Below are 144,179 nucleotides of genomic sequence, written 5' to 3' on the forward strand. Positions count from 1 at the left end.
AGACATTCAAAAAGGTAGTTTTGCTGAATTCATAAGATTCAGTCTAAAAAAATAATTTTTTGCAGCTGAAAATAACAAATAAAATGTAATGAATTCCATGGAAGATTAAAATTATTACTTATTCATTTTGCATTTTATTATGTATAGTGTGTAAGTTTGTCTTGCATTGTTCTACAGGTTTTCTAACTGGCACATGTTTCCTTATGAATGCGCTGTCCTTACCTAAATACTCTCATATAGAGGAACATGCTTCTGATAAGAAGAGCACTAGGATGTCTTTACTTAACCTTTTATTTTTGCTGATGCTTGGTCCTCTGAAATGAATGGATTTTTTAAAATTGAAATGTGTTACTATTATTTCCATGGGCTAATCCTCAGACTCTTCCTGAGTCAGAGCTTTCACTAGTCAGCTATTTTCCTATCTGTCTTTAAGTAGTTGAATGTTCTGGTCTAAAAGCAGCACCTTCTATGTAGCCATGCTCTTAGTTTCCAGTGTCATCTTGAATCCAAACACCCTCCTGCAAAGTTCCATTGGTTCTGTAGTCAACTAAGGAAAAAAAAGCAGTCCATCCAGGCTTACTAATTTAAAAGATTAGGGTATGGTGTCCCTAAACAATTCTCTGCAGTGTAACACTACTTATATTTGCTCTGTTTCTTCAACTCACTTGCAAGGCATTCATGAGTTAGGTTCTTGGGAGAACTGCTTAGTTTGAAGATGATTATAAAGGGTGTGGGAATGTTCTTGTGGCTTTGGTATGAGGATACTTTTCAAATCCATACAAATTTCCTGCAAATGCAAAAACTTGCATCCTGTATACATAGTGAACTACGTAAGAAAAAATGGAACAAATAATTATTTAAATTTTTTAAAGGCTAGAAGACATTAGAAAAGTCCATAGTGAGTCTTCAGAGCCTCTAACTTTGGAGAACTTGCAGAACAGGTATGCCACTGTGCTTCTGCTGGAGTAGACAAATTGACATGTAAAGGAAGAATGAAATTAAATGTATTTCAGAAGGGAATCAGTGAAGGTAGAATATAAATTCTTTTCATCAAAAAATGTTTCCAGAACCTGTTCTTCTTTTCTACCTGACTAATGTAATTGTTTGAATATATTTTACACTTTGATAGTATATTTTTCCCAGGTAGAAGGCTTTGTTGCCATGCAAAATTTGTATGTATGTATGTATTTATTTATTTCCTACTGTAACATAAATATTTTCTGTTATATATATCTCCTGTCCAGAGAAAAGCTCTTTTAAATTTTTTTTGAGTTCTTAATTGGAGGAAATTTATGGATTGAAAGCAGCAGGTAGAGGTGAAATTAAGGAGATGTCCAGTGTCGTGATGGAGGGCATGTTTGGAAACTGGGATTTAGACAGCAATAATAAGAAGGGAAATTTAAGTTTTTCAGCAGCTAATTTGTATAGAAGAATGGTTCTGCACTTTTATTACTTAAGTAGTTTTTGTATTCTTCTTTATCAACTTCTAAGAAATCAGGAAGAAAATTATATGAATTATGAAGTGAGTTAAACATGATAAAAACTAGCAGAAGTCCTAAAGATTGAAGGCTTGTCTCCCCCCTCACAGATTTTTGATGCACTGAACTAATGCTGCAATGCAGCACAACTGACTATCATTTGTGCAATAGATGATTAGAAAAGAATAACCTTGCAGATACCAAGTAAATGACATGTGTCTTCAAGAACCATAATTTGAACAATGAAAATAATAACTTAATGTAGCCTGTTGAACTGGGGAAGAGAATATAATTGCTGGTTACAGGATATTTTTTAAAAAGTCTGAAAATATACCATATTACATCAATCATAAAAAAACTTTCTGGTCTCCTTTGTACAATCACATTAATTTCATCTGTTTCAACTTCCTGATAATTTTCAGATTCCCCTGCTAAATTTAAAGCAGTATGAGGACACATATATGTAAGGCAGATGAAGTGTCAAGGTGAACAGTACTCTATTCTGTCAAAGTCAGATATCACCCTGTAAGAGACTGTCTGAAGGCCCCTCACTCTCCATTTGTCTTCTGATTGCCACAAGGAGGAACCCATTCCCCCACTGCAGGTCCAGCTTGGAGAAGGCAACAGTGCAGGTGTAGCCACTGTACCGTCACACTAGCCGTTCTGAATGAGGCCTGGCAAGAACTTGGCAAGGAGTTTGCAAGGACTTGGCAAAGACATGGCATGGACCCAGCACAGGGTGTCCTACTATGATTCCTGCTTCACTCTCCACCCTTAAGACGAATGAACTGTTGGGATGACCTTGGTGGTCTCTCACTGAAGACCCCTCATCTGCCTTGTTACCACCGTGACAGATGGAGATCGAGAACCCTCTCCCCAATGACTGAGACCCCTACCACAGAGAGTGGGGGAAATGGTGGTGTGACCACTAATGACATGACCTGTTCTCCTCCAGTAACTCCAATGGACTTATTCTTCATTGTATTTGTCCTGCCTTGGTGGTTTCAGTGGACTCACCTGTTCCCCTGCAGCAATTTCAATAGACTCTCATTGTCCTGTATGTTCCCCCCTTTTTCCTTGGTGGACTATACTGGACCCCTGGGCTGAGCAGGATTTTGGAGACTCTCCCAAACACAACAAGATGGATCCCCATCGTCCAGACCAGTGAAGATCTCGCCTGTGTTGGTAGCTATTCCCATCCCCCTCTTTCTCTCTCTCTCTATCCTTTTAACTCCTTTCTGACCCCACTATCACATTTATTGTTTTGGCCCCTAATAAAGGTGCATTTGTTTGATTAACTGATAGTCCCCTTCTGTTTACCTTTTTGCACTTTCGGGATCTGTTAACAAACTATCACAACACCCCACAACAAGTGGATCATGACACACACTCTGCAAAATATTTATGACACCAAGATCTGATTAGCACAGTACTTAAACCTAAGTTACTAGTGGTAAAAAGTGTAAATTGACACTTAAAAATGCTCTCTGCTGAACAAATTGAGCCATAGCGAACAGACCTGTGCACTATATACATACATACATATGGACCCCAGTTCATTTTCTTAATTTATGGGACCCAATTATACTTTGGGATCTGCTTATACTTTGACAGAATTCCATATGCTTCTTTATCCTTGCCTCTACTGTACCTTTTCTTCCCTCCAACCTTGCCATTCTTTCCATCCCAGACTTAACCCATGACTTCTCAGTCAGATGTAAGTTACTTGAATTTTGCTATGCCACATGTCTCCCTCTTTGGGATGAATAGTGGTGCTTTTGCTGGGAAATGACACTGTACTATAGCTGTAAAAGTGTAGTGATTCTTCCCCTTTCCAATATAACAGGTTGTGCCTGGAGGTAAAGGCATTTTGGAACATGCTGTGGTACAACAGTTGGTCTTTGCCTTTTTTTTGGTACACACAAAATAGCCCTTATTTCAGAATAATTAGATGCCTTATTAAGACTACTCTCTATGTAGCTCTCATTCTGGTTTCTTCTTGCCATGGTTCACTCCTTTATTTCCTCCTTTTTCTGAACTCCAAAATCTCCTGCCTTTCTTCTGTTCTCAGTCTCATGTCTATATGCTGGCTCCTGGGCCAGCAGAAATATATAGCTTTTGTTTTGGTGCAAAGTGAGGATTTTAGAGTTTTAGCACTCAGATATCCCACCTTCTCTTTAGTTTATTTCTTAATTATGGTTGTTGTCATTGGTTTTACTTTTTACCTACAGGTCAAGCTTTAGCATTTTGGTGTTTGACTTACTGCAAAAAGGAATTCTGTCTTTTCTCAGAAGGGTTCTTGCATGTCTTCTGCCCCAGCAGTGTGATTATGGTTTGGACCTTCTCTTTCTTCCTTTTTCCATGTGTTTGGGACTTGGAATGCACCTATTAGAGAATAAGGATTAGTGCTACAATGACTTAGCCATATAAAGTTACCTTATACTTTGCAAGTACAGGCAGATACTGAGTCCAGCATGACCTTCTCTATCAATCTTCCAGGTACTAAGGTTAAAGATAGTTTGCTGTCTAAGGTACAGCTGCATTGATATTGCTTAAAAGAAATTTTTACAAAATAATCCTAAAGATAGTTTTAATCTCAAGTAGAAAGTGCAGACTTTATGCAACATAGGATCACAGGATTTTAAGGGGAACACCACTTTTCTATCCAGAAAAAATACAAATTATTTCTTTCTGTGAGAGATAATCAAATCTCCACCTTGTTCACAACTTTAAAGTATTTTAAATTCCAAAACTGAGAATATTCAAACATCTCAAGACACATATCTGTTCTGGGAATTCATAATGAAGATGGTGGTAAATTTTTTCCTTCCTTCTCAATCTTTCGGTCAGAAGTGCTTTTTTGTTCCTATTGCCTCTGCTGTGAACTCTGGGAAATCATGCACTGAGCTGCTGCTTTTTGCTTTTCCATGCTCTTCTTCACTGGGCTGAAGGTTTCTCTTAGCCTGAAATCCACCATACAACATTGGTTTTACTTGTTTTATTTACTTTATTTATTTGTTTTATTTACTTCTTTTATTTGTTTGCTGTAGAAGTTTTTATAACTGAAAGACAACTTTGGCTATGCTTCTCATTATTTTACTTTTTATTTTGAGCATCAGCAAACATGCTCCTAATGAAGCAGGATTACAAGCTTCATTAACGCTTAATAAAAGTTGTATTTCTGTTTGTTTGTTTCGTTTTGTTTTCTGCAGTGGTTTGATATTTTGGCTCTCTTGTCCATTGCAAGCTTGGAATGGAAGCAAGTTCTGCTATTCCCTTGGCTCCAGTTCCCCAGAAGCTCTTGCTTGTGCCCTAGTAAGGGCTCCCAACCTGCTGCACAGTTTACTGCTACTGCTTCCCAGCTCTCCCTGTGTCCAATACAAGTACAAGGCAAGCACTAGAGTGCTTTTCATGCATCGCTGGCCAAGATACACAGTGGCAGAGCACATCTTGGAAGGCAAAAAATGTGCTTGTCATTGATACATGACCTACTTTGAAAAATGCCCCATGGCACCACACACTTCTTTTGTGTGTGACTGGTATCAATCCTCATTCTTTTAAATTCTTATTCTCTTTCATAAACCAACATAAAGTCCTGTTTCCACTTGGAATACTTCATGTCTTTCAAAGTGCTTTTGGAACTGTTTTCTGCAGAAGTTTGATATTTCGGTATGGTGTATATAGGGACAGCCATTCACCAGTGCAACATATACATTGAAGCACATTGATGTGGCCTCATCATGGCATGACTGCTGCATGAAGTTCTATAATATTTAAGTCCAGTGCATTCTACTGAATTTTTAAAGGAATATGCAGTGAGTCTTGGCCACTTTTTCTATTGTGATGTCCTGCTCTAGGGTAATTCAAAATTAAGTTGATAATGCCTGATTCCTGGATATCAGAAGAGAACAAGCTCAAAACCTAGCTCCTTAACAAGTGGGAAACAAAAATTAACTTACAAGTATTTCCTTACATTATTTCTGGGCTAAATATATTTACTCCTTTTTGTTTGTTTGTTTGTTTTGGGTTTTTTTGTTTGTTTGTACAGTAGAGGGAAAGCTGAAAGTTTATATATTCAGTGTGTAACTGTTGCCTGTAAAGATAAAAAATGTGGGTGGAAAAATGGATGAAGTTTTAGCATTGTAGTTCAGGAAGATGATGGACATTTATTCCAAGTCACTAAGCTAAATAAGTCAGATGATTTTAAGTCAGTGGTGTTAATGGTCTTACCTGGAAGCATTACCATGTAGAACTTAATACAGCAGAGGCTGCTCAACCATATGCTTTGATCTGATTTTATTACACTACAACTTACCTTGATGCTATTTATGTTCAGAAAAACTAATTTAATGGAAAAATTTAAATATAGATATTTCAGTTACCTTTCAGTTACCTTTTTAACACTTTGAGAATTACATATTCTTTCCAGATTATTTAAGTGTTAAGGTTTTTTTCTCTATCTTTGTATTTCAGTTGCCATCAAATTTGTGTCAGTTGAGCCTGAGATTCATTCCAGTGGAGCTCCCAATATAAAGGCACATGTACTTGTCCTTCAGCCTGTTTCTGTGACCACAATCCAGGTTAACCTCTCCTTCTTCTACCTCCATTAAATGAAACAATTTATGCTAAGCCCATTTTGATAAAACCAGGCAAGAGAGTGGCTGCATATTTAGCTGGCCTGGTAGATTTGGAAGAAAATATAAAACAGCATTTTCTTTTGCCTTCCCAGAGCCACAGTCACCCTGCACATCCAATGAAAAGTTTCTCAATCAGTGTTTATTTCCAATACATATGGGAATCATCAGGAAACCCTCTGAAGAATAAAATGCCCCATTTTTCTCACTGTCCTTTGACTGTATGAGAAGAGTCACCTACCTTGAAGCAGTCCTACTTGATCCTCCTGTTTCTGGTGCATCTCTGACCACCTGCAGAGAAGCATGGAGCAACACCTCTGCTCAGCTGAGGGCAGAACTTCTTTTGAGCAATTTGGCTGGGGCCCAGCTGCTTTCTTAATTGCAGAGAGGGGGCCAGTTAAGATGTTGCCTCTTGGGACACATCTGCTGCATGGCCTCTGGGTGGGAGCAGCAGAGTAGAGCAGAGGAGCTGAGGAGACCTCAACAGGCAGCTTGGGTACATCATAATACCACACCTGACCAAAGCTGCAGTGACCTCTGAGGCTGTGGGTTCTTTTGGTTCTTACAGTCAGGAAAGCCTTGATTTCCCTCCATATCCTTTTGTCTGGGAATTAGTAGTTCTAGTGTACAAATGTAAGTGTACAAAGGTGTCAGCAAAAGGCAGAGCTGGGTAGGGCTTTGAAGGATCTTTTTAATTTAAGACAAGAAATTTGAAAAAAAAACCCCAACTGTAGGATTTTCATAATGTAATGAGATGGTGGGGGTGCCTAGCACTGATGGCAAAAATGTTTATTGTGAATTGAGTTAATAGAGGATGTGACAGAATGAGAGCTGTAGCTGCATGGACAGTCACACCTCAGGCAAGGGGAGAGGAAGGCACAAAAAACATCAACCCTGATTTGTGAGCTTAAAGATGAGTTTAAATTTGTGATTGGCACTTTGGAAACCGAAATTGCCACTTTTACATCATATCTTTCCTGTTGTTACCCGTATTATTAAAGTAGATGGTTTTATAAGTAATTGTTTAATCACTGTACATGATTAATTCTGCTGTTTCTTTGCAGGCGACTGCTGGAATGGCAGCTCAGGCTGCTACCACAGGGTGTCACTCCTCGGTACAGAATGGCATCATTTCTGCTGTGACCCACATCCTCTCCCCGCCAATAATTACTTTCTCTTATCTGGTGGAGAAAACTATCTTCAAAGGATTTCTTTGATTAGGAAAATTCATTAATATGATGTCTAGATAATATTAATGCTTTCCTGCTTAAGTCTCCTCACTTAGTGTTTGAACAGCATATTATTCCATACTTTCTTAAGATTAGCATATTTGGATTTTAATAGAAGCTCTACAATCAATTAATTAACATTTTAACATTTTTGAGGTTCCAGAAAAAAATATTTGACAAAAGTAAATCTATGTGTTATTATTTCAGAAAACATCCCTGCCCATCTCTTACACATACGGATTTAATGTAAATCCTTGGGAATGTTTACCTGAAGAAAAGTCTCCCACTTGGGCTTTTTGTGCTCATCTCGCAAACTGTCATATTCATACTTAGCAAAACGGACAAATTAAATAAATGCTCAGGAAATTAAGGTCCTTTTGACACTACGAGCAACAGCTAAAAGATGTGATTGTTAATAGTTCCCACCAGATGTCTCTCGAGGTTCAGAGGTAATGCAGTGCCAAGCACACAAACAGGATTTGGTTAATGACCAGCGATCCTATCATGTCATAAACCACTCCTGCAAAGAGCAACAGAGTTATAACTTTAGCCCAGACCCCATCGACAATCAGCATCACCACAGGGAACATGTGCATCAAGAACAGCGTTCTATAATGCGCCTGTGAGCACACATGCAGGGAACAAATTAAACATCATGGTGATCAGCAATGATTAAACCAATTCAATGGTTCCTTAAAGTAATTTGTTTTGACAAGCTCTGATCAGATCTGTTGTTATCTCAATCCTCCGGGTACTACATCGGGCACCAAAAATGTCTGCTGTGATTTAACTCCAGCCAGCAAATAAGAGCCACATAGCTGCTACCTCACTACCCTCACCCCAGTGGAAAGAGAATTGGAAAGAAGAGGCAAAGCTCCTGGGTTGAGATGAGAACAGTTTAATAGCTCAAACAAAATAAAATATACTACTACTACTTCTAAAATTGTAATTTAAAAGAGAGACAAGGTGCAATAAAACTCAATAGAAACAAGTGATGCACAACACTGTATCTTACCATCCACTGACTGACTCCCTGTCCATTTCCCAGCAGCAACTGGCCCCTCCCAGCCAGCTCTCCCAGGTTTATATACTGGAAAAGGTGCCCTATGATCTGGAATACCCCTTTGGCCAGTTTAGGTCAGCTGTCCTGGCCATGCTCCCTCCCAGGTCCTTGTGCAGCTTCACACTGGCAACACATGGGAGCCTGAAAAGCTCCTGGCTCAGGGTAAGCACTGCTGAGCAACAGCTGAGCCATTGGTGTGTCATCAATATCAGTCTAACAGTGAATTCAAAACATCACGCTGTACCAGCTAAGAAAAAACTAACTCTACCCCAGCTGAAACCAGGACAGATCCTTTTATTTATTTCTTCCAGAAGGGAAGAAAGACAACAAGGAATCTGTTAAAGGAAATTTATTAATTTAATAAATGAACTTTCTGACTGAAATTATGAATCCAGCTTTCATCATAAACTCAGGCCTTTACTTTATTCAAAATTAGAATAGCAGTATCATGAAGAGTAGACAAAAAGTTAACAGTGATGGTTCTGATAGACAAAGAGTTGGGACATGGGTATTGTCTTTTAAAAGTAGTTGCCTAATTTACAGTGTGAACAGGTTTTGGTTTTTTGGTTAAATATTTAGGATTCTTTTTTTCCCCCAACATGCACTTTAGGCACTTTTGGGGAATCATAATTATGTACTATTATCATTATTTTTTTTGTTCTGGGTTATTCTGTTTGGAGTTGGTTTTAAAACACACATTTATTTGAAGCTCTAGTGTATGATTAAGACAAATTACACTCTTATGATAGCAGTGCAAAAAACCCTGTACCTTCAACATGTTCAATACTGACTTTACTGTAAACTTGAAATCTTGGTCTGATTTTTGGGCTGAGGGAGATTTCATATTTTCTGATAGGTGTCACTTCCTCTTGTGCAGCCTTGTACTATGTCTGCTAAGATCAAGCAGTAAATTCTACCTGAAATCACTGAGTTGCAACTCAGTAGCTGATATAGTAGTTGGAAATGGCAAGTTTGCATGTGGGCCAGTGGTACACTATGTAGTGTGCCTGTCATCCTCTTACTCACATCCTCTGATTTAGAAATCTCTGGAGGCAATGACAAAGACAGCTCATCTTTGGAATATTTTGTATCTGTGTCTACCAACAAAATAGCTGCCTATGTCAGTTAATCTGAATTATTTAAAACACTTTTGCTCATCTATATTATTTGTTCACTTCCCTTACATGGAAAAATTTAGTATCTAGCAAATTTGTTATGGGAACTATTGTTATCTCACTTTTTTTTTTTTTAATCTTTTCTAAATTTAAAGCAAAAAGAAGTGATGGTAAGAAGAGATCCTGAGTAAGATTTAACTTGATACTTCCATCAGATGCAGATCATTCTACTATTAGAGTCAAAAATAGTGTGAGATGCTCACAGCAATTCAATTAAATATTCTGTAAAGTGAAATTTTTATTGAAAAAAGTCTTTTATAAAAAGTAAATATTTGAAAAGATAATATTTCCTTTCTTGTATCATTTATACTTTCATTTGAGGATTGATATTATTTCATGTTAACTAATGCATAAATATGCACTTTTCTTAATAATAGGAATTTCCTTAAAGTATATATTGGTTCTCTATGAATCCAAGATTGAGCACACCTGTCTCAGCACCCTACACTGCTGTTTTATATAGGGCAAATACAATGAGTGCTACCAGGATAAATCTGTAACCCATTGGTTCCCATCCATGTCCTGTTCTTATTTTTGTGCTGCCCCAGATGTTTGAGAAACATCATTTTTTCAAATGAGATCTATGGTCACTTGTCACACACTGAGATACTCTCTGTCATTTGAGGTCAGCAGAACCTAAGAAGATGCTCTCCTTTCTGCAAGGGCAATAAACTCACTTATTTATTGATGCACTTGTAGATGTAAACATTAGTTTCATTTCTGTGTGGGGAAATAATTGGTCTCCTTTACTGAGGTCATTTGAAGGGAATCCCAAGACATGAAAGTATGTAGTCAAATTGTGAAAGAACCCTTGTGAATGGATACATTTGCAATCCCTGGACAAATTACAAAAGAGATGGAAAGCATAAGCAATGGTGTCTCCAAAACACCACCTTTTTTTCCTCCCTTCTCCTTTTTAAATGGCAGTGACAATCAGTGATGTTCTTCAGGCACACTGCCAACAAACTGTCTCCATATTTCTCACTAAAAAGTGAAAGTATTTATTGTGCATTTCTTCCCAGTCAGGAGTAAGGGAGGTAGTACTAATAAAATAAATGCATGATGAAAGGGAAGTTCTCTGAGTCTTCTCCTCAAGTAATGGAAGATGAGGCTCTGCACTATGGCACTCCTAGGGAAATTGGTCAAGTAGAACAGCATGAGGCAATATTTGCGCCTGCTTTCTCATTTTATGCAATTTGTAGCAAATGCTATGAGATGTGTCAGTGAAAGAGGTGTGAGTGCTCTGTGCATGACTGGGGTTGCCTTGGGGCAGTAAAGATGACAAGATTAAAATAGAATGATTTATCATGATAGAAATATGTGTTAATTCAATAGCAGGTTGAACTCAGCCTTAATGAAAACACGTTATGATTTATTATTTTATTTTACTTTAGAAGGACAATTATACTAAGAATTAGGAGTGGATAATTAGAAATGTTATGTATTGCACTCATTTTGTGCCACCAAATAACATTCTATTTACTATAGTAATATTTCCCATTTTATATAGTGCTGCATTTTTCAATGGAATGGTGATTTATGGAATTTCTCATTTAAGAAGTGTTCTAGGATCTGTCCTGCTCAGCCCTAAAACCAGTCATTCATGCACCTAAGAAGTACAATTAGTCTTTTTTCATGTAAGAGGATGCTGGTTCAGAACTGCACTGATCAGAGCCTACATGTGGAATCAGAAATCCTTTGCTCAGACTGAACTTGAACAGGCTTTGTTGCTTTCTCTTGCCATAGATTTATGTTGCTGTCTCACCAATCTCTGTGGAGTTTGCTGAGTTCTGATGGTTATAAAATGATCCTTGAATGTTCCTTTAGATATAGCTCAGCCTTAATCTCTGTAAGATTTTGTATGAAAATAAATTCTAACAGTGTTATTATTTCTAATAGAAAAAACAAAACAAAACAAAAACAACTCAATGGTGTGTGATTCCACATTGCTTCTTGTATCTTTCTCCCTGATTTTCCAAGCTGAGTTATTTCTCAGACACAATCATGTATGGGAGATAGTCTATATATTTTTTCATGGCATTTTCCAAACTAGTCAGCCAGCCTGTCATGAAAAACAAAATGAATTTCTGAGTAGAAAGTCAGGGCCTCTAGAATATAACTGACAGTTTAAAAGGTTTAAAACATTTAAATTTAGTTTTGGCTTTATTTCATCTAGAAGAATTAAATAAATGTGCCTTTTGCTTATGTTTACATTTGCAATAAAATGAAGGCATGATCTGTTTCCCATCCCTGAACCAAATTACAAAGATTTTCTGTTATAACATATCTTCTGGCTGGTGTTGAAAAAGAATAGTTGTGTACAACAGGAAGAGATGATTACGATGTGCATGACATACAGTCACCACTGGTCTTGGGATACTCTTTCTAGTAAAAGAAGATCAGATAGGAATGAGCAAGACATCCCAGTTCCTACATATTTGCACTTGGGTCCTTTGATGGAAGCATTTTGCACTGCTGGCTGTGGAGTGGGTGCCTTGGTGGAGGACCTTTAATTGGGGAGCTTCCCTCCAGACAGAGGGAAGAGGCGTAGAGGCATTTGTCATCATTCCATAAAACCTGTCTGCTTTTCCTTGACCTGCATTATGACACTTGTGGAACTTTTAATTTTTATTTGGTAGGTGTTGGTGTTGATGGCATAGGCTACAGAAGTACCTTTTTTTTTTTTTTTTTTTTTAAATCAAGACAATTTACTGTACTAGAAACTAGTACGGAAACAAAGTAATTGCATATTCTTCTTCTTTCAAACAAAACCCACATGCTGTGCCTTGGGAAGGCTGTCATGTCAGAGCTAGGTATATAAAATAAGAGGTGCTTAGAGGTCTTAAAGGTGCTAAATACTCGCAGCTCAGCACTTTTGGAATAGAGTGCAATTTGGAACATGTAAATACTCTCTAGATGCTTTGCTCTGAACATAGAAAACTTGCTGAAATCACAGAGCACCTCCATACATGGCTTAAAATTTAAGCTTTAGAAGGCTGGCAAAATATTTGTGCGCTTCTGTATTCCATAACTGCTCTTATGTAAAAAAGTCTCATCTTTACATAAAACAATTGTTCTTTTTTCTCCTCCTTTGCTTCAGGTAATATAGGCATAAAGAGTTTCAGCTGATCAGATCTGACCGATGTAAACTAAATTTCGGTATGACGTACAGTAAATATACCACAGTGGGGCCTTTGAGTCACAGGAAGAAGTTGTTTTTTAACTGGACAGTGTGGTTTATCACGTTTTTACATTTCCTATCTTGATGGTAAAAAGAGAGGAATTATCTTAATAACCTGCAGATACTTTTTTTTTTTTTTTTTTTTAATTCTGGAGCAGGAACAGCATGTTTCTAGGAGCACTAAATAGGAAGGATGACCTACTTTAGTTTCAAACCACAGGCAAACTGAACCTATTTTTTCAAACCTCGGTCCAGCAAGCAATCCCATTAAAACGTGGTCTTGAAATCTTAATGCGTCTTTTATACAAAATTGCTGTGCTAGGAAAAGGTGAAGAAAGCTTTCATCAGACACTGGGTAAAGTCCCTCCATATGGGCAAGCAGTCTCTCTCTCTGGGCAAATTCATGAAGTGACAAGGAAAGGCAATGTTGTTTTCCATAGTGTAATGTCTTCAGCTTTTTCTCAATTTATTTTATTATTTTTTCAGTTTCTGTTGAATCAGTTAAACTCTGGAGCAAGAAAGTTTATTACCTTATTCTTCACCATTCTGAGACCTGTAGTGCTGACAATAATACTTGTCCTGGGCAGCTTGAATTCTTCTATCTCTTCTCACCATGAACTCCTCAGGAACTTGCTATACTGAAACAACTATCTACATGTCTGTTGCTGTATTTTCTTTTACCCAATGTCTTGTTAGCAGATGTAAGCATTTTAGAAAAATTCTGAAGTAATGTGATTGCAGCACTGTCTTCAGGGTACCTAAGAAGGTGTCAGTGTGATCTCTGGAAGTTATATGTCTGGAAATTAAAAAAGACTGGTTCTGAGGTCACTGTTAGTGTCTGTGTTGAGGACGGGATTCAGAGCTCTGTATAGCAAAGGGCATTTATAGCCGGATTTCCATTTATAGTTGGATTTCTGCTGCTAGTGTAGGTACATGATGCTACCAAAGCAGATCTGCAGAACAAAAAAGGTTGTTTGCAGTCATTTTGGAGTGAATCTCTTCGCATTACTGCAATACAATGGGAGTTGGGGGAAGTGGTCAGTCTTACTGAAAAACTGCAAACTGCTTAAGTTTTTTGAACCATCTTGAGGACTGTTCTACTGCTGTCACAGTTTTGTTCAAATGTGAATCAGACTTACTCATTTTAGAACACGTTGCTGAAGATATCACCTACCATAGCTGGCTTGTGATCCAATTGTTATAGGTAAAAATTATCAAGCCTAATTAATAATTAATAATTAATAAATCAGATTTTTATTCAGCGATCAAGATTTGGTCTAAGACAGCCACAATCGAAAGAACAGAGCCGAGCCCGGGATCGGCACTGGGTGAGACATAGGTCCAACCGCTACAGCATAGGGTCTCCTATGTTCACACTGATTGTCCTGTCCCAGCGGTTCTTATACAGTTTATTCTGCCCGAGGCAGAGTTTTCTGCGATCAAGATTTTCTTCCTTTCAGAGTAGTATATTCACATAGTTTCTTTTCTCCAGGTCAAGCTGAACAAAACTGTATCCAAAGCGTGATGTAAGTCCATCGTCGAGTTACTGGAACGTGGCATTGAGATGTATCTTTCCGATGTATTTATGAAGTATTCATCGCTTCGGAGTTCCTCGGATCACCTTGCTACGTTCATTAATTTGCAAATGAGGTCCTCCTCTCTCTTGTCAGCGGTTTTGACATATCTTGAAGCAATCTCCCAACTCTGGCTTGCATGCTTAAAACCTTTTAAGAATATTTCTGACCAACATAACATATTCTATATATATTTCTTTTTATAAGCATGAATTATCCAAAATACACATAACACAATGCAACATGCTGCATTAGTGCATTTACCTATAAATTCTATCAATTTTTTCTACCTCAGAGATACTGTTTGCACCTTCAAACTATGTGCTGCAAGCACAAAATGGTAAGTGCTTCCTGAATCTTGAGAGTTGGAAGAAGTAACACTCACTTTGCCAGTTTTTAATCTGAAACAGGAGAAGAAAACAAATGCAATTGATGCAAAAAGACCCGACACCATTATCTCCAGGTGTGTTACAAAAAGCATTGCCTTTATACTGTATAATATACTATACTTTTAAAACATTTTAAACATATAATATTGCAATAAACCATGATGCTTAGCCTCCTGGAAATCAATCTAAATTATTGAAAATACTAACTGTATTTTCAGATTTGCGAGAAATGGAATTTGTGATGGAAATCAAGATCTTACTGTTAGAAAGAATGCTATATGTTATAGGTAAAAATTAATCTAGCCAAATTAAAAAAAAAAAAATTATTTAGCGATCAAATTCTATCTGAGCCAGCTACAAAGAAAAGGACAGTGCTGAGACTGGGATCGGTGCTGGGTGAGACACAGGTTTGACCAACACAGCATACCCCTATGTTTCACACTGACCGTCATGTGCAAGCAGATTTTATATGGTTTATTTTGCTCGAGGCCAGGATTTTGGCAATCAGCCTTTTCTTTCCATTCAAAGTCCCACAATTTTATAAAGTCTCTTTCCTCCGTGCTGAGTTGAACAAACAGGAGTCCAGGAAGCAATCCTTGTCCAGGAAGTACATCCTTGATGGAGTTAAAGGGAACTCAGTATTGAGATGTATCTTTTGGTGGTTCCAGAGATCTCAATCTTGGGTAGTAGCCAGGACAATCATTGCCTGGGAGTTCCTAGATCACCTTGAGAAATGACCCATCTCGAACCTAAGGACCTATGTGTATTAACTTGTAAATGAAGTCTTATCAGCTATAGTTTCAACATATGTGAAGCAACCCCCTAGCTCTGGCTCGTATGTTTTATGCCAATAATTTCAGTAGTATGAAACATTACATACCTATTGTTATGAACAAAACAGCCTGGCTGGGACACTTTGGCTTAAGCTAAGTATGGACATTGAAATGTTAATTAGCTAATCGCTCCTGGGAATCACCTACACCCCCACCCAAACTAGGACTAGGATGCAAAATAAGCCAGTGGAATCATGGGAGGGGGTTTTGGGGATGAAAAGTACCCCAAAATGAAAAAGAGGGGCACAGTGGAGGGGGCTGGATGGGTGTGCTGGTTGGGGAAAAGGGAACCCCATCCCTAGTCTGTGTTTGACCTGTCACCATAACCTGCAGAGGACCAGATTGGATTGGACTGTGGGAAGCAGGCACAAGGAGAACAGACACTTTACCTGGTGTTACCAGGAGGGCAGGAGAGGGATAGCTGCTGCCGGATTTCAGGATTTCGGCAGCAGGCTCTGCACATCCTCCCCCTACCCTGTGACTACCAGTGTACCAGGAGGAAAGGAAAGAGGACAGTCTCCTGGGACTTCAGATACAGACTGGACACCTCTTCACTTCTGGCTACCAGTGTGCCACGGAGACTCCAGGGACAGACTCTGCACGCCTTCTCACCCTACAGCTACCAGAAGAAGCTACAACACCCCCCCCTGCCGAGCTGACTTTTTAATAAAGAGCTGAACACTAATAAAGGCAAAGACCTTCTTCATTTCACCTATCACCCTGCAGGCACGAATTATCCATATTACACATAATGTATAGATGGTATAACTAGTCTGTGGTGTATGTGCCTTTATGCTTGTCACTTTGCTGCAGCTTCTTCTGGCAGGGGCAGATTGCAAACACTCTTTACAAAGCAGAAATGGTAGCCCCTGTGCTGAAGGATGATCTCCCTGAGCTACGGATTATTTATGGTTTATGGTGTTTTACAAGCTTTGCTTCCAGCTAAGTGGAAGAAGTGGCACACAAGGGATAGGAGGTTAACTCTCAGTGACACACTTAAATGTCTACAGAGCTGTTTCAACATTGTATTCCCAACCTTCTCTGTGGTTTCTGAAGTTCTCCATTTCCTTCAGCCTAGACAACAGAATAAATCAGACAAAGGTTGTGTACTGAAAACAGTGGTTACAAAGGCACATTTTGGGGTCCCAGTCTCCAAAAGTGTTTGGAGCACTGTGCAAGGCAAGTGTACAAAGTCAATGTTAACAACCTGACTGATACCTAAAAGTACTCTTTGTTCCTGTGTGTGGCTTGAAAATCTCTTTTGAAATTTGATGGTACATTTGACCTTTAATAATGACAGTGATTTAATGTTCTACTAGAAGGCCATTATTGAGGTGGAGTGTCCATGTACCCAGAAGAACAGTCTGAGTCCTCGTTACTGAGCAATACTACTATTTTTAGGTAAGAAAAGTCGCCTTTAGCAGCTTCCCAGTCTGGTGTTTCTCGATGGATATGCTAATTTCCTAGAGAGCTCTAGGAACACAGCTTTTAAATATTGATGAAAATCAGGAGCTGTACCATCTCTGAAAAGAGACAGGCAAAGATGAAATTGCAACATAAAAATACACATACACGTAGCATCTTAGAACTCCAGGCTGCTCTGGGTCTGTGTGGGGTCAGACAAGCTCACTCCCCATATTCAGCTGTAAATACTGAGCATGCCAACACATGCCGTGCAATGGCTGCAAGTGAGCTAACACAGGTGGCCTTCCAGCATCTCATGCCTTCACCCCCACCGCCAGGATGTTGTGATAGGATGAAAGCAACTGATCTGGCTCCCAGGGCAAGGGGTGAAGAATCCCTGAATCCCTCAGACAGTTACAACCAGAACTGTCACCCTGGGGGTAGGTGCCTTTCCTCTAGGCAGCCACACAGACCGATGGCTGGGAGCGGCATCGCTCCTGCCGTGGTTGTTGGAGGAGCAGGAGGCACAGCCGCGCTTCTGTGGCCGCACACACAGCACACTCGCACGTGCTTGCCCCTGCTCCTGTCCCTGTCCTGTCCCGTTCCGCCCGGCCCGGCCCGGCCCGGCCGCCGTTTCCGCCCTGCTGGAAGCACCCGGGGCGGAGGAGCTGCTCCCCTGCGCCCCCGCCCACGCTGCCGCCGCCGCCCGGGGCTGGACGCCGAGGCATGAAGAGCCTCCCCTGCGGGCGGCCTGAAGCCAGTTCGGGCCTTCTGCGGCTGCGAGCTGGCCGCCCCATGTGGGCTCCGTCCTCCGCGGCCGCTGCCGCCCGCGCCGGGATGGAGGCGCAGGGCAGCCGCCGGCAGCAGCTCCCCGTCCTGCTGCTCTGGGGTAAGTGGCTGGCGGAGCTGGCCGGGGGCGTCCCGGCAGTGTGCGGTGGGGCTCGCCGCTACCGCTCCGGGGCTGCTGCACCGGGACGGGCTGAGCATCCTCGCGGGTGCGCAGTCTCCGAGGGCAATGCTTCAAGCCGGGACGTGGGGCTGAAGTTCGGGGAAGGTGGGAGCGCCCCTTCTTTGGCTAGAGAATCCCTTTGGGAGGGGGTCTCCGGGCCTCCCTTGCCGGCGGGTCGGGACGCAGCGGGGATCACTTTCCCTCCGGGGCTCTCCATCCCGAGCATAGCGGCGGCTTCGCAGCGAGAGCGTTCCAGCCGCGCCTGGCGGGCAGCGGGGCCGGTGGTCCCCTTCAGCATCGCGCCGACATCTCTGAGAGGAGTCCAGGCCCCGGGGTAAACAATCTCTAACTTCTTGCCTTAGTCAGGATTTCCATCTTGGATCCCACACGGATTCTGGGGAGGTGTGTTTGGCTATTGGGAAAGGTTTTTTCCTGAAGAATGAAGGGCTGATTCCTGTTAGAGTAGTTGAGTTTCAAGCACGTAGCTATCAAGCACAGATATCCTTCAGATCTTTCACTTAGTCTGCCTTGGCTGCTGGAAAAACTATTGTTCCTTGTCAGGTAGATTGCTTAGGGCTCTCATATTTAATGTGTTGCAGTCATCTGAAGTTGCCAGAAATCAGCTCTGATCATCTTCACTCAACAGTAAGCTAAGAGATGTAGTTGATTTCCTGTGAGTCACACTTAAGTAACAAAAATTCAAGCCTGGTACCTTTAGAAGATATATCTGAGGACTTCAGAACTTTGTTATTTTTGACCCCTTCCAAAACTGCTAAACACTGCAATATTTCTATGAAAAGACCCACAAACAAATAGACAGTTTCTACAGTGCTCAGTAGCATCATCCTTAGCTGGTCTGTCAACAGAATGACATGCTACATGCACAAATTTCTGATTCTCTGTGGCTTGAGGACTTCTAAAATCTTACCTTAGTTGCTCAGATTTCTGTTATTCCTCAGCTGAAAAGACAACCAACACTTGTATTGACATGTGAAATATTTATGCAGTCTTGAACTTAGGGAAATAGGCAATAATCTTTTTGTATGGGGAGGCAATGTTGCTGTGATTTTTGCAAAGTAGAATTATCCACTGGAGATTTGTTTTCAGAGATTTACTAGAGTGAAGGACAGTGTCGCTGTGGCTCAGGAAGCTACAGGACATTTTTCACCAGAGAGGCACAGATAAATCAATTGTGCTAGACATTTTTAACTGTGCCAGTTCTAGTCCTAATTGAATAACGCAGACACAAAAGATTTTAAGAATATCTGTTAACTGATAATACATTACTTTTTCTTGGAATTGGAAAGGGTAGATATAATCAAGAACTAATTAAATGAGACTAGTTTCCTAGTAGAAAAACTTTAGAGTTTTAGGATGTGAACTCAGGTTTTTTTATAAGAAAAGCCTAAATTGGTAGAAAACTAAATTGCTTATTTGGAAATACAAACACAGTTTAAAAAATAGTTATTTTGTAAGAATATTTATTTTAATTGAATGGTCATTCTTATTTTTTTTTTTTTAATTAAGCACAGAGCTGTGACCTCTGTCATTAAGGTGAAACCACTATTCCTCAGTGCTAAGCTCACTGAAGGCAGTGGGAAGCCCATCTGGGTGGGGTGTGGGACTGTAGTTCTGTAACCACAGGCAACTACTTTCTTTATCTTTCTGCCTAGGAGTTTTGACTCATTATGTCTATGCATAACTACTTGTTGTGTTGTGCATCCTTAGTGAGATGGACAAAAAGGCAGTGTGTTCACTCAGTGATTGTAGGAGAAGCTGAATTTACAGAGTGTGGAGGGGAAAGAATGCATCAGCCGAGGTACTTGGTACACAGACATGTCATCAGTTCTGTGAAGTGCAATAACATCCAGAATGGGTAAGAGCTGGAAACACCAGCTGTCAGGTGAAATCCTCTGATTTGGCTTAGCAGAGCTGTAGATACTTGTAAGACACCTACTAACAGTGGAATCTAAGCACCTAAGAAATAGCGTTGTATTTACCATCATACCAAATTTTCTTGGTATACTTCTATGTATGGAAACTGAGGTAAGAAGAGGTAAGGGCTTGACCACTTTTAACAAAGTCGTTTTTTTTATACAGGTAATTGTTTTGGAATCCCTGCCCAAGTGTTTCTCCTTCATTCCTTATGTAACACCTGCAGTTCCATGGTACTATTTGTATTTGAGTAAAAAGATGCTACCAGAGTAAAGCTGGGTATTTTTTAAATTCCAGAGTAATCTTCCTCAATATATTTCTATAAACCTATTTCAAGAGAGATAGTGTGATCCTTATCTGGAGCAGTTCTTGTGTGCAAATTTCAAAGATAGTCAGTTGGTTTTTGCATTTCATAATCTGTTTTCACAGGGGTCAGCCAGGCTTAGTGCTTTGGTCACAGCTGAGCAGCTGGACAGTTGGAAACAGCCTGGTCCCAATTACATTTTTACTTTCTGTTTTGAAGACTACCTCATCTGCAAACAATAATGAAAAAGCTGAGTATAAAAGTCCAAATTCTGTAAGGTCCTGAGCTGCCCTTATGTGAAACATGGCATATATAAGTCCTGGAGAGTTTGGATTCCAATGATAAAAAAAAAAAAAATCCAACAGGAAACAATTTTAGTGGGTTAAAGTTTGAAAACCAAATCAAGGTTTTTTTTTTTTCCCCATTATTTTCTTATGAATATCATGCTGTTCTGCAGCTGCAAAGGGTGGAACAAAGAAAGGGAATACCATCGTAGGAGTTCTGAATTTAATAGACCAAGGTGAGTGTGTGTGTGTAAAACAAATAAACTTTTACAAAACAGACCATTTTATTTTGAGACCGACCACAGAGTTCTAACAAAAACACATCTCTGCCAAAATTATGCTTGATATTGTAAAGATGTGATTTTCCACACTAGAAAAGCAGGAAGACAGGCAGCAGACTCCACCAACATCTATCCTGAAAGCAAAGCATCTGGTGTAAATGCAGCCTGTGTTCCAATTTGTTGTTGGATCCAGGCATTCTTCCCACCACCCTTCACCCTGTTTGTGTCTCCTAATTCTTTTATTCAGGAAGGTGTTGCTTCTTTTCCAGCACCTACATGTGCAACAGGGGACAGGTTCACACCAGTTCCCTTGAGAGGGTGAATGGCAGGATTGTCCTTGTGGTGGCAAGTGGACTGCAGGTGGTAGCACAGAGCATCAAATACTATCTTGAGCTGGCTTGGTTCCAGTGCTCAGAAGGAATGGAACTCATTTTTGAAGGTAACTCTGGGCTTTAAAAACCTGATTTACAGCAATGAGATCCAATCCTGGAGACCATTTAGCTAATGTAAACTGTTACTCCTAAATTAGTAAGAACTTGCTATCTACATCCTCATTAAGGCTTTAAATACCCTTGGTGTCTCAGGACTTTGTAGGTTTGTTTTGCCTATGAGGCAAATCATAAGAGTCTATGAAGTGGAGATTGACTTCTACACTGAGACAGACAGGTACTGCTATAGGTGCAGATACACACAAACTGCATGATTTGAAGGAAGGGGTCTTGAATTGAGCTCAAGGGGAGCTATGGGAGGTTTTGTCGGTTGAGTTAAGTGTTGAACCATCAGTAGTTGATTGTATCATTTGTGTTTTAGTTTCTCCCACCTATCTGCTGGTAACTGAGTTGATTCATGGCTTGAATTGCAAACAATGAATCAATTTCCAGTTTGCCTTACCAAGGAAAAAAATGCAATGAGTGGTCCCTTACAAAACACCATTTGCTACCATCTGTGTCTTGGCTATTGAAATTAGTACTTGAGAAACGCATGAAGAAAGCAAACTGTTCTTTCATTTGTGACTCAGAGAGATTAATTTTCACAAGCATAATGAAAACTGTTTTAATTCACACCATTTTAGTTTAGTGAAAGCTGTCACATGAACCATTTTATTTCAGGACAGAATTTTAGAAGTGTATTATTTCATGTTTTATGGAAACAGCCTGTCTTTTCTAAAATAAGAACCTCTTCACAGCCAGGTTTGCATTAAAATAAACTAGAAAATATAAATGGAAAAAATTCACATTATTTTAATGTGAATATATATGTAAAGCAAGCTGAAGTCTGCTTGAAGGACTCTTATGTCTTCTGTGGAAATGTGCAAGTATGAGGGAAGAAAGGAGTAGCAAAGTGGAGTAGGAGAAAGGTACCCTTTCAGAAGTTTTTGATCTCCCTTCATATATTGGTTTCCTTGAAACCAATCTGAAAAGAGGAGACAGCTTTTTTCCTTGCTAGAAGCCTCAAAAGAAAATGCAGTGGCACTGTTAGAAATGGTCCAAAGGGTAGAGAGGATCCCTTGTTATCTTCAGAGCAGCTTAACATGATCTACCATATTGTCTTGGACAAGCGGCATGCCTACATAACAGCCCTTGGCGTCAGTTTGTCTCCAGGAATACAGAATTTTGCCTGTATGGAGACAGAATGATGGCCTTCTGCAGATGGGGTGTCACTATGCTCTGAGCCAGGAGGACTCTTTCCTGAAGAGGAAGATGTGGTAGGCGCTGCTGAGACCCTAGCAGATACCGGGCTGATGAAAGCACATCTTGTTTGCATCTAACCAGATTAACCTGGGTGAGAAAAGAACTGTGCAGAAGCACTGAGCCCTACAATAAAGCATATGTCTTAAGATTTTCACACTCTAATAAATGTGACTAATTTGCCTTTATTTTGCAGAGCATTATCTGTGGGCAGTGTCAGAATAAGTAGTGTAACTAACATTAGCCTTTAATGACTGCCACTTATTGTGTGAAATCGTTTTGTTTCCAAATGTCACAAGTAACAGATCCCTTTTGCATCCTTTTGTGTCCATAGAGATTCATGCTAGAGACTCTAATTGTTATAAATTTTTTTTGCATTATTGTTGTTCTGTCAAAATACATAGTTTGAGATTTGACAGGGTATGCAGCCTTTTTTCTGGGTGGCCCCTCTACCTTTAGCACAAAGGGCAAGAGATTTCACAGCTATAAGATATTGTGAAGAGATGGGGAAATACTGGAACAGGAAGTGGAACCTTATAGAAGTCATTCACGTGGTCATCAATAGGATACAAAGCTCATTTTTCTTCTAAGACTTTAGCACTTGCACGTAAGCTTTGATCTGTAATCTCTCTGACTGGGGAGTGTCCTCAGGGCTGCTCTCCATGAGGGTGCTTGCAATTGATATTGTCTGAGGAGCTGTGGCTGTCTTCGGGCTATCCAGACGTGTTCTACAGCTTTGGAGTGGAGGTGGCCTTTGCTTGAAGGGGATCTCAGCCTTTACATTAAGGTTTTGCTGCCTGGTAGCTACATGGGACCATGGAACAAATTTTCTGTTCATGCTTGTTTTTGACAAGTGGCTGTAAGTGTAATGCTGTCTTTCCACATCTCTTCAGTCTATGAGCTGTTCCAGCTTTATTCCTCAATGATCTCCATGTACCAAGAACATAACTTATCCAATTTAATATTAGAAGAGGTTTCTTTAAATGTATTTAGCCATGTGTATTGTAAACTTACTCTGATAAAGCATTAAGATAATGTTTTCAAGAGAAATAGGAAAAACAAATTCTTTTTTTCTTTCAGTGAAGAGATGGTCAAAGTCTTTATTTCCATGGGGTCATCAGTTGTCATTCAGAATGTGTGAAATCTCCTCCTTTATTTTTAGAAAGCAGATCAATATTTAGTTTTATTATAAGCTGTGTCTGTATTTCAAGCTAATGCAAAGTCAGAACTTTTGTAAAATAATGTAAATCTCTTATTTTTGACCAGTGGACGTAAATGGATTTGCATTCAGGAATGGTAACCTTTGCCATTAGTAAATGTGGCTGCTGAACATAATTGCAGGGCTATGTTTGGGTGATAATTTTTTACCATGTGATGCACATTGAAGTAGAGATAATATTGCTGGAATAGCCATCGGTCCAGTTTCTATTTAACTGGCTCCAGTGTAAACCAGAAACAACAAAAAAATTTGAGCATTGCCAAATAAAGGTCAAAATAAAACTAGGCTCCTCAAAAATACTTGTTTTCTTTCCATACTTTAAGATTTTTTGGAAAGAAATATTAGTGCTCTTTTCTTGGATTTAAATATTTTTGAAAATTGGGAGAGGAGTCTCTCTCTGTGAAGTAATGTGACATTTTTCGACTTCATGTTTTCAGTGAGTTTTAGTTCAAGTACGTTGTAACTCCTCTTTGTCTTACCTTTCTGATGGAACAGTATAGAACAGGTGGAATGTGCACTGCAAGACCATAAGAATACTTGTTGCTATATGGCTTATGCTGTTCCATGCCAAATATGCCTGTGCAATATTTAGGTTTTCTTTTCCTCCCAGCTACTTCATATTTTATCATGCAGTGATTTAGAAAACAAAAACTTGTCAAAGCAATAAAAAGTACTGGTAGGAAAAATGTGAAATAAACACCTCTTGTAGAAAATGGGGGATTCTTGCAGTCTTGAAATGTACACTGGAAATCTTTATGAAGAATATCTGTATTGGAGTAGATGTTCTAGGCTTAGTCCAGAAATTATTGAAAGACCTTCTTCACCTTGTATTGTGGTTTGACACGGAAAAAGAATTTTCTCAGAAGGAAGAGGTCAATCCAGTCAGGGTTGGATATTGACGCTTGGAGTGACCAATTGAGGGTGGACACGCCTCTTAAGAACACAGAAGGGTTAAAAGCAGAATTCCCAGGGGAACTCTGTCTTTGGTTCTGGTGCTCTGAGAGTGCAGACTTTCCCCCCACAGCCAGGTGGCTGGGTGCGGGAGCGGAAGCCATGTGGCCCAGGTTGAGGTAGGCTGAAGGGTGGAGGGTCTGGAACCGGCTCCGGCTCCCTGCAGATGGAACAATGGAGGAAAATCTGGGATGTCTGCATTTTCCCCAGAGTCTCTCTCTCTCTCTGTCTCTCTCTCTCTCTCTCTCTCTCTCTCAAGTGACAGCAATAGTGCTGTACTCTGGCACAGGAGGAAGGGCGGGGGGGGGGTGGTTGGAAGTGTGTTCAGCCATGGGAGCTAGAGCCTGGGTCAAGAGCCATCCAGGGAGTCAGGACTTTTAACCATTCCTTGAGAAATGAAAGCTTTGTGAAATTTTACTCCTCCTCGGTTTGAAAGAGAGGAAGAGAGACAGCCTGGGACCTGGGATGTTAGGGAAAGAAGATTGGGGGGAAGATGATGGAGTGGCTTTTGGCTGGACTTAGACCTGCCTCAGTGACTACCAACACAGGAGTGGAGTGAACAGAGAAGAGTTGAGGAGGGTGTGGTGATGCCCTCTGTCTTCAGAAAGAAGATGATCTCTGTTCTTAAGACCCTTGGCCCCAGTGGAGGAAGAAAATGGGGGGGACTGTGGTCCCAAAAAATGAGAAACTGAACTGTTGTTTTTCTTTGGTCCTTGGCAAAGCATCCTTGAAAAGAAAACCCTATGAGCAGTCTGTCCATCCATGTATGGTGGTGAGAGCACTGCATGGAAAGGAGAATTATCACCATGGCAAAATTCTTCTCCGGGCAGTGCCATATGTGACCTGGAAACACAAGAAGTGGCAGCTGTGTTTCTTGGGGGGTCTATGGCACCGGAGAGACTCCTCTCTCCCTCGATGGACTGAGTATTGATTATCTGAAGGGTAGGAAACTGATTGGGGGTCCAAGTTGTGTCTCACTGTGGTTTGTTGGAATTGAGGGGGGGGAGGGATGTTTTGGAAGGTTTTCATTTTGGATTTAGTGTGTGTTTTTCTTTCTTTTTTCTTTAATAGTAGTATAGTAGTAGTAGTTTAATAAAGTTTTTTTTTTTCCTTTGTTACTAAGCTTGGGCCTGCTCTGCTATGTTCTTGATAGCATTTCACAGCATTCAATTGAGAGGTTGCATTTTTATGGGGGTGCTGGCACTGTGTCAGTGTCAAACCATGAGACCTTGTTCTACAAAAGATCTGGAAGATGTGAGGGATTCCTTCTGGTATCAGAGTGTACCACTCCACAGCTATATAAATAAATTAAGCTCTTTATAACTTCTACTAAAGTAGAAGTATTGTTGACACATTTGAAAAACTAGAGGGAAGGGAGTACTCATTCTTATCTACTCTCCTTTCTAGTTATTTCTTGCATGACTCCAAAATAATTTACCTTAGGCTTTAGGTGAAAAAGTTTGCCCACCATAGAGGAGCAAAGCCACAGAAAATATCAGCCTTAAAACATCTCTTAAGACTGTGAAAGCTGGCAGATTTAGGTAAACTGTTTTGCAGGCCCACTGATAGTGTTGGAGCTAAAAAAACCGTGATCTATAGATGAATACAGAGAACAGCCAATATTGTTCAGTTGAATCTGCTGTTGGCCAAGGCTGAGCCCATCAGTGGCAGTGGGAACATTTCTGGAATTACATAGTTTTGATGGGGAAAAAAACTGCAGAACAGCAGTTGAAAGTGTGGAGTGATAACATGTGAGACAAGCAACTCTGGTGAGTGCAGAAGAAGGGGGAGGAAGTATTGCAGGAACCAGAGCTGAATTCCCCTGCAGCCTGTGCTGAAGACCAGGGTGAGGCAGCTGTGCCCCTGCAGCCCATGGAGGACTACGCGGTAGCAGAGATCCACCTTAGCCCCTGGAGGGCCCCATTCCTAAACTTGTAGATGCTGAAAGGAGGCTGTGACCTTGTGGGAAGTTTGCAGGCTCCTGACAGGACCTGAGATCCAGCAGAAGAACCCATGCTCAAGCAGTTCATGCAGAGCTGCAGCCTGTGGGGACAACTCTTGCTGGAGAAGTTTGTGGAGGTTTATCTCCTGTGGAAGGGATTCAGCACTGGAGTAGGGGAAGAGTGTGAGGAGTCATCCTGCTGAGGAGGGAGGAGTGACAGAGAAAATGTGTTGTGAACTGGCTGCAGCTGCCATTCCCCACCCTCCTGCACTGCTCCAGGAGGAGGAGGTAGAGAAATCAGAAGTGAAATTAAGCTTGGGAAGAAGAGAGAGGTAGGGGGAAGGTATTTTAAGAATTGGTTTTATTTCTCATTACCCTACTCTGATTTTAATTGGCAATAAATTAAATTTATTTTACCATGTTGAGTCTCTTGCCCATGATGGTAGCTGTTATATTTCCCTGTCCTTGACGCATGAGCTTTTAATTATATTTTGTCTCCTGTCCAGTTGAGGAGGGGTATAATAAAGTGGCTTGATAGGCACTGGTGGAATTATTTACTCCAGTAGATTGGCCTAAGTAATTTTCTATGACAGAATTTGTTGTTTTGCAGTTTCCTATGTACCTGTATGCACCTAGGAAAAATTATAATGTAGAGGGATCATGTTGTCATGCAAAGATCTGTTTTTAGTGTTTATTCTTTGGAGCAAAGGTGTTGTAAAAAGCCACTCACACCTACTATGAGCAGGTACATGTACAGCAGTGTAAGTAGACATGTGAAGCTCTGAAATTTTGTTAGTGTTTTATAGTTCTTTTGAGTTCTTCATAGAAGAATTTAAAAGATTCTGTGATCATGTAGGTGAGTATCCAGGGCTCTGGAGCTCTGGTAGTCAAGCTGGACTGCTGAAGAAAAACAGCCCATATTTGGATGGTCAGGACAACTTAATATTTCATAGTAGGCATGAATTGAAAGAAAACATGACTTCACTTGAATCATGTTGATATAATGCCTCAACATGGTAATATGTAACAGCATTAGAAATCTGTGAGAGGACTACATGCAGCATCAAGAGAAAGTGGATGTGCAGGGTGGGAATTTTTGTCATTTGGTCAGAAAAGGAAAAAATAATTTTCCCAGACCTTCTGTGATGGTAGTATCTTAATTTAAATGTTCTGCCTATCAAGGGAAAAAGGAACCTTAAATGTCTTCAAGTATCCCATGGTTTTAAACACTTCCTCAGGAGGGAGTGTGCAGTGACCCTTGTCTGTGAAATCTTTGTGGGTCATTTCCGTTTCCCAAAGTACTTAAAAAAAAAAAAAAAAAAAAAAAAAGATTGCTTGACTTCTCTTTCAGGCTACCTCACAGGAGCAAACTAAAGTCTCTATTGGCCTTGAGGGACTGGTGTTTCACACACTTCACAGGTGGTTAGGTATGGAATAAAGTCTGTATTGTGCTGACTGTTTTTCCTTATTATAGGGAAACCTTACCTCACATCACATTTTCTTTTGTGTTTTCTTGCCTTTTCAACTAATGATAGGCATCTGGGTTGCAATAATGAGCAGCCATTAGATCAGATATGTGCACCCAGGTGATCAGGTGATACAGTGTCAAGCTCAGGTCCTGGATGCAGATGGCCAACTTCACGGGCTGTCACAGTTCTTATGTGGTCTGGTGTGTGTGTGTCTCAGCAGCAATTGCAAACTATCTAATTGATGAGGGTAGTGAATCAGAATTCTGCTGTCTCATTAGTTGACGTACCTTTCCCATAAACTGCACAGCTGACAGATTTCACAGTTATCTTTTGGACGGAGAGATCATATTTTTCAGTTGCTTTGGTCACATTTTCTGAAAGGAGATAGTGGTGAAGTAGGTACTGGCACCAGACTGCTGCTGGCTCACTGTAGTTAAGACTGATGCTGGTTTCTGCTTGTGACCTCAGACAGACTTCTTAATAGTTCTGTCATTATTTCCATAGTTCATGTAAAATGGAGACCTTAGTAGCAGTACCTCACAAGGCTGTATAGTGAACTTGAAGAAGTAGAGATGTTTAGGCGGTGAAAAAAAGTTTTCACTTCCATTTGCTAGAATTGTATTTTTCTGTAGTCATAAATCATGAAGAGCTGTAGTCTGATTGTTCTAGATGTCACACACTTATGTGGCAACTACTGTGTGCTGAGACTCGGAAGACAGGTCTTGCAGGCTGAAGTTAGATGAAAACAAGGAACACAAAGCATTTGTCAGGCCCATAGATACATGGTGAATAACAGTCTTTGCCTTACGTCCTAGGTAACACAAACAAAAGTTAATTTGGTGAATGCAGGTTTGTTGGGAAAGTTATGCTTGCCTCTGCTGACCGTAGGCACCTCCTAATGCGTATAATCGTCTGGAACTCTCATCCTTCCACCTTATATCATAGAATACCCTGAGCTAGAAGGGATTCACACAAATCGTTGAAGTCCTTGCATAGGATAGTCCCAAGAATCACACCATGTCCTTGAAGGTATTGTCCAAATGCTTCTTGAATTCTTTTAGGCTTGGTGCTGTGACCACTTTCTGGGGGAGCCTGTTTCAGTGCCTGTCCTCTAGGTAAAGAACCTTTTCCTAATAATCAACCTAAACCTTCTCTAACACAGCTTCAGCCATTTCCTCAGGTCCTGTTACTGGGTGCCACAGAGAAGAGATCAGTGCCAGGCTTTCCGCTTCCACTCATGAGGAAGTTGTAACTGCAATGAGGTCTCTCCTCCAGGCTGAACAAGCTAAGTGACCTAAGCAGCTCCTCGTATGGCTTTCCCCTTTGTTTAGTCTTCAGGAAAGCCTTTAACACCAACTCCTATAGCATGCTCCTGGAGAAGCTGGCAGCCCACAGCTTGGACAGGTGCATTCCTTGCTGGGTTAAGAACTGGCTGGGTTGCTGGTCCAAGAGTATTGTGGTGAAGGGTGTTGCAGCCAGTTGGTGTCTGGTTCTAGTGAGATACCCCAGGAATCAGTGTTGGGCCCAGTTTAGTATCTTTATTTATGATCTGAGTGAGGGGATCAACTCTACGCTTAGTGAATTTGTGGATGACACCAAGATGGATGCAAATGTCGATCTGCTGGAGGATAGAAAGGCTCTGCAGAGGGATCTGGACAGGCTGGATCAATAGGTCTGAGGTTCAACAAGGCCAAGTGCCAAGCCTTTGGCCACACTCTTTGGCCACAACAGTCTCATGCAGCGCTTCAGGGTTGGGTCAGAGTGGTTGGAAGTCTGTCTGGAGGAAAAGGACCTGGGGATGCTGGTCAACAGCTGGACATGAGCCAGGATGGCTGAGAAGACCAATGGCATCCTGGCCTGTAGCAGAAGTAGTGTGGCCAGCAGGAGTAGGGAATTGATTCTCCCCTTGTATTCAGCACTGTTGAGGCTACACCTTGAGTGCTGTGTGCAGTTTTGGCCTCTCGCTTCAAGAAGGACATTGAAGTGCTAGAACGAGTCCAGGGAAGGGCAGTGGATCTGATGAAGGGTCTAGAGGATAAGTCCTGTGAGGAGTGGCTGAATGAGCTGAGGTGTTCAGCCTGTAGAAAGGGAAGTCCAGGGGAGACCTTATCACTCTACAACTGCCTGAAAGGAGGGTGTCAGTCTCTTCTAGGCAACCAGTGACAGGACGAGAGGACACAGTCTTCAGCTGCACTGAGGAGGTTTAAGTTAGAATTTCTGGATGTTAGGAAGAATTTCTTCACAGAAAGTGTGATTGATATTGGAATGGGCTGCTCAGGGAGATGGTGGAGTCACTGTCCCTGGAAGAGTTTAGGGAAAGACTGGATGTGGTACTTAGTGCTTTGGTCTAGTTGACAAGGTCATAGGTTGGACTCAGTAACCTCAGAGGTCTTTTCCAGTCTAAATTATTCTGTGATCTTTTTAGCCCTCCTTTGGATGCTTTCTAATAGCTTGTTATATTTTTGTGTTGTGGTGCCCAAAGCTACACACAGGACTTGAGGTGACGACACAGCAGCATGGGGTAAAGTGGGACAATCACTCCCCCTGGACTGGCTGGTGGTGCTGTGCTTGTTGCTAGATGTGATCTTTAAACGGTTTCTAATGCCACAGATTTATTTCTAGTCTAAAAACAAGTGTACTCCTCTTATCCTTCCTCAGTTTTACTTTCTGGAAGGTTGGATCTCAAGTGAAAGATTTGAGTGCACAAATACATTTGTGTATTCCACTTTTGTAAAAGTGTGGAAGAGGTTTGCTTCAAGCAATTGCTTCTGCTCTTGGAGTATTTAGTTTATTCACTGTCTGAAAGTCAATGGTTATTAAAAAAAATTACATTTCAGTTACATACTGCTTCATCAAAAATGTAATGGGACAGAAAAGGCTTGAAGAAAACATTGTTACATTTTAGGCTGAGCCATGCAATTTCCTGCACAATACAGATTTTAGTGTACAGCTGAGATATCCCTTCACATGTTAGTTGTTGAACTTGTATGTTTAATTTAATTTTATTTGTTTGATAAATTATTAATTGCTAATAAAGAAAGAAATATTTCATTAAAAATACTGGCTACATATTTATTTAAATAGAACATGCCAGTTTCAAAATAGTAGAAAACCCATCCAACACTTCTGGAAGTTGACAGGCTGTTCAGAAATTGTGTCTCATTCTTAATATGCTGCCAGCAGTGATATAAGAACTTCAAAAAAACTATGTAAAGGACAATAATTTGTACTCTGAAAGATTCTCAATTGAAGCATGAGTTCAGAACAATGGTCACATTGCCTTGCAGTCACAGGAAACCTGGGGAACTCTGTACCAGCATGGGTTGGAACAGTTGATACCCTCTGATACATTCCCTGTTGATTTCTAGTGATGAGATGAAGAAGCTTAATTTGCTTCTTTTCATGCTTTTCTTGCTCTGCAGGAAGAAGACTCTAATGTCCAAACTAGTTAACAGTCTGAAATTACCTTCACAATTTAAAAACAATAATGTAGTGCCTCAAACTGTGATAAAGTAGACACTGAGCTGCCCTTTTAGTTTTGGATATTATGTTTCTCTGGCTATAGATGCACCTTCTGTACCATTTATACAAGGGGATAAAAAAAGCATTAAAAGGGATTCAGCATCAAAGCCGGAGATAATGCAAAGCTGAGTTCCATGTTATGCTATTTCTTAAGAAAACTTCTTCAACACGGAGACAGATCAGTACACCATGCCAACAGATTTATCTTGCTCCTGCCACTCCATACAATGAGATACATTTTTTATGGGTCAATTTTGAATGCAAGTGTAACGCTGTGGGAACTCAAAATGCCTCTCAGACATTTTTAGAGGCTCCAGGCCGTGGTCAGACGCAGTCTGGACCCCAGCAGGCAGCTGGATTTAGCTGTGATTTCGAGTTTGAACCATGGAATGAATTACCAACTTTGAAGGTAGAACAAGCAGTCACAAAGTGCTAGATAGTATAGTAAATGTAGTCACAAAGTAGAGGGAAATATTTTTTGGTAGTGTACAGGGGGGTTTTAGTGCATGTACAGGGGGGTTTTTACTTTGTACATGGGGGTCAGAAGTTCTAAGATGGAGGAAAGTGGGCTGAACCCATCCTTCTTCTTTCTTCTTCCTTGCCTCCATGTTCTTGGTGATGTTGGCACTCACAGATTGGTTTAGAATAGAAAAACACTTGGTAACGTAGGTAATAGGTATTGGGGAATAATTGTAAACATGTTATACGTAATATATCTTATAAAAGATAGCAGCAGCCCTGGGCGGGGGGAGAGGAGAAGAAGACACCAGACAGTCAGGGTGTCAGGAGTGTGTGCCTCTCTGCCTGGGCCGCTGACCAAAGGGCTGCAGCCCGAGAACTTAATCTGTTAGATAACTAGCAATAAAACATCTTGAGACCGAACAAGAAGAGACTGTGGAGTTTTCCTTTGGGAACGCGGGTTGGAGGAGAAGCTCTACCACCACACAGGAACCCCAGCCAAACCCGGGGTTCCGACATAACGCTTCTTTCAACTACTATATTTATTGCAAGCTTCTGTTTATTCCTGGCATCCTTCCTTTGTGTTGAGTTCCTGTCATTGCCTGTCTCTGCGAACTTCAGTTGCCTCATTTCCTTGGTTGCTTTCACACTATGTGATGTTGTTCTTGCGTCCTGTTCCTGCCCCCCTCTCCCCATCCCATTCCTCTTATGAAGAAGTGTCAAAAGGACAGTTGGTAGCTGAGAACAAAAGATGAACTTCTGAGCCATTTATATTGTGCAGAGAGTTATTTAAAGAGTGACAGGTGGTTTAGTTTTTATACCAATAGTATTATTTTTCCTTTCCTTCCACTTATAGTGGCCTCTGGGCTTTTCCATCAAGTTGTAGGATTTTTTAGCCTTTTTAGAGTGTGTCATGTTTTGGCCATGTACATTTGACTTGACCCCAAGAGAGAAGTTTTAGAAAAGGCTTTGGAAAGCAACCATGGGATGCTTGTGTTAGCTCATCTTGTCCTTCTGTATTCAGAGAGACCCTAGTGAAATGAATCACTTAAAATTATGACTGTCCAGGAAACAGATAATAAAGAAAACCTATGCCAATTGTAACCAATGTTTTTTTATGCAGTAGGATGCCTCTTGACATTGTGTGAGGGCAAAGGAGAAGTGATTTCTACAGGAGGGTAATTTTTTTTGTATAGATACTGTGAAGTGTCTGCATTCCTGCTAGAGCACCTGTAATGATATGACTTGGAATTAGCATAAAAGATTGTTGAATTTAATATGATCTTCAGTCATACCTGTGCAACAGGTAGATTTGTTCAACATTAAAATGCCGGGAGAAGCACTAGGCTGCTGTAAGATTGGCTTATTCAGTATTTCAAATCAGGTTTATAAGAAAATGTGGGTATTGAGATTTTACAAGTATGACAAATAGAGATTTTTATCAGTATGACAAATTATCCATGTATATATTATTAATAGAATATTGATCTCTCACTTATGTTTTCAACAAATCATATGTACAGGATTGCACAGCAGCAGTTCCCATTTCAAACTCTGGTTTTACTTGCTTTTATGAACTATATGTCAGGGCAGTTCTTGTACAGTAATGTGTTGATATCAGTGAAACTTCAAGTTCTGCAGGGAGGCAGCTGTTTGGTTAGTACATAACTTCCAATGGAGATCCGTCCTGATGTAGACAAATATTAGATTATGGTAATTGGCAGGATTGTCTTCTAAAAGAGGTACAGAGGTAGGCTCTTCACATGAGGCTTAACTTGAGGTCCTTATATGTTCTTTTTGCTTATGAAAATTATGATTGATAAAAATGAGGTTTTGGATAAACATCACAATTTTTTAAGAATATGCACAGTATTACACCATTGTAATTGCTGGTTAAAAGGTGCATACAACAGTTTTATCTGTTAAAATAAGAATTATTCTGAGAAAGTATGGGAGCCACTCAAAATATCTTACTGTATGCTGCCAGTAGCAGCATCTTGAAGAAACATTCAGACAAGGGAAAATTGTAATAATTCACTGATATTTACTCAAGATTTTCAGAATTGTTCTTAAAACATTTGGAGAAAGAGGGAGTAGAGTAGAGAGAACACATAGCAATTCATACGCTGCTTCAGATTTATTGAAGTAGTTGCAAGACAGACATTCAGTGCTTCTTTTAAGCCTCTGGGAAAAATATTAGTGAAAAATAACAGTATAGAAGAAAAATAAACATTGAGAAGTATTTTTCCATTTCACATAAAAAGCTTATATACTTGACAAAATTACAGGGTAGTTACCCTGTCATGTATCCCAGTTGTGCATTTATGTATGGCCCTGAATCTCATTTTGAACTTCTTTTTTAGTGTCAGAATGACAAAAAATGAAAAAAATCTCATCCTAGATCTTCACTAGATCCTCTTATTATCTGCTCTCTACTCTCCTTTTACAAAAAAGAGAGGTGTAAAAGGAGAGTGGAGAGTAGAGAGTAGATAGTAAGAGGTTCTAGTGAAGGTTTAGGATGAGATTTTTCATGTGCAAGATCTTGAATAAGGTTGGGATTAAAAAAATTGGGTTTTTTTCCTCAGTTTCTTATTTTCCATTACTCTCTCCTACTTTGCTTATGTTCTCTTGTTCTTTCCAAAAGCCTTTCAAACCTACTTTTCCTCATCCTTCATTTGATGATACTTTGCTTCACCTCTTGCTCTGGTTCTAACCTGATTGTTCCCTTCTCCTCTGATTCAGCTGATGCTAGGCGATGATCATACATGCTGCTGCCATGTGTGGAGAAAAAAAAGTAAGCAGCTAGTGCAGTTAAACGGAACCTCCTTTTATCTCACTAAATGTTAGTTCAGGTGGGAGTGTGTGCCAGCTGTTTTGAGGTCTTGGTAACACCTTTCAACACTGACCCATTTTGCTTCTATGAATCTTCTAATGAAAGACGTCATGGCATCAGCCTTTCAAGAAAAAGGCTGAGCTTGCCCCATCTTAAAAGAGCGACTGGAAAGTTTTTGTGTAAACTGTCATGGCCAGCATGCTGCAGTCTCCTGATTAAATCTTTATTGAGTATCTCAGAGCAAAGAAAATAGAGGTATGGTGCATGGTAATCTGAATGGCTCTTTTACCCTTCTCTGAAGGTATCTGGAATATTTTGGCTGAGAATAGGTGAAAAACATCCTGTGTTACTTTGTTATGAGCAGATCAAAAAATGCAAAAAGCACATTTTCTTGTGGGCAGGAGGATTTGTGAGCACTAACCTGTAAGCCTTTATTCAGTATTTGGTTTTTCACAGCTTTCCTCACTGGCACTTGGGACAATCTGGTTCTTTCTAGTTGTAAACCGTCTCTTTATTTGTATTGCTGTGGTCTTGTGAGGATTATTGCAGCCATAACTATAAAAGATCTAGAGCATAGTGATATGAATTGATAGAATAAGAATTGGGGGTGCATTCTGTGATCTACCAGGGGAGTACCTGGCATGTGTGCACCCTACACTGTTTACCCAGAATGTGTGGGCTTGGGTTCATTACAAAGCATGTGCTTGTAATGTGATCTTTAGTCTTCTGCAGTCAATAAGGCACATTTTCAAATAAGGATTCAAGAAAAACTTACACAGGGAATCAAGTCTATTTATTAGTCCATCTGCTAATAGCCTGGAAAGAAAAATGTTCTATTTCTGAAAGAGATACAGCCATCGGAGTGTATTACGGAGTTTCATCTCTGAGTGTTTGGATGCATTATAATTTTCCGATATGTGGATTCCTGCTCTTCACAGTACATTCTGGCTCATTAGTATCTAAGACAGAGATTAATGCTTTTCTGGAAGAAAAATATGTTCCTTGGAAGAATCTAAATTCTTCTCACATGCATGTACACAATAATTTTCAGTTAACTCAGTTGACATCTTGGCACATCCCAGTGACTATGTTCTAGATTAAGGACTGGTACTGATACTCTGTTATGTATATCTTGATTCATTTTACTGGGGTGCTATGTATTGTATAAACAGGGAGGCACCCATTTGTGTGAAATCATTACTTTTATTTCTGATGTGAGGTTAACACTATAAAGATTTGTCAGCAATTTTATTTTTCAGTGGGACATAAAGAATAATTGAAGTAATGTTCCTCTTAGCTATTACAAAATTGTGGGTGTGGCTGGAGCTGTGCAAACACAGTGGGCTTCTGTTAATTTAATCCATCTGGATATACTGCAAATCACTAATCAGAAGGCATCTGTTGTTGGTATAGGCTGTTTCCATTTGGTTGCTCTTCCAATATACCTGTTTTAGTGTAACTTCTGCATAAGAAGCTTGTAGGTTTTTATTGTAATGTTTTTCAAAATGTGTGACTTCATTGTGCAAAAGCTGGAGACTTAAACACAACAACATGCTTTTAAGGAGAAGAGTACACACTTATGGCTGTGTTTGAAAAAGAAGGATTTTTTTCTCTACCTATTAGAATGTACAGTACACCTATGTTTTTTGTGTGTGTTATCTTTTTGAACTTTTTCACCCAAGCTTCTTAAGAAGCTTGAAGTAAAAATTGCCCTGTCCCTAATCCTTAGAATTAGAAACTAGAGGAAGGAGTGGTATGTAGAGACCCATAACAAGTCTGACGCAGCCATTTAAAGGATAGATAAAAAGGAATTTAAAATCATAATGTTCTCTAAATGCTTATTATTTATTTCAGACACACTCTTTAAGAAAACAAACAAATGTTTGAATAAGCGTTTTGAAAATTCTGTTGAAATGTATTACTCTTCTTGACTTCTAATTGCATTAATCCTTTTATATAAGAGTGTGGAGGTATCTAACTAATCTCTTTTTTTTTTCCCCTTCCTAGTTAATGGTCTAATGACACTTGGATTTGCAGGTGAGTCTTACCTCAAAAATTCAGGCTTCTGTTTCTGTTTTTCTAATGATTGACATTTGAGAAACACTTCCATCCTGTCTCATATCAAGTACTCAACTGTCATGCATTTTTACAACTGGTCTTATCCATTGGCTGTATACAAAGAGGGTGTTGTAGTGTTTTGTAAAGGTCATTCTCAATAGTGATGGTGATATTGCAGAATTATTCATGATTTTGAACTCTTTTGGTCAGGAATTTAGACAGAAACTCTTGTGTCATCTAATTGGGCTCAGATGACTCTGATGGAGTTTTTTTTCCTATGACCCTGCAAAATATTGAAGTTTTAAATACAGACAAGCAAAAATACCAATGGCATGGAAAATCCATTTGGACATCCTGCTGGAAAGGGGCTGGAGTAAATTGTCAGCACACATGACATAGTGGAAGAAAAAAATGTACTCTGTTGGACTTGGTTATAAATCATATGATAGCTGGCTGTTTAGAATACTCTGCCAGAAAAAGCATCTTTGTGTAACTTTTGTCAAAGCATCAGTGCAGGATTTAAGTTGCGAGCTATGCAATTTTCATATGTGGTTTTGAATTCAGCACAGCTTTAGCATTCATCTGCAGGTTTGTCTGTGGAAAGTGTAAGTGGTAACTGCTGCAGCTGCCTGATGAATTGATAGGAACACTTAAGTAGGCAGGATCCATGTTATCATATTAACTTCTCATGGATAAAATGAGGCTGCCTTTCTCTGGTAATTTTTGCCATTGCTATCACTGGTGAGTAAGTGTAGTACTGACTTTTTGCTGACATGGATGAAGGCTTCATGACAGTTTTAAGAGCACTGACAGATAGGTATGATGAAGGAGCAAGGATTAGCTGTACACCTGGAGAGGTTTGTGGTCTGTAGGAAGTTGTAGACTTATGGTTTCAAGTGCAGCACAGGCCTGCTGTTGTGGGCCTGCTGCTCTTGGCAAGTATGTGAAAGCAAGGTGTTTATTTTGCCAGATGAGATGGTTGTCATTTGTCATACAGCACCATGGAGAGAGTGACCACCAGCTAAGGAGTCAGCTGTGATAGCTGGAATGAAATTGCAAGGTACTCCTGCCCAGGCTCCAAAGGAGCCAGCTCCTTCCTGGATGAAATGATGTTCACTCAAGCCTGTTTTACAATCACATGCCTCATTTCAAATGGAGATACTCAAGCTTCTCAGTATCTAATGGCTGAGTTACGATGTGAAGCCTGAGACCAGTCATCTTGACTTAGAGTTTGGGGTTTTCTTTATTAGATAGTAAGGAATGGACCATGAGGACTTCTCTTCTTACCAAGCAAAGTCCTGCATGATTTTGACCTCAATTGGCCTCAGACAATGTGTTTAGCTGTTACCACACAAAATTAGAACCACTAGTCTTTTCAGCAGTACAGGATTCTACTTTCAAAGTACTAATAGATGCAAAAGAAATACATCCTCTCCCTGATGTAAATATGTTCTCAGTGAATTTTTGTAGGAATAAATAGTCTATTCTCCTTGGCTGTATTCTTAAAAAAAAAGCTGTTCCTCCAGAATTCTCAGGGGGATTCCCTTATATGCCAGTTTGTTAGGGTTGCAGTTTTGTTCAGGTAAATACATATCTTGGATTTGAGTTGCTGTGTATAGAAAAAATTACTTTTTTTTTTTTTTCTTATTAATTTAGTGTAGGTATTTATATTAAAGATGTTTATATATGTATATTTACAAGTAATTTTCAATGTTAATGAACTTTTTATACAGAATAATGATCAAATTAGTGGCATCTATTGATGACTTGATTAAAACAAAATGTTTCAGGCTTACCAAAATCAGACATTAGTCTGAAGATAAGTTTTTCAGAATTTCAGTTTTAGAAGAAATATGAAAATATTATCTTTGTACTCCAATGCAGGCATATGCTGAATGTGAAAAACATTTGACTGACTAAATCTACTGGAGTTGCCATTATAGTCTGAAAAAGTTTCAGGCTTGCTCAAGTCAAGGTTAACTCTTTCTTTGAAAGTAGATATATGCTGTAATTTCAGCATTTGATAATTTCAGATAATTCTTAGAATTACAGAATTCTTAATGTTGGAAAAGACCTCTATAATCATTGAGTCCATTTGTTACTCCAACACTGCCGAGTCCACCACTAAAATTTGTTCCTAAGTTCCACATCTACACATCTTTTTAATACCTCTGCAGATATCAGCTCAACCACCTCCCTGGATAGCCTATTCCACCCATTTTGGTGAAGAAGTTTTCCCTAGTATCCAATCTAAACTTCCACTGGCACTTTGAGCTGTTCTGATGCTTGTTACTTGGGGAAAGAGACCAAATCCTGCCTGGTACAGCCTCCTTCCAGGAAGTTGTAGAGAGCAATAAGGTCTCCCCTGAGCCTCCTTTTCTCCATACTTAACAATCCCAATGTCCTTCAGCTACTCCTCACAGGACTTGATCTCTAGACAATTTCTTAGGAGGCTATACTAAAGAAAAAGCTGTGATTGTGGAAACTCACACTCTTTAGCTGGTGAGACATACAGATATTTCCAACATTAAAGTAATTTCACAGTAATATAGTTAGTTGAATGCCATACATGTGTGTAAGCTTCAAAAGTGCTTTCTACATTGAAATGTGAGATTGGGAGATCCAGTTAGCTTTTAACTAAAAATGCAAATATAAGGTAATGAGTTATTATGAGTAGTAGCTAAGTAAGATTAGAAAAGTGATTAAATAGGTTCCTTTATGCTAGGTTTAAAAGGCTGTACTATATATTGTAGCCTTCAGTTTTTTATACCAAGTTATGTTTTTAACATATTTATGTAAATATGTATTATGTCTATTTTCTAAAATTGCTTAGAAAATTAAACCCTAAGCTTATGAGAATGTAAGTCGCAGGTTGGACTGTGTGAACAAATTTGAGTGATGTGTTTGTGCTTTTATTTCAGTATTTCTGATTAAAGGTGCATCTTATGTTTCCTAGGTGTACGTCAACAGACTGAGCTCTGCAATGAATCTCTCATGTTAGAAAAGTTGCCTGCCTGTGGAAAATACTTTGAAGAGATGATGAAGAAAGTGGACTCCAAAAAGTGGTGCAACCTTACAGAATTTATCATGTAAGAATTAGTTTCAGTTTTTAATAGTTCTCCCCTAATGCATATAAAATATTTCTGTTACAGAAAATAGAAAAACTTCTGTATTTTGTTGTCACTTGCAGAGGGCTAATCTATAGCTCTTAAGCCCTGCAGTAAGGCCATGTGAACACAGAGACACCTGGCTCATGACTCAGTGTACAAAATAGTCCACTTTAATGAAAACTAACCAATGAACTATTTAATACTGGCTACTATTGCGTTACCTCAGACAGTTGTGTTTACATTTATTCTATATTTCTGTGCCTTTTAAACAAATATTCTGTAACTATTTTATTTTCTGTGATACCACTAAAACAATAATACTTTTAGAATCATGCTGTTCTTTCTCAACAGCAATGCAGTTCCTTCCTCTGATTTCCTTTCTTTCAGTAAAATGACACTGTGTCAGTAATTCACCTCGTGAAATTGCCCTATCCAAATTTAAAGTGATTTGTCCTATTGAACTTGCTGCCATATACTTCTTTGCCTGCCAGCTAGCATGGAGAGAGCGAGCACCACCCATTCTGTTTGGATGTCTAAAATACTGCAAGACTGACACTAGTGAGGGTGACATTATTATTCTGTAATCTCTTTTCCTGTTTGATAGTTATGGGAGGTATTTAAACATCTCTCTATAAAGCTGCACACTTCAAATTCTGATCTGGAATCACAGGGTTTGTGAAATTTGTGACATTTTTGGCTTTGTGGAGTATCTGCTTTTTAAGACTATGTCTGGTCATGCATAAAGCCTAGTTTTCCAAAGTGCTGAGTACCCTCTACATCAACTGAAATTAGAAGAAACTGCAGGTGTTCAGCACTTCAGAAAACAAGACTCAAGTGAGCAAGAGCTTGTATGGTATGAGCCAGCCTGAAGAAGAACATCTTCCTGCATTTGAAACTGTGCTGGTGCTGTTTCTGGAGTCTGCTGTGGAGCCAGAGTAGCCCCAAGCCAGCTGTCCCCACACCTGTTTACAGTGTTATTGAACCCCAGATACGTTCTGGTAGGATCATTGGTCTTGTGGCCTGTTTAGTGTTGTGTCATGGGATACAGACTTTAACTAGCTGATCACCAATAGACTGGACAGATAATGAAATGTTGGACTGCAGTGCTGTGTTGCATCAGTTCCCCATGACTCCCTTAGCACCAACACCTGTGTTGAAATGCCCCACCTGTTAATAATGTTTCATAATCTGACATCATATTATCAATTTAGATGCTATTCCTTCTTAGCACATTTACTCACACACCTTGATGACTTTAAAATCTTGCAGCCTGTAAAAGGTAGATTCTTAAATCTTATGGCACTGAAATGAAGATGCAGTCATGCAGCTCTCTCCAGTTGTGGAGAAGAGTCAGAGAAGGTTAGCTCTTCTAAACTGACAGAGAAGTGTGTGTATACAAAAAAAAAAAAAAAAATCCTTGCAGTGCTGGTATTGCTAAATTAATTTAATAAATATCTGTACGTTATGCAGCAATAAATTAAATTTTATAACTCATCTAGTACAAGATGTTTTATTTATTTTGAAGGAAGCACTGTAATTTTGATCCGTTTTGTCTTTATTACAATTGTTTTAGAATCACAAGATTTCTTTTCTGATATATTTGAATCAATAAGTGACCTCAACTAATGGGATTACTAGCAGCAGTGAAAAGTACCTATAGGAGCCAAAATATTAGACTGTACCTTTACTAATGAAGGTGAAAAAACAAGCAGCTTTTTGAGAGATTTCTGCTAAAATTTATTCAAGAACTTACATATTATGTGCAAGAATTTTTCAAGGTTTGGAGGTGACTGAAGTCTCTGAATTTTCCTGACTTTTAATTAGAGTTAAGAATCCACCTTGATTTTATCCTTTCCAGTTGTGCTCACTGTTTGGTGTAATTTTCATTCCCTGTACAAGAAAACTTTTTTGAAGAAGCTGGTCAGTCTGAGGCTTTGTTCATTTTTCCTCAAAAGCAGTACCAGAAAAATTCAAGGCTCTTACAGAAGAAAAATCTTTTACATTTTTAACATAATATACATTTTCTAAAAAACCTTTTTTTAATATTTCAAGTTTTATTTTAGAAGAGAGTAGCAGGAAGAATTTGTTTTGAAATTTATCTTTTGAATCAAGCATTAGAAGTCTGATTACAAACTTATGATAAGGGTTTATTGCACTGAGGAAGCAGCAAATGTGCATCTACCTTTAAGATTTTTATTTTTTTGGGAATAGGCATTGCTATTTGATGTCATGCATTCTATAAGAAGCATATAGAATCACAGAATGGTTGGAAGTGACTGTAAAGATCCTCTAGTTCCAACCCCTCTGCTGTGAGCAGGGACACATAGAGGTTAATTTATAACAGCACATCGGAAGAACCCTGAGAGATGGGACAGAAACACTTCTTTCTTTGGAGTTATCTGAAAAATTAATGAAAAACTGGTATATCTACCCATGGCCACTTAAAATTCAGATATTTAAACCTGGTAGTATTTGTGCTGATTTTATATCTAGCCTCTAGCAGTAACAATTAATCAGTCTGGATCAGATGGTGGCTTAAAACTCTGAGTTTTGTATAAAAAAAACCTATTTCTTCATGCAGAAATTTCTATATGGCACTTTTCACTTAGAAATAAATAATTGTAACTTATACTGAAATGTAACAGTTAATGGAAATCTGCTAATTTTCTTTTCCTTGTTTTGTGAAGGAGTTTTAGCTCTTCACTGCAAATGGTGGTCCTCTGGTTATGGGATTGTAAATAGCAATTATCTGTAGTGCTTCACCATTTGGCCAAACTTTTGTGAGAGAATTTGCAGTGACTCCAATTTGCTGTAACCTAATTAACCTGTAAGATTTTCTGACATCTCTGGCATTCTTAACAAACTTGTGCTCTTTAAAAAGCAGCCTTTTCACTGATTTTTGAACAGACAAGGCTTCTGTGTGTGGCAGCTGGTACTGCAAACCAGTATGAGAGTTTTAGCCTCCACAGCTGATATTGATCGTGCTGGAAATGTAAGATGATCATATATAGACAGTAAATTCTCAGGTAAAGTTTTACAGAAGCACTATTAGATTAGTTTCCCTATTAATTTTTGCATATTTCTGTGAAGATTGGCAGTTAGTTAGGATACAAGTACTCTAGGTCAAATTGTCCAAAGGTATTTGAAAGCTGAAATAGTGGGATTTTAACATATTTTAAGTAATTTAGACGTGGTAGGTTTCAGTGGTTCTAGCTTGGACATTAGAATATGAAGGCTAACCACTAACAGCTTACAAGAAAGATAAAACCTTCAATACACAGCCAGAGGTGTTCATTGGCAGAAGAGAAGGAGTTTGCCTAGTGCAGTTTTGCTGAGGCCTTTAGATTATTAAGAGAGAGCATAAGATGCAGAAGATGAAAATACAGTGAGGTTGTTTAAAAGACTCAAAGTTATGGTACATGGCCAGTGAATAAATAAGCAGAGACTAAAATGTGGGTGAAAGCAATATGGGGAATTAACAAAAGCAAATATACTTTTCATTTACCAGAACACTGGAAATTACAGGAAGGTTTTTATTTTTCATGTGTAGTATTTCTGTTATGTCTACTTACAGTAATATGTGTGTTATTAGTGCTGCATTACATATAACAACTATGTATTATATTTCTTTATTATCTTAATATTTAGCAACTACAGCTGAATATGTAAAATCAAGTACTGTCTACACACCAAAATTCATTATTAACAGTTGGACTTTTTTTTGTGTGGTGTGATAAATCCTGGTGTGGGACTGCAGTTGAGAGGCCAGGTATGACTAATTCCTGAAGTAAGTGGCCAGATAAAGATGGAAGTGCCCAGAGCTGTCTTACACTAACCTGAAAAAATGTTCCTTATTGTTATTGCTTAGATTACTTTCTATTCTTAACTCATAAGGCAGTTTTTCTAATACTTTTAACTGGATCCTGGAAACAATTTAGCTAGAACAAACAAGCTCTAAACAAATCTGCTTGTGTCTCCTAGGCCTAACCCCTATGGAAATGTGGGACCAAAATGTACTAAAGGTGATTTTCAGTTAAGCTTTTGGCCTGCTCCCAAGTACCTGCTCCTAAGTTTCCTCTCTCCTACATCACCATTTTCCAAATATTTCTGAGTGTAGTTACCCTCATTTCAGTAATTCTGAGGCCAGAGAGATGGCTGTGGCCATGTCTGCACCGTTGGATAATACAGGCCATGCAATCTGCCCAGTAGTCAACTATTCTAAACATTGTAAGAGTGAGTATGTTATGGAAAGTCATCAACTCTTCATTTAAAATATTAGTATTGATTCATTGCATCTATAAACAGATTGTGTCATCTGTTACAGGTGAGGCATTTTCTTATTGCAGGCCAATACTATTGTTGCAGTACTCATCTCACAAGTGGCTAGGGTTACATACTTGCTGCTTTGGGAGCTCCCAGTAAGTCATTCTGTGTTTACCAGTCAAAGAATAGCTGTGGATTTAGAATCCAAGGGTGAAATAGCAATTTGTGTTTTGGAAGAGAGTTCTAGCAAAGTAGTGTATGTAACACAGGTCAGATCTGGATGTTCTGTTTGAGAAGAACGGATTGTAACAAACTTCTTCCTCCAATCTCTACGTTTCTTTTTACCTGTTTTCACAGCTCTAGGAGTCCCTAATTTTCTGTGAGGCAGTGGCTCTGTGACAGCACCTGGAAGATATTGAAAGTCTCATTTTTCTGATGTTTTAAATTTCAGTTCGTAGCAAAATACAAGAGGGCAAATTTTTCTTTAGCTGTATGTCTGAAGCAGATTGACTGCAGGTATGTTTGTACCTGATGAAATTCTCTACTGTGTGCATGGTCCGAGGTCTGTGCCCACTGTAAATAACTATTCTTTTTTCTGTACAGCCTTTGTGTACTTTTCCCGCAACACTTTACATGAAATGTTAATTCTATAAACAGTTTTGGCCCCATTGAAGATGATGAGGGAGTGCACCCATTTTCTGTACAGATGCTGAGGATTTAAAAAAAAAATTAAGAAAAAAAAATCTGTATGACTAAATCTGATGTAATTTGGAAAAGTAATTTTGTTGTGTAATTTTTAAGTCAGTGGGAGTTTTGCCCGTTACAATTTGGCCCAACGAAGCTAATTGTAAAATTGCCTAGTTTTCAAAGAAACTTAGTAAAATATTACATAATAGAAAGCCAGATCACATTAAGATCAATGGGAAGGCAAAGTCTGTAAGAAATGTGTGTAGCCCAAAATGAAATGATATGCCCACGCTTCCTAAAGCTGGGAGCTAAGAGCCTCTGCTGGATGAGTGTGTATGTAAGAACCCTCCAAACTGAGTAATTTTCTTGGTTGGTCATATTAAGTTTTTTTATCTCCCCACTGGCTGCTGCACAAAGCCTGATCTAGACACCAATCAGCAATTGCATCCAGCTGCTAATGACGAAACTTCTACAGAAGAGGAATGTACTGTGAAAACCATAGAATTGCTGAGTGCTTTGGGTTGGAAGGGGTCATTTGTTTCCAAGCTGTTGACAGGGACATCCTCCGCTAGACCAGATTGCTCAAAGCCTCATCCAGGCTGTCCCTGAACACTTCTAGAGATGGAGCATCCACAGTTTTTCTGTTTTAGACAATAAAGAATTTATTTCTAATATCTAATCCAAACCTACTCTCTCTCAGTTTAAAGTCATTCCCCCTTGTTCTGACACTCCTGTCGCTCTCAAGACTCTTTAGTCCTCTTTAGGTACTGGAAGGTGCTGTAAGGTCTTCAGAGATCCTCTTCTACAGGCTTAACAACTGTGAATATCTCAGCTTGTCTTCAGAGAAGAGGTGCTCCTTTTAATTTTCCTTTTTTAAAAATGGGGGTTGTTTCCTCTTTTCCAATAGGAACTTCACCAAACTGCTGTGACTTCTCAAATGTGAAGGATAGTGACTTAGCTACTTTCTCTGCCAGTTCTTTCAGAACCTTCAAATGCCTCTCCTCAGGTCCTGTGGACCTTCAAGTTCCTTACATATTTTTTAACCTGATATTCTCCTACTGTAGGTAGTTCTTCATTCTCAAAATTCCTGCCTTGCCTTCTGCAACTTACTGGAGCATTTCCAGTGAACACCAAGGCAAAAGGGTAATTGGAGTACTTAATCCTTCTCATTTCCTGGGCAACTACTTCTTCCATTTCCTTCCAGATAGGGTTGACATATTCCTTAGTTTCAAATCTCAGTACAAATCCCTAGTGAAAATCTCAGACAAACCACTGTGTTTGTTTTGCAGCTGAAGTGAAGCAGTGATTCATGTGAGCTAATATGTTCCCACGGTAATGGTCTCACAATTAGAAAGCCAACACCTTTGGTTCATTCTTTTAAATATTATCAGAAAAGTCTTGATTCTGGATTTTTGCATGTGATTTTCTCACATGAAAGGCAACCTGGGGCTGCTGGAAACTGGATGTTTGAGTGACCAGCACATATCATTTTAGATCCAGAACAGTATTGATTAAAGGGAGTCCCACGCTTCCTCATTTGTGTCATGTTAGGAAGGGGCTGTCTGTATTTGTGTTGGGATTCATATCCTTGTAGACATACAAGTACATTGGTTATGGTTTACCTTGGGCAAAGTCATGATGAAAATGCTGCAAATCACAAATGTGCTTGCACTACAAAAGGTCATGCCTGATCTCTGAGTAATTTTCTGCAATTTTGTTGCCTAAAGTCCTCTATGTCTGAAGAGTAATGTCTTTTTTCCCCCTGAAGATCTAACTGAGAAGGGGGACCAAAATCCCTTATTTAGCCAGCTGCAAGTCCTCCCAGTTTTTTTAGTCCAGATTTTATAGAAGAAAATATTTGTCATCTCAGTCTCTCTGTGATGGAAGGTTGAGTAAACCTGCACTTTGTGTGGCCTTATGTCAGTGTAGCGGATTTATCATTTAACATTCAGTTGGGTATAGGAAAAGGACTGATGTATATGCCAGCATTTGGTCTTCTTTGGTAGGATTGTCTTCCTTTGAGCTTCTCATGCAGATGCAGTTGCTGCTTTTTTGTAAGCTCTCTGTGAAATGAAGATGATGCTGATATTGAAAATTTTTTACCTGTGTTTTTCTTCCACTTCTTTACCTATCAAAACTTACAGTAGTTTTGTACTAAAAAAGACCATCTAAAAACTCATGGCAGCAATGGCAAAACCAGGCTGGTAAATGTTATCCCAGGAACATAGTATTTTTCTTCAATGACTCATGCCTTTCTTTTCAAAACAAAAGCAAAGCAGCTAATACATCAGTTAGGTGTGAGGAAGTTAAACAATGCACAAGAATGTCATATTTGAGGACTTGGCGTTGCCATCTTGCTGGTAGCTGACAATAGCAATTTCCCATTGCAGAAATAATAATGCTTGCCTTCTATTATTTAAAACATTGGGAATGAAAGAAGCCTAAAGTTGATAAAATCTCATGGAGTAGCCAGGTACAGGGCCGTGCTCAGAATGTGTACAATCATGCTGTTTTGGGATCAGCCATCCTAGTTGCTGTGAGGTTGATACAAAGGCACAGTGGGTCCCTTAATGGGGCTATAGAAGAATATCTTCCATAGGATCTTGATTTCAGATAATACTTTCATATGAAATGTATTGGCTTTATTTTGTATTGTGAAGATAAGAATATGTCCTGATGAATAGAAATAAAGTGGTTAGTTTGAATTCCAACATCAGGGTTTGACATGAGGCAGGAATACTTAATTCCCTTATATATTATCCCCTGTTTTTCTCCTGATAGATGCAGAGGCTGAAATATGGTTCTTCAGTGCATTATAGTTTTCACCTTTTCTATAAAGAAAAGACGCAGACATTTTATATAATACATAGCTGTGAAAATAAAGTCTCTATTTTATAATCCCAGATAAGGTATTGGAAAGGCTTTGGATACTTATTCTAATAACTTTTCTCTTTAGTGGAGAGTTACAGCAATGCTTTTCTAAAACGGTGTTTTCGGTGGCTATCTTACATGATGCAGAAGGGTGGTGAAAAGCATTAATGAATGTTGTTTTTTTTAGTGAATTACTCTGACTTCTGAATTTTAATGCTATATAAAGAACCCTGGCATTTCTAAATTCTGTGATGACCTGCAGACCACTCTGCTTATAAATGCCAAGCCATCAGTTTGCTATGCTATGCTACAAACTAGCAAAGCCTTATCAGTTTTTTGTCTGATGAGATTTCTTGGGTTTCCATTTTAGACACTGAAAAATCTTGCTTTTTGCAAACAAAACCTTGTTTTGAAGAGCTCACTTGAAACCAGTGAATGGGTTTGTAGTAGAGGATAAGGAGAAATTAGCCAATATATTGGGAGGCTGATGAATTAAATACACTACCAACAACTCAGATTTGGTGAACTAAAACTATGTATTTGTTATTTATACCACAATACATGTTTTAATCACAGTCTACAAAAGCTATCATTCAAGAATACCAGTGCAGTTGAATGGGGAGAAGAGAAAATAACTGGATTTTGTTATTCATAAGGGATAACTGTTTCTTTCTTTGTCAAACCATGGGAGACATTGGGTCTTCCATTGAAAAACACATATCATGCTAGAATAAAATGCTTTCCCACCTCATTATCCATATTTTCAAGGTTTTTAAGAGCTCAAATCTTTGTTCTTCAATTTATCAATAATTTTGCAAATCTTTGTGGAAGTTCTGGTAGTATGAAAAAGAGAAGGATCTTCTAAGCCAGCTGCTAAGTAGGAAACATTATTAAGAACTGAAAACTTTTCAGTTTTTAATGTCAAATTCTCGTTTTTCAGGTGCTTTTTCCTGCAAGTTTTAACACCTGTTACATTTATTTGTCCTGATTAGTTTTTTTCCAAAAAGGGAGTGAAATTTGGCATTTTCCAAGAGGTCAGTGATATAAATATCAGTATTTTCTTCAAGTTCTGAAAGAGTTTTCAACACTTGTGAAGTTGATGTCACCTGAAGACCCCAGTAACAATATTTTAGCAAGGGTGCTGTGGGTCAAATTGATGTGTACTTCAGCAGATGCTTTGGACTAATGGTGGTAGCTTACACTCACAAGGTGGTATCAGTATGTCAGTGCTCATATTTCCAAGTCAACTAACAAGTAGTTAAAGATATAAGAGTATAATAATTCTAAGTCACTTGGAAAAGATAATGTAAGCAATTTAGAAGTGATATTAGATGCTATTAAATCTCGGGACTGTCAGCTCATATGCCTTTCAATACCTTTCATGACCTGTTTGAATTTTATTATGGTAAGATTAGTAATCCAAAACCGTCTTCATGGAGCTTATTATTAAAGGCTGTATTTAATAAAAACCATTGCATAATATTTCTGTGTAAATATGCGTGGTGGTAAAATAGTATGGTATAACTTGATAGAGTGAGTATTTTGTATTATGCAATGCAGTAATAGGACAGTATATTTTTAGAGGCAGTGAAAATTAAAATTAAAATATAAATGTATTATGAAAAGGGAAGGTTAATGCAAACTTTTCTGATACTTCTGGTGTTTCTACATTCTTGTTTTTTAAATGGATCAACCACAAACTTACAATAATGGAGATTAACTCAGCAGACACAAAAAAAAAATAGATCTTCTTGCTCCAGGCTACATGTGGAATTAATACTACTGTTTTTTGTATTCAGGGTCTTGTTTCAATTACAGAACTTTATTATATAACACTACTTTAAAAAAAGAAAAGTATTTTACATGGTTAATTGCCAACGCGCTAGCATTTCTATTTATCTTTACAGAATAGTGTATAATTCTGTGCTGGAAAGTAATTCAAAGATATGGAATGCAGTCTCCTGCACTCTTAAGCAGATAAGTCACCTTCTTCAGCCTGTTGTGTAATCTGCAAAAGGCAGGCACATGTTTCTGACTGCATTGACAAACTTGAAGGCAATGTATGAGATGCCTGTAGTGCTTATAAAAATAATAGAGATATGGCAGCTTTGTAAAATTAAAAATTTTCTCTAAGATAAATGCTGAGTATAGAAGGAATGGAAATCCAAGGTTGTCAAGGCAATTGTGCATTGATGAACAATTATGAGTGCAGTTATTTGCAGCTCTCAAGAAATTGATGTTTTGCATTTCTCTTAGATATACAAATGCCTTTCATACATTTCACTGACTGCTAAAATGTAACATTTCATATTAAGGTATAATTATAAAATAAACATAGAAATACTCAAATGAGAGTTCTGGCATCTAGAAGTGGGTTCTATGTCTGCCTGTGGGACTGGGAGTTATCAGTGGGGTGTGGAGTCCAATTTTTATCTGCAGGAAGATAGCTTAAGAAGCACAATGATCTTAAGATGGTTCTATATTATGTATAACGTATCACATAAGTTCTATATTATGTATAACTTATCACACTTATGTATAACTTGCACTGTAATCCATAATGGATTTTTGCTTCATATTACTGGAGAGTATATATATCTAATATATATCTAGGCTGATTTGTAGTATGCAGGGGTAAGGTATGAGTATTATTACTTATAAAAAGTATGTGCAAAAATTTAAGGTTCTTTCTGCTGTTGGCTGTTTCTGTGCAAGGAAACAGATTGGTTTTTAATCATCTCTATGAAAATAAGTAATTGTTTTCATCAGCCAAAGAGGAATTCGATAAAGGGTCAGAAAATACCTTACTACTTGGCTACTCACAGTGCTTAAATATTATCAGACCCCATAACATCTTTCTTATGTCAAGGGTTTGTAACTATTTATGGGTGATGTGCCACGTTACATTGTGCTTCCTCAAACTGAGGTAGAGTTTAGCTGGGCCCAAGATAAAGTTAAATAAACTTCGCAGATCCAGGAGCTAAGAAACTGCTACCTTTCCTAGGTGACAGTCTAAAGATGCTGGGTCGCTCTGCTTCTGATGTGAACACAATCTGGCTGGACATTGTCCAAAATCCTCTGACACAATATTTTTTCCACCTGCTTAGGAGGTTGCTGGCTTACCCTTAAGCAACTCCAGGGAGTGTTGCAACACTCAAATCTTTTATACACAGTTGTGGATAAGGAATAAGGCCCTTTAGGTCCACCATTCGTTTCTGTTGTGTGTATGAGATGTTAGAACAGTCTTGGGAAGCCACGAAGCATAAGAAGAAGTTATATAAGGAGAGAGAATGTGTCTTTTCTACCAGAAGTAAGAGGGAAAGATATAAGAAAGGGGAAAAATCACATTAAATGGTGAACATGCTGTGCTGTCAAAGTCATGCTAAAACATAATAATGTACTTGAATAGTAGATAAGCACAACTTTTCTATATTAGGCTTCTTCCCTAATAGTCTTTATGCTTCATTTTAAATCAATTTCTGATACTGTTACTGTTCCTCTGATTTTATGGTTAATTTTTCATCAGTTTTGGTCTCGTTTGTGAACTGTCTGTGCTTAGATTGCAATTTCACATAATTAATTTATTATTCAAGACTGCAAAAAGGATTTATTCTTTAACTAGTCCAGTAGCTGACATTATCTAAAGCTTAAGATCTGTAATTAGTGGACTGATTTTTAACTGCTATTATTTGTGCTCTGCTTGGAGCAGAACACAACAGCCACTCTCCTCCCAAAGCAAGTAGCTTTTTTAATTACAGGAATTTTTAAAAGTTTATATAAAACCCATTTTCCATAAATAATCAGGAAAAGTGTACATTCTTTACATGCTCATAAAAATGATGGGAGGATGGTTATGAAAATGATGATGAAAAGTTCAACTTAGAAACTGATTATTTGTTGGGTTTTTTTTGTAATTTTTTAATCTGTGGAGATGCTACAGTGGGTGTTCCTAAAAATATAAGCCTGACTGACTGATGATTTCTGTTTCACAGCTGCATATTACCAGATAATTCTCTCCTTTCTACTTGAAGAAATAGTTCTCTGGCATTATAAAAGGCTTGTGCTACTTTGGACTAAGTGGAATCTAATAACAGCTTCCACTCAGCAGGTGAAACTTTAATACTCTTTAATATTCTAATAAAAATGGAATATGAAGTAATTTTTTGTAGATGTAAGCTGGAATTAAGAAGAAGGACCTTTCTGTTATTTCTTTCTCTGTGAGTTTTTGTCTGTTGGTCAGAAAAATTATTATCTTAATGGTTGCTTATTTTGCGTGGCTGCCTGGTGGCCCAGCTGTGGAGCGCCAGTCTGAATTCAAGTCACATTTTCTCTGTTCACTGTCAGCTTGGTTCATCTAGATGAAAAGAAGAGCCTTGAGCTCCTGATATGTGGCATGATCTCAGCAGTTCTGCGCTGGCAACTTTCCTCCTGACTCTGTCGCCTCCCCAGGTGTTGGATGATTGGATTGAAGCTGGCTAAGCATTTAATTTTGGAAGCACTGGTAGAATGATGGTTTTATCATGGAGTTGGAACATTCTAAGAAGAGTGGAGATAACTTGTTAATTGTAGCAAACTTTACAAGGTGAATGAACAAAATGACTGATGTATTTGGGAGAAAGCAGAACCACCTCAACAGGTGATTGTGTCAGTGGCTGGCCCAAATACCTGCTTGCACCAAGTTCACTTGTATTCATGCTGACTGGAGTGAGGATCTTGCCAGTCTGTGGTGACTCAGGTGGAAATGCTTTTGGGGAGTGTTGTATCGCGGCAATGCACTCCCCTTGCCGCGATTCCCCGAGCGGTGCCGTGCTGGGCTGCGAGAGGGAAGAGAACGGGCGGCCGCTCCCCCTGCGAAGCTCTGCTGTCCCAGTTGATGGCGCGGGGACAGACGGAGGCGACACGGGACTTGGGGTGAACAGGATGGTTTTATTCAGTGAGCCCCAAGACCCCCTCGGGAGCGGGAGCAGAGGTTTTATACAAGAATTCAGGGAGACGGGTGTAGGAACAGCAACCAATGAGGGAATAGCAGGGGAGGAGTTTAGGGCAGAACTAACATATCACAAACCTATCAGGGGGAGCAGGGAAGTGAAATAACACAAAATAAGCAATAGGGTTTCGAGTCTCACTAAACAGACAGGGAATGCTCTGGAAGCAGAGGAGGGGGCTAGGATGAATGGGATGAAGGGAAGGTTCCAGGGAAAGGAGCAGGGAAAGGGAGGATTGACAACTTGGAGATGAGGGGGTTAGGGGAGAGCTAGGGAATACTGACAACTGGGGAGAGAAGATTAGGGATGGGGGGGGGGAACAGATATTGAACAAAAATCAAATTAAAGACACACCACCGCAGGGGAGGAGTTGAGCTGAGATACATACAAGGATAGGGTGCTGCTTGCATGTCTCTCCATCACTACAGTGGCAGATTTGAGTGTAATTCTCTACTAGCTTGCTTTTTTTAACAAGGCTTCTTTTTGCTAGGTACAACAGGTGTGAGACTCATCTGTCCAAGGTACTAATTGTCCTAGATGCTCTTTCTCAGCAGGGGAAGCTTCAAGGAAGCTGTGCATCATGCCCTACAATTATTCCAGTGTTTTTACTGATTGTAAAGGCAACATAGTTTAGAACCATGCAGAAGTTTGATTTGAAATGGAGCATGAAAATAAATAGTAGGAGTGTGCCTTCAAATGATGTTATTGGCTTTTCAGGGCTCTCATCTCTGTCATGCTTGGCCTTTGAAGGAGAAAATGTGAGAGGAGAGGAGAAAATACTAACAGTTTTCCTAATGACACTGAGGCAAGATGCATAGCTGATGGGAAAGAAAAAAATCCCGATCCTAGCCAGGTATTGCCTTTGCCCTTTCATTGTGAAGGAATCTGAATTGAATAGAGAAAAAGTAGATGTGGTAGCAAAGTTCATGCATCTGCCATTTTCAGCACTGAGAAGTGTTTATTGGAGATGAAAATATGGTCTTATTATTTGGATCTGAATTTTGGAATGCTTCATGCTTCTGTTCACATGTTCTAGTATAAGGTTTAGAATTTTAGCTGTAAAATTTAAAATATTGATGTGTACAAAAGCAATGCTTGCCCCCAGAAACTTGCTATCTCCTTTGGTGAGAAGCCCAAGAAAATGACTTTGATCCATAAATAAGAGGTTTTAAAATTTCTATTTCCCTGACAGAATCACAAGCTTGATGTGTTTGACTGTAAGGAGTAGATATGTAATGATTCTGTTCATGCTATTAAGGACATCTTCCACACATCATCAATGATGGCTACTTAAGAGATACTGTCCTTATAAGAAGTTGGATATGTATGCTTTAGTGTTTATGGGGAATTACGGGGTTGGCTTCTGAAAACATGATGTAGTGATGGCTTCAGAGACTACTTCCCCTCTTACTGAGTGTTCTCAAAAAATGGGCTGTGTACAACTGAGTAATCATTAAAATCTAGTCAGGAGTGGTGGAAGGTAAAGCCTGCTTGCCAGTTGAAGTTTTTGGCTTGGCAAAATTCCAGTGCTACTAAATATTTGACTATATATGCAGTACCTTATGTCAGGCTACATTTACCTTCTTGTTCTACATTTGTTTAATATAGTGGTTTCTGCTGCTCATTGGAGATGGCCATTAGGTGTATAAAGTAATTGCTTACATCTGTAGTTGCTCTTTACATTTTCTGGCTGTATCTTTAGGAAATTACAACAATTTAGTAATAGTTGTGCATTTTTGAGTTTTTACTTCAGTTTATTTTGCTGTTGACAGCTGTTGATGTGAAACTAAGGGTGGAGATCTGTAATTACTTCATAGGATACCAGAATATGTTTATTATTTTCAACCCAAGTGAGTAAATCTGTCACAATGTCCATTATTTAGTGGCATGAGAGTAAACTGTATAATTTTTTCATTAAACCCATTTCTCCCCACCCCAATTCATTTCCTTCCTTGTTTTTTTGTAGCACATTATTTTCTTGAGGCTGAATTCTGTATTGGAGCTGCACAAGAGTAGATCTGATCTGATTAGGGAGGTAAAAATGTGACTATGAGAATGTTCATCTTGGCAGAAGATATGTGATTAAAGGAATGGTGAGACACAGACACAAATCCGTTTGGAGAGATGTTGCGTGAGAAAATCTCAGAAATATTCTGCCATACTTACAGGCTCCTAACTTGCTATAAAATTAAAGCTGTCCTTTTAACATGGTGGTGAAACCTCTGGAAATTATAATCTTAAGGTTTGGATCCTTATTTGAAGTTCATCCAGGCTGTTCCACGCTGAAGTTCTAAACAATCTGGCTGCATCTCACATAAGAATAGACTTTTTATTTTTGTGAGTTTTTTTGCTACTTCCTGCCTCCCCTTCATCTGGAAATGCTTTAAGAAAACCCTTTCTCATCATATGATATTTCTTGTTAATATTTTTACATTTCAACATTTTGTATTCCAGTCTGGGTGCAGGTTAAAAGAATGATAATCCAATTTAATATGTATGTACATAAAGAAAATTAATATGTATGTGTATAAAGAAAATTTTGGTTGAATAATCTGGGGGGAAGCAATTAATTTTAAAGCATCTTTATTAACATACACCACATAACTTGTAGTGTCCTGGAACAGTGCCTCTAGATTGCTGTCTGGGATTGTAGTGTCCCTGGTGTATCTATTGCCTGGTTGCATCAAAACTCAGTTATGGTAGAGAGATTTTTCACTGTATTCTGAGTATTTGGTGGATTTAAAATAACAAAAATTACTCACAATATTGTATATATCTAGTATTATATATATATAGTACTACCCTTTTATAATTATATCAGGAATCATATTTAAAATGGGGTAGTGGAAGTGTGGTGTTTTGATTTTTAATCCCTGGCTCTCCTCATTACACAACTGCAAAATATTCCTGATTGTTTATATGCTGATTGTTTCTGTGGTGGTCTATCCATGAGTGCTGGAGAGGTGGAAAGATTCTCCTATTGGAACTGACAGTGAGTCTACCGGCTGCAGCCAGAAAATGCCCTCAAATGTTTGTCTTAAGTAATATATATATATTGTATTTGGCTTTTTGATAATTGTTTGTGATTCTTTCAAATAGCAATTTTGCTTTGGAAAATATTTATTTGTTAAAACTCTTAGTTAAACAATTTATTTGTTTTCTTAGTCTCATGAAAACATGGAGGAGGGGGTTGTGGGACTTGTGTTTTTGTCAACCAATCATCTGCAGTTTTCCTGTGCAGGGATATTGAGGAAGAAATAGCAAGAATTTACTATATTCCTCCCTGGAGATGTGAGAAACTACACATGAGATTCAAGCTCCACTTAGCCTGAGAAGTGCTCTGAGTGAGAGGCAGCTATGTATCCTGAGATAGATGAAATGTAATAAACCCAGCTGTCCATTTAAATAGTTTGAGTGGATGTCACAGGGACATATCCCTGTGACAAGTGGACACTCCATGAAGCACTGCCCCATTAAGGCAAATGTGTTCACTACCATTCCTCATAATAACTGCCTACTTCTAGGTTCTTATTTGTAGGTAACATGTTAAAATAAATCTTCTCATGGGTAAAATACAAAATAAAATACTACACAGTTTCAACAAAAAAAAACAAAGAGTGATGTGGTTGTTATTATCTGATTTAGTGGAAACATAAGGTACAGGAGAAAAAGTGTATGTGCTCTAAAAATGAGGTATTGTTCTAGAATATTGAAAATTATCTTTAATGACAAATGTGTTATAGTCCAGAGGTTCCTCTGAAGGAATTATTTTTCGTGTTCTCTGAAAGTATTTTCAATAATGTGCTGTATGTCCAAGGCGCTGGTTCCTTGATAGAAACTGCAGTTGTCCTGAGTGTATCAGAACAAAGCACATCTCTATATGAATTTTGCTGCTCAGACTATGCTTAGATTTTGGTTTTTTTTTTTTTGGACTACTTAGCTGAGTCGAAACTAATTTAATTTTTTGGCCCATTTGTCACAAAGCTTTTGACCTAGATCCCTCTGAATATCCCTTTCCTTAGTACTACCTAGGTCCCTTGTAGCTAGCCTGAAAGAGAGGAAAATGTGTCTCAGCACAAAGAATAAGAATGTTCCTACACCCTCTTATAATTCTGAAATATGAAGGAACTTGAGCTCCAATGTGCTCTCCAGTTACTTGTTCGGAGAATAAGTGGAAAGTATAATTTCTTGTTCCTTCCTTTCACAAGTTGTGGAACTTTAATGCACTTTTTCTTGAAGTATCTCCAGTCAGAGGTTGGGACATCTTTGTCACAGGCCTTTTATTATACAGAATGGAAAGGTTTCCTTTTCCAGCCTTTACCATTTGAATAAAGAGAACTACGTAAGACATGAAAGGATTAGGCATAGGAGGATTGAACTGGAATTAAATATCTGTTAGCCCCCATCTCCCTGTTAAAAAAGCCCAACTTGCAAACCAATTGATCAACTACAAAAACATCCATGCTGTAGTAATGAGGATGCAGTGCTCCCTTCTGAGGCAGCTGTTCCACAGTGCCATGCAGAGAGGATCTTTTTCTTTGTATGAACTTTCTGTCAACTCTAAATTACAAAACTACATAAATATTTAAGTGATTTCAGCTTCACTGGCAGACATGCAGTTCTCCAGCAGCTGAAATTTTCCTTGATCTAGGTTCTCACAGTTGTTTGAACTAAGAGTTATAGCACAGATAAGTTCTTTTCCCCTTTTTTTCATGAGAGAAGGTTTTAAGGAAAAATTGTAAGGAATTCCAACTATTACAATAACATTTTAATTCTACTTTGGCCCTTTAGATTCAGTATTTCAAATACAATTTATTCCCAAATTATTTTTATCTGGCCTTTTGGCAACACTTAACTTTTTCTAGCTGTGTTGTATTTACAGTCAAAAATGAGTGGAAAATATTTTTGTTTGCACCATCTAGAATTTAATAAAAATTCTACAGGATTCTTTGTAGAACAGTGATTTTTTTTCTATAGGATTTTAAATACAGAGGAAAAAAATTACATCAACAAATCTTTGAGCTTAGGGTACTTTTATGCTGAAGTCGCCTGGATTTATTGTTGATTTTCTTATTGGGGTGGCTGTAACAGCAGCCATTGATGGCACAGAGGTGCTCATGAGAGCATGGCCCAGAGCAGTCTGGAGCAGAGTCAAGCATTCTGCAGTCTTCTCTGGTGTCTATGCCAGGTGGAGCACTGACCTGTCTGGGCAGCTGGATGCTCCTCCATCTCTGCATGGTAGCCTGCTGAATCTTGCAGCCTTATCTTCAGACCTGTTGCTCTTCAGGTCCTCTGGGACTGTATCTCCCATATTCAACTAGACATCTCCAGCTCCTAATTTAGTCCAAGGGCATAAAGAATGGATGGCATTAGGTCACACAGAGGAATAACACTATTAAAATAGCAAACAGATGATATTTGTATTTTATTTTTAGCTTATTTCCTGTGGTTGCTGATGTTACAAAAGCTTCTTTTCTAGTCACTTTGCTTAAAATACGCATACATTGTGCACATATGCATCTTCATGCTGGAGTTTGGCATTAGATTGTGTAGTGTGTTTGCTTATGAAATGAAGCAGTATTGGCTCAAACTCCTTGAGACCGAGAACTACAAGGGATGTGCAGAAGGCCCTTTCTGTGATGCTTTTTCTTCTTCTGTGAACACAGCCCTGAGAATTTAGGTGCTCAACAGGCTGTATTATCAACCTTTGTGGTTTTAGCATGGGTGGGCGGAGATTTCCCCTGACAGATACACAGTAGACAGTAGACTTCAGCCTTGGCCCAAACGCTGAATGTCTCTTCTCCTTTAGTTTACAGAAAAGCATTGAGTCAACATTAGTCAGCTGTAGGACTTAATGTTAGAACGAGTCAATCATCAGGAGTCCATATTTATATGGACTGTAAGGGAGAGTAGGGTCTTCAGATGCTGTAAAAGGATGCTGTCCCTGGAGATGTCATGTGGATTTTTGCTCTCTCTCTTTTTAATTCCCCTTTGAAGTGGATTATTGAGTCATGCAGGACTAAAATAAATGCAACAGACAATAATTCAGCTTCCTTATTTCTTGCCCTATTCATGCATTGACCAGACACTCTTCGTCTTCCTAATTTCCGATCTCCTCCCCCATATCTCTTCACTTCCTGAATTTCTTTGCCTTACAATACAAAACTAATTTAGGCTTATTTTTGGCTTTTTTTTTCCCTGAGGGGTAGCCAATTCTCATAAATATAAATTATTCCTGGACAAGTAAATTTTAGCTCATGCAGCATTGAAATCACATGTTAGGTATTACAAGGAATTCCCAGCCTATCATAAGCAAACATGTAATTAGAATTTATGTCTTTATTTATTCCCTGGTGGGCATTTGCTGGAGTTGGAAAGAAGACGAATTTTGTCAAAAGCTAGCTTTCTATATCTTTATTTTCCCATTATTTTCTTACATGAGAGTGCAACGGAACCAGAATGTTTACACAGTACTGCATGTTGTGGTTCAGTCCTAGTGCCACATCATAATTTTTACAACAACATCATGTCTAGTGGCAATTGAGGCATGAAATATCCATACTTTGTTCAAAATGTCCTGTTCTTTGCACATTTGTGTGCATGTTTTTTAAAGAATCTGTAGATGTCTGTAGTGAGGGAGTTCTGTTTGTACTTAAGTGGCATTAGGAGGCCCTGGCTATAGTTGGGGTTTGACTGTTGTCCGTCTGGGATCTCAGAACTTCACATGAAATCTCTCAGTTGCATTAGTACATATGAGTCAGTTCTCCTGCCCTGCTGTGCCACAGCTTCCATTGGAGGTCCTTCAGCAGAGTATCTGCATGATACACACACTCTTAGAGATTTCATATGGCGTCCTCTATAGCTTTCTCCAAGTGTAATATGCATACACATTCTATTTCAACTTCTCTTATTTTTCTTCTACTCCCAGGTATTATGACAACTTTACCCAGTGCACAGAACGTGAAGCCAACAATGCAAGTTGCTTTTGGCCAAACCCCCTTGCAGAAGGCTTTATCACTGGAATTCATAAACAATTCTTTTCAAACTGTACTTCAGAAAAGGTTCACTGGGAAGATCCACCGGATGAAATTGTCATAGCACTGATTTTGATCCCAGTCATGTTGACATGTGCCATGATAACACTGGTAGTATGGTGCAGCAAGAGAAGTGATATCTTGGTGTAAGTTCTTCCTCTGGCCTTTCTTTTTCTTCATTTCTTTCTTCCATAAATACTAAGAAAGGAGGACAAAGAGAGGAACGTGGCATAAAGATTTCAGATCTGCTGAAATGGAACCAGTGAGATATTGAGAACCTCCTATGTATGAAGGACTACCTGCTGCTGCTGCTGCTGCTGTTGTGGCACTGCTTCTGTCTTGACCATGAGTATTGCTGGTGGAAAGTTCTACTTCCATGAAGAAGCCTCATCAGCATAGAATTCACAGGCAGCTCGCAGAAACAGGAGAGTTCCCAGGCAAATGGACCCCTGGTCTGCAAAAGGAGTAAAGTTACTTTCCTGTGGGGAAAGATGGCTGGTAAAGTTTTGCAAAGCTGTATATGTGTAATACTGACCTGTGGGGAAGTGATATCTCTTGAGGTTTTTTGCAGGACAGTCAAGGTTTTTATCTGTGAACCCTGTGACTTGGAGAGATCCCTGGCACAGGAACTGATTAGTGATATAACTAGGTGGCAGCTTTTCTCAGAAGCTAGTCAAAATTGTCATTATCAAAACTGGGAAGTATTGTTCTGGCAAAGAAACAACTTCTGTGTCTGGTGACTATCTGCACAGGGAAATTATCCTGCCACATTATAAAATAGTTTATAAAACCCTTTAGGCATGGCTGCTTGGAATTTTATGTTTTACAAACAAACTTTGGGAGGATATACAAATCTTACTTTGCAGAGCTGGAAAATGTGAGAGGAAATTGTTTGATTATAAATATACTAAAGAGTAATGAAGAAACTTTCATATGCCAGACTTTCTATTTTTCCTCTTTTATAATTATTATTCTTGATGACTTGTGTTCACTGTATACTCCCCACTCTCACTCCAGTTTTTGCAAGTGATATACTCCAAATAAATATACAGGTGTCATGTTGAGGTGCCTTTCAGAGTATTGTACATGAATAATTCTTTGTCCTATGAAGAGTGTGGGAACTAAAGTATGAATATCAAAACTTGGAATAGAAGTAGGAGGAAAAAGAAAAATTCAACTCAGAAATCTTATTCTGTAATGTAATAGTTGAAATAAAGATCATATACTCAAAACAAAAGAATTTCTCTGTGTTGCAAACCTTCTTTTCACAGCATGCCTTTCAGTCCATGCTTTTCTATGACAACTGTGCAATGTCTTTTACAAGTGACTTTTAATTTTTCCACACCTTATACACACAAATAAAATACAGCTGGATGGCCGAGTAGTTGTGTTTCATATATTTTTATGGTGAGATTTTCTCCTTTAAGGTTCTGGCTACATGTTTGAGAGTTAGGTCTATGAATATGAAAAGCATTTCCAAGCTTGAATCAAATTAGAAGTTCTCAATTTACTAGATTATTTATCTACATACATTGTGTATAGATAAATAAATAACCCTTATGAGCTGTACGGGTTGTTTTCACATCCATTCACAAGGGTTGAAGGCACCAACTTGTTTATTCATTACTCTGATGATAGAAGAATTCAATTCTGAAAGTGTTTCCTATGTGTTTTTCCAAAGACTCTTCCTTATTCTCTAGATGCTAGCAGAAATTGCTCTTTGTAAAAAAGAAGAATGAAATAATGTATTACGTAATTCTGTTTAATTTTCTATTGAACTTTATTTTCTGTATTAAAATGTATTGGACCACCAAAACAGTTAAGACACCCAACCCATTCATTTTATCTAAAATATTGTTTGGTTAAGCATTTTGTGTGGCCAAAACCAAACAATCTTATATTCTGGATGGAGTTTCATTTTAATTCTCATTTATTTAAACTTCAGCAAGCTTCAAGGCAAGTTTCAAATCTTTGGTTTGGAAACCACATAGCAAAAATTTTGACTTTTGAAAAACCACATTAATTTCAACCTAATTGTCATGTTTGGGGCAAATTTTGGACAGTTTCTGACTCATTTGAAATCATGTTCACCTAATGAACAGGTTGCCTCAGAGCTATCAGTCAGCTTGATTTGTAAGCATAATTTATAAAATGGATTGGCCTGGGTACTAAGTGAGGAAGAAAGCTTGATGAAGTCATACCACCAGATGTGTACTGTGGTCTTTAAAAAAAATGCCATGTTTAAAATCTCTAGTTCAAAGAGTATTTTAAAATATAAGATTCAAAGGAACAGAAATTGTAAATTTTAATTCATGTGCTGTAGAGTAGGGGTAGATGATGCTGACACTAGTCTGTGCTTTGGAGGTGAAAATTTAATCATTGTTGTGTGTCTTCCTCATCCAGGATCCAGGTGTGATCTTCTATTACTTTTTATACAGCTGAAGAAGGGCTGAGAAGTTGAAACAGTGCATGGGAAACAACACTGATTATTTTATGTAGTCTCAATGTTTTAAATCTGTGAAATATTTATAGTGTTTTTAGGAAAAATGCGGTTGCATTAATTAGTTCTTAGCAATTTTGTACCTTAATAGGGACCCAGAATGATAATTGTTGAATCTTTTGACATAGGATGTACTATATGTTGATGACAGTTAGTGGTTATTTTCAACTGCATGGACCTTGCTATATCTCCCCCCAAAGCCTCTTTCTATTTGCAAGAAAATCACATCAGGTACCAAGAATCTGGCTCACTAATTAATTGTAAATTAATTTGGTATCATAACAGAGTCTCAGGAATAATGCTATACAAAAAGAAAGAAAATAACTTGTTCAAAATCCTTCCTAGAACTGGAACTGTTGTTGATCCCTATCAATATTTAGGCCAAAAGAGAAGTGACAGCTAGCTGACATTGCTAATTGCTGTGAGTTGTGGGATTTTTTGCATTCAGTAGCAACTGTGGAAGTGCGTATTTCCATAGCATATAAGAGCTTCAGCAAATGTTGGAACTCAAAATGTCCCTCAGACATTTTTGGAGGTTCCAGACCCTGGTCAGAAGCATTTGAAACCCTGGCAGGCAGCTGGAAACAGCTGTGATTTTGAGTTTGAGCCATGGAATGATTTACCAAATTTGCAGGTAGAACAAGAAGTCAAATAAGTTTAGATATTATAGTAGAAGTAGTTACAAAGTAAAGGGAAGAATTTTTTAGTATTGTACAACGGGATTTTAACACCTGTACGGGGGGGTTTTACTTTGTACATGGGGGTCAGAAGTTTTAAGATGGAGGAATGTAGGCCGGTCCTGTTTCTCCTCTTTCTTCTTCCTTGCCTCCATGTTCTTGATGATGTTGGCACTTATGGATTGGTTTAGAATAGAAAAGCACCATTTAATATAGGTAGTAGGTATTGGGGGAAAACTGTAAACATGTAACACGTAATGTATCATATAAAAGACAGCATCAGCCCTGGGCGGGGGGAGAGAAGAAGAAGACACCATACAGAGAGGATGTCAGGGGTGTGTGGCCTCTGCCTGAGCTGCTGACCAAACTGCAGCAGCCCGAGAAGACAATCTTTCAGATAACTAACAATAAACTGCCTTGAGACCAAACAAGAGGCTGCTGAGTTTTCTTTGGAAGTATGGGTTGGAGGAGAGACTTTACCACCACATGGAACCCCTGAACCAGGCCGGGGTTCCAACAAGCAAAGAGTTAACAGAAGAAGATGATGACTAGCAGGACCCAGACAAAGGCAGAGAGGGCTGTCATCTCTTTCAAGAAAAACAGCAGGAGGACAAATGAAGAACAGTATTTCTTCAGGGCAAGGATAAAAATGGTCAAGAACAAAAAAAATGGCGGTACTTTCTTCCAGGAGTATGACCTCACCATTAGCAGGTTAGTAGCAAATGTCCCTTGGAGCATTGGTAAGGAATGGTGAGGAAATCCTGCATGCTGTCTGCATCTGTCCAGCGTTCATGCAGAGGGAGTCAACAGTCCCTTTCATTTCTAGCATGTCCACAATTAAATGAATGTATATGGTGTAAATTCCCTTCTACACAGACTGGGCATCCAGATGAATTTACAGCAATGCTCAACAAGTTTGCCCCTTTTTTTTGACTCTTAGGTAGTGTCTCTTCCTGCCTAAATGTCATATGTGGATCCTGGCAGCAGGTGTCCACCTGCTCCAATACATTGGCTCTTTTGGAAACTGAAGCAAAGTATGAATTTTGCAAGGCAGCAAGATGTAATGCTGCAGTGCTGGGTATTGTTTTGCTTAAGCCTTAATTGTCAAAAGCATGAGAGTATTTCAGAAAGTGAAAGGTCCCTAGCTGTATTTGCCAAGTCTGAGTTCCATAGGAGAAAAATAAAATGTTGTATTTTTTTAACTTGTGGGTGGTTTGGAAAGATAAAGACTGTTACTGCTTCTGAATACAGAAAAAATTGGAGCTTGCTATGTGCTTTGATATAAATTCCTACGAGCATGCAGTAGTATTTATTTCTTCATATTAATATACTCAGAAGTGGACATGAATTTTAGTTAAAGACTCTGTGTTCCTGCTGCTTTAACAAAATTTTAAAATACGAAACTGAGACCCTCAAATAGTGGATTTGATAAGAAAAGCAATTTTTCTGTACAGTAGGAAATCTGAGGAGCATTAAGGCTACTAACTTATCTGTCTAAACTCTCAGCGGAATATTTTAAAAGGATAAAAATAGTAATGATGCATAATAGGCATAATCTGTCAACACCAACTCTGCAAAACACTCGGGGAATGGAGGCAGAGCCAGGTGGTCACAGGCAGTATACAGGTGCCGCCCTGCTTAGAGATGGCTGTGAGAGCCAACTCTGCTCAGAAGTGTCTAGAGACACATCAGTGCGGTGCCATACTTGGTTTTGAGGGATGGGCCTTCTTTGCTTTATGCAGAAACCATTGTTAATGTGATTGCCTGGGCTGCTGGAGTGGAGACAACTTCAAATGAGTTTGTAGAAGATGTGCCTTTGTAGAGTTTCCTGGGAGTGTGAATATGCAGGCAAGACTACCAGGCTACTGGGATTTTTTTGGAACTCGCAGGGATAGCAGCAGCATAGTTGGGATTACTCCTTAAGGTTTGACATTCAGATATAACTGAGTTTTGTCTAAATCCTTCAAGGTGGGATATTTTTTTCTTTACTAGTTTTTGTATCTAGGGTTTAGATATCTGCATGAGAACAGGGTCTCATACTTTGTTTTCATCATGTTCTAAGGGAGACTCTTGGTTTTTGTGAAATGAATGGTCAGAAATGCTCTCAAAGAACCCAGCAATGTGGTAGACATCTAAATTATAGAGGATGTTAGTCATGCTCCCAGGTACCTTAGCCCTCTGTCCTTCAGTGCCCCGTCTGAGTAGGGAATAATCTTGGAAAGATTCTATGAGCATAAGAAAATCTCAAGTTAAGAAAAGCACAAGAAGATCACAAGTTGCTTAAATATTGAGTTGTAGAATCTACTTACAACAGTCTGCAATTAGAAAACCAATGGGAAATAACAGGCAGGGAGAATTTTCCTGATTCTGTCCACTTGGCTAATTGTTTTTCTTGTTACATTTTTTATTTGGAGTTATTGTTTTTTAAAATGAATGGGCTAGGAGGGGGAAAATAAGGAGTCTGTGCCTTTTAAAGCAGAGAACTAAGTTTCTGAAAAATGCCATTGTATTTCTCATCTATATCTATGATTAACATTAACATGTGTCTTCTGGATCTTCATTCTCCTGTTGCTTAGAACAGCAGAATAATGTAATTTTTGCCTAACAGTTTCAATACAATTAAAGATTCAGAATGACAACAGTGGAAGCTTTTTAGCTTCTTAAAAACATAGCTGCTTAAAAGTGAAATATGTTGAGTGACTTGGAAACTGAACTATTCTTGGAGAGCACACCAGGGAGCTGCAGAGATTTAGAATGAGTGAGTGGGAACACACATAATTCCACTGACAAAAATCACTTTAAATCCTAGGAAATTATGGTACATTTAATTGCTCACCTCATAAAAACAACCTTAGCTTGTAATTCAGAAACAACTGGGGAAAATCCTAATTATGTATGTAAATATGTACCGTATTTCTCCCTACTCATCAACAGAACTATAACATAACTGTAAGGGAAATGTGCTATTTTCCAGCTAACAGTTGTTGTACACATTATGGAGACTCCCTGACTGTGAGCTTTGTATCTGCTCAACAGTTGATGCATAAAGAAATTCTATATAAACCAGAAAATGTTTTGTGGTTCCTGTAACTGTAATGAGGAGATCCCACTGGTTTATGTGTGTGAGAAGCCCTTGGAGGGAATACGAGCACAGAACCAAGCTTCATTAGAACAAAGACACTTGGGGAGACCAACTGATATCAGTCTTGGAGCAGACCTGTGTCTGATCAGACTCCTGTAACACCAAAATATTCAGATTTTGATAGACAATATTGGTCAATTGTTGTAAAAGCAAAGATGCATATTTTATGAGAATTGAACAACGGGTTGTTTTGTTAGGAACTTGAATATGAACTAAATTTGAAAGCAATTGCACATTTAGTCATTCTTATTTCAAATGACTATAATGAGGCTTGGAATTGAGTGAGCTGTAATGTTTAGCTAATTAAACTAAGTATTCATTTATAGATAAAATAATATATGCAAACCTTGATTTTTAAGTTGGTGTCTACCCTTTGCATGAATTTTAACCTGAATGAAGAGAGAAGAGTAAGGAAAAAATAAAAATGCAAAATTATTTTATGACGTTAAAGAATTTTGCTAATTTATTTATATAAAATATTTATTTTTTTAATTGCTCTGGTTTATTTTGCAATTTTGACTTTGTATAAAAGTACATCACTTTCTTTAAGGTCAGCATGGATAAATTTTCAAAGACATTAAGGTATTAATACAGACAACTGTTGCCTTGCTTACTGTTTTATTTTTTATGAAAATACTGTACGCGGTGCTGTCAGGGTCACATCTGAGCCAGCAGACTTGAAGGAATAGCCAAGTCAGATTATAAAGGAAACCATCTTAATCCTAGTGGGGATTATGTAGTAGCAGAGTGCTCCTTGTGGCTATCTAGAAACACTCTGCAGACTGAAAAGCTTCACTGGAAAGACTTGAGTTTGCTGTCTTTTGACAAAGAGAATAATTTTTAAGGACAACTATTAGTAATTGAGGTTACAATTTATAGAGACTTCATAGGATCAGCATCTTAGAGACCTGCGCACTGAGATCCCCATGCTGGGATTTTGAATAAGTGCATTCCCACAAGTTTCAGTCACTAAGGAGAGGTATTTGCTTAGAGGGATAACATTTATGAGGTGGTTGCAATGAATTTTCCTGTCAGCAGGGAGTGAATCCCAGTTCTCTTGGACTGCCTAATACTATCCCAGTTTATTTTAAAGTGAAGAGCTCTGCCAGTAAACTTTACCCTTTTTAGGAATTAATCTGGGCATGAAAACTACTTTTTAAAACATTTGGAGAAACACCAGTATTTGACAATCATATTGGCAGAATATCTTCAGACTACCTGTTTTTTCTGTCATTCAACAATTTGTTTTTTCTAGCAAAAATAACATGTTTTGGGAGTACTTTCTTGAGCAGAATAGCAGAACTAGCAGTCCTTTCTAATAACTAAAGCCTTAATACTTAAGACAAAATACTCTCATAAATCTACAATGTTCACTTTGATTTTCTTATGCTCTTTTCAAGAAAAGAAACCATTAAGCATAATTTCAAGACTTAAGATGTAGTAATTGATCACTGGATCCTCTCCATCTGCTGTATATAATCTGGAATAATTATGAAATTATTTTTATTTAAAAGTGAAGGAAAATGCTTCTGACTCTGGTTGCATACTTTGGTAGATTATAAGACTGAAAGAAATGCTGTTTTGTTGTAATATGCAATATTGTCAATGTATACTCTAGGGTAACAGTTAAAAATACAAATCAAGGGCAGCAATATGTCGCAAGTATTTCTAATACTGCAAAAGTGTACTAATAAAACAGGAGGATTTTGCTGAGGAAAAATCATCATTATAGTATTTGCTTTCACAAAGGGTCCAATACAATAGTTTATGATGCTAGTTGAGGCTTTCATTAAAAAATGAAACCCAAACCCTGGTAATGAGCAGGAATATAGTTAGATGAATGCCTGGAAAAGCAAAGACCTAGATCTGCATCAGCCACTGAAGTTTCTCAAATGTAAACAGTGTTTAGTTTGAGTCTATCAAATGTTTTTGCCCTGCTGTGGTTTGCTATGCTTAGTAGTCTTGGGTTCCAGAACATTAAATTCAAGAGAAGAAACAAAGCTAGTAAGTAAAATTTATAAAACAGTGCAATTTAAGTAATGCATTCCAGAGACTATAATGTGTTCAATTCTACTTTGAAAAAACCACATTGCTAATCAGTTTTTCTTTTTTTATCACTTTAGGCTCACAAATATGAAAGTTTTGATTTCACTTGCTTAGAGGTGAGTTAATTGTATGGGTCCAAACTCTATTTTACATTCTCTAATTGTATAGTATTTATAGAGCATTATGATCATGCTAATTTTCTGCCAATGTACTTTATGATAAGAAGTCAGATTTGGATTCCCTTGTTCTCAGAGGAGTAACAAAAAGGGTCATCTCTCTGTTAGGAGACACAAGGTGTCCTTTTTTGTGCAATTAGTATCACTTCAATTGCTGTGATGAGAAATTTCAGGCAGAAGTGGGGTAAGAAGTTGAACAGTGCATCCTTTCTGTTAAGCTCAAATTCCTTTGAAGAGAAGAGAACTCAAAGAATAAGAACTTTCCTTTTGGATTACAGCATGTGCCTGTCTTAACAGTCTCCTTTAATGAGGTTAAATTTAATTTTAGCTTAATGGCTTTAAACAAATGTCAGCCAAACATCTCCACCACTACATGTCTTAATTCTCTTTCATTCTTAGTGCAGTCTCCAGAGTCTTAATAATTTTTGCCCTTCAGAAATACATCAAGCAGCATTTAACAGTCCTTTAATATCTTGCTGGTATTTATAAATGTTAACAAATGGAAAATATTACCTATTCCCCTTTATCTTGACTTCTAGGTCGATTAGAAAGATGTATATAAGGAGAAGTAGAAGGTAACAGATGTACTGTCTTGGGTGAAAAGTGACAATGTTTCCAGATGATGTGAAACTTGACAGATATTTTGTATTTCCTGTAACAAATATGGTGTCAAAAATCATATAATCAATGTAAGTATTCATTTAATTTTTTATTGCATTTGTAAAATTAATTTATGCAGAAGTTACAGACTGATGTTTTCACTTGGTTTCTAAATTTCCCTGGTATATTAAAGTACACTGTACAGAGGTTTTATAACACAAGTTAGGACATGTAGGATGAATTTGTCATACTCATATTCTGTTGTTCCCAAAGCTATTATTAAAATCAGAGTGTTCATAGAACAAAGGCCAGGGCAGTAACAGATTGGACCACCCAGCTCACAGACAAAAATAGAGCATCATTCTCTGTTTTGAATATATGCTATTCTTGCTCAGGGCAATGCATCATTGAAGGGAAAAATGTGGCTGTTGTTCTTCCTCATGTTTGTTATAAATAGAATGCAAAATTTACCCTTATGTAAACTACTATCCAAAGTAAAAGTCTTCAAATTAAAAAAAAAATACAGTTCATGGTGTCTCTTTTGAAGCATCATTTCAGTGTTCAAGGATATAGGCAAGGGTATTGATGCCTGACTGGTGGAATATGAAAATGGTCAGATAATACAGTGTGATGAGCAACCAACAAAAGTTGGCTCTGTTTTGCACTTTTGCAGTGCACTTTATTTATGGAGGATGAATCTGCTTCTTAGGGTAGATGGTTATCACTTGTAACTTATGCACTAGGTTTTCCAAGCCATTTTTAAAAGTATGACTTCTGGGAAGTATCACCTTTCGTTGATAGCCAGGCTAGAGAATATACATCATTGATGAAAACCAAGTATGACATGAAGAAAAGTAGGGACTTCTTACAATATGAGGGAGTGCCGGACAGGACAAACATAGGTTAAAGCTACGTTCTCCATTTATTAGTGAGAAGATGGCAGTTTATATACACTTCCATATAGTTTACAGTTTACAAAGGCACTCTCATTGGCAAGTTAACATTGTTTACATTTGCCTTAAGGTGGTCAGAATTTCACACTGCAGCTCTACCCTAATTCACACTCAGGTAGCTCATTACTTTGTAGTTACCTTAACATAATTTCTAACTGCGCCATAACTAAATTCTTACAGTGTCAAAGGCTTCCAGGCCCCACCAAGGCTGCTTATCAGGGGTGTAGTCTGAGGGGTAGCTCAATTTTTACTCTAAATATAAATAATGTCCTGTCTCTCTCAGAAATTCTGCATAATGAAGAGCAAAGTTTTCTTTAGAAGACCTTTCCTGACACCATAGCTTGCCAGCCAGATCACATCCCAGGCATGTCCCTGCAGCCTGGTGGGTCCCTGCCATCACATCCCATTTTGTGCCACAGGATGAGGGTGCACTGTCTTGCCCTTGCTCCCTGACATCTGGACACCAGGGAAACACCGATTAACTTATTATTCACACTTCCATGCCCCAAAAGCCTGTGATTGCCAACAACAGTGAGATGCTTCTGTCCCCTTCCATTCCATGAAATAAACCCCTACAAATCTGAGTGAAAGAATGTATTAGCAGCATGCAGCATAAGAGCAATCTCCAGGGCAAATGTCACTTAATGTTTATAATGGTAATAAGAGCGGTACAGCTAAATTGCCTGGTTAACCTGGGAGTATTTTAATTGAACAGAAGCCAGAAGGCAAGCTTGCATGAAAGTGCAATCTATTACAATGCAATCCACCAGTCAGTACTCCTAGGGTGGAATATAATCCCTGATCTCAGAAGTTGTTTATTTTTGCTCAAACTTTTAGTGTCTTTGATGAATTCAGTTGCTTGTGAGCTTGTACATTTCCATGTTTCTTTCCTGACTTGTTCTTAAATGACTTCAGAATCTACTCATGCACCAGTGAAGCCAGTTGAGTTGGTCTGCAGACCTGCCTTTGGCTGGATCATATCAGAACTATGACATGTATAGAGCAAAATTTGGATCCAGCTCTGAAACTGATGGAAGAGAAAGAGCAATGCCAAAATAAGATTTGACTTTGACTGATGCTGAATTTTTGATTCAAAATTAGTAACCTCAACTTGGTCTTTTGAGTGCCATCACAAATTCAGCCCCAAATATTGTGAGGAAATTTTGCCTTTTCTGGTGACTGAAGGGAATTAAAAGGCAAGGAAATATTTTCAGCTGCAGAACTTTCAACCAGATACTTTCTTGCATTACTCATCAATTGCTGTGGAAATTCTTAGTCTGTGTGCTGGTAGTCATTATGTAGACTGTTAAAAAGTTTTGGTTTTGAAGGAAAAAAATACATGAGATTTAAAACTAATAGTAAGAAAAGGGCTAAAAAAATTAACTGAAACTATATTGTCCCTTACAATATCTTGTCTTATAGTTTTACAGAATGTTACAGAAAATACACCTGAAATCACAGAAATCTGTGTCAAACATTTCTCATTTTTTTGAAAACTGAGTACAAGTTCTTGTTAATTTCTCCCATTAAACTTGGTGTGTCTGAGACAGCCACAGGCCTTCCAAAATGGAAGACTTGTTTGTCATGGTAAACCATATATTAGACCATCAGCAGTAAATATGAGGCATGCTGCAAGCCACAGATTTCCTGTGACCGATGATCAAGACCAAAAGTTAATGACTGCTGCTAATGTCACCAATACATACTGTTCCATAGGATCCTACCAAAAACTGTTCATATCAGAGCAATCATTTCAGTTCTCCCAGGGTCATATGATTAGCTTCCTCAGTTTTATTTCCACTCAGGTTGAAAAGAGTGCCTGAAAAAAAAAGAATATAGAAATATTTATAGCTTTGTGTTGTGTGTTTCTCTCTTAAACTGCAGGGTTCATGGATGCTTCAATGGATCGGAAGTATGCAGTAACTGCTCTCTATTTATAGTCCTTCTTTGAGACTGGGATTAGATTGACAAGAAGTCAAGCATTTCACAAGGACAATGCAGTTCATAAGAAGCCTACATGATGGCATAGGGTCACTTTTACTGCAACTGGCTTATAAGGTAATTCAGAAGAAAATTGAAATTTTTATTTCAATTGGCTTGTATTTTGGAGAGGCTCCAAAGAAGAATCCCAGGCAAGTTCACTCTGACCATATCATACATAAGTGACTCTACTAATACTTAATGTAAGTGCCTTTCCTTGGTGTGGATTCTTTGCAATGATGTTTGAGTACAAACCAGGCACACACCAGATTTTCCAAGCACCAGTTTGTCCATGTGGACCAAGATGGAAGATTGGCCTGGTGGATATGTTTGACCCTTTATTCACTGTGGTGCCTGAAAACTACTTTGCTTTAAGGTGTGTAATATAACTATTGAGCTCAGGGGAGTGGTTTGATCCATAAGGTACCATGTTTTGTATCTCTGCCAATGCAGTCAGTATCAAGGACATGAGGGGTGGCACCCAGGTTATAAACACATTGCAAATGATTAGAATAGAGGAGCCTACCCCTTTCTGTTGGCTTTATAGGTCTGGGCAGTGGGAGTCCTGCATCTGTACATATATTATTAAAGCCAAACAATTTCTCTTGCATGCTCTGTGAAGATAACTGGTTATATCCCTGGTTATATACTCTTCCAAAATTATTTCTTGTATAAGGGAAAGAAAAGTGGCCACCTGCTTTCACATCATGCATGTAAACTGGTATGGCTACTGCAAAGCATGAACTACGATTATTTAGCTGAAAACCATGGCCAAAAATTAGAGTAGTAGAGTCCTGGTGTGTTGTATGTGTGTGTGTACATGTGTGTGTGCAACAATCTCACAGTTATGAATACTGGAAAATTTTGAGATGAGCCAAGATAATCCATTAATGAAACACAGCTCTAAGGGGATGAAAATTTGCACCAAAAGCCCCTAAAATAATAAATTAATTATTTGTATGCCTATGATAATTATTTTAAAATAAAAGTCTGCAGAAGTAATTTGCCACTTACCAAATACATAAGTAATGTTACCAGACACGGCACGATACAATAACACTAAAAAAGATTTTTTGTTTTTCTGGAGAATGTTAATTGGTGATCAAAAGATGAGAATTACACAGTCATAGTCTTTAGGAATAAGTCTTTATGAGTGATGAGGATGTCATAAATCAGTAAGCTTAGCTGAATGGATCAAAAGCACACAGTAGATTTGGCAGTAATTAATCATAATTTGCTTGATTTTGATTTTTTGATTTTGATTTTTCGAAGTTATTTTCAGTTAGAAGGAAGTATATTTATATTGTTGGTAGAAAAAAAAAAATCTCCATTCATGTGTCTGCCAAGTTTTTTTAAACCACTGATGACAGAATGGTGCCAAAGAATACATCATAGATTTTGAATGAAATGCAGTAGATGCTGTGAAGAGTCTTCAGTTTTCTGATTATCTTTTTTTATTAACCTCATTTTCCCTGGTGTGTAACATAGGCTGTGGAGATATTAAATAGATTTAGTAGGTACAAAATTCTAATCTAGTGGGCTTCTTCACACAAGATATTATTAAATTGTGGAACTTATTGGTGCAGGAATTTGTTGAGATAGCAGCAGCAAAAACCAAACTGACTGATTCTATGGAAATCAAGAATATTAATGTTTCCAAAGCATACAGGAGTCATTGGCAATTTTGGAGTCTATGTAAGGTTCTGTCTCAAAATCTAAATTAAAAAATATATAATGCAGAGAGTGGCTTTGAAGTTGAAGCAAATAGTTGTGTGAATGCTTCTTGTAATTCGTGTATAATTTTCAACTTTCATTTGGTCTCTTTAATACACAATATATTTTGGTTCTTTTACATAGTCAAATAAATATATTGACTACTGGAGATTAAGAAGGTATTTTAGAAGAAGTACTCGCTTTCCTGAGTATGGTCTCAGAGAAGAGAATAATAAATTGTCATTTCGTCTAGAGAAAAGTATCTGAAAATGAAGAAAAATTTTCCCTAAAGGAGCTCTTTTAGCTCATTGGCTGTGGGTCTCCCATTCAGTCAAAGAGAGAAACTGAGAGTTTCTAGCCGGGCAGAAGCCTGGGAAAGAGTTGGAAAAGAATGTAAATAATTTGTAATCTCTCTTGTTATTCACATTGTTTATAGTTAAGTTCTATCACTGTGCATCAAGCACTTTGAACCACCCACTTTGTGAGTGGTTTTCACTTCAGGACCAATGGAGTTGGTCTTCAGGAAGCTCTGTATAAAAGAGTGGTGTATTTTGAATAAACTGGAGTTTTACTCTCATCAGCCTTCTGAGTCAGAGTCTCTTCATTCCTGTCCTGCCTCGACAGCGACAATTGGCCATGGCAGATTTCTGTGGCGATGAAAAGAAGGCTTAGAGAAGGGGAAACCAATTCTTAACAAATACATCCTCAAACATTCTCCTGCCTTTCCAAAAGAAAAGCTACTGACAGTTAAGAAGAAAAAAATAAAAAATATCTGGACACTACAAGACTTGTCTGGCTGTGAAGTAGCTGGCTGAGGTATTTTAGTGTAAGTCTGCTTTGCCATTTAATGCTTATTCTTACAGAACTAGCAGGTTACAAATGAGCTAATTTCAAGAAACATTTCACATGTTTGCAATCTATGTGATGTGCCAGTAATCCTGGAATGGGGATGGGATGGCTTTGGTGACCAGTGGCTAGTCTCACTTAGATCTGTAATCTGAAGTACTTTCTGCATTAAGCAATATGCTTTGATCTCTGCAAACAAAATGTGTTTTGGTCTTTGAGAGGATTTGGAATTACATGTACGGCAAATTTTTTTGTGGTGAGGGTGGTGGGATCCTGGAACAGGTTGCCCAGAGAAATTGTGCATGCCCCATCATTGGAAGTTTTCAATGTCTAGTTGGATGGGGCTTTGAGCAACTGGATCTAGTATGAGATACCCCTTCACCTAGCAGGGGAATGGGACTAGATGATCTTTGATGGCTCCTTCCAACCCAAACCATCCTGTGATTCAATGTTTCTATGTCTCTTCTGGCTTAATATTTTTTTTCAATTAAAATTCCTTTTCCTTTTTTTTTTTTTTTTTTTTTTTTTAATTAATCAAGTAGTTTGGTGATTTCATATTTATGTTCCTGGACTGCAATGGTTTTAACAGACTCCCAGATTGTCCAAGATATTTATGCTGATACTCTGTTATGTGAAACAATGTTTACAAAGGCAACATACTTATGACTTTAGAAGAATGCAAACCCTGTATGACTGAGGATCAGGTATTGATTTTCCTTTTAAGCTTTTTATTCACCATTTTCAAAAATTTTCAGTAAGGCAACTTATTTTTTTTTCCTTTTGGTCATGAACTTTGAGGATCTTTTTCTTTGTTGCCTGGTCACAGGCTTGCTTACATAACCTAATCTACACAATCCTTAGTTGCCATTAGATTAATGCCTGCCTAAATTTCCTTGTGATTTTTCTTCTAAAACATGATGCAAATTATAGGAAAACCAAGGTCAAAAACTGATTGCTACAGTGATTTTGTAAGCAGCTGACCATTTCACTGGCCACAAATAACCTGGAATTATCAAAAGCAAAGAGTTTGATTCATCATGACAATATGCCAATTTTATTCTGCAGTAAATCCACTGATTTGATTGGGCAACTGAAATAAAGATTAGTGGTAATTAATTAATTATGTTTGGGGGTTTATAAAAATTATATAGTAAATAAAGATTGCTCTTCACAGAGTCATTATGTGTGAATGTAAAAGATGCAAACCTGGCAACAGTTAAAAGAAAAGCATTAGAGTGTAAAGGGTTGGATTGGATAGCTCAGTTAATAATTTGCCTTGCAGTGCTGCTGTTGACATTCTTGCATCTCTCAGGATCGCTTTGGAAATAAATTAATATATCTTTTGGGAAAGAGGTAGGGAGCAGAGTTAGGGAAGGGATTATACTTTAATAAATTCAGAACTGTATCTTGGGTATACTTTGTTCTCATAAGCAAAGAGGGAACTTCCAGAATCAACTGATGTGGTCTGTGATTTCCTATTACTTTAAACTGGCCAACTTCTCCGAGTCTGGACACTCAGTACTTCCTTAAACCAGGGTCCTTTAAGGCTAATGATAGAATCAAGCCCTCTGAACTTAGCTCTAGTGCCCTGTCCCCAGGGCCATCTCCCCTTGGCTGTTCATTGCATATTCTAATTAATTTTTTAACTTTGCAGATTTTTACCCTGTTTTACTACTTCCAGTGCTTTCATTCCATCTTGGATACCGACATGCTCTTTATGTTCTAATTCAGCTTCCTCTGGTGAATTAGTTTTCAATTGGAAAACTAATTTTGTTTTGCAAATAAACTTAAGACAATTGACTCTTACTGACTTTATGTTTCTAATAACTGAAACACTGTTTTTGCTTCTGCTTTGCAGATTCAAAGAGCACACTGTAATTTTGTAGGCCTGTCTACTGAGGTGGTCCCCTGAATGAAGACAGTTGTATTTAACTAGTTGGCTGCATGGATTCAGTTATGTAAGGAACATAAAAATTTTCTTGGACTGTTAACAAACAGTGCTACATTATTAAAAGAAATAAAGTAATATTTTCATGGTTTTAACAAAACATTGTCTTCTTTGCCATAGGCATATATGAGCAAGAGCCCTGTGATATGTCTTCACCAATGTAGTAATCTGGGAATCAGTAAAGGTATGACAACTTAGGTTAATAATGCCAGATTATTAATGATAAGTGTTGTGTACTGATAACAACAGTGATGATAACTTGGATGGACAATTCAATGGATATTTTCCATTGCTATACATAGAACTGCTAATATCCACATTTTTGTCACAAACTGTACAGGGAAAAATATTACTGTCTTGTGTCAAAAATTAAAAATATAAGTCTTACAGGGCATACATCCTGTTCTCATATTAATCTTTAGCTTACAATATACCCCCTTCTGTTGCATGCTGAAGATTTTTATAGGTTTGTTCATGTTTCAGTTCTTTCCGGAATTTCAGTTACCTGTTGAGAAATCCATCCTTTGGCATTTTATACTAATGTGTCATGCAGAATCCTGATATTCACAGTTTGCAGTTTGCAGCAGAACTGAATTTTGTCTTCCCTGGGAGGAGAGTTTCAGGTTGCAGGCCTATTCCTGACAAGGATGCAGACATTGTCAGCTTCTACATCACTAAAGACATATAATCCAAAATTTATTTAGACTTTGGAAAAATCTATTTTGCTCGAGGCAAACTATGAATTTTTCTTGCATCAGATAAACCCTGGGTAGGGGACTGAGAATACAGTATGCTGTGTACTGATGGATTATTCCATGTTACAGAATTGCATGTGCTTACCTCCTCTTCCATCAAAGCAAGGCAGTAGACTTTCTGAAATAAGGACATGTCAGGTCTAACATTTTCTGAGATTAATTCCTTATCTATATCTGCCTGATGTATTTTTTTTCCCTTGGAAAGCTCATGAATGCATCTTAGTTACATATCTAGTATGGTGTTTGAATTATAACCATGAGTAATTGCATGGAAAAACATGCACTTGCCCTATGCCCCCTAAAGTAAATAAACCAGTAACTCTCCTGTGCTTAATTAGTCTGCAAGAAATTGCTGAAATAATCAAGAAAAGCTAAATGATGAACAAAGCCAGGGCAGTAATATATACATTTCTTGAAATGTTGATTTAGTAGAGTCCTTGTTTGAAAATTTTGGAGATATATTACAACAATTTCTTATTGAAGATGAGCTTATGGTTTGGGAAATTATAAAGTTGAAGAGAATAGTGCAGAAAAGTAAAGCTGTTGCTGCCAGTCTTATCTCTGGTTGTACCAAACATGAGCAAAAGCATTTAAAGGACTTTGAATAAAACAGATCTTTGCAGAGATCTGAGGTCTTCCACTTACAATAATCCTAACATATTTTTGATGTAAGTGCTTGACAACTTAATTGAGATTCTAGCATGTGACTTGGCTGACTACTGTGACTGGTTGCATGCAATGAATTATCCAAAAACAAAATATGATTCCTCTGAATCTGTGAAGACAGCAGTAGAGCAATCTTTGAAAAAGATTCATCCCACATCTGGATTTTGGTTCATTAAATAAAATATATTATTTGGTATGTCTGAAGGATATAATGTTAAAAAAAATACTGCATTTCTTTTGTAAAATAGTAATTAAAACATCACTGGAAAGTAATAATTGCTTTATGAATTAGAGTAAGAATTTGAATGAGTATGAAAGAGAAGCAGGAATGAAGAGAAAATCAGTAATTCCTTTGTTATAATTTTTGTTGCACTTTTCATAAAAAAAAAGCCCTCTCTGGATCACCTAGATCGCATCTCATTGAGTTTCCATCTGCAAACTATAATTTCCTATAGGATTTGTAATGGAAAAGCTGAATCCAAAGGTAATTTGACTATATCTCACCGTTCTCAGGGGGTATACAGTATCTTTGCTTTGTAACCCATTCTCTTTTAGAAAATGGTACAGAACAGCTGTTTTATTTTTTCCAGTTCATAGCTGGGAAGAAGTAGCTGTAAAATAAGCTTTCAATCCTGTACTCAGACTGCTGCATGGGGATAGCAAAACTGCTGTATAGATCAACTTTAATTTTGTCATAGAGTCTGCAAGGAACAACATTACATTCTGGAAAGGTTTTCAGTGGCTTGCTGAGTATATGGATCCAAGCACGATGTTTGGGTTTGGGTTCTGTTCATTGTATGTGAAACTGAAGTGCCCAAGTGTAGTTCTGAGCCATCACGTGGGGAGTGGAAATGTTGCACTTTTGTTGTTTATGAATCACATTCTGGTTTTCCAGAAGCAGGAAAATATTTCATTTTTTAAAATTCACAGTCAAAGACTGAATGCAGGAATCACAAGTTTAGGGTATGATCTGGATTAAAGATTAGTTCTGTGGACTAATGAGTTAACTTCATCTGACTTTAGAAAAACATTCTACTACCTGGCATCTACTAAAGCACAGCATTTTACAGAATAAAGTTGGGGAAAAGATGTAAAACATTAGTAACTTCAAGCAATTGCAGCATTAAAATGTATCTAACAATCAGTCAATAAAAATAATTAAGGTTTTTTGGTTGAGTGATACTTAGATATTCTAGAATAATGTCTTTTTGCTTTCCCATTGTATTACTACACGACTATTAATCTTTCAACAGGCCAGTCTAGAATTGATTATCTCTGTGGTTCCCTGAGGACTAGATATTAAGTCAGACTAGATGAAAAGGTCACAGACATATGTATCCTTATGACAAATTCCTGTCTGTCTGCTTTAGAATAAATTTTTCTAATAAAAATCAAACGATTCAGTAACATAAAAGGAATGGGTAATGTCTGGATGCATTGCAAATGTATAGGTATAAGTGATGAAATTATCATAGTTAATACATGTACAAAGAATACTACCAGATTAGAAGAGCAGTGGAAACAGTCAAGTTAAAAACAGCAACAGAAACTAAAATAAAATCCATTGGATTATAGAGGTAGTAAAGAGCACAGTACATGCCATCACATTACAGAGTATAAGACTGTATGGAAACAATATAAAAGTGATGGAAAAATATAGTAAAGAAGAAAGGTGAAGTATTGAAATTTATAGATGCTTGCAATGTCAATGAAATTAGAATTGGCTCAGTACGTTGCAGGAAGATTATACAACAGTCTCACAATCATCCTGAATAGGACAGTTGCTACTTTAGATTTTCCTTATCTAAGGGACAAAAGTGTTTCTAAATAACTGAAGGACTCCATTGTATGCAAATACTTTATGTTTACTGCATGATAAAGATGTTGCTCCAGTTATGTAGATACAAAGTGGTGATCTCTGATCCCTCTGAACTTGAGTCTACTTGAGTTATTTAGTTTTGTTCCCAAAAGGAGACATGCTCATACATTCATCCATTGTCAACCTTCCAGACTTTCTGAGTGCACTGAACTCCAGAACACAAACAGACTGTATCCTATAGTTATTTAGCCACTTTAAGGACTATGGGGGTTGAACAACAAATGTCTATAATTGACCTATTAAACCCAGAGGTTCAGAACATAAGCACAGAAAAATTCTTATGTGTAGTGGTACAACAGCATTGCCACAATAACATTTCAAATGGGTTTTTTTAAAATGGAAAGGACAGCTTTGTGGTTGTAAGGAAAGTTTTCAAAAAGAGGAAAAAATCACTACTTCTTAAACTTAGGTGTTTTCTTTTAGCACTAAGTTAGAAAAGAAGTAAGGTCCCTATCACAGTATGAAAACTAATTCCAAAGGGATTAAGGCTTCAGAAAAATGGGATAATTTTAGAATCTTTAGTTCTACAAATAAGGATAGCAACACCCTGCTTGACTGAATCCCTGTTTGAAATACGCAGTTCTTCTGTATATCTGATAATGGGGTATCTTCAAAAAGCCAGACTTGCTGTTGGCATAGGAGCCTATGGTAGTTTATTACTAGGGAAGGTTTACATTCTAATTGAATTAGTAGGGAAGTAAGGAAACAAAAGAAACTTTACGTCAATATATTATCTCCTTCATCAAACTCAAACAACTACTTTCTTTTTTAGTGCTCCCTGCAGTATAACCAAGTTAGATAGATAGTGCATTACCTCCAAGACCATTCTTCTCTTGAACAAATGTTGGAAAGATTGCCACACTGTTGTTCTGTTTAAACAAACATGCAAATAAGAACAAATTCTTCTGAACTAAATCGATGTTTAAATCATAGACTGGGTAAAATAATTATTTAACTGACATCACTGGATATGGAATAATGAAATGTTATAATGACTACAATCCTTTTGTAGTAAAAGAATTATGATTGTTGTTTTATTGCTGGAAGCAAAGCAATGCCAGACACATATGTATTCTCTGTCTCTCTTTTTCTTTAAATGCATGATTAATCTCCTTGCAAAACAGGAGGTGAAATGTGAATGGGAGAATTAGTGAAAGAAAATACTAATTGTAGGCAAGAGGGTGTTTGTGTTTGCTTTTTACTGAAGGAAAAGTGCTGATCTCTTTATTTATAGGAGGTGATCAGCAAAGAAGTGTGCAAAAGACCAAATTCCATTTTGATAATTTGTCCCAGACCCTCAGAACATGCTGACTTATTCTGTGTTAAGTAACGAGCAGACTGTATAAGAAGATTCAATTCACTTTCTTACAGTACAAATCCCTACACTTCCAGCTACATCTCTAGAGGTTTCCATCCTGTTTCTTCTGAAGTAGCATGATTTCATATGCTGCACTTGCAGTCCTTTTTGTTTTTTTCCTTTTTCTGCTAGAACTGTGACAGCATAAAATTATTCTGCTGCAGGTGAAAAACAGATTTTACAGTAAATGTGGATGTTCCAGGGTATCATTAGAGTCTGTAGTGGCTCCAACCTGATACAACTTTTGTACTGTGCTGGCAATCAGATTAGCTTTCTTTTAGCAGTATATGATGTCAGGTCCCTGTATCAAAACATACAGAACATTCAAAACAAGGCTATTTTGAGGCCTTATTATTTAGAATCTACATATATTGTTCATTGGAGAGAATGGAAGATTGTCTGTATATCCTCATCTTAGATGCCTGTTATTACTTAAGATTAGTACAGTAATTAAATTGTAATAGCATGACTCTTCTTTTCCTGAGTAGCGACTGATCCACGTGTATTTTGTCTAAATTACATAGCCTCTCCTAATCAAGGAGTTGGCCAGATTTGTTGCATTTATTACTTATACCTCCAAATTTCATCTTTAAAATTAGAAACAGTCTTCCTGCTCCTCTATGGCTGTATTGAACAGCTGCTGTAAGTAATGCTTGCTCCTTCCGTAGTGCATGGAGCGTTCTTACAGGCAGCTCTGTGCACAAGTACAGCTCTCTTGCTCTTCCCATAGCCTAGGTATACATGCTACAAAATACAACACAATCTCTGGGTTTTGACATAGAAAATGTGTATAAATGTGATCCAATTAAAGAAGAGCGATATCTTATGGATTAATAGATTGATTTAGGCTATGATATCTGTGGTGGGAATTACCTGTTACTTTGATTGTCAGCAAATATATGGGCATGAGTATAATAATATGGCAATGAAAATAAATACGGATTTTCTCCTGTTTGCAGCTTGAAGCTTGCCTCATTTATTTGGTAAAACAAAATTATGGCCACATTAAAAGCTGATTTTAATATGGAAACCTAATTTTAAAATGCAAGGAATATTGACTATTTACTTTGTGCTTTCCAGTTAGCACTTGTTGTACATTCATGTATTCCATTTAAGAACTGTGGTGACTATTAAAAATAAAACAAATGATTTTTTTCAGTATCCATGTGTCAATTTCAGGATTTTACTTTTTAGAATCACTCAGCTTTTTAACTGTAAATTCTGGTCTGTTGTTAACCAAGACTTTTAAGTATTGGATAAACAGTTATCAAACAATCTGATTATGTACTTGGTCCTCAGTAACCTGCTGATCAAGTTTTGAACTAGAAGTATGGACCAGAGAGTATCCAGAGGTACCTTTCAACCATGGTGATCCACTGATTCTTTGCTTCTACTCATTTAAACTGTAAGCTTTCACTTAAATTCAGATATATGCAAATGGCATAGCTATCCCTAAATGAGATTTTAAGGAAAAATCTGGAATTAAATTAATTGGTTAATTTTATTTACCTTTATTCAGGCTTTGTTTATAGAATTATATAAAAAAAGAGAAATCATCAACAATGTAGGGAGGAAGAGTTATTTAGGAAAAGAAAACTTAAATATAATTGAAGAAATTTGTGTTGGTATAGAATACCTATGAAACTATTTCACATGTAGTGTGGTCACATTATACCTTTACCTACCTCTAAAATAGGTATGTTGTACATCTGAGAATCTTTTTAGTTGCTTGACTCTTCTGTTACTTTGTAGAAATTACCTCTTTTCCTCTAGTAAAATTACTTTTCACTAATATCTTCCTCCTCGGTTACATCTATGTATGTTATTCAAGGCACAATTTAATAAACAGAATTTCTCTAATTTTCTCTTATCTAGGAAGTGTTAGAATTAAGTGAAATATGCCCTGCAATTGCACACAAATCCAGAGTCAGTCTTGTTAGAACAATGCAGTCAAATCATTAACATAATTACAAAGTCTCACTGAGAATTAGAACACCATTTGCATCTGTACTACATATTTCATGTTTGAAGTTCTGCTTTAATGCCCTCTTCATGGTCTTGGTCCAGTAAAATCCAGATCCAAAGGTAATGTGGTTATTTCCCTTTGAGAATATTTAACATCTGGCTTGGTTCAAATACTTAAACTGCCAAAAGCTAAATCTTCAAAACATAAAAGGGAAAGATTATTTCAATTTTAATGCTTTCACTTAGAGTCCTCATAAAATCATGTTCACTCGTGGTCAACAAGTCCTCAAGGATGGGGTGACTTATTTCAAAAGCACCTGACAGTCCCTACAGGCATGTGCCGGCATAACTGTACCTATAGGTAAATCATTGTACCTATAGGTTTTGAGATATGACAGCAAATGTGGAGAAAACTAAGGAGTTGCAAGGCTGGCAAAAATTTGTCTGCAGTGCTAGCAAAGGCAAATATTTCAGAGTGAAGACTGTTGGACTGCTATGAGACTGGAGTATGATTGCCCTTGTTACAGGTAAGGGAAAGGCCAGAGATAAAATGGAAACCTGTCCAAATGTCCTGAAGAGCTGAATGCAGTGTTCTCACTACTATGGGGAGAAAAATTTGGTGAGGAGATGTAACCACTGGTCTTGGAGCAGGAAGTGCTAAAGTCCAAAGTACCTGTTCTCTTAAATATGCACATTCTTTTGGAGCTTTGTAAATGGCCAAATGAGCAGAAAAGTCACGCTGTGATCTTTCCCACCATATACAGAAGTGACCTGTCTCTCTAGTTATACTGAAGAGCAATTTACCTGAAGATGAACTCTGAGAGAAATGCAAGTTATACTCACCAGATAAAATTTGGGCTTTACAATTACAAATTAATGGAAAATATTTTGTTTATGCATCTGTGATAGAGATCTGCAAGTTAGTATTTTATATTAGCTGAAAAATAATCCTTGCATCTATTTTAAACAGAAACTGCTTGTAGAATTAGTCTTGACCTCATAGAATATTTGTGACCTTTGAGATTCTAGGTAGCTATTAGGACCACAGAGTGTTAAGCAATTAAGCTACAGAGTGTTAAGTACTGGTTCCTGTCTTGAAGATATTACAGTCTTAAGCAGGCAAAACCAGTGGGAGACAAAGACAGTTAAAGGACAAAAAGAACCTCAGAAGGAAAGGTCATAGTAATGATGAAAATAGAAAGAGCTTTTATTTTTTTGCAAAGTCTTATCACCTCAAATTGCTCTACAGACATTAAGCAACTTATGAAGAGGATCTTTTTTCAGAAAGTGCAATTTATTTCTAAGTCTACAACTATGTCCAAATGAAACTTTCAACATGCATCTTGTTCGCAAGTTCTCAGCTTTCTGCCATAGACTGAGTATCTTTCATTCCTAGTAGTACTGAGTGTTGAAATTGTGACTGACAAATGAGAGGATATGTTTTACATGAACACATCCTGAGCTTTATTTCTGGATGGAAACCAATTGAAACCATTGATATCAGAAGCTGATAATGTGAAGAACGGGTATTTTGCTGATCATAATTTTGCTTTGCTGCTTAGAGTTTTTGCTTTGTTTCATAACCCAAAGACGGGGGAAAGGTTTTAAACATGAACTGAACAATATTTCAAATGCAGATCTTAGCTGATTCAAATTATTTATAAGGATTTACAGCTGCTGATGACCTGTTCCAAATTGTGATACTGAGTTTTGAACACCTCTTCTTTTGGCTAGTGCTTTGTCTTAGTGTGCTGAGCTGCCTACAGGAGATTATAGTGGCTTTTCCATCTAGCACTGAAAGTCTTAGATTTTTTACATTGATAGATAAAAATCTAAAAAATATTCTTATGAAATTTTTGTTAATTAGGTTTATAATAGATTGCAATCATAACAAGAGAGACCAAACTGGAGAACATCTTTGCAATCTTGAGGTTATACTGGAATTGTGTATTTGCATATTTGGTTTTATGTAATTTGAAACGCTTGGAATCCATGCTTCCTTCCAAGCAATTAATAGACAATAATAAAAATAAAAGCTCAAAAATATGAAGCCTAGCAAATCTCAAAGCAAAGTATAATCTTTTACCTCATATCTACTGTTCCTTATAGAGATGTCTCTTTCAGATTGTTTTGGAGAACAATGAGGAGAAAGCATTATATATCTTTTAGTTAAGAAGCAAGACTTTCCCTCAGCAATATCGGACTTCCTTTCCAAAAATGTTTTCAGTGTTCTCATTTTAAAAAGAATAGCAGTTTAACAAGAGACCTTATATACTTACAAAGTGAATAATGGATGTTTAAAAAAATATGTTAAGGAAATATCACTGCATTACAGCATCAGTGCTGAACTGATTAACAAATTAATAACCTGGTGTTTTTGTGCTGTCTGTTGGTTGCATATAGGGGAACTCTTCTTTTTTCTCTGTAACGTAGACTCAGGAAGGTCTCTTTCTTCTCAGTAATATAAGGAGGCAATGTTCATAAGGAGTCATTTGCTAATGATTAGCGACTGAGGGTGTTGGTGGGTCTCAAGTGTCTTGTACCTTTCTGATGTTACACCTTTCCTGTTTAATCTGCTTCCATTTTGTTGCCTGCTTGGGATATGAAGGATTCAGTTTGTTCAGCTGACTGTTTACATCATATTGAATCAAAGTTATGCATAAAGTAAACTGACTTTGAAATATCAAAAGAGGGAAATTATATCTCTCTTGGTCCCTTTTCCTCTGTACAGAATTTGAAAATCTAGATTCTGTCATCCAGACTGGCAAGATGATGAGACTTTCTATATCTGATAAAATCAAGTTTCTAGAGGCTTACAGAAAGGAACAAGTTCCACAGCTGGTGACTTAGCTAGTGTATTTGCATGTACCTCTTCATTGCCTATGCAAAGTTTATCAGTTCATCCCTTTACTAGGACTTATAGTTTCTCAATTTTTTTTTTCTTTACAGTCTGAAGTCGACAATATTTTAATCACTGAAGCGAATATATGGAGACCAAATATATCCTTTGCAACTCTTCAGAACAGTTTGTACTCTGTGCTGCTCTCTGATTCACTGAGCTAGTAAGTAACCTCTGACATTTAGTACTTTTAGAAAAGACAGAAGTGATAAACCATCTGTGAGCTTCCAGTACCTAAAGGGAGCTAACAGGAAAGATGTAGAAAGAATGCAAGAGTATGTAGTGACAAGACAAGAAGGTATGGCTTGAAACTAAAAGAAAAGAGGTTTAGATCAGATATTAGGAAAAAAATTGTAACTGGGAGGATGGTGAGGCACAGGTTGCCCACAGAAGTTGTGGGTGACCCATCCTAGGAAGTGTTCAAAGCCAGGCTGGATGGGACTCTGAGCAACCTTGTCTAGTGCACGCTGTCCCTGCTTATGGCAGCAAGGTTGGAATGAGATGATCTTTAAGGTCCGTTCCAACCCAAATAATTCTGTGATTCTATGGCTCTTCTCTTTGGGCGTCAGATTTTTCTAGGACACAATCTATATGCCATCTTGTCTGTGGAGGAATGTGCTTTGCTCCATGTTTTTGAAATTACTTTCATGTGGAACTCATATAAGTAGCCCTGAATCATGATTTTAAAGGGTTAAGATTTTAGCTGAGGGTTAGAACCAATTCATATTGAAGTTAGATACACCAGTGATAGGTTAATGGTTATTAGATGCTTAAGCTAAAGCTAAATGTTATATTATATGCTTATTTGTAGAAGAAAGTGGAGCAAGTGAACCACTTATAGGAACATACTGAAACCAGTAGAACAATGCCCAGCACCTGGACCATATGTCAATCCATCATGAAGCAAGGAGCCTTGGATTATGCCAGAGGGTCACAGAGACCTGACGAAGATCTTCCTGACTTCATCCCTGGGACCACTGACCCAATTCAAGACTACCAACCCATTCAAGAAAAGAACTGCACACACATGAAGGACTAATAAACTCATTTTAATACAAAAAGGACGTGGGAGATGCTGGGGTTGTATATATGTATTATTTTGGGAAATAAATAGAAGGCAAAAATCCTTGTATGGTGCAATCATGCATTTGGGGGATGATCACCATGGTGCCACCCACCAGCGTAATAAACATACCACTTTCTGACTTTGACTAATTAGAGAGTCTTTGTCCATGATTTTCTGTTTTAACATTTCTGTCCCTTAAAATGTATCAGAACTCCTATAAGAAAAATATGTTGTGACTGTTGCAGTTTTGTAAAAATTTTCTTGAAGCATTCTCTACCCCTTTGGGCATTTTGTTTTAGTTTCATTTGCCTCAAGCCTGTACAGCATCTGGCAAGAACAGCATATGTACCTTGTACCCTTTCTTTGTTACTATTTCTCATTGCATTTTCTCATCTATTTACATGCATTACTATTTATTGGTGATACACTGGTATGGACAATCTGTGTTTTGGAACTTTAATATTTGGTACAATTATTCTGCTTCTTTGACTCTATATAACCTTCAGGTATGTAGCTTTCCTAATATTTGTGTTACTTTTTTAGTGGAGGGGGAGGGTTGGTATTTGGCATGAACAAGTTATTAATACACTTGCATTTGTATTTAATTTATATTTATTTTTTTTTCTTTATGTAAATAGATAAAGATTTCTGCAATTTAGACTTGCTGATAACTATGGTTATTGGTTGCCAGCATAGGTTCAGTGTGGGATTAGTTTATTTTTTAATTCCGTAGTATAAAAATCTGATGACTACTTTTTTTTTTTGTTAAATTCTAACAGTAAAATTATTAAAGGGTTAATGACTAAATGAAGACATTATAAATCCCAAAAAATTATAGCTATGCCACTTACATGAGTAACTGATGATTACAAAAAAGTTTGCATGTGATTTTTTTTGTGGGCAAGAAGAAAACCTTACTGATGATGTATTCCTCAATGCCAAGAGATAATTAATTCTTTTTCATACAGTTGGGCAGTTTTGTATGTTATTCAGCTCCACAACTTCTCCTTTATAAAAAATCTGCTATTTATGATAGTATAGTTCATTGTTTGCTGTTGCATATAGGTAAAGCCTTACAAAAGGAAGGCCTTGTAAAACCATGGCTCAGGCCTGTTACTTTGGCTAAGTAGAAAAGGACTATGGGAAAATGACACAGCTGAATTAGAGGTAGAAAAACAAATTATATAACCATCCTGTGTTCACATCGTGGTGTAGGGTGGTTGGTTGAATCATATTTGTTATGATTTAAAGCTATGGAATTGAGAAAGGCCTGACTGCTTAAAAAGGCCTGGTTTGTGCAGTAAAGTGGTTCTCCTTTGCACCTGCCTGGGGACTCTGCATCACTAGAGACCCTCACTCATAGTTTGCTTTATCTCCTACCTGCCTCCTACACTAGTGGATTCTGTGTAGCCCTTCATATGAATTTCAGCAAAAACATTATAGGTGTTACTCACTTTCCTCCACCTTTCTCCTCTGAATGTCTTTTGGAATCATAGAGGATTACTGTGGAAGTGTCAGCAGTTCAGTGTGGACCAGTGTTGTCTTAGTGTGACAGTCCCAATTTGTGGCATATGGGAAACTTTACACATAGCTTCATCAGGTACATTCATTAATCATGGTGTTTTCCCTACTTTGAATATCAGATACTTAGTTTACTGAATTACTTGCTCTCAGATGACAAATACTGGCTATTAATTTCTGAACTTCTGGCTTTTATACCATATTATCAACTGAGAATAAGTTAATGATAACCACAGCTTGTAATAATCTTGATGTTCCATCCATAGACCTTGTGTGGATTTGAAGCGTGAATGTTGAAAATTATCTTCCATCCCCCAACAAATAAACATGTGGCATTCAAAAACAGGACTGTTGTAATGAAAAAAGCATATTCAAAGCTGACATTGGAACAAACTGAAATCATCACATCAACACTGCAGCAATTAACACCTAAGATTTTCAGAAGTATATGGTATTTCTGATTATTGCATTTGTTTGGTGGATCCTGTGTAAGAACTTTTAAAAATATTTCATCTTCTGTGGCTCAGTGCCAGGCAAATTAAAAGAAACATGCACTTGGAAATCCCAGCTTTACAAGTAGCCTAAGTGGCACTACTAATTGTATAATTTGCTGCTTACAACACCTTTATTCTTTTGCATCTATCTTCTTTATATGTATTCCATTTATATGTCTCAGATTGATAAAAATAAAAATTCTTGCCAAATTTCCTTTTGCATTTCTAGTAAAATGTTGGTCAAAACTAGATGAGATATGAGGAAAAGGAGGCTAAAAATAATTTCCAGCTTCTGGCATGAAGACATTGTAAAGTCCATCACATCTCCTCGATGAAAGCACATTATGGATGTGAAGTATGACACATCCTGTATGAGGAACTTTTTAAATATCAAAGACTAGTAATTAATTGCTTTGGGAAGCTTTTAACAAGCTGTGCTAAAACCAGACAGAAACCTGTTTTCAACTGTTTGAAACTATATACAAGCCAGCCGGAAAAAAAAAAACCAACTAGGATTCTCTTCATGATTGAGCAAAGGCAGACACTTAGAACTAGGAAACATTTGATACTGGCAAGTTTTGGGTATTAACAATTAAATTTAGTTAGAACTTAGCATATCTCTCTGAATAACCACAGATAGCCATATGGAACTGGCTTTCTGTGGCCTGTAAAACAAGACCTCCTAAATGTCACTAAGGTTTGTGATTGTACAGTCAATTACAGAATTTTATGTGAAAATTGACTGGGACAAGAACTGATTGCACCTTAAAATAAGTATTTTTTAAAAAAATTAAGTTTTTTAAAAACTAGTTTGAATTCTGGGAACATGGAAGTGTTTTCCTGTGTATAGAGATCAGATGTAAATTATGTCAACACATCACATTAGCTGGAGGGAAGTATGCAGTGTTAGGGAATAGCTAACACAGAGGAAGTTAGCTTAATTTATGAGTTTGAAAAGAAAGGTTTATTGTCTTTTTAATAAATCTAAATACAAATGCTGACATCATTTACCTAAATAAGACTTGCCAGAATGTTCATCTTTTTTTATAAGCTTTCTAAAATGTAGATACGGTGATATCTAGGTAATAAATTTCACATAATTAACCTGTAGAGTGCAGTACTTTCTCCCTACATGTTGACTTCTACTATTAGTATCTTGGCTCTGAAATGCGTAAGAAGGAGTGGTCCTCAGTATCCCAATACCAGCTATTATATCTGCTCTGTCTGTTCTTATTTATCTCATCCTAAAACTGTAGTCTCTATTAGAGCCTTTAGTCTTTCTTCATGTAAAGTCATTATATCACTCTAACCATTTTTCTTATACATATCTGACTTTTCTTTTTCTACTATAAAATATATGACTATAGTTGCAAAGCTGTTCTAGCCAGACACTACCTTTTTTCTGAAGCTGACACAGGTTGGTGCTATCTAGGCTATTGCACTGCAAGCAAAAATGGTCCCTTTTATGGAAAGAAGGAAGCAGTTATGTGACACTTCCTCTGAGAGAGAGAATTTCAAACTAGTGTCAGGAAAGTCACATTTCGTCCTTACTGTTGTAGCTGGAGGTTTACATCTGAGCAGAACTGCATATCTGCATAAAGTGTAGGTCCCCTCTTGAGAACCTTTTTGGAGAGAGAAGCATCTTGATGAGTGAATTGTACGTGATTCCTATACCTCTTTGACTGATGCCATGAGTGCAGGCATCACTTATATGCTAAATAGCAAATGGTGCTAAATATCAAATGGTGCTAAATATCATATAGTGCTAAATATCTAAATATCAATGAAGTTCCTCATGAAGGACCTAAGTTGTACCTTTTCCACTGAAGACTTGACATGTTGGGGAATTTTCAGAGAACTAGAATTAGTTTTATCCAGCAGCTACACAGAACTACACTGAAATTAAAGACCAGTAAAGGTTTTGTGGTTTCCAGATCAAGTAATGGAATGTCCCAAACAGATTTTTATTAAAAAGACTTAGTGGTGCAAGTCAATTCATTTTTTTTTAACTTAAGAATACTAAGAGTTTGTCTAGATGTGCTAAAGCTGATAGAAAACATCCAGCATTCTCTACAGACAGGTGGCCCTGAACTAGAAGTACATCTAAAGTTACCATTGAGATGGCATCAGTCAGTCACTTAAGTATTGAGGTTATCAGTAGCCTCACCTGTGACCAACACTGCACCTATCCAAAGAAATGGTTCCATGAGCAGAGTGAGGATAGGGAGAAATTTACATCCATTTTTATAATGCAGCTTAGGTCTGAGTGCTTTGAATTGCACTAGTTTTATGTTGCTACTACTCTGATGGCTTGAATAGAACTATTTCAAAGCATATAAATATCATCTCAGTGTATGTGCTTATTGGAAAGAGTAAACTTGCTGTGTTTTTACACAGAAGTTGTTCGGCTAATCATGTTAGTGTTCTGGTTTAGAAAATCATCATTCCCAGGCTGAAAAACAGCTTTCTAAACCAATGAATGATTAGTTCAATTACCTGTAAATCAAACATTTAGCATGAGCCTTAAGAATGAGATTTTTGTTTGGTCTTTTTAAATGTAGAATTTGGGGAAGAGAACTTAATTTAAATTAGGTGGTTTATTGATATTGCCAGTTATGATATTATTTGATTGTTGTTTCTACCGATTCAGTATTATGACATTTTGAGATTCATAATAATGAAACTCTGCCTTCTTGAAACTCAATGTCACCCAAAAGTAAAGCTAAGTCACTTACAAACTTTTTGATATCCAAGTGAGCCAATTACAGCCAAGTGATCCCTACATGTGTCCCTTAAAATTGCATGTAGGTTTCACCAAAAAATGGACATCATCTGAGTCATCAACATAAGTTACAGCAAAGACTACGAATAGAAAAGCCAGGTCCTTAAACTAAGAAACCCTCTCCCTGGATTTGACAACTAAGGTTGAATGTTGCCATCTTGTACAGATGATGGGAAAAAATTCTCTGCAATATTCGTTGCTTTGAAGTCAGCCTCATGAGCTACTTGTTTTGTTTCTGTGGACACAGGGATGAGAAGACAAAGCTACGGTTTTGAGTACACTGATTTACCTTTTGAGGTTGTGAACAACAGTGTATTATCATCTCCTCATCATAAGGGAGGGTACTTAATACTGATAAAAGAGGCTTCACCGTTTTTACTACAACACCAAAGTATGGGCAGACTTGTGAAGGAAGTGAGGAAAAACCTGAAATTTCTGCTGCTCTTCCAGGTTTCCCTGCAATAGGGGAATACACTCCCTTGGGATTCACGCTCCAGTAAGAATCCTAACACTCAACAATGGTAATGTTGTGCTTTCATTATGTTTTGGGAACTGGAAGCTGTGGAGTTTCCCATGAAATTAAGGAAACAAAGCCTCTTTTTCCTCCAATAGTTTTTTTGGGGTTTGTTTTTTGTTTGTTTGTTTGTTTGGTTGGTTTTTTTTGTGGGGGACGTGTTTGTGTGTGTGTGTGTGTGTGTGTGTGTGTGTGTGTGTGTGTGACAAACCAAACTGAACTATGTAAAATTAAACACTGGAACATTTGGACCATATGAAAAAAAAAAAAGAGATCTAAAACCATTGTAAGGCTATTAGAAACTGATTTATGGTTCCTGACTTCCCTAGGAAACTTGGTTCCCTGCCTAATAGTAGGACAGGTTTTGTCAATAAGCTACGGACCCTCAGTAATGATGCAGTTTGAATGCAAACAATAAATGCCTAGCACATTTGAATCAACTTGGGCCATGTTCTCCCAGATTAGGTGCATGCACCATCACACCTGGGTGGCAATGCCTGAGCAGTACAATCTAGTAGAAAAAATGGGAGAACTATCTGGCCTTTATTACTCTAAAAAGATAGAAAAGTGAATAGACCTTGTGGAAACCCAGGGCACTGGGAATATTTCTCTGTCTGCCCTGGGGTGTCCTGACCCCCAGGAGGACGCTGCAATTTAACTAATTTTGTACAGTATTTCATAGAATACCAGATTGGAAGAGGACCTCAAGGATCATCAAGAAAGTTCAAACTTTCTTGTCAAAAGCATGGTCTAGACAAGATGGCCCAGCATCCTGTCCAATAGAAGTTACTGTAGAATGTATTTATGGTAGACTGACTTATTCCAGGCACCTTGGGGAGGTGTGCAACGCTCCTGAGATAAATGCATGATATAGTAGAATTCTGCAACATCTTTCCAAATGAGACACTGAGAACTGCTTCTCTGGGCAATTGAGTAGAACAGCATTAACTTTTTAATTATTAGAATGTAGATCAAAAAATGTTATTAATCCTGTATAAAGAGTGTTATTCATATATTCATAGACAAAAAAAAAAAAAAAAGAAAGCAATAGGAAAACGAGGTGAACTGGAAATCATACTAGGTTTTTTGTTTCTTCTTGAGATGTGCCTGACAAAGCAAGAGTTAAACAGCAAACAAAAAGCCCTATTGTGTGTACTTCCCTTTTCATTTGCCTGACTCCCTAGGAACTTCTGGGAATTAAAGCACTGCACTTGTGGCTCCCTTCTTTACATCAAAATGAGGAAAGACCGAAGACAGAGTGAACAGTGCTGGTTTCAGTTTGATAACAATTCCAGAACTGACCTATTTTCTTAGACATTTCCACTAGGATTGTGTGAACTTAGTCATATTAAAAGGGTTGTCTTGAACAGAGAAAAGTTTTATTTCCCAAAAGGGATCCCTTAAAAGGGTGTGGTGTATTTTCTTACTGATTGCATGTGTATCCACAAAGGCTGATTTATTAGGTGGGTTAGAAATTAAACAATAATCTACATGAATCTTCTATATGTTAGTTCCACTGCAGACCAGTGGGCATGTAATCAGACCTGCTACATGTCAAAAAAGCATAACTTTGCATAGTACCTAATAATTTCACAAACCCTTCAGGCTTGAGGGTGGATCAGGTTTCATCAGTAGAGTACAGCATGGCCAGAGCAGTCATAAAGCAGAAAAATTTAAGTAAGAGAGAGCATAAGGAAAAAGCACTTGAAGTTACAGATAGGATCTTTAAATTCTGCTTTCACATGACAAACTTTCCTTAAAATTATCATGTCAAAATAGCAGATGATAGGCTTGTTTGTATTGTATATATTAGTGCAATTGTATGAAAAGATGTTGGAAAAGAAATTTATCCAAGAGCTGCTTCCTTTCTAAACAATTTCTAAAAAATAAACTGTGGAGGGGAGGAGAGTAGAAAAATTTACATCTGCTTGTAATACCTCTGGAATATGACTACTGTTATTTTCTGTTGCTCTTTCAGTTGTGAGCAACTGGTCTTTTCAGTGTAAGTGAAAAGAAGCATTTTAGCTAGTATTAGATATATTTGGATGCCATTTCCATAATTCAGAAGGGCCCAGCAATATTCTATCATGCACATTTCCTCTGAGCATGTATCAAAATGAAAGGCTGGTGATTGGAGAACTGATCTGAGTAGCAATAATGGAATATGTAATTACAGAAAAGAAGGAAAACTTTAATAGTTGTTACAGTAACCTGGAATGTTAGAAACATGTCTTCTGCACCACAAATATCTGGACAATTTGAAATTAATATTTTAGACCTCAGTCACTCAAATTATGAGTGTGTATTCAATACCTTACAAAACTATTGTAATGATGGGGACTTTGGAACCCTGGTGACATCAGCAATATGTTTATAGGCATATCTTACATCCCTTATGTTATGGAAGAGCAAGCCAACATACACATAAGTGGTGTCTTCTAATTAACCCTAACCAAACTAAATTTTGCTAACAAAACTTAATTTTGCTGCCTACTTGAGTATATCCAGTCACACCCAATAGTCCACATCTCTCCATGGTTCTTGAAAAGCTTCACTTCCAAATGGAAGCACAGCACCTGGAAGCTCTTACAACACCTTCAACTGCATTAATTTATGTCTTTCATTCACTGGTTTTATTCATTAATAAAGCTGGGGTTTTTAAAAAATGTTTTCTTCTGAGGTAATGTGGAAACAGAGGAAAGATGTAAAATTATTTAGCAAAATGGTGATATTGCTAATTAATGTTTTTATGTAGAATTACAGATTTTTTTCCCATTGCATTACTGGTAGAGATTATTCAACTATTACAAATAAAAGTGGTTTCTCTACAGTGACAGTGAAAAAAATTGCACATTTTATGTCTCCTGTCCTGCCATTTCTGTGTGAGTCTTTTCTTTTTTCTCCACTGAATTCCATGCTACACTGTACTGGCTTGCTTCGATTGCTTTGTCTTGGTTTTCTTTTTGACTTGCCTTAGGAGATAGCTTCCAGTCTTCTCTAATGATAGTTATTGCTATCAGGCATATGGCACATTCAATAGCTTTTTTATAGCTTGTTCAAAAAGGTGTTTTTTTCAATCAGTGGATTAGGAGAACAAAAGAACACAAATGATACAGTGAATAATATGGTCAGAGACATGAGGCCTTAACCAATTACAGATTTGATTCAAGGTTCTGACTGGTAAAACTTCAGCTGGCAAAGCTGAGTTTTGTCACCATAAAGGCCAAGATGGCTTAAGTTACTGAAGGAGCAAAATTAGGTTTTGCAGTGAATGAAAATATTACTTTTTCAGAGATTGCTGTCCCTAGGTAGCTCTGATTATTGAAATCAATCATTCATCTTCAGAGAAAAGGTGTTTCATATAGATGCCTGAGAGCCAGCATCTGCTCTGCAGCTTTCCCCGGTTTTGCCAAGAGGTGTAATTATCTCTGAAATATCCAGTTTATAACTCTCTTGGGGAGTAGAGAACAGTTCAGCTCTTCCTTCCTGCTGTCCAGAGACCCCCATGCCTGCATGGAGGCAATGCAGACTATTTAGAAAGACAGCTTGAAAAAGCGAGGGAGGGGAATTGGCCTTCTCCAGAGAGAAATTTGAGCACACAGAGTTCTGCCTGACAATGGATGATGACCCACCTGAGAGCATACAAGCTCTCCCATTTGAAGGGAGAAAGAACAGACCAGTGGAGGTGATGTGGTAGATGTGTGCCATGAGCTGCCTAACCAGGAAAAACAAGTGGATGAAGTCTCCAATAGAGAACCAGATGCAGCTTCCCATTCCCTTCTTACAGGGGATTTCAAGCACCCCAATATCTGTTGAGGAGACAGCAGAGAAGGCCATAAGTGATTGGTCTTAAAAGGACTGATGAGAGGTGGCTCATGTGAAAGAGGAGCCAGTGAGGAGAGGGTGCTGCTGGACTTTATACTCAATAACAAGGAGGGTTTGTTCGGGATGATAAGAAACTATGATCTTCACTATTTCGCTATGAAATAGTGACATTCAGGATCCTGTAGGCAGGGAATAGGGCAGAAAGCAAAGTCACAATGCTTGACCTCAGGAGAGCAGATTTTGACCTCTTTAAATGTCTGCTTGGAAGAGTCTCATGGGATGATGCCCTGGAGAGAAAACTGACCCAAGATAGCTGGTTAATATTCAGGAATCACCTTTCCAAACTTAAAGAGAAGTTCATCCCAGTGAGTAGAAGGTCAGGTACAAATGCTGGGAAGTCTGTGTGGATGAACAAGAAGATCCTGGCCAAACTTTAACACAAAAATAGAAGCATACAAAGGGTAAAACTGGGATAGGTACACGCATGAAGAGATACGATTAGGAAATCTAAATCCCTGCTGGGACTGAATCTGATGAGATACATCAAAGACAACAAAAAGGGTTTCTCTAAGTATATAGGTGACAAAAATAGGCCAGGGAGCTTGCTGCTGACACACAACTTAGGGGGTGGCTGATACACCAGAGGGTTGTGCTGCCATCTGGAATGACCTCAATGTGCTACAGAAATGGGCTGACAAAAACATAATGAAGTTCAGCAAGGAGAAATACAGAGTCTTGCTGTATGAAAGCAATTACCCTAAGTGCTAGGGCCCATCCATCTGGAAATGAGCATGGCAGAACAGGGCCCAGGAGGCCTTGCAAAGACCAAGTTGACCATATGCAAGAAACGTGCCACAACGAAGACTGCTAGTATCCTGGTCTGCATTAGGCAAAGTATTTCCAGTAGGTTTAGGGAAGTGATCCTTCCCCGCTACTTGGATGAGGCCACACCTGGAGTGTTATGACCTGTTCTGGGGTCTCAAGCACAAGAGAGATGTGGACATGCTGGAGAGAGACTAGTGAAGGATCATGAAGGTAAAAAAGGGACAGGAGCATCTCTTGGATGAGGAAAGGCTGAGAGAGCTGGGACTGTTCAGCCTGGAGAAGAGAAGGTTCTGCAGGATCTCATCAATGACAATAGATACATGAATGGAGGGTGCAAAGAAGAGAGAGCCAGGCCCTATCCAGTGGTGCCCAGAGACAGGACCAGAGGCGATGGATGGACCGAAACATGGGAGGTTTCATCTGAACATCAAGAAATGCTTTTTCTCTCTGAGGGTAACCAAAAACTGTCACAGATTGCTGAGAGAGGTGTTTGAGTGTCCCTCCCTTGAGATATTAAAAAGACATCTGGTCATGGTCCTCTGCAATTGGGTCTCGGTGACCCTGGTTGATCAGGGGTATTGGGACTAGCTGACCTCTGAGGTCCCTTCCAACCTCAGTCATTCTGTGATTCTTCAACATGATCAAAGGCACTGTTCTCTGGTATGCAAACAAAAAAGCATTAAATGGTGCTTTTGTAGAATTCTAGCTCTCAATACTTGTACTGCAGGCTGCCACTTTTGTTTAAATGAGTAAACTAAAATGGGAAAATATTACTACCAGGAATAAATAATACCTGAATGTCTCTATAGTCCAATTAATATTGTGAATGTTCATTTGATTGCTTTTGAGGTAAATATAAAAAATCAAAAAAAACCCCAACAACAAAAAAGAGAAAACCAAGCAACTTCAGGAACAAAGGCACAAACACTTCAAAACTAATGAGAGCTAGTCCTCAAGATGGAAAGGAAGCTAGAATAAATCTCTCTGACAAGCTATTGCAATTCAGAAGAGGAAAAGGAGATTGAGTGATTAATCAGAAAGGGTCATGCTATAGAAACCATTCAGTTTTCAATCAAACTGAGAGAATGGCACAGAAGTTTTAAAATTAAGACAGCAAGACATTTTAGAGGCAAAATTTTCATGTTCCCCTCTTCACTAAACTCTTAAAATATGCCATCCATGGTTCTGGCATAATCTATCTACATTTGTTGAGTGATCCTATAATCTAGTAGGAAAATATTTCATCAACAAGTATTTTGATGTTGGTGATAGAAATGACATGTGTTAATCATATAGGTTCAGAAATCTACCTTCATTCACCAAGGTGGAGATTTAGGATCTTGTAGGATAGTTTTTGTTTAGTGAAGTGGGTGGCACTATGGACTCTTCCTGATACAATACAAGTTTCTCCTCATTAGCCTAAACCTTAGCTTTGCTCTGAGCATTTGGGGTCATTTGGAACAAAGCCTAGTCAAGATGCAGAAATTATGTTGCTTGAAGATCCTTGTATATATCCTTCTGGCTGCAGTGGATACATTTTCTGTAGATATATTCAGGAGACAATGATAAAAATGTTGCACTTAACCCAGAAATACATTCTCATTGCAAAATAACAGGATACTTTGGAGTAGGTGGCTTGATGCAAATGATTGCATCATTATCACATTAATTTCTTTTTTAGCCATGGTGTTTATTTTAGAAGAAAGGCCTAATATTTATTTTAAATGTTGAGTGATGGCTGACACAGAACAGACCACAGTAGGTTGCTCTCCTCGATCACTAGATTTCTGGAAAAGAATTAAATGAAAATCCTGAACTTGTCAAGCATCCACCCACATGGCTTTTGTCAGTGCTGGGCTGCAGTGTCACACTGTCAAATCTATGTTCCGTTTACTGAGATTTAGGTTTCCATATGTTTTTCTTCTTCATTCAGTGTGTTTCTGTGTCTTTTTCTATGAGGCAAGTTTCCTTAACCTATGAACATTCTTCTCCTTCATCAGAGACATTTTCTGTTTCAAAACCAATTTTGCAGTACTAATTATTGTTTAGAGGTAATAAAGGGAGCAGAAGTTCTCTGTCTCTACTAACTATTTTCCCTATGTGCATCAAATATCACTTCTTTAGCAACAATATCACACTGACAATTTGTATTTAGATAGTCAGTAAACATTACTCAAAATGTTTAATGTTACTGCTAATGTAGAGGCCTCCTTTTAACTAAATTTTTTCTTTATTCTTCCTATACATGCATAAAATTTCACATATCCTTTTCAGAAAAAGAAATCTTTTATTGACTGTATTCAATTTCCTGACTGGCTAGAGTCCTCTGGTTGTACAACTGTCTCATCTGCTCCCTAAATATGTGTAATCAGTATTCTGTTTTTGTCTCATATAACCTGTATATCATTAGTTATGTAATTATTTTCTATATTCTTTTTAGCTATGAATTGCAATATAAAATTGCAGCAGGCCAATACTCACAATACAGAATTCACTAGGTCATGTAAATTACTCAAGTAACTAGAGCAACTTTTCTAGATTTTTACCTTCTTTATATATCGGCATATTATTTCCTGCTTAGCCTCTTGAGCTCCTCTGATGATCAAAACCTGAAAATCAATAACAGCAATTCAGAGAATGTCAGGATTTTTAAGCTCTTAGATGAAAAGTACTTGGACTTGTTAATTGAAGAAAGTCTTCTTAAAATAATCATGTAAAATTTGGAACTGTTGGAATATAAGTGACATTGTATGCTATGACTGGATGACAGAGCACTCATTTCATGTGCACCTCCACCCTTTGTTTAATGTAATTCTCAATTCTGACACTTCCATATAGTAATGTACCAAGAATACCTCAATTTTTCTGAATACACTCAGGGAAAACTAAATGTCTTAAGTGGGATGGTCCATTTCTCATTTGCAGGCTATTTGTGTAGCTACACAAATTATTTTAAATGTTTCTCTAGGATTATTCCCATTTTAGTATTTGAATTCTCTCTGCTGAGTCTCCCAGATCTTTCCTGCTTTCTGCGACTGGCCCTTTAAAAGCTTGAAATACACTTAAACACATTTCACATAAAGAGTTTATATATACCTCTTTGGACTTTTTTCTGTTTGCAACAATAAATCAGAGGAAGTTGTTAAAAGATGAGAATGTATGATTTATGGAACCAGATTAAACAAGTATGTCATATTAGTTAATGCCATCTATTTAATGTTATTTCAAAGTAAAGCAAGCCACCAAGTAGCTCCCTGAACCTCCTTCATGAATCACTTAAACATAAACACATCTGAGTACTGACACAGCTTTAAAATTTCAAACAAGTGAAGCTCATTACACAACTGACATTTACAAACATTCTTTAAACATCTCACTGAACAAGGGCTTAGATCAGCTATGCAGTGGTATGCAAAGAAACTTGGTTCCTGACCATCACTGAAACACAGCTTGCCAAAAACTAAGGAAATAAACAGAGAAGATGGGAATATGTAGAAGATGGGAATCTTGCACATCAAATAAAGGGATGATCAAAGAAGCAAAGCTACTATAATATACAAAGCTTCACTGTTTAATATCTTTCACCATAAGGAACCATTCTACAGGAGGGTGAAGAGAGAAAATAAACATTGTCTTGGTTGGCAAAACTCCTTGTTGCATTTCTAGGACACAGGAAGCACATTTAGTCTTCTCCTGACCTTTAAATATGTTTCAGCAGCTTGATTTGATTCCTATGATTATTCTTTGACGTCTTCATATTCAGAGTGACAATTTTTTTTTTTTTTTTTTTTTGTGTGTGTGTGTGTGTGGTTTTTTTTTTTTTGTTATTGTTCAGCTAGAAGTTATGTTGGAAGTATTTGTGGAAATTTCCGTTGTTTATATTGTGACCAATTCTATTTCAATTATTTCTGAATGCCTTTCTGCTGAAATTATCTGTTCAGACCTCAAAGTCTGCTCTACACTATTGGGATCCACTGACACTGACCCTTGATATCATTTCATGCTCATGTCTTTACAGCAGCATGGCTCCAAGAGGGGAGGTTTCAGTTAGAGTACAAATGTTGACCCAAGACAGGCTTGGACAAAGCTTTTTTAATATTAAACTGCTGAGTTGCTGAAGTAAATTTCCTGCAGGAAAATACTAGTTTCAACAATTGCTTGTTTACTGTTCAAATACAGGAAAAGACCATACAGATAAATTTTATCTGAAATTTGGTTTAAACAGCCAGGCTTAGTTTAACTGTTTATTTTTGTAAAATAGAAACACAGCAAAAACACTTAAGAGCTACTTCACTATTAGTATTTCTGCTGAGATTTTGGGTTCCCATTCCAAATTAGAGCTAGAAGATTTTAATATTCCTGTGGGACAGAAAAAGTGTTTTTCTCTCCGTCTTCGAGTCTTATGCAATCACTGAAAGTTGGAGCAATTATTTGATGAAGCATATTAAAAGGGATGAATTTATATTGTTGACTTATTAATGATTAAGTGGAGATATAAAAACTATTTGTAAGAATGATAGAACTACAAATAAATGACTGAGGGGAGTTAAAGGACTTGTCATTAATAAGAATGGGATGGGATCAGGAAATTAAAACCAGCTTGATCATCAAGCTAATGTTTCTTGATGAGATGTAGGAACTCACTAGTAATTTTTTAACAGTTTCACAAGAAATCACTTGCCTGTCAGAGACAGTAAACAGTCAAAGAGAACAGAATCTTCACATTTTTAAATATCTTGATTGCATTTTCCTAACCCTTGTTCAGCTGCTTTCATCTTTCAGGGCACTCTTGAAATGCAGCTGCCCTTTCATGGCTGTTATGACATTTTCTCAAATTTAACATTTCATTTTATACTGATGGATTGGTATATTATGCACTGTCTTGCTGACACTGCTGAAGTCCAATGTGCTTGATTCTATTGTATCTGTTGAATTAAGAAATTCTAGAAGTTAAATGAACAGAGATAATAGATGGCTGGCACTTTCAGCTGAAAGTGCTTTCTTTTGGAAAACTCCCTCAATTTGCTTGGAATTGTTAGCATAATTCTGCAGAGTAGCTCACTTGAAAAGACCTCTCCAACTAAGTCACAACTGAGGAGTCACAACTGCTAAGCGAGGATGTAGAGAACAGAAGCCCTCCACTCTCTGAACTGGGTAGGGGAAGAGTGAGATGAAGTTCTTTTACAGTTCCAGGGAATCTCTGGCCAGCTGACTGGTGCTTATTAATTTCAGATTTCTGAAAAAGATGGGCTGTGCAAATAAACAGTCAAATTAAAACAATATGGATCACCGTATTTGTCTTCTTAAGCAAATATGGAGGTCAGAGCTCAGATCTTTGTGCAGTGTCAGCTGAAGTCATCACCTTCAGCAAGTGCTGCCTGATGTACCAAGGCATCAGATGTTCTGGCAAATGCAGCACACAAAAGTGAAAATGAGTGTGCAAAACAAGGTAACTTCTGAGGGAAAGAACTCTTTATTCTAAGACTGAAACCTGCAAAAATGATCAAGAAGATTGAAAGCAATAAAACCAATGATCCCTGGGAGGAACAACTGAAGTTATTAGTCTTATTGAGTCTTTATGTCATAAATTTTATTTTAGCTTGGCAGCTTAAGAGAAGTTTTTTTGTCTGGACTCAAACTCAAGTGACTGACTTTGAACTCATTTGAGTTTTGAATAAGGCATCTGTTCATATAGATTTTAGCAGAAAAAAGTGCAATATTTTATATAGCAGTTTCATTTCTTAGATTGTTAGGATATAGATAAAAAAGTAACAACAGCAGCATCTGATTTACAGTAACTTCATGGCATGTGCCTTTAATAACTGCTCTTTTCAAGCTTCTTTAGGAAGTACAGATAAAGGAGAAAAATCTAGAACAATGTCATGACATGACAAGAACAGAAGCTCTTCTGTCATTGTCCAGGATTCCATTTTAAAGGGAAAATATATAATAAATCGTATATTTTGGATTCTTAGACAAAATCTGAACTGGAAGAACAGAAAGTCCTACCAGTATTTATGCTAGGGATTAACTTGGAGCAGTCCCCAAATCATAATACATCACTCTACACACCCCCACTCTTCTGAAAAAGACAACAGCAAACGTCTTTCACATGGAGCTGCTTATAGGCTGGGCCATCTTATGAGGAAAAACGAAGTGGCAAGTGATGAAAACAATTTCATTTCATGACTCAGTTGAAACACTGGGAGAAAAAATTTAGCAGTTTGTTCTCAGGAGTGGTGATGTTTTGCTGGAAGCTGCTCTCTGACACCTAAGAGAAATTATGCAAGCAACCATTTCAAAAAATTGTATTCCCAAGATTGTCTTCTTTTACTTAGTGTTGAAGTTATAGTTCCTTATTTAAAAATTTGCATAAGCTTTAGAACATCCATATATCAAATGCTATCCTGTCCGTTCCCAGACTGGTTTATTTTTATTTTGGCCTTACTGATATATCCCAAACTTTCATCCTAACCTGCACTGCTATTTCTGAGAAGAGAAGAAGAATCAGTTACAGAAGGGTTTTGCAGAGATCAGGTCAGCCTTGCTATGGTTATTGTTTTTAAACAAATCACAAAAAATGGTAATTTGTTTCTATTTAATACTTTAAAAAATACACACAAAATAGAAATGTAAAGTGGATAAGGATGAAATAAACACAATTTAAAAACGTATCTTAGTTAATTTTATTTCACTTATTACAAGTACAAGGAATATTTACTTCCCTGACCTCAATGACTTGTCTGACACACACTCTAGGGTATGTGTTCACCCCACTTCAGAGATCACTGTTCTAATCCCTAGCTCACAGAACTGTAATTCTTTCCCCTTATCCTCATCCCAAAAGAAATTAAGGAAAATTTTCTCTTTTATTTTAAATTTTTCCTAAACTCTGAATTAATGAATATTTTTCAAGTGCTAAAAATCTACATAATTTCTTGAATATAACTGTAAATAATAACCATACATATTAAAAGTGGAAAGAAACATTAATATTAACTTGAAGTGAAAATACCATAAGCTAGAAAATACCAAAAGTGAGAAAATTATCAGGACTCCAACATGTCCTAAGGCCCTGACCAGCCTTGCTGCAATCCCTATCCACATCCTCTTCCCAGTGGCCCACAGGAACCTCACTTCAGCTCACACATTGACCTTTGGGACCTGTGAATAAGTGAAAGTACTTTCTATTGTAATTAGTGATTTATGTCAATTGTGGCAAGCTACCCCCAAACAGGGTAGTCCATTTTCTGGAAAGAATGTCTTGGAAAACTACAATGTGAAGCAGCAGACATTTTTGATTGTATTCCGTCATAACCTGAGGTCTGTTCAACAATTCAAGCAGCATCTCCATCATTTGTCTATTTTCAGGCTTGAGCATCCAGTAGATCTAACAGTAAGACAGGATCTATGTAGCATTAAGAAAAATGTGTTATGGAACATTATATAAAAATGTTATGCAATTTCCTAAAGCCTATCTTTCCTAGAGACTTCCCATATAAGTAGAAAATAAGAAAATTAAGTACTTATTTTCCTTCAGTTGTCATGCTTTGATTTTCTCAAGTGTCCAATAGGGAAATTTCTGTTCTTCCTATCTCCAGCTGATAGGGAAACTGAAAGACTTGGATTGCAAGACATGTAACCAGCTCTGACTATAAACTATATTAATATTATGTGATAGATGGGGAGACTAAAAACTTCTCTAGGAAATAATTTAGGAAACCCCAATACTTCTGCTGTTGGCTTATGGAGCTCAGTCATCAGAGAGCAATTATCACCACTGCAAAATAATTTATAAACAGTAACATTGTCTTTCCTGAGGAGAAGCTTCTGCCTTCCCAAAAGAGCTTTGAGTCTCATTTGAGCCTTTGCAAGCTGCGCAACCATTAGCTGTCACATTGACAACAATGGAAAACAGATTAATAGACTCCCAAATAACTTCGCACCATGTTGACGGCAAGAGAGTGCATTGGAAGCTTGACATCAATCTGAGGGACTATTGCCTTCAGAGAACAGCTGAGGACAGTAGTGCCAGCAGCTGTTAATGACTTGCTGAATAGTGCTTCTTGGGATCTGAGTCCCACGGGGGAAGGAGCACTCTCCCCACCTCTGACCTTCCTAATGCTGTTAATTTAACGTAATCTGTCCTTGCTGTCCTTTGCTTTGTTGAGGGGAGACAGAAACGGTTCCCTGCACCCCTCCTGTCACCTTTTCTTTTTTTATCTCTTAATTCCTTATTTCTGGCCACTACAGTGAAATAATAACAACAAAAGCAATAAGACTCATGAGGATAGAGCCTGCATAACACAGTAAAATGTTCATCATGGCTGCAATGCACTTGATAGAGCCCTTCATAGTTTCTTCTTAGTCCATTTAAATAGTTTCCTGCAGAGCTTTTGCAGACTGTCTCTTCTGCCTACTGCATATAAATACAGCCCTTGGACCTACTGAATAAAACTAGTAATTGTTTTGCATAGTGTCTCCCATCCAACAGTGCCGACAGCCACAGTGCTTCAGCAGTCAGCAGAAATACCCTGCCTTGCTCAGTGGTGAGTTTCTGCCAACTTGCAGGCAGAACTGTCTTTGTATCTTTTAAAAAAATAACCTTGAGGGTTGAGTTTTGAGAGCATGTTGGGTGCATGTTTCACTTAAATGTAGCTCAGTCTCATTAGGTGCTTTATTTGAATCCCTAATAATTTTAAAGGCTTTTGAAAATCTGACCATGCTTTGAGAACAGAAGGAATGCAGTAGCTCAAATCTGTTGTGGAATTTAGGTGATTACCAATATTTCCAAAAGCATGCATAAGCCTGAGTAGGCTCTGAAAATGTAGATCTAGGTTGCTAAATTACAGAATTACTTGGGATGCTTTAAAGCAATTTTCTCTTTGAGAATGAGAGGAATAGTGGATTGGGTCTGCTGGTAGACAAAACTAGCACTGGGAGATAAAAGAAACAAAGGAAAGGATTCCACTCATTGATGAATGGAAAAAGATATTTGCGTTCACAAATAAACTTTAGGTTTACTGATAAAAGAAATTAGACTGAAAGATGAAAGAAACAATGGGGAAGAACCCTAAATTCCATAAGAATTAAAAATTAAAAGGGAGGGTTATACATTAGAGGGAAATCTTTGGTATCAGGCATGTTGGGAAGTCTGCACCTCTCAAGTACCTCAGCCAATGGGGAAAGAGAGAAGGGAAATGCAGCTGGGAAATTAGGATAAAAGAGGAGGTTGTGTCCTCAACATTTTGAAAGACCCCGGGGGCAATGCCCCATTCTTACAGCCTGGGGTTCCTGGGATCCATCTGACCCCAGCTGCTGTAGATGTCCCAGATAGCTCTGGGCAGCTAAGCACAACATTTCCAGGTCCCTCAGGCAAGCTCCCAACCACAGGCAATCTTAACAAGCAGCTCAGCTTTAAAATTGAGATCAGCTCTTTAGTGATTTCAGCTCTTTGCTTGCTAAAATGCCTTTGTGGACACGCAGGGAGAGAGAGAAGAAGGCTGTGTGAGGTTCCACAGCGGTGTCTTTATTGGCAGCTCCTGCGAAGGGTTCCAGTGACAGCTCTTCTGCCAAACTGAGCAGAGATGGTATTTTATATAGGGTACAGAGGTTTTAGGAAATGATCCAATAGTAAGGGTCGAGGCAAATATGACCTATGGTCTTACAGAGAGATAACGAGCATCCGAATGTGCAAGAGGGGCTTCTTTGGTCCAGTCATCATGACTAGGCATTTCTTATCTTAGGTGAGTGACCGCCAGGGAGGCCTTGCAGGGCCTCTGGCTGTTACATGCCATAGCCTCTCCCTTTATTTGAATAAAGTAAAAAGAAGTCCTCTGTCTCCTTTTTGGACATTAACCTCTTGTGTTTGCGGATTAATTTCCCTAACAAGAATATTTCCTTCACTAAATTGCTAATAATAGTAACTAGTGAATTAATTTCTGAATAAAGCTAGATGCAATTCCATGAACAAAGTACAGAAATTGGATAAATGCAAATAAAAATATGCATACAAATATTTTGGCACATGAAACTTTGATTAAATTGGTCACAAGATCAAATTAACCTTATCTTGACATGAAAAGATGCCATTATGCTTGGAATAGTTATTGAAGGCGTGGAGGATTATATCCTGTCTCTGTTTGATTTTCATGTTTTCAGTTTTGAGCCTTCTAGGATGTTTACATGACTGGCTCATCTACATGGCATTTTGAAATATGTGATTACAAAAAATAAAGTACAAAAAAGTAATTATTGTATCTGGAAAGGTATGAGACTGCATACATAGGAAAAGCACAATCAAGACAGCTGTGCTAACCCAAATTCTGGCTCTTAATGCCGAATAAATCCCTCCTTTCTTCCAAGATATCTCCCTAGAAGCTGTCAATGGTGCTATTACTGCACACATTAAAGAATTAGCCTTTTTTTCCACATAGCTAATGATTTATTGGGAACAGGGCACTGATGTCAGTTTCCAGAAATTCCAGTTTTCCAGCTGAATATTCCAAATGAATATTTCAAATTAGACAAGGATTTGGATATTTGCATGAAGCTTTGAATGTTTCCAGCATTTCTTTTTTCTCTGCCATATACTTGGCCCTAAATCTTAACTGGTTGCATGTCTTTATCTTCCTAAGAAATGTGCAGTTTTCCTGCAGAATGACACTGATTGACTCCCCTGTTCCTTGGCGGTCTGGACGTGTTTAACTTAGGTCTGAACCTGAACAGTGTTCAGTGCTGACAAATCCTGCAGAGTATGTTGCAGCCCTGCCACCATCTCATCACTCTGAGCAGTGGTATTTTGTCTCTGTTTCTTGAGCTTCAGTTATTGATTATTAGAGGTGTACAAGAAAAATTTTGGCACACTGTACACTTTTGTATCTCAAACACTGGGCTGTATTATGGAGCTCAGCCCTGGGCAGGCTGCTCTCCATTGCTTGTTCTGCTTCTTCAGTTGTCAGTGTCTTCCACCTCAGCGTGTGGACAGGCCAGAGGGTGGATTAACAAGAACATTTTGAAAGTCAGCAATGACAGATGGTGAATCCTACCCCTGGTATGCATGAACGCCTTTCAGTCTCACAGGTTGAAGGCTGCCTGTTCAGGGAGCAACTGTGGAAAAGAATCTGGTCTCCAAGTTGGAAGGAGCAGAGGAATTTTCCTGTTAGGAGAGTCTGGGGGACCTGTGATTGCACAGCCTGGAGAAGGCATAGATTAATGGAATATGACATCAGCCCCCTGGGACTATGGGGATGCCATGGAGTACATGCAGCCAGGCTGATCACAGTGCTGCAGGGCAGGAGAATGTGAAATAACAGGCATAAGTTGGAAGATGACAGCTCCACATGGATACAAGGAAATTATTTTTCCCACAAGGAGAAACAAGTAGTGGAACAGGTTGCTCAGAGATGCAGCATAATCTTTGTTCTTGGAGGTTTTCTAGATGCAAGTGGACAGAGCCTGGAGCAACCCAATCTGATCTCGGATGTGAGACTGCTGTGAGTAAAAGGATAGACATGAGACTTTTCCAACCTGAAATTCCCTGTGATCATATGATTACCTATTGTCACTTGGTATTGGGCAGTGGAGTCCTGTAATCAGTTATAAAAGGAGAGATGTTAAAATGTTATAAATTTAGGAATTATGGCAAGTTCAGAAAGGAGAAATTAAAGACTAAATACTGGGGTGCTGGAAGAGGGTGATAGTGTTGGGGAATGAAGAAAAAATGAAGAACAGGGACACGTGATCAAGGAGAAAGTAAATGGAGATGGTAAGAGCTGGGATGCAGAAATGAGTGATGGGTAGTGAGATGGGAAGCAAAGTGGTTCAGGGAGACATTAAATGGATCAGGATGATGCTAGACATTGTGAAACATTTCCGATTTCAGAGATGAGTGATTCACTGTCAGTTTTTCTTGGAGCTTTTCTGTTCCTAAATATGTATAGTAAAAGTGTCTTATTAGTGCCATCAACAAAATTCAGAGCCTGTGTTAATTGCTAATTTTGTCCATCCTTATGGAAAAAATATCATTAGTTCTTTCACATTTTTCTCTCAGGGCTATGGGACCAACTATTAGAAATGGGTGGCAATATCTCTGGCTCAGAAAGCCTGGATTAGTTCCCAGCTTTGTTGTTATCACAGCATTCTATTTTTTGGCAAACGGATAAGACTTTGTACAATACTTTATCTCTGAAAGCATAAAGTCTGAGAATGTGAAAAAGCAGACACTGGTTTAGTTAATTAGAAAAAAACCCCAAAAAACCATGCTACATATTTTAAATATCACTGTTTGTATTAATATATTTACATTAAAACTATGGTACTGGATATTGCTCTGAGGAACATCTAGTATTAGCCTTAGCTTTGGATTATTTGTGTGTCTGGGTAAGTAAACCTGTCAGAAAAACTTTGTGGAAAGCTGCTTGTTCAAGGACCAGGTTTGGTTTCTGTCACTCTTTCCTGCTGATGCTTATTCACATTATCAGTGAGGTTTAGTGGTGGTGTAAAGTACTACTTTGTTTTGAGTAACTGTGAAAAAAAATCTGTCCTTTACTCAGATTGTTTTGACTTCTACTTTAAATATCAATACCAATTTGAAAGTCTTTTCGTCTGGCTAAAATTAAAAATAGCTGTATTTTAAACTCTCCAGCTACTTTGCCTCTCCTCAGGAATGTTACCATATCACTATTTTCAGACCATTTCCAGTGTCCTTGACATCTGCCATCCATATTATTTCTTCATGATGCATCACTATTGTTAAGGAAAAGGAACACTGAAAATGAAAAACAGGTAAGACCTTGTGTAACAGCTGTTACCAACGGCTCCTGAAGCAGACAAAAGAACCCACTTGAGGTGAAGCAATGTTTCTTTGACAATTTTAAAAACATACCAAATCTTTCAATGGCTGACAGTGAAGATATCTTTCAGATGTTTAGGAACAGAAATTTTTTTGTGATAAATTTTTGGGGTTTCTAATTTGTGTGGAGGGGAGTTCTCTAGTTTGTTCCTTATATAATTTCTACTAAGTTAAAAAGGCCACAAATAAATGCATTATTCTTTATTAAGTATTTCTGTTTAACCTAATTTAGCTCTTTAATGTTGTTTCAAATGCTGAAATTTCTATTTGTCAGTGAGAAAAGCATCTTCCATCTTGAAGAAATGCATCACCTACATCTGGCATTGAAGACATACAATCTAATTATTCTCCATAACTTTGATAATTAGAAAAGGAAGTTAAAACGTTCTTTTAAAGCTTTATTTAAGATAAAACTCTATGGGACACTGTAGCCTGTTAAGAATGGGGCCTTGGGGGATTCTGCTTGGATGGCAGCTGTGAGGGTGGTTTGGGTAAGACGGGATGAGTGCTGTCTCCAGTCAAGGACTGTGTCCCTTTCAAGGCTGTAGACCCCAGTGCACAAGGGCTTCTGTGAAATGGCCCACAGTTTCCATCCATGCAGGGTTCACAAACACTACCTTCGCTCTCGCACCTCCCTCACCTCCTCACCTGCTGGTCCATAGCTCCAGACAGCTTCTTCTCCATGTTACCTCCCACCCAGTCCTGCTAAGAAAACATTTTTCTGACCTCTCCCAGGCCATGGCTGTGTCAATTGCACGCTTCCTTGCTGTGCTGGCCATCCTGCCCGGGCTGAAGCACCATCACCTGATTTGTGTGGCCATGGCCCAGAAAATGCAGCAGCACAAGGAGACAAGAGCTGCTGCAGGACATTGAGCAGAGCAGGCCTGTGGAAGAAGCTACATTCTTCTCTGTGTGGCAGCAGTGGTCAGCTCCACAGCTCCAGGACAGTTCCAGCAGCAGGAAGGAGGAGAACAACAATTAAGAGGGAAACTTCAACATACCAGGTCCTTGGTTGTGCCCATCCTGTTGTCAATACAGGTACTACCTTGTTGCTTCTCTTTCGACCGCCACTTTGCTCTCGGGGGTTCCTTGCAGCTGCCCCCCATCCCTCCCCGGCCCCCCGGGACCCTCCGGCTAGCTGTCCCCTCCGGGGCCGGGGTTTTCCGCGGTCCCGCTGCCCTGGGCTTACCAGGCAGCGTCTGGGTTAGCACGGTCCGAGCTGCGGCGCTGCCTCAGTCACCGCTAGGATTCGAGATAAAGAGACCAAGAGAGACCAATGGTATGCTTGTCCAGATAGATTGTATTGCCTGAAGCATTGCAGTGACCAAAGGCCCTGGGCTATTGCCCAGATACAGTTTTATACAGCAAAATTAAGAGATAAGGTCTTAAACAATAGAGACAGTGTTCAGCTAAGGCACATCAGAACCACCCCAGGGGCCAGGCCCAATGGGAACTGCTCAGGGGTGGGGAGAAGGGGGTCTACAGAGGAATGCTGAAGCGGGACTTTCCCGAGACAGTGGAGCATACATAAATGTATCTTTTACCTCAGTTTACCATTCCCAAGGCCTTTCTAAAACCTTCCTCCACGCTACCATGCCAGCATGATAACCGCACTACCTGTCACTGTAAGTATCTGAAGAACCTGGTGTGTGACCTTCTTGGTGTCTGCTGAGTGCTTTGCACAAACAGTTTCATGCCAGAGATGCACAGAGCCACTGGGATGGATGGCACCTGTGAATCCAGGAGTGTCCATGAGAACTGAATCTTCTACCAGCTTCTCCTTTTCCTGTAGCTACCCCACAGACACATGTTCTGGCTAGAACTGTACACCCCAGGGCAGGCGACAGAGAAGTGCTCTAGAATCCTTTTGATGCTGGAATGTGGGTGCTCAAAGAAGTAACTGATGAGGGATACACTGTTTTTTCTCCCCCACCTCCAACACACAAGTTGGGGTGGGATCAGAGCTCATTCCTCCTACACACCACCTTCTGCACTCCGTCCTGTGCCTGCTGGGTACAGATTCCTGAGATCTGCCTGGCTCTGTTAGCCTTTATGGGCACCACTGGCATCTAAGGGTGCTGCCCTCCTCCCAGTCTGCCCTCTGGGATGCAGATCTGCACTGAGTGGGTTTCTGCCATGCATCATGGCAGCCCAGGCACATTCCTGATCCTTCAGTAGAAAGCTAGCAGCTTTCCCAGTGTGCCAATTTGGTCTGGGGTTTTTAATTTTCTTCTTCACAGCAACTAGGATGATTTCTATTGTTTAAGGATCAAAATCTATAGGTTTGAAGTCCCTGAAGCTACAAAGTAATTTATCTTGGTTTGATAATTTGATCATTTGAATTTACATGTTGGCTCTGTTGGGCCACACAATGTGATTGTGGGCAAGCAAATAACAGAAGGTTGATCAAGCTGAACAAAGCTGAACAAATTAATGTGTATGGAAGGAGCTTTGATCAAATCAACTGGCACCTGGTGCAGCTGACACACTGGAGGGAAGGGATGGCATCCAGAAGGACCTTAGCTGGCGTGAAGGGTGGGCCTGCAAAACCTCATGAAGTTCAACAAAACAAAATGCAAGGTCCTGCACCTGCCTTGGGGCAATCTCAAACACAAATACAGGCTGGGTGGATAATTAATTGAGAGCAGTCCTGAAGAGAAGGATTTGTCAAAGTTTGTGGATGAAAAATTCAAAATTCAAAATCAAACATGATCTGGCAATTTCACAGCCCAGAAAGGCAACCACATCTCGGGCTGCATCCAAATCAGCTTGGCCAGCATGATGAGGGAGGGCATTCTCCCTCTACTCTGCAGCAACTCACTCTGGGGTGCCCAGCACAAGAAAGGCATTGACCTGTTGGGACGAGTCCAGAGGAGAGCCAATAAGCTGATCAAAATACTTGAGCACCATATTATGATTCTGTGATAAATTCTCCTGTGAGTGTTTCTATTTTAACACTGGCCAAAGTAAAAATGAGATTGAGAGATCTGTAAAATGACAGTCAACATCTAGTCAGAGTTCTGTGTACTTATCTTTGTCATTAGTTTAGTAACTTTGAAGGAAGCTTATAAGTTTCTTGTTGCAAATCTGTATTTAGGAAGCAAAATAAGAGAACTGCATTATAAATTCTTCAGAAAATTAGGATATGAATTCAGGATTAAGGGACCTAAGGCATCTCAGCTGAAAAAAGCTTGAAAGATGGCTAAATATTAATTCTTTGAAACAGCATTAACATTATGAGATTTAATATTTTGTAAGATCCAATTAATTTTGATTGATGTGCAATTTTAAGTATTGTTGATAATTTAGACATGTGTCTTTATTTGGGTATTTTTTTGAAAATATTGAGTACAGAAAGTTGCATATGTGGAAGAAGAAAATTTCAAGTGTATTATGTCTAAACAGAGCCAGCAAACACTGAACTTCTGATTTCTCAGACAGCTTGGCAAATATATTTCCTATCAATATTATCCTTTAATTAAGCAATGACATACTGAATACAAAAATGAAATACTTTTCTTCATGTTAATAATAAGCAATTTTCACCTAGCACATAATTATTGTTCCCACAAGTTCTGTTACACAAACCACTAAATGTGGACTATGTGGGAGCATTTGAAATTGTGGCATAGTACTTTTCCCAGGGTCTGGTGAAGTCTCCACATTTCGTTGGCTATTTCTTTGATAGTGTCTCTATGTTATTGTGAAGGACCTCTGTGCTTTCATGATGGCACAGCCTCATCCTCAACACTAAATATAGGATTTAAAGCAATTTACAGTCATTGGTCTTGTGTCCCTGAAATCTTAGAATTTGTGTGAGTTATGGCCTTCAGGGCTTGTTCAAAAATAATGTTTAAGGGTACAGGGAGGAGCGAGGAGGACATTAAGGTTGCATCCTGAGTATAAAAATCTCTTAGTCATTCTTGATTTATGTGAGGTCACTGAGAAAAATAGTTGGTGACTTTTTTTTTTATAGGCATTGATTTAAACTGCTTCCAAGTAGCCCCTCCTCTCCCTCAGTCAGATTTCCTGTCCACCAAGCCCAGGCATTCCTGGGCACAGAATTCACACAAACAGTGTATGCTTACAAGTAGCATTCTTTATTCATCCACTGTGTGCTACTGTCCACTCCCCTTTTACCTCTCTGCAGGTATGGAAGACCTGGCAAAAAGCACCAACTGAATCCCCATTTTGCAGTAGCTCTAAAAGATCTACAGTTTTTTTCCACAGGCTGGATATATTTAAATATTTGTATCTAGCCTTTACGATGGAGTCATTATCTTCCTGTTTCTGATCTAAGTTGTGTGCATGGTCTGCAATTCTCCATTTGCAGAGCTTTTCCACCACCACTGTTTTGTTTAATAAATCTCCAGACTGAGTGTGTTCTGTCAAGCCAAGTGAGGTCTGATGGCCTCTAACAAGCTGTAATAAAAGGACTGCTTAATCCCAACAGCTATATCTGAACACATCAGATGTTACTCCAGTGCATTGAACTCATCTGGCACCAATAAATAAAACACACAAGAATTTTTTTTTTTTTTTTCAGAACAGAGTTTATAAGAAGCTGTTTTTCAGGAAGAAACAGCAGCATTTTTCAAGACGTAAATTTTCCATTTGGGCTAGAAATTGTCTTTGGGAAATATCACTTGTTTTACATAGTAGACAATGCAAGCTGCAGTCTACTCTATTTTTGAGTTTGCCATATTTGACATGCTTCTCACAACTATTATCCCTTGAAAAGAAGTATTCAGAAGAATACTGAATACTTCAAATACTTCAAAAAAAGTTAAGCTATATAACTGAATCATGAGTAGACATTTGATCACTGCTGTCTGTTTCTGGGTTCTCCGTTTACATTTCACTTGTCCCCTTTAATAAGCTGGAGAAGTACTTGTCATAGAGGAAATATAAGTAAAATGGAGCAAGAACAAAAAAGGAAATTTATTTTTCTGTTATATCAGCAGTTGATCTGTACAGTTGACCAGCCAATGATAACAGAGCAATGAAGGGACTAGGGAAGAGCAAATAGACTCTGACAAGGAAGATATAACCTATCCAGGAATTCCTGTAAAAGAAATGCTCACCTGTCTTACATGCCCCACCCCCTCCTTCATTTAACACATCTGGCATAGGCAAGAAACTGTAAATGGGTTCAGAATTACAGTGGAACAAGCATACAGGTTTTCATGAAGATCTGATGAGAATTCTTTGAATTCACTCTTTGTATTGCAAGAGTGCTTTATGAACTGTGATTACCAACCAGATTTTGGCTTTGCTGGACTGTACTATGTCATTATGTCATTCATTCCTGTTAACACAACAGTCAGTATTCTCTTAACAATAATAGCTATTTAACAAAAAACCAAAACAAAACCCAAACCAAACAAAAAACCAAACCAAACCAAACCAAAACAATAAAACCAAACCATACAAAAGAAAACCTACAAAAAAGAAGAAGAAAGATATTTTATTTGCCCATTGAACATGCAGTTGCAGCTCTGTAATATACTCTGTCCTCACATTTGTTTATCAACAGCTAAGGATTCAAGTTATATTTTGTTTTGTCTTTTTCATTGGCTTTGTGCATGAATGATGACCAGACAAATTGTGAACTGAGTGATGATGACTTGAACACTTAGTAGAAAGGTTTATGGGAACCTATTATGATAAAACCATGGAAAATCTGCATATTTAGATTTTTTTAAATCAAATATATACACATATACATCTATACATATGTATGTATTGAGGGAGAACATTCAGGTTGCAAATCTGCAAAACATTATATCTATTGAGGCATTAATTTCATAGGAAATATACAGATTGCTTTTATAAGACCAAATGAGATTTTTGTGAATCAAAAAGTAATATCAACAAATCTAGGTAACAAGACTGTATGTTTTCTCGACAAATCTACTCACTAAAACTGGCAAGTGAAACAATAAATCTGTGTTTTGATGATGAAAAGCAAGCCATATCCAGACACTGCCCATTCCATGCCTATGTGACTGCAGGAGTTTGTTAGGCTATTAGATTTTTCCTTTTCATCTTGCAGAAAATACTTCAGGGCTTTTCTTCTCTTCTCAAGGCATGAAAGACTACTGTCTTCAAGAATTCAAGAGCACTTTCTTGAATTAAGAAGAACTGTCTAAAGAATCAACTGAAGAAATATTTGAAGAATTATAGAGACTGGGGAAGGGAGGTGCAGAAAGGGAGGTAGAAAATATTTTTAAAGTATGACTGATTTGAAGTGACTTTCTGACAGATGCTAGACAAGCTGGGAAAGAGATGATGCTACACTGCAAATAGATGGTGACTAAGCAAAAGAAAAAATAGGAGCAATAGGGAAACACAGCAAATACTTCTTTACCATATGTAATTGCTCCAGGGGAACTGTTTTAACTCTCTGACCTCTACAAAGCCCAGCTAAACTATTAGCCCACAGTAGAAGTTTTCCATGAGGCCCTCCCTTGTTTCTATTGTTTCAAATGTAAAAGATTGAGATTGGATTTCAAGTGCAATCCCCATATTTGCATGTTTTCTTTGGCAGTGGCTTGTTAACATTTCTTCAGTTTAAATACCTATAAAGTATTAATTGCCCTTCTGCTTGGGATGTTTTCTGTTTTTACCTGAAGTGTTGCCAATTTTTAGGAATGTAAAGTTGTGCTAATGTGTTATAATAATTAGACTCAAATAAACTCTAGTCAAAATGTGACATCTAATTAGAAAATATTTTAAGTTATGAACTTCTTGTTCACTAGGACAGCAAGAAAACCCTTCAGTGCTCTCTCCAGAATCTCACTTGTACATACAGTGCAATAGGCTCTGCAGGGAGACCCAGTGATCTGGGTAGATGGAGGGATGCTAACCAAAGGTACAGTCTAGCTACCACAAAGGAGATGAGCTTGGGATTGGCTGCTCTCTTTTCAACATGCACTAATACTTTAAATGTGTGTTAAAATGAGGCATTTTCACAGTGGCTAAAAATTATTCCACTTCACTCCAGGGACTTAAATGAAACAACTTAATTAAATGCTTTTTTTCCTGATTTAAATGCTTAGTTTGGGACTTGGGGAGCAAGACTTTGTGCAAAATCTCAAGGAAATTATTTGATTTCAGTTTGCTGAAGTTCTCAGTATGTGGTATAAGCCACTCTTCCATTGTAGTGGTGCCGAGTGGTTTTACGATCTCAGATGTATCATGAGCCCAGACACAAATACATGTAATAGATAAAGAATGGGAAAGTATCAGTTTGAAATTATGATATAAAAACTAATTCCTAACATGATTATCTTGGTAATTTGAGGTCATATACATTAGTGTTTAGAATAATCTAAGCAATTATCTGTTTTCTCTTGTCCCTTTTTTTCTGTAAAAATACATGTTCCTTTCCTGCATCTGTCTGAGCACTCTTCCCATCTGCAATCACCCCTAACTGAAGAAGCAGTGCTGAGTGACTGAAGAAACAAACAACATGTAAGGGACAGATATATATGTACATTTATATTTTAAGGGGGACATGTTTCTCCCTCATCTCACAGTATATTAATTTCCAACTTTATCCTATATGCTATTCCCTATGTAACCTAAATATTAATGGAACAGCATCAACATGCTTCATGCTTGTTCAGAGGAAATAGGCACTTTGATATCATCCTTCAGCCTCTATTTTGTGTCTTTGACTTATGTCCATCTTCATGAAGTTCTTCATAGCTTCTTAGAGCTACTATCTCTGTCAAATTGCCTGAAAATGGCATACTGTTTCACATGTTTTCAGTGAAGCTGATGATTAATCAAAAAACTTGAAAACAATGTATTACAACAAAAGCATTTATGCATTTCAGACATAAAGCAGCCCAGTATTTATTGCACTGTAATTATTTTTTTTACTAGCTTATAGAGACATAAATGCAACATTGAATTGCTGGAGAACAGCAATCCTTCAAATAGAATTGAAGTGTTTCTTGAAAGAATCATTTGAACACTGGAAAGGCACTATGTTTTTAAATTTAAAAATTTTCACTCAAAAGTCAGAAACCTCACTATGTTCAACAACAAAAGTGAACAACTCCTCACTATTAACTCTAAGGAACAAAACTAATATTGATGGAAAGTCTATCTTTTAAAATTGAACATCTGTCTTTCTTATGGCCTAAGATATATATTTTCCTTAATTTTTCATCATACAGGTGATGAGAAACTCTTGAGCTCTGGTCCAGAAATCATGGTAAGAAATTAACTTTTAAAATTACACTTGCCAGTATTTCATTCAGTGGTAGTTTTTCAGCCTCTAGCTTACCTAAAATATGACCGGAAATTTTTCCCAGATTCAACAGCAAGAAGAGATACGGGAAAACAAATTACTGAAGACTAATGTGCATGAACTTCCAGCTGTCTAGTCGGTTTCAATAAAGGTACTTCTCTAAGTGATTTAAAATGTTGTGGTTTATTTTTTTTTTTTTTTGGTCTGGTCTAGAAATCTCAAAATATAAGACTTGTGAGATTTTCAGGAATAAATACATTATATTGTGATGAAACTGAGAAGATAAAAGGAAGACAAGGTTGGAGACCAAGGAAAGATCAATTTTCTATTGATTTTATAAAAATGGGAAAACTCTTGAGCAATAGAGGAGAGCTACAGGACTATTTTGAAACCCTGATATTTTATGCCTTTGTCACATCTGCTATGTGCATTGTGATGTTGTATTTGAGTTTCAGCCAAACGTCTGCTAAAAATCATGTGAAGCTTGCCTTTTTAGGGTTTTTAAAATTTAACTGTGTTTGTTAAAAGGGCTGTTAGGGTTCATAAATGTTTTAAATTAACTTGGGTACACTTGACTAAAAATCACATGAAATTCATTATTCTGTAAGCTATATTTGCAAAGCAAAATAAACACCTTTGGCTTTCTAGACTGACTTTGTTCTGACTTCTTATTCACCGAATACCAATCTCCAGGGGGGAAGTGATATAGATCAAACCCCAGATATTATTCTGGAATATCTGTGGAGTGAGAGAGATCTTTGATACCACTTTCCCTGTTTTTCTGTTGTTTCTGCTTTATAGAACACATCTGGGTTTCTGCATGTAGGCCCGTCTGTGAAGAATAGCATAATTACCTACGTGCCTGCTTTTAGTGTTCAAGAATCAAGGAGGTAGGGTTATTACAAATAAAAGCTTAAGACAGATGATTTTGATTTGTTAATTAAGCCCAGCTGATTTATATACTAAAAAGGAAAGGAAAGACCAAGAATTCTTTCAAGGTTGATAAGTAGACTGAGCAGTGTGCAACTTGAATTTGAAGATTTGTCCAGAGCCATAACCCATTACAGTGAGAAAAAAGCCCCCTTGGTTCCAAAATTCTTTGCTTTTCAGAATTACTCAAGAAATACAGTATGTTGTCCCAGTGATATCAGGGCTTGCTGACACGTCAGGATGTTTGGTCTTGAGGATTATAAGACTGTATGCTAATGTTACATCTTATTATCTTTCCATCATCTATCATTTCCCTAAGATCAGAAGCTCTCCCAACTTCTTGCACAAAGCAATTAACAGCTGTTGCCAACCTCAATTCCTCCTCTTCCATGTCCTCATCTCTTGTCAAAATAGAAAGAAGTAATAGTAATACATTACATTTTAGCTGAATTCTTGGAAGGAATTGAGGAAAAGCTGGCCTTTACCACTCTATACTACCTTCACTTTTTCTTCTTTAAATCTTCAGTCTACAGAATCTTGTGGCTTTTTCTCAGTACCTTACTGCATTTCCATTCCTTCTGCCTACTCCAACCAAGACATTTAAGCTTATGCTTCCCCCTTTCCCCAGTAGCTTTATTTATGTGTATTTCTTTCACCAAACATACAAAAGTTTTCCACTAGTTCTCAAACATGCTTCATTTTCTCGTCCTTCCAGGTGTCAGATTTTTTGTTCTCAAGCTACCCTGTTTCTCAAGGTTTGTAACAGGAAGATGTGGAAAACAAAAAAAACTTTCATAATTTGGACCTCACATACTTCAGGGAATCATTTTTTCTTCATGAAAAATTTAATCTTCTCTGAATTTTCAGTGGAAGCTTTGGCTATCAGTCATTTCAAGTCTCTCAGATTCTACTGAACGTCTTTGCCACTACACTCCATTTAAAGGTTGAACTGGTCTACTTATTCTAGAGTTGGATTGTTTATCACAGATGATAAGATGATTAAACCAAACAAAAAAATCACTCTATTCATGACAGTCCATATTGCTTATTAATTGTTGGTATCTTTCCTTGCAATATGCCTTCCATGGTTTTCTTTTTGCAGTCTTCATTTATCTTTATCTAAAGCTGAATTTATTTATTTATTATTTATGGATTTTACAGTCTCACTAAATCTGCAGGGAATTACATTTGCTTATATCATGAAGAAATTAACTTTGCTGAATGGAGAAATTGTGCCCTGATGTTTGTAGTATGAAAAATAGTGTAATAAGTTAGGGTGAAGTCTTGAGTATTTTCAGAATCCACCTAGTAGGGGAAATGGGTGAGAAGAAATACAGCTATCATTTTACCTCGTGGAAGAACTGAAAGCAAAGTGATACTGTTAGTGGGGGGAAAAGGTCCCAGTGACTGCATGGTCAGAACATTCTCTTAAAAATAAAGTGAATTTGGATGGTATTGCATGAAATTTTAAGTTGTTGCATTGATTTAGAATCTAAGGTGGATTATTCAGTGCACTGACAGACATTTTAAGTTATAAATATGTTTCATCTAGAAGAGGGTCTTTTCCCTGTGTGTGCGCTGCTTGTTTTTCAGCTGAAATCTTTCACAGCAGCTTTCTGCCTCAAATGACTTCCTTCTGACAGAGGGACATGAAGAATTTAGCTCAATTGTTTCTTAAATTGAGATTGGATTAAAGCAAACCTTGCTTTGCCATGTGGAAAGGAATACTAAATCTGAGAATTTCTAGTGCCTAAATTAACTAGAGTAGGAGTAAGAACTTGGACTTAGGAAAAAAAATAATATCATCCTGTTGTAGCTGTCTAAAATCTGACCAGTTTGTTAAAAATTTGACAGAAATTCAAGTGCAGTGTTATTCCTGTGTGCAGCTCAAGTGTTCCATCCTCCTCTGGTGCTTCTTCAGCAATCATAGAGCAAATCTTCTCTTCAACATAACAACATAATCTGCAGCTGCCCTGGGCTTTGGGGCCTGGGTAGTACTTCCCTTGTGAATCCTTTTTCCACTTGTTGGGATGCCCCTGACATGGTGGAACTGCTTCTCCATGCTCTCAGGGTTACTCATGAACAGAGATAATGAACATCAGAGGAAGTTAGAAGATCTCAAGAAGACCTGGGAGAGTTTAAGATTGGAGAAAAAAAAAGAAAAAAAGAACATAGAGGAGGAAAAATAAAGATGGAAGGATTGAGGATAGAGAAGCTAATAAGATCACAAGACAGCAGAAGCCTCTGGGATAAGAACAAGAGACAGTGTCTAGCTGGAAAATAAGGAGTAATTAAAAGGAGAGATAGAATAATCTGAGAGAGCATGGAGATTTTTTGAGTTATCATAGTGTTAGTATGTGGAAATGAAGCCAAGAACTGCATGTTCTAGTAACTCCTTTGCCATTTTTGCTGTGAGATCTCACAGCAAATTAGATGCTTTGTCCAACACATGGGTCATCCACTGCTTTTTGCACATTGATTGCAGAGAAAGAGCTGAAATTTTATGACAGGTCAGGCCACTCTGAATGCCTCACAGTATTCATATTTTTAGAGGAGAGCTTTTACAGAACTGTTGGGTGTGAGAGCTCAGAGCTCCTGAAGACGAGAAATAACAAATAGGGAATCTAGAGGATAAAGAGTTATCACCCAGTGATCCAGCTTGGAAGGGCATTGTGAAAGTGGCTGTCTTGGTGCTTGCTGGAAACTGGGGACAGTATTTCTGAATTGCTTTTAAAATGAGACTATTCTTACCCCTGTCAGACATCTTCCTGGTTTTAGCAGTCCTATATATCAAACATATCACCAATTAGCAGAAATAGGTTTGTTCACTCTCAGGGCAAGAAAAAATCTGTCCTGTAGAAAATTCTAAATATGGCAGATTTTCACTTGAATTTAAAATATCATGTAAGTCAGTTGTTCATTGAATATAACACAGAATATTTTTCTAGTTGCAATAATATGTTTATGCATATTTACACACAACTGTAATAATGAAGTCTGACTTCAACAGCTGTCTGTATCATATCCTCCTTGCCATTTTAGAGTTTGGGTACTACATTTCCATCTAAGAAATTCTGATCATAGCTTTTAGCATTTAGTGTTATTTCTTCTTTTGTGGGTCATTAATATGGAATAGGAGGATGCACATGTAACTAGGCTTTTGTGTTTCTAGAATTAATGGTGTTTGAGAGGAAAATAGATGTTTTACAAACATGAAACTGTTCCAGAGAGAATATATTCTGCTGTGTGCTAACAAACTGGTACTCATTTCATGTTGCATGGATAAAATTATGTAGAGTAAAATGCTTTTGGGGAACAGAAATAGCTTCCCCTATAGAGGAGACTTACTTTCACGGCAGTGTTTGGAACAAAACAGTGTGCTGTGTCAGTACAATAGCTATAGATATTTTATAAACATAAAAGCACACATCTGCAAATGTAGATATTTATAGAGTTGCACTCTCAATTTGCAAAATCTCCTGTGTAAAGCTCTGTTTGAAACATCAAAACTTATTCTGGGATATGTAATATCATAAAAAACAGTTTGAAGATGTAATTTCACTTTTATATTTGTTTTCTTTGTCTCAAAGACAGTCAAGAAACTTAATAATGAGTATTTGTATGTGCTAGTAGTCCTATGATCTGGAAGCCCTTAGCAATTTTCATTATTTTAGTCAGAGAAGAAGATGTCTGAAGGATGGGAAAGTTAATTTACAAGTCTCTGATCATTATTAGGTCCATCATCCTTTGACAAGATATGGAAATTCCTGACTGTTGAATAAATTCCTGATTGTTGAATACAAACCTTTGATTTTATATAATTATTTGAATATTGTTAACATTTCTTGAGCTTATTGAGGAATATAAGTTATCTAGTATTGGTTTTGATATAACAAATCTCACTCTGTCTACTAAGCTCCTAAGTGCGCAGCAAGTTATTCACTGGTGAATATATTATTTTAAAAATAGCTTAATTAGGAAAGTAATTATGCATTTGTATTTAGCATTGAAGATACCTTTATGAAATTGTACTTGATTTTTTGAAATAATGATGTCACTAAACCAAGGAAAAGTTGATTAGTAATCAGTTAAGGATTTATAAGATTTTCCCCTTTCAGATATAGGCTGGGTTTTTCTCCATTTTTCCCATCACTGTAACAAATACACAGCACATTCATGGATATTGTGATGAAATGTATTTCCATTGCTTTACCTAAAATCCATTGTAGGACAGCCCAGACTTTTAGCTGTTCAAACAAATCTTATAGTCTGAAGTATGCTTCTCTCTGTCCTGCATGTTGGAGACAAACCAAAATAAACTGACAACACGCCATGGCCCTTAGGAGGTGCTATAAGTAAACAGATTTTGTTATATTTTTCTTTTTGAAAATATGGGTTTTAAAAACATTTACAGTAACTGAATGGGATGTGGGACAGTAGCATGAAAATCTGGGAAGCGGATTGAGGTTACTCTGTGAAAAGAATACAACAGATTCTTTCTATTTTCTTTCTTTCTACTTTAGAAAAAGTACAAAAGACTGTAGATATTTCAAAATTCACCATATCATTGGTTTTGGTAGGTATGTTTGTGATGTTACCTTGTAAGGATGCACACATTTATCTCTCCCTTTTTTTTTTTTCTTTTTTTTTTTTTTTTTTTTTTTTTTTTTTTTTTTTTATGTCCACCTACTGAGTAAAACTGCTACCTTTTTAAATAATAGTTCCTGCAGGGAGGTGTGGATATGCCACTTTATTCAGATCAGAGTTAGAGGGTGCTGATCTTTGAAAGAGGACAATTAATAGAGGCACTATTGACTATCAAATCAAGTTTCTTTCAGTTTCAGAGCTTTCATATGCTCTCGTCTTCAAAAGAGCTATCTCTTTATGCTCTGTTTCCTTTCTTAAGAAGAAAATATCTGTTATACATTTTGTAAGGATGGTTTATTTCCTTAAGGTGACAAGTATACATTACTTGTTCTTCCCCTTTCTCCTTTGGGAAGGGCTTTTCTTTCTTTGTGGAAGGTTTTGAATCCCAAACTAAGGTTTGAATGACAGACTCCTTATTCTCGACTTTGAAAGCTGTGAAAGACACTTCCCCTGCCTGTGGTTATGTTTTAGAAAGACCATGACAGATATGTGGTTTACTTGGTCCTTTTACCCAGCAACTCCTTCCCTTTGAAATGGGATTACCAAAAAGACGGTGGATTAATACCCACAGATCAAGATCACAGCTTTTGCACTTCAGGGAGAAGTTGCTGAGAGAAATTCATGTCCTTGTTATGCCAACAGTTATCAAATGGAGCTGCCTGCTTTTTTGAGGAAAAAAGCAGTTGCCTGCTTTGTTGAGGAAAATGCAAAAGCACAGACATAATTCAAATCTACATTTACAAAATATGTGTATACTATTTCAAACACATGCAGTGATTGTGTAATGGTAAAGCAGATCTGCCTCAGAAAGGCTAAATTCAGAACAGTCTTGTGTCTGAGAACACTAGGTTGCCTCTTGGTGTCATGGTTTGACACGGAAAGATAATTTTTTCCGGAAGGAAGAGGTCAATTTGGATATTGACCAATTGAAGGTGGACACGCCTCTGAGAACACAGAGGGGTTAAAAGCAGAATTCCCAGGGGAACTCACTCTCTTTGGTTCCGGTCAGCGTGCAGTGCAGCCTCCCCTGCCCAGCAATGAGCTGGGTGGGGGAGGGGAAGCCCCATGGCCTGATAAAGGTAGGCCCAAGGGTGGAGGGACTGGAACCGGGCTGGCCCCTGCAGATGGAAGGGTGGAAGAAATCTGGGATGTCTCCATTCCCCGCCCGCCAGAGTTTCTCTCCCGAGAGGGAGAGAGAAAGAGACATCGGCAGTTCTGTCAGCAATTCCACCGCGAGGAAGGAGGAGCGGGGGGAGATGCAAGGTGCCCAGTGCATGGGAGTTGCTGGATGTCCGGGCATCGAGCCATCCCTGGGAGTTCAGACTTTTAACCCTTTCTTGATAAATGAAAGCTTTGTGAATTTTCCTTTCCCCTCTTCGGTTTGAAAGAGAGAAAGAGGGACACCTTGGACCCTGGGATGTTAGAAGGAGGAATTCTAGATGGGAGAGGGACAAGGAGTGGTTTTTGGCTGGACTTTTCTGTGTTAGCCACAACCTGAACCAATCTTCTCCTCCAAGAGAGACTGTGTTTTGGGAGGATGCCAGTGAGTCAAGAGACCTGCTTCAGCTGGGAAAAAAGACAAAATTGGAGTGAACAGAGAAAAGGTTAGGGGGTTTGTGGTGGCGCCCCCTGTCCTGGAAAGGAAAGAGAAGAGAAGAAGATCTCTGTTCTTGAGCCCTCAGCCCCAGGAGAAAATGGGGGGGACTGTGGTCCCAAACAATGAAAAACTGAACTGTTGTTTTCTCCCCTCTTGGCAGGGCATCCTTGAAAGGAAAATCCTAAAAGCAGTCTGTCCATCCATGCATTAGTGGTGAGAGCACTGTGCATGGGAAGGAGAAGGGTCACCATGACAAACTTTTTCTCCAGGCAGTGCCATGTGTGACATGGAAACACAGGATGTGGAGCTGTGTTTTCTTGGGGGGTCTGTGGCACAGGAGAGACTGTTCCCTCGATGGACTGAGTATCGATTGTTTGGAGGGTGGAAACCTGATTGGGGTCCAGATTGTGTCTCACTGTGGTTTGTTGGAGTTGGGTGGTGGGGGGAGGAATGCTTTGCAAGGTTTTCATTTGATCTTTGTGTGGTTTTTTTCCCCCTTTTTCCTTTCTTTTTCCTTTTGTAGTAGTAGCTTAATAAAGGTTTTTTTTTCCCCTGTTATTAAGCTTGGGCCTGCTTTGCTCTGTTCTAGATTCCACTTCACAGCATTGAAGGGAGGGGTCACATTTTCATGGGGGCACTGGCATTGTGCCAGTGTCAAACCATGACACTTGGTCAGGCCAAGTGGCAATAAAAATAGAGGCGAAACTACAAATCTGTCATTGGATTTAAAACCTGTGTTGTTCTGGGTTACATTTGAGTGAACTTTACTGATTTAAGAATATTTATATAATGCTCCCCCAGAAACAGAAAAAAAATCAGTGTTCTTGCCATGACATATTTCAACTATAAATTCTAACTACATTTTTACAATGCAGTGTTTGGATAGCTGTCCTAAACAATAAAGCTAGTACATATATCAGGAACAGATGCTGACCTGGGATATACTGCAAAATGAATAAAAAGTTTTATCATTCTCCTAAGGCTCTGAATGATCTTCCTGAGCAGAAAGACAAAACTGGGTACCCGTCCCAGACTGAAAGGCAAGATGTATTTAATTTGCCATCTGTTGGAGTCCAGGACATCCCTCTGGCTGCCCTGGCTGTCTTGATACCCTGGCAGGGAGCTTGGAGACCTTGGCATGAAGTCAAGAACACCTGTGGCTTCGATTTTAGCCTGTGGAAAAAGTTGCCAACTCTGTATGAGGAATTACAAGCCACAAGGGTTTGAGTAGTGTGATAGTTAACACAGGGTGAAAAGGTAGAATTTTGGGGATTTTTAGAATGGGTTTGAGGGGGTACCAGATGGAGGGATTTGGGCGTGTCCTAGCCTTCTTCTTCTCGTCTTCCATTTCTTGGTGTGATGGTGACACTTTTCTATTGGTTTAAGGTAGAGACACAATGTCTCACATAGATGATAGGTATTGGCACAATATTTTAAGTATACTACATGTAATTTTTAATATAGAATGTAAACACCACCTGAGGCGTCATGCAGAATGCCATGGCCTCCTTGCTAGACAGAGCTTGGCAGGTCAGAGAAAGAATGTTATAGATAAGGAAAAATAACCAACCTTGAGAAGCTGATCCTACACATTTCAGACTCCTTTGGCTGCATGGGCTAGGAAATAAGGACTTTTACAATTTTAGGGTCATCCTGATACCGTAGACCCTGAGAGCCATCTGTATGGCAGTTTTCTTCTGTTAAGTGAGCAGTTTTCCTTATCTCTTCCACAACCAATCCTCTCTCAGGGGAGACACCTGCTGATAATGAGCTATTGAATGTCACTGATAAGAGCTATAACATCCCTCTGCTCCGCCCAGAGGGAGGAATCAAGCATTTCTACCTGGATATAATCTTGAGTTTCTGGAACACCAGCATGGCTTTTTCTATACTGGATTTCCCAGAGGAACAGCTGCCTCTTCCACTGCAGGAAGACTACACCCTTTTCTACAGGATCACTGCTCCAACAGAACCACACTTGACACTCCAAGAGGACTGCAGCCATATTCCCCATTGGACTGCTGCCAACAGCCTGACATCCTGCCAGGTTGTATTCTGACTCTGTCAGTGCTGTTTTTGTTCACTGCATTGTTTATTTTGTCTTTTATTTTCCTCCTAAGAAAGAACTGTTATTCCTGCTCCCATATTTTTGCCTAAGAATGCCCCTTATTTTCAAATTTATAACAATTCAGAGGGAGGGGTTCCACATTTTTTTTCCATTTCAGGGGAGGCTCCTGCCTTCCTTAGAAGACACCTGTCTTTCCAAACCAAGACAGAACCAAATAAAAATATTGTCAGAATGCTGGCAGACTGAATGCATTTAAACTGATTCATGATGCTGGCTTAACTCTCTTATATATGCTGATTTATGTCCACAAAAAATGCAGAATAAAAGAATATCAATGCAGACAAAAATAGGCATAAGTGAAATAATAGAAAAAGAAGATAGAGTAAAATTAAAAAATGAAGATGTAGAAAAGGAGAATCACATTTCATCAAGGGAGCACTAAATTGGAATGGAACCTAGTTCATCCTATTCTACAAAAGGTCATATCATAAAGACAGTGGTTTGGAATTTACTCTGAAAACATAGTCCTAGAAGCAAATTTTTCTTCTTTTGGAAGTTTATTCTTTCAGTTCAACAGAATTAACATCTGGCACATAAAAATCCTCTAGACTTCTTTAACAGCTTACTGTGCTCATGAAGTCTTTCAATGAATGAAAAGACAAATTTTTTTTTATGGCTGGTTTTGGACGTGGCTATGAATTATAGTCAGGTTTAAATATATTTCCCTTTCCTTTAAATATATTTTCCTTTCCTTTAAATATATTTCCCTTCCTATAGATTTATGCTGAAAGTCTTTGTTCTTTCTCATGAGGATGGTTTTTATTCTCATGACTAGCCTACCAAATAATGTCCGTGGCAGCATACATGGAAATTACACTAGAAGTGTTACTAGTAATGGATTTCTTTAGTTATTTCCTCTAACCAATCCCCAAACCTTTAATGCTGGAGAGTGAAACATACACTTGTACTGCCCAAGACTTTAGGATGGATTATCTGTATCTCTCTGGCAAACAGTGACACATTAAAACTACTTAGGTGTCTCACAGCTTTTACTCTTTTGCTGTCTTTTTTTAATGAGCTTAAAAGCACACAGACAAACTCATACTTCTTCACAATTCTCAACATTTGTGCCTGCAGAACTGCTTCAAAGAATGTTTAGTGGTTGGATGAGTAAGAACAAGATGAAGCTATACTTGAGCAAGATAATTTTGTAAACAGAACTCTGGTTAGGAATCTGAGATGTCACTTAGTGCAATATGTTTTGGCTGAAAGGACAACTTGAAATACTTTATTTGACTCAGGTGTTCTCAGGAGGACTCAGAAATTCCTATTACACATCCATTTGCCCAAAGAGTAACTCCTGTTGTCTGTCATAGAGAGACATCATCACCATCAAGTGAATGACAATCTTGACATCAAATTACATTTACTGAAAAATATTTTAAATAACCCTCTGTCACAAAAAAAAAATCATCTCCTCAACCTGATGGGTGACTTCAACTACTCCAAAGTGAGTGCGCCGTGCCATCGCGTGATGAAACAAGTAGTGGCACCCCAAACTCCCGAGGTAAAATTTGTGAATACCCCAACCCCAATACTCTTCGCTTCATCCACCAGCACAATCCCAGCTAATGACCCAAGCCTGCTACCCCCAGGGACCTGGTGCACTCTGGCAACCTCCAAGACAACAACCTTCTTAAAAGACAATGTCTATGACTATATTTCAACAGGGATCACTGGGCCTTCACAACTTAGGCAATACTTTTTAATTGTTGGTAAAGAAAGGAATAGCATCTTGGGATTACTTGTTTTGCATTGTGTAATGTCTGTTAACTGCAATGAAGAATTATTAGTGCTAGCCAAAGCTTACTACCCCCCATTGCATATTCCACCTATATCCCCTATAGCCATTGCCATAGCACTGACTATGGGAACTAGGGACCAAATACCATCACATTGCTTCCCAGTCACTTCTGAAAACCGAGGTCCTATGGGTTCAACACATAAGTGAACAAAGACCGATGCTAACTTGTGAATTATCAAATGGTGGGGTTCGAGTCAACATCAAGGGGATGGTTGATATGGGAACAGATGTTTCTGTAATTTCTTCTTACTATTGGCCAACTGATTGGAGGCTTGTACCTCCCCCAGGTACTCTCACAGGCATCGGAGGTGTCACTCCATGCTTGCAAAGTGAATCTGCGATCGGCATTGAAGGACCTGACAGGATGAAAGCATTGATTCATCCCTATGTAGTGCAGAAACCCATCACAGTATGGGGAAGGGACTTGCTTTCTGCATGGGGGAAAAAATTTGAACTGGGCTTTTTTTAGGGGCCACTAAAGCACTCAGCACTCTAAAACTGACCTGGAAGACTGACACCCCTGTCTGCGTCAACCAGTGGCCCCTGCCAGATAACAAGCTGAGTGCCCTCAAGAACCTAGTAGCTGAACAACTGAAAAAGGGACACATTAAGCCCACTAACAGTCCCTGGAACTCACCTGTGTTTGTAATGCATAAGAAAACTTCTGACACCTGGCATTTGTTACACGATCTCAGAAAAATCAACACGGTGATTGAGAACATGGGCCCTCTCCAGCCTGGCCTGCCCAACCTGTCCATGATCCCTAGAGATTGGCCTCTTATAATCATAGATCTGAAAGACTGTTTCTTCAACATCCCACTGCATCCAGATGATGCTCCTCGTTTTGCCTTTTCTGACCCGAGTACAAACTTACAAGAACTGCTTCAAAGGTATCATTGGCTCGTTCTGCCACAAGGAATGAAAAAATTTGCCTACTATCTGCCTGCGCGCTGTCTCTAGTCCATGAAAAGTTCTTGCAATCCATTATTCACCACTACATGGATGATCTGCTCATTGCAGCACCAACACAAAAACAAATGAGAGAGACTTGTGATTGTGCTGTTGCTGAAATCAAAAAGGCTGGACTGGTGATCTCTGAATCAAAAATACAAGAAACTGCTCCCTGGAAATATTTGGGATGGAAACTGACAGATCAGTCTATTACTCCACAAAAGATACAAATCCAAACTGATGTTTGCACTCTGCACGTCTTACAACAGATTTTAGGGGAAATTAATTGGGTTAGGCCTGTCCTAGGAATAACTGCTGATGAACTTGCTCCACTTTTTGATTTGTTAAAAGGGGACAATGACCTCAGATCCCCTAGATCTCTCACTCTGGAGGCTTATATGGCCTTAGAAGAAATTTCTGATGCTCTGCAGAACAGGCAGGCACATCATTATGCTCCTGGTCAACCCTTTTGCAATTTTGGGAGAAAATTTGTGATTGTGCGGTCTCATCTTCCAATGGGATTCTTCTCTCAAAGATCCATTGTTAATAATTGAATGGGTTTTTATTTCCTACAGGTCACCAAAGACAATAGTCACACCTTTAGAAATGATGACGCAGATCATCATCAAAGGCAGAGCAAGGCTTCTTTCAATAACGGGCTACAAGTTTGCAATTATTTATTTGCCTATGAAGAAAACCTATTTCAATTGGGCAATGCAAAAATCAGAGGACCTGCTGTATGCCTTACTTGATTTCCCAGGCGCTTGCTCGATTCATTACCCAGCGCACAAAATGATCAAAGCTAAACTATGTTACAAGGAAAAGCCCATGATCAGTGAAGAGCCTCTAAACGCAGTCACTATTTTCACTGATGGGTCAGGGCGAATGCACAATTCAGTTTTTACATGGCAAAATACAAATACTAAAACCTGAGAACAAGATGTTCCAAAAGTTGAAGGTTCTCCTCAAATTGTTCAATTGGCAGCAGTTGTAAGAGCATTTCAGCTCTTTCCAGAACCTTTCAACCTGATCACTGATTCAGCATATGTTGCTAATATTATTAAGAGAATTGAAGGATCTGTTTTAAAGAATGTGTGACATTCCCCCCTCACACAGCCCCCTGAATATCAGACTAGCCCAGAGGCCCGAGGCTGTGAGGGGAGGAATATCAGGAGATGGCAAAGATTTCCAAAAGAGGCTCTTACCCCAAAATACATTGGTTCAGCTCTCTTTATTCTGTGGTGTCCAAGGGGAGAGCGGCACAAAAGAGCACGAACAGGAAATGTCAGGGGTCTATATAGACTATGGACAGGGTGGGCTTCCCTGGCTCTCTGCCAACCCCATTGGAGCAGGAAGGAGGGGTCCAGGCTTATCTTGGTCAGAATCACAGGGTCCTGGGGAAGGGGAAATAGAGTGCCCATGAGCTCACTGTAACAGATGTGAACAACAACGAGTTATGTCTTTGGCTCACCTGTCTGTATCGAATTTTATCACACAGAGCTAATCCTTATTTTGTTTCTCATATCAGGGCTCACTCTGGTCTTCCAGGATTCATGGCAGAGGGAAATGCAGGAGCTAATGCATTGGCATCAGCAGCATCTGATGAGGAAGGTACAGCAGGCATTGAAAAATCCACCTCAGTGCTTGCTGCAACCACCTTGCCTAACACTATCGAACAAGCCAAATTGAGCCATGCATTTTTTCACCAAAATGCACAGGCCATCAAATGAGATTTTCACATTTCCCTAGAGCAAGCACAAAATATTGTACGAGCTTGCCCAAACTGTCAGCATGTGCAACCCCTCCCCTTTTCAGCAGCCACCAACCCGTGAGGGCTGGAGAGCTTACAGAAATGGCAAAAATATGTCACTAAGTATCCCTCTTTTGGGGAAATTAAAAATATCCATGTCTCTATTGATACATTTTCAAATGCAATTTTTGCCTTCGTACATACAGGGGGAAACAGCCAAGGATGTCTGCCAGCATTTCTCACAAGCTTTCTCCTATTTGGGTGTCCCCCAAGAGATTAAAACTGATAATGGTCATTCATATACCTCACAGGAATTAGCTACATTCCTGAATGACTGGGGTGTTCACCATACATTTGGCATCCCTCACTCTCCTACAAGTCAAGGAATGGTAGAAAGAACACATCAAACCCTAAAATGCATTTTAAATCAACAGAAAAGGGGAGTAGATCAGGCTACACCTCAAAAGAGGTTGAATAAGCCTCTGTATGTTTACAATTTTTTAAATAGCTCTGCAGAAGAGCCTGACCCCCCCATTTATAGACATTTTCTGAACAACAAAAAAGCAAAAATAAAGGAGCACCTCCCAGTTTTAATAAAAAACTTAGATTCAGGACAAATAGAAGTGCCATAAAACCTTATAAAATGGGGGAAAGGGTTTGCTTGTGTTTCTACAGGTGAAGGACTCAAGTGGGTCCCAGTAAAAAATGTGAAGCTCTACCATGCACCGAAATCTGCTGGCACCCCTGCACCAGGCAGTGCTTCTGCAAGTACAAGCCAAGAAGCAAGCACCCAGACCTGAACTTCGCAGAGTCATCAAGAGAAAATGACCTGGCAGAAACAGCTCGAGAAAATAACGGAGTTTTATTGTTTGCTTGCATGCATGTTGCTTTTGTTCTTCTGTTTTAGTTTTTATATTGAGTAATAATTGTAGTTTTAGTAGCAATACCCTGTATACCTCAGAGTGTGCAGAAAATAGTGATTAAGTCAATATCTAATATCTTAAGTAGTTCATCAGAACATGGGAGATGTTGGGAATGATGAATAAATATAATTGCCTGGCAAAAGATTCACAGTAGTACAGCCAGGATGAAAACAATCCCCCCTACAGGTTGGACAATGCCCTTACCTACAGGTATGTCCAAAAGTCAAATGGACTGTTCTATCTCACCCCCCAAAATGTATGGTTCATCCCACACCTGTAACCATCCCCTGAAACATCAGGTGTCTGTGACCCTATTGGCCTAAGTCTTGTTCCAGCCCACCTTGAAGCCCCCTGATAAGGGGTCTCTGAGGGGCCAGATGCCCTCTTGGAACTCCCCTCTCTTGGAACTTCCACCCTCTCCTAGAGCATCCTCTCTACCCCTTGTCTCTCCCCTCCCCCATCCCCTCAGGCCTTGCCACGTGCTGCATCTGGCAGCTCCAAGCAAGACCTTTCACCATCCCTAATAAACCTTATATTCTAAGAGCAGCCTTCAGAGATCTCTTGTCTCCATTCAGCAAGCCATCCTGGAGCCCAGCCTTCCCAACACCAGATGAAATAATTTTACTAACTATATGGTCTGTGTAGTAGCTAGCAAGGCTTTAAAAATTACTAGTGTTGCATGTTTGGTTTCAGTTGTTTAATAATTAATTATGTGATTTATCCCAAAAATGTTAAAATCAGATTGAGGTCAGAACTTACCCAAGAGTAACATATTGAAATGTAATGCCACCTATAAAACATGCTGTTTAGCTACTCTTCAGCTTATGCTTTCCAGCTTGTATATGTACCTTATTTCATAGAGCCAGAGAATACCAGGTTGGAAGGAAATCTCAAGGATCATCTGGTCCAACTTTACCTGTAAAAAGCATGGCCTAGATAAGAGGGAGTACTTTGTCCAGCTTAATCTTAAAATATTGTAATGTTGAAGAATCCACCACTTCCAGGGGAGGATTACTCCAATGGCTTATTTTCTCATAATGAAAAATCACAGCCTTTGTTATTGTTGCTGCTTTGAAGCTTCTATGAAGAGTGTGTTTTTCCTATTATTATTTCAGGTTGATTTTCATAACCTTTTTGGAAGTCCAAGGAATGTGATAAGTTTTCCTAAAAGATTTGCCAAATGTGTGCAAGGAGCATGCTCTGAAATACAGAGAGCACTAAAGACTCCTCAGTTCAGAGTTCAACTGATAATTTATTCTCATCAGTTTGCTCCTTCACATGTGTTAGGTCTGATGAAAGTTAACTAGAAGCAACAGTTGCAAAATACTCTAGTAATATTTATTCCTTTGTTTAAATGAAATTACATTCCTCATTTGTATATTTTTTACATCTTCTGTTTATTTAAGTGCTTAGGTTTTGTTGACATATCTGTTCTTGGCAATTAATTCCTAAGCACCAGCCTATACTGGCTCAACAGGCTCAATTCTGCACCAGCAATTTCTCCTGTCAGGATTACTTATTCTTTCTGTTATGGTAATGTCTGCAAAGTGACCACCTTACACTGAAAAGTTAAATAGATGGATGTCAAAAACAAGTTCACCACTTCCAACAAGTCCAGTGAATGGACAGCTCAGGTATTGGTAGGCTTCAGTATTTTATACAGTTAAACATGGTGACAATAGAGGCCAGTAGGCAAGGAACAGTGCAGTAAAATGTTATTTTTCTAGTATTTTCTCATAATATGTGATAATGACTAGTAATACCAGTAAAGATGAGGCAATAAAAAAGGTGGGTTTTTTTGTTTGTTTCACAAAAATTATTCTTTATTTGGTATTTGTTGTGACTCCACAACACCTCTGAAATGACAGTTCAGACAATCTCTGATAGCAAGAAAGAAGAAAGTAATATCATGGGATAAAAACCTCTGAGTGAGTGAACTTATTTTCCTTCTTTGTACTGCTTTCTCCTTGGAGGGAAATAGGGATAAATAAAAGTGGCTTGCTATTCAGACTAAAAAAAAGCCAAAACTATTTGCACTATTCCGAGATACACTTTGGGAAAGACATTCCTAATGTTTAACATCAGAGGTGAAGAGGCAGCTTTCTGCTTCTGAGAAACCCATAAGTATTTCTGGGGAGGGACAAGCATGAGAAGAAGGTATCTGACACTGATTTACACTGATTTACAAGAAGGAGTAGTTCTTAAAAAATACCTACATATTCTGATTCTTAAAACATACATATAAAAAAATACCTACATATTCTGATTCTTAATTTGTTTGATGGGGAATCCTTCCTATGGGCAAGTTGATCTACAGAGATACTGAAAGAAAAGACAGAAGTCTCTCTGATATTCACCTTACTGAATGCAGCAGGCTGAGATCTGAAATCAAGGAGCAGACCATTTTCACACTGACTTCTTTAATGGGCTTTTTGTCTTTTTGAATATGCACGTGGGAAGTTAGACCTGATGTTTCTTTGTGACTGTGCTAGCTGGGAGATAAGGCTGGTATGAGACTTTGTGGTCCCCAAGAAAGCAGTGTTCCCACCAGGCCTTCTGAAAGCAAAAATTGTGGTCCTATTACAGCTAGGAATGATGCCTGTCCAAGTTGGATTTGAAGGATCCCGGTAGCTACTGCACACTACAGCACAAAAAAACCCAAAGTGTTTGTGTTACAACTAAAGAGATGAAGATGCTGTCTAAAGTGAAAAAGTAAGCCTTTCAGCTGCTGTTGAGTAACTAATTTTTCCCCTTTGGAAAGTGTTTGGAGGGAAAAGGAGCTGAAAATACAATATATGTATTTTGTTGCTATATAAAAAGAAGGTAATTATAAAGGATTATTCATAGTAAATAAAGACATTTTCACTCTAAAATACTGTGCTTCAGAAAAAGCAAAACACTGATATCATTGAAGAGGAAGTCAGTGTCGGAACCCAAAATATCCCTCAGACATCTTTGGATATTCCGGGTCCAGGTCAGAAGCATTTGAGACCCTGGCAGGCAGCTGGAAACAGCTGTGATTTTGGATTTGAGCCATGGAATTATTTATCAACTTTGTAGGAAGAACAAGAAGTCATCAAAGAAATCATCTACTTCTATTGTAGTAGAAGGAGTCAAAAAGTAAAGGGAAGAATTTTTGAGTACTGTACAGGGGGGTTTTAAGTCCTGTACAGGGGGGTTTTGGTTTTGTACATGGGGGTCAGAGGTTTTAGAGATGGAGGGATTTGGGCCTGTCCTGTCCTCCCTCTTTCTTCTTCCTTACCTACATGTTCTTGGTGATGTTGGCACTCACAGGTTGGTTTAAAGTAGAAGGGCATAATTTAATATAGGTAATAGGCATTGGGGAAAAACTATAAACATTTAACACGTAATGTACCATATAAAAGATAGCACCAGCCCTGGGCGAGGGGAGAGAAGAAGATGAGAGACAAAGAGGATGTCTGAGGGTGTGTGTGTGCCTTTGCCTGAGCAGCTGAGCAAATCACATAAGCCCGAGAAGACAATCTTTTAGATAACTTGCAATAAACAACCATGAGACCGAACAAGAGACTACTGAGCCTTTCTTTGGAAACATGGGTTGAAGGAGAGATTTTTCCACCACACGGAGCTGCCCTCGACCTAGGGTGAGCTCTGGCAAGTCGGGGAAAATTGTTTACTGATGAATGAATGAGCATAAACAAGATTCTGCAATTTTCTCTGCACAATACTTGGAAATGCATTTAAAATTGAAAAACACTTACTGAAAATACACAGAAGTTAAAAATATACATATACCATGAGGAAATCTTATATATATATATATATATATATATATATATATATATATATATATATACACACTCACACTGTAGGCAAGAAAGCACAATAAGAAGAGATTGCTCCTCCTTTTGATGCAGTAAGCAGAGCTGATTGAAAATTTCAGAATATCTCTGTTTCACTTGTTTGACAAAAAGTCAAATTGGCTGTGTATAAAAGGAATTTGCTTAGCACTCAATGGTGAATAGATTGAACTGTATATATATATTCCTGTTCCTAACCTCTTTTAAATGAGTAGCATCAGGGAAGAACATTTGGCTGAAACACTCCGGTAATCTTCAGTAACCCAAAGGGATGCAAGTTAGAGCTCTTTCAAGACTGTCTGCCAGCCTTGATGTGAGAGATTATCTTTTTTTGAACAAGTCCTATATTGTGCAGCTCAGCTTGATCTGGAATGTATGTCCAGCTACAGTTTTTGCCTAATGGCCAGTTAACTAGTTCTAAACTGTTGTATTTGTTTGCTATAGTTGATCAATAGTCAAGACAAACACTTTCCAGGCACATTTAAATCACTCCAGCTCTTCCATATGTTGATTATGTTATGTTGATTGTTCATGTAACTCACAGCACTGCTTCTGCTCTTTGTTAGCATGACAAAAACATTTAAATCAGAAAAAAACCTCTAGTATGTAACTAAAAATGGCCACTTATTTTTTCACATAATCATTGTTTAGCAAAATGTTTAGTGCTTAATCACATTTGTGTAATAAAAAAACTCCATAAAAATTCCTGATCTTCCATTTCATTTGTAAGGACATAAATTTCACACAGCTTTCTTTGTTTCTAAAGGAAATCAGTATAATAATCAATTTGGCTTTATTTCTGTTGGGCTTGAAAGATGTGTTTTAGTTTCACTGGAAACAAAACAAAGCGTGAGATTGCTCAACTTTTAATTTTTTTTAAGTAGAGAAGTGAAATAACTAAGAAAATTTTAAAGATAAGCCTAAAGTGAACTCTCTTTTACCTTAAGTTTCTGTAAGTTAAGAACAAAACAATTAGCTATAGTATCTGTGTTCTGCTAAATCATTTACTTGGTACTGATGCTAGAATATCCACTTCTTCATGCTCAATGAAAGTGGCAATATCACACTTAAAAACATTCTCCTTGAGTGAGATATTGAATTGATATCCAACATAATGGATCAAAGTCATCATTTGTGAAATTTCAGTTAGGTCACTATGAATTTAGAAAACAATTTGACCATAGCACCATTATTTAGAGTTTAGGAGATTAATGAATGAAAGGGAACAACAGTAAATTGCTTGATTTTTACGCTTCCTGAGTTTTGACTTATTTTAATTTTAACAGTGACTGGTATGTAAGATACCTTATTTTACTTTGCTCTTCATGGACTTCTTGTATATGCACTTTCAATGACAACTCATTTCTAAGGGAATAGGAAACATGGAGACAGATGCTTTGAGGAGACAAAGCAGAAGCTAGTAGAAAGACAACATGAAATTACTCCTAGGACAAAGGAAGTTAACATTTTAGTTGCAAAGATGAATAGCTCCTTCCTCTTGAAATGTTTGCCTGCAGAGGACAGACAATGTCTCTTACTAATGTTGAGCTATGGCAATCCTGAAGCACAAGTAGCAGAATCTGTACAGACCTGTGATTTCTAGAAAGGCTGGACAGATGTTTATCTCTACAGTTGATATTAATGAAATGTCATGATAAAGTAACTGGGAGCAGATTGTTCCCTATCTGTACACAAGATGAAGCTGGATTAAAATCCCAAGGTAACTCAAAGTAAACATGGCTGGATTTTTTTATGGTATGCTGAGTTGACCTCAGATGCAATGACCAATCTTCCACCCAGTTTCAGCTGTGCAGAGAAGATAAGTACTGAAAATAGCAACATCTGGACAAGTGGGAAGATATGGGCAAAATGCAGCTATGGTGAGGGATGTGAAGCAGCAGTATGAATTACCTTTTTACAGATATTAAATTCATAACTTGTATCACCTCCTAACATTTCCAAACTGACCTAAGGTCATCCATTGAAACTGCCTATGTAATATTATAGTTAATTACAGTGCAGAAGAAACTCTAACCTATTGGCCTTTTATGATGCAGTGGGCAAAGGAAGTGTTGTGGATTTTATTATCTGGACTTCTGTAAAGCCTTTGACACAGTTTTCTACAATAACCTTCTCTCTAAATTGGAGAGAGACAGATTTGATGAGTGGGCTGCAAGATGGATAAGAAAGTGGTAATGGGTAATCCAAAGGGTAATCGTCAATGGCCCAGAGTCCCAATGGACATCAGTGACAGATGGTATCCCTCTGGGATCCAAATTAGAACCAGTGTTATTTAATATCTTCATTAATGGTATAGACAAAGGAATTGAATGTACCTTCTGCAAGTTTGAAGATTACACCAAGCTGAGTGGTGTGATTGCCAGACCTGAAGGATGCAATGCCATCCTGAGAGGCCTGGACAAGTTTGAGAAATGGGCCCATGGGAATTGCATGAGGCTTTGTAAGGTGCAAGTGCAATGTGTTTCACCTGGGTTGGGACATCCCCTGCTATAAGTACAGATGAGCAGAAAGCTGCAAGAGCAGCCCTGCCAAGAAGCATTTAGGGTTGCTGGCATATGAAAAATTGAATATGAGCTAGTAATATGCACTCACAGCCCAGAAGGCAAATCACATCCTGGGCTGCATCAAAAGCAGTGTGGGCAGCAGAGCAAGGGAGGTGATGCACCCATTCTGTTCTGGTGCGATCCCACCTGCAGTGCTGCATTCAGGTCTGGATCCCCAACACCAGCTATCCACTACCTGAAGGGAGTCTACAAGAAAGATATAGAGAGACTTTTTAGAAGAGAATGTAGTGGAGGACAAGGGGGAATGGCTCTTAATTGACAGATAGTAGGTTTGGATTAGATATTAGGTAGAAATTCTTTGCTAAGAGGGTGGTGAGGCACTGGACCAGGTTGCCCAGAGAAACTGTGGATGCACTCCTGGTGGTCAAGGCTGGGCTGGATAGAGCTCTGAGCAACCTGGTTTAGTGAAAGTTGTCCCTGCAATTGGCAGGGGGATTGGAACTAGATGATCTTTTAAATAATTTCCAACCCAGGCCATTCTATGATCCTATGATTTTATATATAACTATATAAAGAAAACAGTGAAATCTTCAATTTTTTTCCAAAAATCTGGACTATTACAGCAGAATAATATTTATTTTTAAGAGGCATCTGCAGTGTATGCCTTTTTATGATACTTCAAACAAAACAACCAGTCTGGAATTTTTCTACAGTAAACTTGAAGATCCTGAGGCATATTTCTTAGCTTCTTTAATTATTACAGGATACTACATAATTAATTTCATGCTGGAAGTAGGATAGGTGAAAGTGTGCAATGTGAGACATTGGCCGTGACAGAGGTCTTAAAGGAAGAGGTCCATTACATGGACCAAAAGGACTTTCAACCAAAACCCCCTATTTTTCCACTGTGAGGGAAGATTTTCATTACTGTTTGACAGCACTGGGGAGAAAACTGTCTGACAGCAACTTTTAAACTCAATTTTGAATGTCTGATCTCTATTAGAGCACAATAGTTCCTAAAGTACATTGATAGCAGTGGGGTTGCAGTCAGGGCCTGGCAAAAGAACAGTTCAGTGTTAACTTCCCTGCTAACATATTTTTATTCTCCAAATCTCATCTGCAAAGGAAGCAAGTTTTGTATTTTCCTTCCTGAAAATTGTGACAGCATCTGCTTCTCTTCAGCCCACTGCTTCCAGGTTACATTGACAGATAATGAGTGATGATATGATCTGTCACTAAGCCATGATCTATCTCTGGGAAATCTCACGGTACTTTTTTGTGGTCATATAGTACAGCAGAGACATCAGTAGAAGCAGTGCTACTATCCAGGAACCATTACTTTTTGTTTTGTTTGAACTCTGACTTGGAAAGCCATTTACTTTGAACATGGCTTTAGTCACAAGGGTCTTGCCTGTCTTGGTACAGTTCTGACAGTGATCCTACTTCTCAGTCACTTCTCATGCCAGCCAGATCTGTGATGCCTGAAATTTTCATCTATACTTTAGCATCTTATAAGTTAAGAAATGAAAAAAAATACAGTAAAGTAAATGAAAATAGTGTATAGCAAGGACACAGTTAATTTAGGGTTACCATTAATTTTGGAGGGCAAATAAGGGTAACTTTGGATGGGTAGGTTCTAAATGAGAAATACATATCAGACAGAAAAACTGCAAAACTCCTGATTTTGCAGTGTCTTTGGATGAAGTCTTTCACTGATTTTTGTTTTTTGATTTCACACTACTCTTAAAGTACATAAGCATACATAAATATATACACATATTATGCAGGCCACATTAGACTCAGACCTAGAGCATGAAATATTAATGTAAGAATTCTTTATTCAAAGCTCCAGTAATACAGAAAGCAAATAACAAATTGAAAATACAAAAAAAACTTGGATAGAATGATGATGAATTTATATTAGCTTAGCACCACTGCTTTTGGACTCTTGTAATTTTGTGGATTCATTCTGAGTTATCTGCTCCCATTTAACCACACATATATTGCAGGAGATAAAATGTGTAATCTACTGAATTTCTTGCTGCTCAGAGTCATTATAATAACACCATGCCACAGATGTTTCACTAGAGTGAAGGCTAATATTAGGTGAGTTCACCTACCAGGGAAGGTAAAAATAGTAATCCCCACCAGGAAGGCAAAGTGTAACTAATCTTTAAAACCTCCAGAACATTAAGAGTTTAGCTAATAGACACTATCAACAGCTGTTATTACACAGAGAAATAGGCTATCATAAACTGTAGCAACTACTTGGTATATAATTCCTGAAAATCTCCTACTCTGATTTGTGTAGGTAGCAGATGATTGAAAATCTGAATTTTCAGTGGTGTGAGAAAAGGCAATTGAAGCCATAATGGATTTTCCTTGTCTTGGGGAAGTGTGTAGGAAAAGAGAATGACAGCTTTTGTGGCTTAGAATCAATATTTAGCTTTTATGCAATCTCAAGCATTGCAGCCACAAGTGCTTTTTCACTGAAATGTGAAGCATTGATTTCCACATCAGCATTTATGGATGACTTGTCATTGTAAAAGGTCACTTCCCTTCCTATATTTTCCTTCTCTTCTGTAGATTTTTACAGGGATTAAGAGAGGTACATAGGTTTAGCATTTGCCCCCTTATGGTTCAAAGAGCTTGTGGTGTACAGCACTGGACTAAAGGTAAAGTCCTCAGGTTGTGTTTTGCTTTTGAAGACTGTGACCACAGAGAAAAGGATGCAGGTTCAAAAACAAAGCAACTTTCTTTAGATAATTCTTTTTTTTCTTTTTTTCTGCCTCACTCTATATGTACCAGTGTGGCTGTTTAGCATGTAAGTATGTTAAAAAACCACAGGAATTCACAAGGAAACTTTTGTTCTCAAAATCAAAGCATATCAACAGGACAGTTTAAATGTACTTTCTGTCAAGACAAATAGAGTATGTTTATACTGGGTCAGTAATGATAGCCTGTAGAGGGCAAACACTTTGAGAACAATCTATTTGGCTGTGCTCTGATGTTTTGTATTTAGTATAACCTTTAGTAGCTGGGATGTCAAGATTTGTTAAAAAAGTACCAAGCACTCAGAGTTTGGCCAAACAATTTGAATCATTTATTCATTATAGCATTAGAAATTCTTCCATTTAAGATGCTAAATAACAGGAGTTACAAAAAGCAGAAATATTAAAAAAGTATTTTGGTAAATAGCTTCTTTTTATGAAAGTGCTTTAATAAGTGTCATTTGCTTGATTTATGAACACATTTGGATACAAAAATAATTAGGTCTATTAATAGATGCTGTATTAGGAAACACAAGAGCTAATTGTACAGCCGTTTCTTGAAATCAGTTACTTTGACCTTGATATGTATTGCAACAATTTCACAGAGGTTTTGTGTTCCCATTAAGATGAGGAAATTTTTCAAAAGTTAAAGAAAAGGTAAGAGGGACAGAGAAATGGACTTTCTGTCTAGATAAATATTTTACCTTTTTTTTTTTTTGTGTACTGTCAGGTGTTTATTCTCCTGTTGTGATGGAGCAGGATCTAGGAAAGCAGATGATCCAGTATGAAGGTTTGGATGAAAACCTCAAGAGAAATGAGGAAAGAATGAAGGCAAAACAGAAAGGTTTGTGAAGCACAGGAGAGAGAGAAAAAGGGAAAGGAGCAATACATAGAAAACTCTCAGAAATACTTTGATCACACTATGGATTTAAATACACAGAATGGGACAATTGGCTACCTTAGGCTCAGCCACAAAGAAAGCCTGGATATCAGTTTTAGTGGAGCACAGACTCTACTGAGAGAGAATCAATGACACTGAAATTCAGAAGTGGTAAGGAAATATCCAGGAGAGTTGGAGGGAACACAAGAGAGGTCTCACATATTTGGTTGTTAGAGGGTGCCCCATTCAAGTAAACATCATAAGTGTTTGAAATGTTGTATGGTACAGCCATGTAAATACTGGGCGTGTGTTGGAAGCTAGTGGGTTTTGCAACATGAAAGAAAACACATCAAACAGAGTTGATATGCAGTTGGAGTGCTTACAGCTTGGTCTACAGCCAGGACCTCTCCTTGTTCTTGAAAATGTGAAATGAGACAAACCTGACCTCTGTGAATTGTGCACAAGGAACATCTGTTCTAAGGAGGTGCTGTTGAGTAGACAGCCTGCTTATGCTACGGAGTTGAGCTGTTTGCAATATTCTTCTCTCTGTTTGTGAATCTTGAACTTAGTATATCAGGTTGCCTCTATAAAATCATTATTGCCTTGATTTTGTCACAGCAGTCCTAAATGAAAGCTCACTGGAGTTCTAAGGAACACTTAATTAGTAATTGCATTAAGTAAATTAAGAGTGTAGTAAAAAAGCCACCTCTGTATTGTTCTTGGAGCATATGGAAAGCAAGAGCAAGGAAGATAGTGACATTTAAGCATTTAAATCTCTCAAATGTGTTTTGTAAACAAGGAAATCTCACAAACAGAGCTTGCACAATTGGAATTAAATCTCATGAACAGAGCTTCCAATTGGAATTAAATCAAGTTTCAGTATTTTCCATACAGCTTGATTAGACAGGCTTGGTCAGTTTTTGTTTCTTTGATAGCAAAGGGAGTTGCTTTTTTCACCCAAGGACAGATTTCCTAAATCAGCCTCAGAAATGAGAGAACAAGTAGAAGATGAGAGCCCTCTCTTCAGCAAAACTCTAGCTAACTCAAACATACTATTGTTTTCTCTTTTCATTGGCTTTGTGTCCTGCTTGTATACTATCCTCTTGCAGTTGGAGCAGTGGTTTATATTCCCAGCTCCTGCCTGCTGAGAATATTTTCCCCTTGAATACTCTTTATTTTATTTGTCCCAACCATGCAGCATGATTCTCCTCCCTCCCAAGGTAACTTGAAGGTATAGAAGAGTGTAATAAAAAACCATCTTTCCATACAGGTCCCACCCACTAGCTGCATGACTTGTGAGAAGAATACAGAGTTCATCATCAGAGCTAGGGAGACACTTATTCAATCATGCCACTACACAGTTAATGGCATGTTTTTTTTGAACA

The 144,179-nt window shown here is 38.2% G+C and overlaps 1 protein-coding gene across 1 annotated transcript; it reads left to right on the top strand.

Moving 5' to 3' along the window:
• The first annotated feature begins 17,672 nt into the window (after positions 1 to 17,672).
• RAMP3 (receptor activity modifying protein 3) lies at positions 17,673 to 61,188 on the top strand. The gene is made up of 4 exons (XM_021526422.3): positions 17,673 to 17,849; positions 36,804 to 36,833; positions 39,811 to 39,943; positions 59,699 to 61,188. Exons 1-4 carry the CDS (start codon positions 17,687 to 17,689, stop codon positions 59,952 to 59,954), a joined length of 582 nt encoding a protein of 193 aa, XP_021382097.1. The 5' UTR covers positions 17,673 to 17,686; the 3' UTR covers positions 59,955 to 61,188.
• Positions 61,189 to 144,179: the final 82,991 nt, after the last annotated feature.

Source organism: Lonchura striata, chromosome 1, assembly GCF_046129695.1.
Source record: "Lonchura striata isolate bLonStr1 chromosome 1, bLonStr1.mat, whole genome shotgun sequence".
Taxonomy (NCBI): Eukaryota; Metazoa; Chordata; class Aves; order Passeriformes; family Estrildidae; genus Lonchura; species Lonchura striata.

Bases quoted from the DNA above. Each gene is read 5' to 3' on its own strand.
- RAMP3 (XM_021526422.3), top strand. From the start codon at position 17,687: ATGAAGAGCCTCCCCTGCGGGCGGCCTGAAGCCAGTTCGGGCCTTCTG. The intron at 36,834-39,810 runs GTGAGTCTTACC...TATGTTTCCTAG, and splicing joins AATGACACTTGGATTTGCAG to GTGTACGTCAACAGACTGAG. The intron at 39,944-59,698 runs GTAAGAATTAGT...TTCTACTCCCAG, and splicing joins AACCTTACAGAATTTATCAT to GTATTATGACAACTTTACCC.